At 37.5% G+C, this 137,365-nt stretch overlaps 9 protein-coding genes and 5 long non-coding RNA genes across 17 annotated transcripts in view; 8 read left to right on the top strand and 6 right to left on the bottom strand.

Annotated features, from left to right (window-relative positions):
• Positions 1–21,618: 21,618 nt before the first annotated feature.
• On the top strand, positions 21,619–24,580 carry LOC110861645. Its single transcript, XM_035844818.1, has 4 exons — positions 21,619–21,730; positions 21,794–21,971; positions 22,591–22,929; positions 23,935–24,580. Exons 2-4 carry the CDS (start codon positions 21,848–21,850, stop codon positions 24,534–24,536), a joined length of 1,065 nt encoding a protein of 354 aa, XP_035700711.1. The 5' UTR covers positions 21,619–21,730; positions 21,794–21,847; the 3' UTR covers positions 24,537–24,580.
• A 434-nt stretch (positions 24,581–25,014) lies between these two features.
• On the top strand, positions 25,015–26,581 carry LOC118433151. Its single transcript, XM_035844815.1, has 2 exons — positions 25,015–25,831; positions 26,093–26,581. Exons 1-2 carry the CDS (start codon positions 25,273–25,275, stop codon positions 26,233–26,235), a joined length of 702 nt encoding a protein of 233 aa, XP_035700708.1. The 5' UTR covers positions 25,015–25,272; the 3' UTR covers positions 26,236–26,581.
• A 787-nt stretch (positions 26,582–27,368) lies between these two features.
• On the top strand, positions 27,369–30,589 carry LOC118433165. Its single transcript, XR_004833216.1, has 3 exons — positions 27,369–27,632; positions 27,721–28,025; positions 28,103–30,589. It is a non-coding gene; the product is annotated as an uncharacterized LOC118433165 (long non-coding RNA).
• A 23,039-nt stretch (positions 30,590–53,628) lies between these two features.
• Positions 53,629–55,154, top strand: LOC110861666 (FK506-binding protein 2). Its single transcript, XM_022110793.2, has 3 exons — positions 53,629–53,921; positions 54,754–54,914; positions 54,996–55,154. Exons 1-3 carry the CDS (start codon positions 53,716–53,718, stop codon positions 55,064–55,066), a joined length of 438 nt encoding a protein of 145 aa, XP_021966485.1. The 5' UTR covers positions 53,629–53,715; the 3' UTR covers positions 55,067–55,154.
• A 10,398-nt stretch (positions 55,155–65,552) lies between these two features.
• LOC118433161 lies at positions 65,553–68,700 on the bottom strand. The gene is made up of 2 exons (XR_004833214.1): positions 68,309–68,700; positions 65,553–68,131 (listed from the first exon to the last, which is right to left on the bottom strand). It is a non-coding gene; the product is annotated as an uncharacterized LOC118433161 (long non-coding RNA).
• Positions 68,701–69,609: 909 nt separating this feature from the next.
• Positions 69,610–73,208, top strand: LOC118433172. Its single transcript, XR_004833226.1, has 2 exons — positions 69,610–70,181; positions 70,311–73,208. It is a non-coding gene; the product is annotated as an uncharacterized LOC118433172 (long non-coding RNA).
• Positions 73,209–74,137: 929 nt separating this feature from the next.
• Positions 74,138–102,904, top strand: LOC110861568. Of its 4 annotated transcripts, XR_004833222.1 has the most exons (11): positions 74,138–74,282; positions 74,351–74,387; positions 74,700–74,774; positions 74,844–74,938; positions 81,893–81,971; positions 82,097–82,256; positions 96,335–96,345; positions 96,550–96,721; positions 96,825–96,899; positions 98,365–98,528; positions 100,676–102,904. It is a non-coding gene; the product is annotated as an uncharacterized LOC110861568 (long non-coding RNA). The 4 variants fall into 4 exon arrangements; XR_004833220.1 differs by having other exon boundaries at positions 98,365–100,739; XR_004833221.1 differs by lacking the exon at positions 96,550–96,721 and having other exon boundaries at positions 98,365–100,739.
• LOC118433171 lies at positions 85,302–91,964 on the bottom strand. Its single transcript, XM_035844834.1, has 5 exons — positions 88,631–91,964; positions 88,325–88,501; positions 88,049–88,233; positions 87,807–87,972; positions 85,302–87,732 (listed from the first exon to the last, which is right to left on the bottom strand). Exons 1-5 carry the CDS (start codon positions 89,181–89,183, stop codon positions 87,596–87,598), a joined length of 1,218 nt encoding a protein of 405 aa, XP_035700727.1. The 5' UTR covers positions 89,184–91,964; the 3' UTR covers positions 85,302–87,595.
• On the bottom strand, positions 102,463–104,284 carry LOC110861567 (probable calcium-binding protein CML13). Its single transcript, XM_022110698.2, has 3 exons — positions 104,154–104,284; positions 103,872–103,958; positions 102,463–103,385 (listed from the first exon to the last, which is right to left on the bottom strand). Exon 3 carries the CDS (start codon positions 103,383–103,385, stop codon positions 102,930–102,932), a length of 456 nt encoding a protein of 151 aa, XP_021966390.1. The 5' UTR covers positions 103,872–103,958; positions 104,154–104,284; the 3' UTR covers positions 102,463–102,929.
• A 6,351-nt stretch (positions 104,285–110,635) lies between these two features.
• LOC110861595 (cholesterol 7-desaturase) lies at positions 110,636–113,450 on the bottom strand. The gene is made up of 8 exons (XM_022110725.2): positions 113,102–113,450; positions 112,484–112,679; positions 112,227–112,421; positions 111,966–112,051; positions 111,676–111,768; positions 111,366–111,602; positions 111,083–111,256; positions 110,636–110,936 (listed from the first exon to the last, which is right to left on the bottom strand). Exons 1-8 carry the CDS (start codon positions 113,342–113,344, stop codon positions 110,760–110,762), a joined length of 1,401 nt encoding a protein of 466 aa, XP_021966417.2. The 5' UTR covers positions 113,345–113,450; the 3' UTR covers positions 110,636–110,759.
• Positions 113,451–116,597: 3,147 nt separating this feature from the next.
• On the top strand, positions 116,598–118,709 carry LOC110861626 (zinc finger protein 628). The gene is made up of 3 exons (XM_022110760.2): positions 116,598–116,699; positions 117,119–117,249; positions 117,326–118,709. The coding sequence occupies exons 2-3, from the start codon at positions 117,168–117,170 to the stop codon at positions 118,489–118,491; spliced, it is 1,248 nt and encodes a 415-aa protein (XP_021966452.1). The 5' UTR covers positions 116,598–116,699; positions 117,119–117,167; the 3' UTR covers positions 118,492–118,709.
• A 9,519-nt stretch (positions 118,710–128,228) lies between these two features.
• LOC118433138 lies at positions 128,229–130,018 on the bottom strand. Its single transcript, XM_035844789.1, has 5 exons — positions 129,620–130,018; positions 128,909–129,083; positions 128,661–128,839; positions 128,431–128,587; positions 128,229–128,354 (listed from the first exon to the last, which is right to left on the bottom strand). Exons 2-5 carry the CDS (start codon positions 129,012–129,014, stop codon positions 128,323–128,325), a joined length of 474 nt encoding a protein of 157 aa, XP_035700682.1. The 5' UTR covers positions 129,015–129,083; positions 129,620–130,018; the 3' UTR covers positions 128,229–128,322.
• Positions 130,019–133,307: 3,289 nt separating this feature from the next.
• Positions 133,308–133,954, bottom strand: LOC118433167. Its single transcript, XR_004833217.1, has 2 exons — positions 133,670–133,954; positions 133,308–133,571 (listed from the first exon to the last, which is right to left on the bottom strand). It is a non-coding gene; the product is annotated as an uncharacterized LOC118433167 (long non-coding RNA).
• A 215-nt stretch (positions 133,955–134,169) lies between these two features.
• LOC110861605 (solute carrier family 22 member 13) overlaps positions 134,170–137,365 on the top strand; it is a 4,582-nt gene continuing 1,386 nt past the window's right edge. Inside the window, exons 1-6 of the mRNA XM_022110735.2 lie at positions 134,170–134,478; positions 135,350–135,442; positions 135,507–135,616; positions 136,069–136,300; positions 136,369–136,558; positions 136,913–137,290. Coding sequence (XP_021966427.1) covers positions 134,331–134,478; positions 135,350–135,442; positions 135,507–135,616; positions 136,069–136,300; positions 136,369–136,558; positions 136,913–137,290 — 1,151 coding nt within the window. The 5' untranslated portion in view covers positions 134,170–134,330. The remainder of the gene's footprint in view (positions 134,479–135,349; positions 135,443–135,506; positions 135,617–136,068; positions 136,301–136,368; positions 136,559–136,912; positions 137,291–137,365) is intronic.

Here is a 137,365-nt window from a genome sequence, read left to right as displayed (position 1 = left end):
TGAAAAAATCAGTATGGGTCATCCCATAGATTCCCTCAAGATGAAAATTTTTCAAACTTAAAGTCATTTTTATCTATTAGGAGCCATTAGCAACCTCTGTACCCAATTTCAGCCTTCTACGACAATTTTGAAATTTGGTGCATAATACCCCACCCACTCCGATGACCCCCACCGGTCAACCACTTTACCGATTTCGCCCATCTTCGAACTCGTTTCCTAACTTTGTCCAATATGCATATGGTAAAAATTTCAAGTCAATCGGTTCAGCCGTTTTGGCTCTATCGTGCCGGACAGACGGACGGACGGACGGACATGACGGTTCCATAAGCTCTGACTCGGGCTAAAAAGTAACCCGATCGAGATACATAAATCCTTGATACATAAATCCAGCTGCTTTTATCAATCATGCCACACATTACTTGTTTTTTGGAGGACTGTCAAAGACGGATTAAGTCAAACCAGAAACGCCATCGACTTGGAGCGTCTGCACTCTGACGTTTGTATTGTCGACTTTTTAATGATGCAGTAGAAACACACAAAACTGAGGTCGTTTGCGAAGCATGCCACGTCAAGGTACGAAAAATATTTAGTTTACTCTAGTACTATTTACATTTAAGATTGACTTAGGTGACTCATCGTCTAAAAAAATCTCACGGCAAAAAACACAGCGCGAAAGCATTTTATCTGGTATTTCTTGTTCACCAGAACATATGTTTTGTGTTTCGTTTTGTTTTGGAAGGGGCGTCCATTCACTATGTATTATATATCTAAATCTTCTAACAAGGGACACTCACGACCTGTCGTTTGAGTCCAGGGTACCCACTATGTTTTTTAGAATCTACTAGGACCCCAGATGAAGGATCCATTCATATTTCCGTGTAAAACTCATATTTGGCGCCATGGCGTGGCGCCAAACTTAAAAATTTGCATTTTCGACCAACTTCAAACCCTCATAACTTTTGCAGTTTATGTCGGATTTTCAAAATTTTATGCTTAAAATGATCACAAAAGTCGAAATTTTTGGCAAAAAAATAAAAATAAAAAATTTCTAATTTTTGCAATATTTTTAGGATTTTTTCGACGAACCCCCATTTCGAAGAAAATTACGAAATTTTGCGAAAAGTTAAAAGCGATAATTTTAGAAAAAATTTCATGGAATAAGAAAGTTGAACTCCTTGTCATGATTTTTGCCAAAAATTTTGAAAATCCGTCCACAATTTCAAAAGTTATGGCGGTTTCAAAAATAAAAACATTCAATTTTAGCGAATTTGGCGCCACTCCACGTCTCCAAATATGAGTTTTACACGGAAATATAAATGAATCCTTCATCTGGGGTCCTAGTAGATTCTAAAAAACATGGTGGGTACCCTGGACTCAAACGACAGGTCGTGAGTGTCCCTTGTAAGATCATTTTTATCATGTTTTTATTCAATTCATTAAAATCTAATATAATACGCAGTAGGTGGATGGTCCATTAGTGGTAGATTTACATTACCTACATACGCGTATACCTATCCACGTTATAGTTACTCTCCAGAACCATAATTTCAAAATTGTTTTCTGGGGTAATTAAGTCGAGTATAAACAATCAAAGCGACACAATTGTAGCAAGTAAGTTGATAAATAGGATGGCGTTGAGTTCTGTTAATTAGGATAAGCCAGTTTTTTTTAAATGGAATCCTCTTTAACAGGAGGTCTTATGTGTCTTCACTTTTTTTGCAAAAACTGCAAACACTCCTTCAAAAAGTGTCAAAGTCTGGAGTGTATATTTTTAATAAATTAGTAACGACTTGCCCTACAAAAGTGTCGCTTTATACGTTTGAATGAAATATCAGAACCGAGAAATGATTAAAAATGTGCTAATTTTTAGGCCTGTGACGTCACAGGCGATCAGATGAAGCGATCGAGTTGATTAACTAAACATGGTGTCTTGATGTCGGATGAAGAGCTAGCACGGTGGATTCTGGATCTCAGCAGCAACAGAAACAAGTTAAATGGTAGAAGACGTCACTACAACTTTGACGATCAAGCTGATGTGCCGAAAGACGACTATCCAAACCTTGTCGGATTCTCAAAAATCCAATCCAACGCGCTTATCAATTGTTTCTGCCCTCCTCTGTCCACCCACTCGCCAAGATACGATAAAATAGCCGATAGAGCACTGGAACAAGTCGATCAAAATGCACTACAAAATGCCAGGTTTCTGTTACCGCTTTGTCCGTGTGGGCAGGACATGTCCAGATAAACTTAACATAATCAAGTGCCATTTTCGAAAATTCGGGTAGGTGAACGTTGACCCCCTATATTTTTATCAAAGGAGTCTTTCATTCAACGGAAAGATATGTGCCATGCGATTCCTAGTTTTTGGCTTGATTTTTTTTGCTATAATTCGTTACGCTATTCCAGCTTAGCTTGAAAGAAGGTTACATATTATTATTACATTGTCAGTTTTCTCGAGTTTTTTATTTTTTTGTGGAGCTTATTTCGCAACGAATTGATTTTTAACATGTATGTATCATATAATGCTTTAAATTAAATATTACACACTTTGCAGATTTCATATGGACGGATGGCGTCATCAATATTTTACAATCTACTTTCAGATGGTATCAGGGTTCCGTACCAGTCGGTGTGTCTGGTGCAACTGTATCCAGTCTCGGAGTAGGCTTAGGGATCGTCCATATATTACGTCATCAAAATAGTGGGTGGGTGGTTGTACTCAATACAAATGAAATTATGAAAAATGCAGGCTCTGTCATTCACATTCATACAATTACTTCCGATTAAAATTTATAAGGATGAATATGATCAATGTGCTCACCAAGCTCTTGATGACCTGACCAATGTCCCAACTTTTCCAAATTCATTAATTTTTCCACCTAAGCGAACATTTCCTACGAACCTTTTAAACTCTAACAGAATCTGAAAATGTACTTAGTGTGTATGTATGACTCATAAATTCATATGATATTTTTACAAAGAAAAAGTTAATTTTAAATAAAAGTTAATATGGCGTATTGCTTATAAGTTTTAAATGTATGCTAAAAATTTGAATTTTAGATTGGATAAGTGGAATTTGATTGACTAAAACATGGTATCAATTCATAAAATTTTAAATTTATAACTTTATAGCTAACATTGTGGTCGGCTAAAATAAATTAGAAAAATTCGTCTCGTCTAAACCATTTGGATTTTGAGCAGTTCAGCAATTTTTTCTCCAACAATATAACGAATTGTAAGTTTTTTTATTACTTTGTATTTAAATTATTCTCGAATTAAACTTGGCTGCTCTTTAATATTGATAGCTTTCAAAATAATTAAAATTTATAATCATTTAGGTAAAACTTCAAATTACGGCTTTAATAATGAGCGGAAAAAATGCAGCAGACAATACTTATTTGGAGCTGAGGCAAATTTGGAAAAAAGCACACCCTGAAATATCCAGTAAATTTATTTGTTTTGCATCTATCATTTTCATCGTCTACTAATATTGCTGAAATAACAATTAAAATTATTATTTCCTAGATAAGGTCAACGAGGAAAATATGAGAACATGGTGGAGAGATAACAAAAATGACGCCATCGCAGTTACCAATAAAATCAACAGTTTGAAGCTTAAAGTCACGTCCAAAGGAATGAAGATTGTTCAGGCTTTTGTAAAAGTAAATTCCCAAATATTGGGAATTAATGATTATACCACCGTTGAGCCGACAACAACTTCATCTGGACAGGACGCTGAGCCAAAACCTTTGGAGAATCATGATGTTGAGCCACCAGAATAACCGAGTACTTCAAAATCTCTGAGAAACCGACCAGCTTAAGATAAAATAATTGCAGATTTGCGGGAGGAAGAAGACGAGCTTCTTATTTTATCGAAAGCAAAGGAAAGCGGACTGCTCTTATCCAAGGAACAAGTTGACCGGCTTCGTAATCTGCAGAAAAGTACAAAACTTAAGAAGGACAGGCTGAAACGATGGGGAGCTTTACAAAAAGCAAGTCAAAAGCTTCGCGACAAAAAAGGGTTAGTTTTCGAGAACCTCATGGCCAATCACCCTAATCTTGCTGATGGTATTGGAAGACTAATACCGAAACAAGTAGGACGACCTAGACTTGAGATTGAGCAACCTGACTTATTAAGCAGCATAATCTCAACTGTTGACTGTCACAGTAGTGCTGACGAGAAGCGGTGAAGCGAAACATTGAGAACAGTAAAAACCTTGGATAATCTACTTTTAGAAATGAGACTGCTAGGTAAATTTGCAATTGCTCAATTATTTGCTATACAATTTAAATATTTTATGACGTGCTTTGTCTCTCAGGGTTCAATATTAGTAGAAGTGGACTCTACCTGAGGCTCTTGCCGCGTAATTGTTCTACTATTGAAGGAAAGCTTCACGTGACAACTGTACCAGTGAAACTGCTCAAGGCCCAAAATACTGCACGTGCACCACATCGAGATGCCCATTTTGCTGCCGCCGGAATCAAGTACTTACAAAATAATTTTAAAAAAGCTTGCTTAGGTGAGGCGCTGCTAAAAGTGAAAAACAAGGCCTCTGGGGATCTCTTTTAAATATCTCGTCCCCTCATCATTGTAACAGGAATTGGTGGCTTTGCATCACCGCGAGGTTTTTTTAAACTGAAGACAAAATACAAAATCAGTTGAAAATACCCATAGGAGGTTGAAAAAATTTACCACGCGTTTCAGAAACTCTAATTTAATATTTCACATCACTGGTCGAAATTCGGTTAAATAATTTGGTGATTGCAGTGGTGACGTGGAGGGTCATGTCGTAAACGGACTGTAGCTACATTTATAGAAAATTTTTATACTGGTTGCTAAGAACAACTAGCTAAGAATATCGTAATTCTGATGAAGAATGCTTAGCAACATGAGTAGTGTCAGATGCCTCCATCAAAACTTTTTCAGTTTTAAACCGATCTCCATCGAATTTGCTTTAAATGATGCACAACCGATTTCTGCATGATAAAATCAGGTTATATGCATATAGTCGTTTGGTGCAAGTGTCTCAAATTTCGATTCTAAAGTTTCAAATCGAGATTAGAGAGCCCACGATACAACTTTTCAACCGAGAAAGCTGTAAAACATCATCTCTTCATTCTCCTCTGCACCATTGCCTTTTACGCTTTTTGGCTATCTTTAACCGTTTAGGCTCTACCCCTCTTGACATTTTCAAAGGGTGTATACGAAAGCATACTTAGGCTTCGCCGTAACCATGGTGACACTTTTTTTCGGGCACCCATGTTTACTTTTGCCTCACCTAAGAAAAAGACTTGGCTATTCAATTTGGACCGAAGGTTGTGAGTGTCATCAGTCAAGACGACAAAGCACGCGTGTCTTTGGGTCTACCGGCTGCCAAGAAACAGAGCCCCATATTAATGAAAATGGACTACCAAATTCGACCTCCAGATCATGATTGGGTGGTTGGATCACGACACAAATTAATTCCCTCGGTGTACGCAGGCCTAGAGGGTTTGGATGATCACGTTTCATACAGCGGGCCTACTTACATAGCCATTGGCTTTGGGAAACACGACTCTAGTACTGCAGTAAGTCACGCTGAAGATTTGGTTCATTTAGTCGAACTAGAAAAATTCAAGCGTCTATGCAAAACATCTGATGAAGCCGTTAAGCCAATTTTGATCGTGCTTTGCGACGGAGGTCCTGATGAGAATCCCAGGTTCCCAAAAACATTGAAATATGCAGCAGTTAGTTTCCTGCGATGGGATTTGGATGCTCTTTTTATTGCAACCTACGCCCCACATCAATCAGCAAGTAATCCGGTTGAACGGATGGCACCGCTCTCCAGAGACCTTTGTGGAATCATTCTACCCCACGATTCGTTCGGCACCCATCTGGACAAAAATGCAAGAACTGTCGATTTTGAATTAGAAATTCAGAACTTTCAGAGAGCAGAAGTTTTGGCTGAGGTCTGGAACCAACGTGTTATCGACAAATTTCCCGTAATTGCTGAATTTATACAGGCTGATGGAGCAAAGAAGCGGATACGTCCTAATTATACATGTGCCAATGAATGTAAGCCTTCAGAAATTTTTATTTCGAGTACTAATCAGTGGCGCAATTACCACATAGGCAGGGTAGGCAAAGCCTAGGGGCCCCGCGATAGCGGGGGCCCCCGGGCGGCCACAGTGTCTACACTAGATATTTTGACTATATATATTTTGATTCAAAATAACTATTTCAAAAATTTTGAAGTAGAAGTTATTTCAAACTATTTTATTAGTTAATTAATTTAATTAATATCTTGCACTTGTGGTTTTGTTTTTGAGTTATAGCCCAATTCAGCCTGAACATCTGGACAGCTGGTACGATACCTTCGAATTAAGTTGTTAGTTTTTGTATAACGCGAAGTTTGACGATTTTTCAAAACTCTCCCACAAGATCAATAGGAACGTATGAAATTGTTAAATCGTCATAACAAGCTGAAATTTGGTAGAGAGGTTGCGAATGGGTCTTAATAGGAGAATATGACATGAAATTGGTAAAATTCTTATCTGGAGCGACCCTGTAGGGTGACCCATACCGATTTTTAGAAATTACATTAAATTTAAAAAAATTAAATTAAATTAATTAAATTAAAAACATTAAATCCGGCACGGCCTAATGGCTTCTCATGAAAGGATATGAAGTTAAAAGTGAGCGAATTTTAACCAGAGTGACCCTGGAGGGTAACCCATACCATTTTTTAAGTTTAATTTTTTCCATCTGAAATTTGGTACGAAGGCTAAAAACCACTTCTTGATAGCAAATATAGCTGTGGAAGTTCAAAGTGGTAATATTATGTCGGTCAATTCGGAGAAAAATTTAGAAACAGCCAGGACTCACGGAGTCAGGGACTCTGTCCCTGACTCGGGCTATATGGAGTCTGCACTGTAGGTTTTTGTATTTTCAAATAATAATGCAGCAATATGAATCCATTTAGTTACCTCTAACAACGGTACACAGTGCAATAAATTAAAATGCATAGGAAAAGTGTGGAAAAAGTGGTGGTGGTTTACCCTAAAATAAGTGATGACTGCAAAATGTCCCATTTTTGTTTAAAGTTAAATTCAATCTTCAGAATGTGCAGAAAATTTTAAAACACATTGCAGAAATGGGACATTCTGCAGATATCATTTATTTTGGCTGTAAAGTTGCTCATGAAATTCGATCACTGTCTTTCATCACGATCGCCAGGAAAGTATTCTAAATCAAATCAAAAAATTGCTTTTGTAATTATGTAAGACAATTGTCTTATGAAGTAGAATATTCTGACGCCCGGTTTTACTTGATATAAATTTTTGTTTACGTATTTCTATTGAAAGTCTTTGATACTATGTATTTCTTCAAATCATATAAGAGTTTTACTCGAGTTTCACTTGGGTTAAACTAAATTATCCAGCTGAAATTATACAATACCTTGCTCCAAATCGCTACAATACATAATTATAATGCGTAAGGAATTTTCGTACGTGCATACTGATCAGGAAGTTGGTAGTAATAAAATTGGTTTATTAATGCATTGTTTCCGATTATATTATGTGACGACGTCAACCTGTTTGTTCCTTGGATTTCTGGTGTTATTTATTTGGAAACAGACCTCATGGGTGCCCCTCAATATCTGACAAAAATCTTTTTGCTCTAAAAAACCCTACACCATGGTTTCCTCCTGACTTAAATTTTCTCAAAATTCTCTGAAAATCAATTTCATGCTTTATGTACATACGGCACCTTATTTTCCCCGGCTCCTGTACTTATGCATGCACCTTATTTTCCTTGTCTTATTTCTCACACTGACCAGTACAAAAACTATGACCAGAATTAAAACGATGCATTTACCACGTAAAAAAAATAGTAAAACCAATATGGGGCTTTAACATACTTCTAATAAACAACTGCACGAACATTACTTACTATACACAAAATGTTTAACTACTTGCCTGGAAGCTGTTGGGGCACATGGGAACATTAACACCGCAGGACAGGGGAAGGGGGTTTTTATAACACGGGAAGGCGATGGGGCATCAAATAACCGTTAGGACATTGTCTTTCTATTCCCACGCTTCTGCGGCCACGGTTAATCATACCCACCAAAAATTTGGAGAAGTGCAATGAAAATGAACAAAAAATGCACTGATCATGTAAGAGACAATAATATGGTACAATTCACAAGGGTTTATGCACAGATATGTCATAAATTTTATGAATTTTAATAGATTGAAAAGTAAGTGTATTGATCTTCTCGTCGCGTCCATCTATTCTCAATTCTTCAGTTGACGCAAAATTCATCTCAACGTTTGATTTTTGACCTGGAGAAGTCATAAAATATGAATTTCTTACTGATTGAAAATTAGCAAATTTAATGTTTTATATTGCTCACCAATCGCATGCTTTGACGTTGTTCTCTGTACAGTCGTTCAATTGTATTGCTGGTGGGCAATCCTTAATGCCATAGCAGATAGTTGCCCCTGCTCTTAGTTTTTCACAATCCAGTGTCATAATCGCTTCCTTCTGACCGTCAATGCATCGATACACCCCCTCCTTGAGGCAAACCCGCCTTCTTTTGGGGTCAGTTCTGGTCCACAAAACATGTAGAAGGAGCCTGTCGTATTGAGCCTGGTCGGACACATGCAACCCGTGTACTTGTCCGGTGTCCTACTGCGCAGTTTTGAATATGGATCGAGATACTGTCGAGGAATGGGTTTCAGTTTTATCTTGTTGTAATCCATATTTCCATGCGCCTGGGTTACCACTACTACCAGTAGCAGAACAATGGTCGCTATGATCGCCATGGAAATGCTCTATATGAAATTTGAGGTTAGGTTGTGAAATTTGTAAAAGTTAAAATCTTCAGATATACAAAGAGCTAGAGAAAAAGGTATTCATTAGAATTAAGTTATGGGAAATTATTCTCACAATGGAGCTCTCCCAGCATATTCTCTTAGAATATGACTAAACAACATAGTAGTGTCTATCGATCACAAATATATTTAGTATGAAATCTGAAAAAGCTTGTCCGTCAATTTGCGGATTTCCCGGACAGATTTAAGGAGAAAATGCGCCAAATTTGCACATTCTACATTTACTGTGCGTTTTTTCCTTTTCGGATGTAAATATATATATCCTTGAACCCCATGAGAGCAGATTACCATAGCCAAATATAACATCATAACTGCTTGTATCATACAAATTGTATGGCAAATTGTAATCTCTGCATATGGGTATCTAAATCCTTGCAATAAATGCAAAAGAGAAAGTTACATAAGTCTGTAAATCTGCAGCATTTATGTAGCTTATGTGTCCATGTCCGCTCATACAAATGGCTCAATGGTCTAGGGGTATGATTGTTGCTTTACAAAATATTGTGCGATTTATTGCTCGAAATAAAATGGTCCATGGTCCACCACAACATGGTCCATTATGGTCCACCGATGCACCATCTGAAAAATGGTCCATGGTCCATCAATGGACCATATGAAAAATGGTCCATGGTCCATCAACGGACCATTTTGGTCCAGTGGACCATGGTCCATTGCGAGCTATGTTGAACCCTAAATACATATATGCAAATGTATGTATCCTTGTCCCACCTGATTCTTGTTTTGAAATAGCCGACGTTCTTATTTTTAGAGCGGTGAATCTGATTGTTTACCGATAACTCAAATAGGACGAAGAACACTTCAAAGCTAGGGAATAATTTATCGTGAAAGATTACTTACTGAGCTTGTAACTGTACCGAAAATGATTTCACAGACATTTGTTCCAGATTGGTTAACTTTGACGTTGAAGTATATAATCGTATCCTGGTTATGGCGATAATACAGGAAATTCATAGTAAATTGGTAATAAATTTCATTTATGATTTCATTGTTTTAGATTGTTCTACGTGGTGATGACGGTGGTCTGTTTGTTCCTTGGGTTCGTGCTTATTTATTTGGCAACTGAAGAAACCGTGAGCGAGCCGCTGGCCATGATTTACGACCCACAGGAAATCGACACAGGATTAATCCCGTTTCCAGGGGCAACTTTATTGCCGCCTGGGAGCTTAAAGCGATCTATGGTTAAAGGGATGTTTCAGTAAGCCAATTTCGTTTTCTGAAGACTTTTTACTATTTGTTATATTTTTGTTCGCCAATTCTTGAAGAAGTTAGAGATAAAACTGGTAAAAATAAATATTTTAAGACTCAAATATTTTGAGCTGGGTCAAGAAATATGATTCTTTTAAATTGTTTTTTGTGAATTTCTTTCAAGTTTTACCAAGCTGTCAATATGTAAAATGCACGAAACTATTTTATTTTGATTATTATTACAATTTTTGCCGCTTATATTATTTTATTATTCTGCATATCTAGCACGTTTTTGGGGATAACATATGAAGAAAATCCAACCGCACCTGACAACGAGCTCTGGGAGATGAAAACTTTTATGGAAGCTGTCTTGGATGCATCCCAAATTTGTGAGGGCACCCAGTCTTTTCTTCAGCATCACCACTTCGTCAATAACATTGACGTGTCCACGGACTTAAGGTCCGAACAATATGAAGCATTTGTAAAATCTTACACGGCCCAGAACGTGACGGGGCGTGATGATGCGTTGGATTATAACATCACGGCAAAGATAGCGCCATTTTTAGAAGCAGTAAGTCGATGATTGATCGCATAATTAGTAAAAACTACCTCTGGTTAAATATTAAAGGCTTTTCGGATTTATCTAGGGTATGACGGCGGTTAACGAGATGTTTACAGCTTGTGCCTTAGGGGGCGAAGTATACAACTGCAGTAGCCTATTTATCAATTCGTACACCGAACTTGGAAGATCTTTCACCTTCAACGGCATACCGGAAATAGCTGTCAAGTGAGCAATATTAAATACTTACTCTGTTAATAATTATAAGATATTTCGACAAATTCTAGTTTCCTATGACTAGCTATCATAGATATACCTTTTATCCACATTTTGTATTGTCATCCAGTTTCCATCTTTATATAAACCTGCGTACACTGGTCAGCGTAACTAAATACACATGTATTTGCCAAATATTCACATATACCGTAAAACCTCTATTTATAGCCGGGGCTAAAATCCAAAACTGTGCGTCACAGACCAGGCTACAATTAGAGACCGGCTATAATTAGAGACCCGGCTAAAATTTGTTCCGCGCTAAGTTTTAATATCATAAAATGACTTTTTGTATGATTAAATGCATTCTTGGTCAAATAAAATTAAAAGTTTTGTAATTTTTGACCTCATTCGTGCATTCACCGAATATACAGCATTTTCTTTAATGTGCTATGAGCGGGGACACAGCGGACAAGACAGGTAATTAAAGACCCGGCCATAATTAGGGACCCGGCTATAATTAGAGACCCGGCTAAAATTTTGAAAACTTGGTCTCTAGACCCGGCTATATTTGGAGACAGGCTATAATAAGAATAGGGCTATAAATAGAGGTTTTACGGTATGTATGGCGCGAACATTAAAAGAAGAGTACAATTTTTGAGTACTCGTCAACCATCATCTATTGCGAATCTTAGTTGAACCATCGCCCTCCGAGGTTACTGAGCAAGGGTGATGGTTTAACTAACAATGGAGGTCTCCCAACGTATGCTCACAGATTTGGACCAAACTAGTGTCAATCGATCACAAATATAATTAGTATGGAATTTGCAAATGGAACTATCTGCCAATATGCAGGTTTGGCGGAGATATTTGCATTCAAAGCAGAAAAAATGCGCAGGAAATTTGGAAAATGAAAAATCTACCGGCCTTTTGGTGCGTTTTCTCCTCTTTTTATGCAAATATCTCCGCCAAACCTGCATATTGGCAGATAGTTCCATTTGCAAATTTCATACTAATTATATTTGTGATCGATTGACACTAATTTCGTCCAAATCTGTGAGCATACGTTGGGAGACCTCCACTGTAAGTTTCGCGATTAATTGAGCATTACCTGTAAGGTGAAAAATTGATCCTAACTTTCCAATCACCTGAACACAAACAAAGTCACTGAGGAAGGATGAAGGTTGACAAGTACTCCAAAATTCTACTCTTGGTATTTATAATTTTCGCACGTACTGCAAAAATGACAAATTTATGCAAAAGAAAGCGATCTTTTTTGCCAGCGGAATCATTATTCAGGTTTGAGGACAACGAATTCGTTGATTTTAATTTGGCAAAGGGATTGCTGTTTTATTTGAAAATTAAAAAATACGTGAGTGTTGCATACTTGCCTGAGTTTTAAACTCAAGGTTAGCTGTATATAGAAAATGTATGCAATTATATATACATTCATGTTGTAAAAAAATTAGGAGGGAATTAGCCAGGCGTACCAATTGTAATAATAATAATTGATTTATTGCATCATTCCCCTGTACTGTATCCTTGGAGAATTTCTAGACAAGGTCATGTCTTCAAAATTTCTTAATTTTTTTACCGATTTTAAAGTTTGAGAATATGGGCGATTTATACTAGGAGAGTTTGGTTGTCAAGTAAAATAAAATTCTTCATGAAACCTCATAAAATGCCAACGATTTATTTTAGTTGCAAATTAGACTAATTATAAAATAATTGAACCAGGATCGGTATCAAAAACGGTACCTACAAATTATTTGCGTGCATTTTATAATGTTTTATGACTAGCTTTATTTCTTGACAACCAAACTCTCCCAGCATAAATCGCCCATATTCTCAAACTTTAAAATCTGTAAAAAACTTTGAGAAATTTTGAACTGACATTACCATGTCTGGAAATTCTCCAAGGATACAGTATAAGATGTACACTTACAATGGGGGTCTCCCAACGTATGCTCACAGATTTCGACCAAATTAGGGACATTTTGTTACCAAACCGGTAATAACCCCGGTCGCGAAATTTGAAAATATTACTAGTTGGTAACTAATCTACCACTCAATAATAAATTAATTACTATGCGGTAGAGTCACATAGATACTCCACCTGGTAACAACTTAGTAGCCTGGTTTCTTAGAGTGTACTCAACAATTTTAAAAGTGAGAATAACAACAAGACAACAAGTCTGAAGGATTTATTAGTTCATTTGAAATGGGACACTTTTTCATAACCTAAATCAATGTGTTTGCTGAATATTTGTACCGCAAATTACACAGGAACCGCAGTTTGTCAACTTTACTAAGCGGCCCACCTCCTAAGGATATGCTTGATTGTTGGTTGAATTTGAAGCTGGACAGCACTGCCATGCTCACGAGGTCATTTGATAATAAGAGATGTACTCCCAAACCACCGATACCATATAGACAGAATGACCCCGGGGAGCCAACTGGGTTACGATTTATGGTGTTATTTGATGAGGAAGAATTCGCTTGCCGACAAAATGAAGGAACTGGATTCCGGGTAATTAATTCTGCATAACCTTGCTTGCGATACTTTTTATTCTGTGGTATTATTACCTACTTAGCTAACCCTCCACAATCCCCTTGATTACGCCGACGTGCGACGATTCGGTTTCAAACTTGCGTTTGGAATGGAAATATCCATCGCAGTAACACCGGACGTAATTCAAGCAGACGAAGAGATCAGATTTTTGCCACCGGTCTAACTTAGCCTAATAATTTATATTAAAAATATTCCTACTTTTTGTATACCTATTTTTCTGAATTAATACATACTTGCAGAAAGCACGTGATTGCTACTTCTCCGACGAACATGCCCTAGCCAACTTGACTTTCTACAAAAACTACACACAAACAAGATGCCAGCAGGAATGTATTGCTAAAAAGGTTTACAAAGATTGCAAATGCAAGGTCATTGCTGCACCAGGTGAGCCTTTGGTCGAATTATTTCTGAAGGAACTGTTATGGGCGATTGGCATTATTTTTTCTTGTATAACAAAGGTAATCCCGGCGAACTCTTGTGCTCACCAGATAAGTTAAAATGCGTTGAAAAGATAGAAGGTACGCAAAATATAATGAAGCAACGGAAAATGTTTTAATCGTGCATTTTTACATTAAGTGGCAATTCACAAAACTGGATTGCATGAAGAATGCAAACACTGCCTAAAGGACTGTTTCAGCATTACTTACACTGCAGTACAGGAATCACAAATTCCAATTGATATTCCACGTCAGGATGATATCATCGAAAAACTGAAGTTGAGGTATGTACATACATTGGCAATTTTCTTCCAATACTAGTTATCTAAATTTAACCAATAATTTCATAATATAGCAATACCACGGAATTTTCAATCGTGCACATCTATTTCTCGACAAAGACAGTTCTGGGGAAACGTCGAAAACTAACCTACAGTCCAACCGAAGCTGTTGGTAATTTGCGTAAAACCATAAAAAATAATCAAAAATTAGTTTTGTTACTAAAAGCCATTATTCCCATCAAGGTATGGTGGGCGGGAACGTAGGAATGTTTAACGGATGGACGATGCCGGCAATGGCCAAAACCATTATCCGGTTTATTGGATTCGCCATTTGGCCATTTAGCCTTTGGCTTCTGCGATGCTGGCGAAAATTAGTCGCCCTGGTTGGTTGCATCATGGCCTGGATGGGAAGGCCAAGCCGTACCCAGGTGTTTCCAATGACAACCTTTGAGGAGTAAAACGTATGTAAAAAACAGTTTGTAAATCCACGCCGTTATCACAATTTTTGGTTTGTGTGGTGTCGTCGATGTACACATACAATGACATATTTATCTATTTATATTACGTCATTCGAAAATTGCCATCTACGGCTAAAATTCAACAGGACTTCTATGTATCCAAGCATATATACGTTTGTATGTAAATCCAGATTTAACTATTTCTAATTTATCTTGATATCTGATCATTATAGATTTAATTTAAAATGTTTAAATATTTCTAAAAACTGGACTGCTTCCAATTCGCTCGTAGTGATCCCAACAATTCGGAGTTTGTAACTTTTAACCTTCAACAAGTCCCTCTTTCTGAAATCTATCCTAGCACTGGTAGATAAATTGGAACGCAGACTCAATAATTTAATATACGTATGTATGTAAATCCATATCTAACTATTTCCAATTGATCTTGATAATTATTATACATCTAATTTAAAATGTTTAAATATTCACTTAAATGCATCACTGCCACTTTAAATACATATAACTTAATTCATGAAATTATGCACGAATGTATTAAAACATACAGATACGTGTCTACATACACACGTATAGATATATATAAGTTAATACATATAAATCAATATAAAATCAAACGTCACCTGTTAATTTGATGTTTGCACTCTCCATCCTTACAATTTCCATGAAAAACAAGGAGAGAATTTATCCATGATTTCGTATAGTACCTAAAACCACATACATAGCTTATGTAAAAATACAAATAGGATATGAATATAATTATGTATATGGAAACATACAAATATTTGGTTAACGTTGTCGAGAACTAGCGACATCAATAATATTGGTATTACCAAACATTACTTAATAGCATACCTACATATGTATATTTGAAGGCAGGGCCCGGGCTGGGTATATTTGCGCCCTAGGCAAATTTTTCATGCGCCCCTAACTTTCCCTCATAAGAAAAATTCCCTGTTAAAAATCCGCTATTATATACTATACATTTGAGCAACACTTTCCAAATGTATGTTTGCATATTCCAAAAGTTAATAAGCTCAATAATTATTAAGAGGTGAAAACCACTTTATGTAAATGCCTTGTCTGTCTGTCTGTCCGAATCCACGATAACTTTAGAACGGATACGACTTTCTGCGTCCGGTTTTCGCCAAAGTGGTGCAACATTTGAAAGAACCAAGAGATGAAATCAAAGATTAACAGAATTTCACTCAGATGGTTTAAAGTGTAACACTCCGATTGTGTAGAAATTTAAGTCAATACAACCAGCTAACGTAACTAATGTAACATCCAATTTTCGTCAGAGTTGGATATTAAGGTAGAGACATTCAGTGATATGAATAAACTTAGACAAAAGCCTATTCCCTGAAATTTTAGGCAAATCCCCGATTTTATATGAATAAAACTTGGGGTCTTTCCTTTTGCCGAGGTCAGGAAAAAAGACAAAAGCTTTTACCCAGTCGTCGGCCTTTTCCCTCCACCCGGAGAAAATTTGTATGAATAAGGTTAGGCAAAAGTCTTTTCTCGTATGGCAATTGCCCCTAAAATACCGATCAGGTCAAACCCATCCCCGATGCCGAGTGAAAAGTTCATTCCAGTAATAATCCGATAAAACAGCACTACCATGCAGTGACTACGTTTGTTACCGAGTGGTAGTAAATTTGTTACTACACTGGTAATACATAAGTGCAACCTGGGAGTAAAAAAAATATTACCACAGCAGTACAGATTTACTACACATCAGTGTTTCATGGCACCTGTCACTGATTTAAACTTATTTTTTTCAGATTGTGACATCTTTTTTAAAATGGACGTAGTCCGATCTATGTACTAAAACGTACACTACTGGTAAATAATGAATCATTACCGGACGGAGTACATATATGATTCTACCGGCATCGCTAATATCGATCGTTACGGCCAAGGCCAAGTAATGTGATGGTAATGAAACTGTTACCACTCACAATCAAACTATAACCAATCCGGCAAGGAATTATTACCAAATCAATACCATTACGGAGTACATATGTGACTCTACCGGATGCTTTACAGTGTATGATTTGAAGTAACATTTCACTGGACACATCTATGTATATCATTGTGAAAAATACAGCAGTGCCGGTTCTAAGATTTACGTATTTGTATGTATACATATGTATATGTATAAATACCTGTACATGCGTATATGATACATGTACATAAAGGCGTATCATCATTAATTTCCGTTTATTTGCAAGCAAATTTAGGATGTTCCGACCAATTTTAAATTTCACCTCTGTGATTTTCATGCAAGATTCGCCAAACAAAATATGACTACTACTATCCCAATTTAGCTTATCTGCGAACATAACCTCTATTTTCACATAATGCACTCAGCAAAAAAACGGTGTAAATCGTCCCCGCGCTACATATTTATCGCAATTCTAGGATTCCATAACCCCTGAGTCGCCCAAACCGTATTTTAATTAATGAAAATAAAAATACTTTTTCGGGTGGAATTTAAACCAAAACAGCTCAAATAAAGGGAAATGCTCTTTTTCCCAGAGAAAAGACCTAGGCAAATGCCTTTTCCCCACGAGAAAAGGCTACAGCAAAGGCAAAAGGTTATTCATACCACGTGGGGCATTTTCCTTTACCTTAAGCCTTTGCCACAGGCAATAGCCTTTCGCTTTTCCGCTTTCCCCGAAGCTTTTGCCTGATTTAATTCATAACAGTGATTTACTCGAGAAGAACATGACCAAATTTGAAAGAAGAAATGGGTATGGATAAATATGAATAGTCGATAAGGAGTTTGCGGAGAGAGCTTTTCTGAGGTTGAAGGTTTATTTCAAATTTAAATTGCAAAGCTTAATATTGACACAAATTTCCAAATTGTTTAAAAAACAATTTTCTCCAAAAAGTAAAAATTAAAAAATACGAAGAATCCAGTAGGTTCAGTGGGTTTGAACCCACTTGAGTTTCGAATTTTTGTTTTGAACGTTAGAGTTGGCGCATTTTTATTATTATTTGCAGGATTAAAAAACCTAAGGTTTTAATAAAAAATAACAACCCAGGGTTTTTAATTGGGTTTAATTGGTTTTGGATTTCATTGGTTTATAAAGAAATTTAGGTCACAAACTCAACAAATTAATCGTCACATGAAAGACTACTTTTGAGAAAATTAATTTGACTTTGACACTTGTGCTTTCGAAGAAAGAGATTCATTTTCGTATCACGGTTAAACTTAAACTTAAACATAAAGTCATTGTCCAAAAACCTGAGTTTTCTGGGAAAACTGACGTCTGGGACTTTCTCTGAGACTTTTATGTGCTTTTACAATATTTATTTTCGGGGGAGAGAGTCGACAAACTTTTTGAAAATATCATTTGCATGGTATTAAAAATATTAATACCAAATTCTAATACGATGTTCTCTAGAATCGCTCAATTTTAAAAAACGCTCGAAAAGAGTTGCAGGAACAAAAATTAGGAAACACTTGGGAAAACATTGACCCGCCTATAAGCTAAACATCGCAGACGGACGCTACTTTTCCAACTTTAAGCTCCTTACACTGCGTGAGGGGGCCGAATAGAAGCGCCGGACTTCCACCGTTGGATTCAAAAGTTTGTGAGGTGTGAAAGGATTCCGGTTTTGATTGTTATCGCTCATAATACCAATTTTATTTTCTTCACTGAAAAAAATACGCATGCCTGATTTATTCTTGCATCGAAATGCGCAAATATGTTCTAATGAGCGCAAGTCGCAATTTTTATCGGTATCCAGCTTAGAGCTCGGGTCCTTTTCAAATTTTAGTCGGAATTAAGAATTTTAGTATACATGTTCCTTCTGAAAATCTGGGAGTATGACTTCCTTGCCAGAATTTTTGCGAGGGGGATTTAGATGAATAAAATTGTCTGCACAAATTCTAATTTCTAATTCTAATTGGTACAGATTATTTTACTATCCGTGCTAAAATTATAAAGATTACACTAACAAGGAAGCGTTTCTGGATATATATATATATATAAAGTAGGACATCAACAATTGGAATATTTTGCTAATCGGATTTCGATTATTTCGATTTTTAAATATTGAAATTATCAGGTTTCCATTATGCGAAAAATGGGTTTTTTATATCGCGAATTACAAAACACTAACAATAAATTGAGTGTCTAATTTTTCGAAGACTGAAATAAATGTGCGTGTATATGTATATGTATGTATGTAAACCTTTGGGTGCTTCGCGGCGCCCTCAGATTATGACTCCTTGTTCAATTGTTATGGTTGCCCTCCCCAATTTCGGGGCCTGTCCATAGAATCAAGTTTTCATATTTTTGAACTCACGCTAAGGTTCGAAAAGTTCAGGTTTACCTTATGACAACTCAAGGTTTTGACTGACAACAGTATAAAATTCGCGCCTCACGCTCATACTTTATCAGCGACGCCTGAGCGCCCTGGGCAACTGTCTGGCCTTCTTAACCCCTTCACGGGCCCAGTAACAAGGCAATGAGTTAACTAATTTCATGTGTGCTCCGAACTGCTTTTGGGATAAGAGATGCATTCTTGCGAACTTTTAAAACTGCTTTCATAGTTTTTAAATTTGGACCAGTTTGGTAAACATCAATTAATTTATTTCTGAACACAAGAGTCCTTTGTGCGCATTTGTATAACCAATTACCTTAGGACGCCTAGTAGCGACATTAGAATTTGGCGTTCTGAGCAACCCTCTACAAAACTTCGCGGCCTGTTTGTAGATGACAATATTTGCTTGTTAAAAACTATGTGAAGCAAAAAATTAGGCTACGAACTTTTGGTCAAATAGTCCTCGGACCTTCGCACAACTTTCCTTATAAGTTTTTCTGCTGACCATTCTATCTTTACGAATTTAAGAAAATCATTTATCAATTCTGGCAAATGTTGTTTTTATCTAGTACACAGCCGGGCGCCTCACGGCGCCCTCTCCAATTTGGCGCCCTAGGCAGTTGCCTAGGCTGCCTTGCCCTTAAACGGGCCCTGTTTGAAGGTAATCATGTGACTTGTTGATTTTAGTGCAATTGAACAGAATTGAAATGTGCAGATAAAAATGCTGTCAATAATGTAGACTAAAATTGTTGTCAATTACGCAGACAAAAAATGCACTCAGTTATGTGAATTAAGATATGTAGTCAACAATGTAAATCAAAAACATTGTTAATAATGTGAATATGTTGTCAACAATATAAATAGATTCAAAATGTAGTCAGTCACGCAAATCAAAAATACAGTGAATTATGTTGGCAAAAAATATAGCAAATTATGACGATGAAAATATTTAGTCAATGATGTATCTAGATAAAAATATATAGTCAACAATGTAATCAAAAATATAGATAAAAAATATAGTCAACAATGTAGTCAAATATATAATGTATTTAGATCAAAAATGTAGTCAAAGATATAGATCAAAATGTATTCAAAAATGTAGAAAACAATGTAGTAAAAAATATAGATAAAAAATGTAGTCAAAAATATAGATCAAAACGTAGTCAAAAATGTAAAAACAATGTAGTCAAAAATATAAATCTAAATATAGTCAAAAATGTAGTGAACAATGTAGCCAAAAATATAGATCAAAAATGTAGTTCAAAATAATAATGTGGATCAAAAATGTAGTCAAAAATATAGATCAAAATGTAGTCAACAATGTAGTCACAAATATAGATCAAAACGTAGTCAAAAACGTAAAAAAAATGTAGTCAAAAATACAGATCAAAAATATAGTCAACAATGTAGTCAAAAATATAGATAAAAAATGTAGTCAACAATGTAGCCAAAAATATAGATCAAAAATGTAGTCAACAATGTAGTTAAAAATAATAACGTAGATCAAAAATATAAATAAAAAATGTAGTCAAAATATAGATAAAAAATGTAGTCAACATGTAGATTAAAAATTTAATCTGTGTGTATGTATATCAAAAACGTAGTAAACAATGTAGGTAATAAAATGTATCTGTAATCAGTAAATGCCACTTCGTGACTAACATTTGAATTGTCTCCGGTTACTTTGCATAATCCCTTTTCCATAACCGTTATATTGCAGAATTTTTATCCCATAAAAGTCACATGGTAAACAACCGCTTTCCATAATACATTTTCTCATAAATTGTAAAAAAGAAATGATTTCTGATTAATGAGAACTAAAATTGTATAGAAAATACGAAATTGGTCAAAAATATTGCAGCATATCAAATGTCTCTTTAAATTTACGTAAAAGTTACGCATCACGTTGTTGAAGTGGCAAATTGAGACAAATGAGAATCATGTTGCTTACAGAAAGGGGTTGAAGCCCAGTCTTATTTTTGTGCATGACAAACAAGAGTACCCTGGAATACAATTCTACAATTCTACACTGGAATTTACAAGGACACAAATCAAGTTTTACTTAAACAAATCCAGCCTTCGACAAGGCCAACCTGGTCAAAATATTCCACATATGCGTATTCTCGGCAGCTGTACAAATTTGACTCAAATGTGACATATACATACATAAATATGCATACACACAAACATAATCCATGTGTACAATATAACTAACAAGATAAATAAGTTGACACAAATGATCTTGCATACATACATATATAATTATATTTTTACATCCCCAAAAGATGTTAAACAGCCCGAACTCTTAATTACTGAGCCGACACATTTCTGGACTTTTCGACACACGTTGCACGTCCCATGTATTGAAATGTCTCAAAAATGTTCACGTGGTGGAACCCACATGTAAAAATTGTCTTAAGCTTACATATATACTAGTTAGACAAGATTCTATTTGTATCGCCTTAAAGTTTCTCTAAACTATGTAAATATCACCACCAATGATACAAATATGTACATAGATATTTGTGTCTTATTTATGTATGTGTGTATGCACAAAACTACATAAGTTACTTCATTTTGGGAACAATAATAACACCGAGAACCCAGTCTGGAACACTTTCACAAAAGTTCCATTTCCGAGATGCATGACATCTCCAAATCAGTTCATTCTGTCCCACTGACCGTTGCAAGTCTAACTTTTCCTCTCATGATGCATATTATTGTTTATTCGTGAAGTTTGGCATTTCTTTTGGTTCATATAATTACATATTGTAAGTTCATATGTGCATATGTATTTACATACTTCGAACTTCAATCAATTTGTTTTTTTGCAGCAAGTCTGCAAAACTCTGGCGGACCCAGTTCTCCCAAAAGTTCTAGAGTAGATAATGTACAAAATGCACTCTACAATTACGGGGCTAAGTATATTTACAGCAGTTTTATTCATCTGTACATGGATTCCATCAGCAATGCCAACAATTATTTCAATTCGTGACACAAAAAACTCCATTCGTAAGAACAAGATAAAAAACATAAACTGTAATAATGAAATACACATTTATAAAAAAAGCTTTTTATGTTACTAAAAATTCAGAACGTTTTCATACCTTCACAATCTAATACTTGCGGAGGAAATGTGAATTCAATATGCACTCTTAAAAATATGCACCCTTCCAAAAGGCAAATGCACTCTGAATTTTGCGTTAAGTAAGTAAACTCTACTAAATCCATAATAAACTTTATCCCTTATTAAGTTGACGTTACTCCGGATTTGGTATAGTGTAAATACTTCATACATAATTCAGAGTGTACACCCTTAGAAATGGGGTTACGATTGTAACCAAAAAGTAAACGTATGTGACTCTACCGCCGTGGTTACGAATTTATCATCGAGTGATTACAATTGGCACGGACTAATTATGCAGTTTCACCGGCTTGGTGTTAAATTGTCACCAGAGGTAATAAATGCATAACCAATTGGTGACAAATTCATAACCGCGGCGGTAGAGTCACATAAGCTTACTTTTTGGTAATAATCGTAACCCCATTTCTACTTTTCGAAAGGTAACATTATTCTTAACAGTGTATATAATAACCATGACTTTTTTTTATTTATAAATATCTATTTTAGCCCGAGTTTTCGACGCGGATCGCTGCATCCCCATGATATCACTGAATAGACCCCCGGACGACCCTCTTTACGAAATAGAAACGAATGGGAACTGTATCAACATTTATTCCAAGGAAAATTGCATCGGAGACTACATCCGGCTTCAAACAACCGTTTATTTTACAGTGATCCAAAACATGTCGGCTCACCGGTGGGAAGGGAACGTTTTGGTGGGTAATGAAAACATTACCGTGAGCTCGATCAGGGAGTGTTTTGACTATTGTTTTCCTTGGAATTGGCACCGAATGAGAGAGGAAATCCCGGTTAGCGTGACCCTTTACGACTTGGAAAATTATATGGGTAATCTCATTTTTAAGTGTGACATGTGCAATGAATAATTGATTTGAGGAAAACTCCAAAACTTTGGGGGATTGTGTACTAATTATTTTTTTTGCATTTATTTGCCGATGTTTTTGAGAGAAATTGCAAAAAAATGTGACGTGCCACCTAGCGGCTAACCTAACATGCTGCGTTTAATTGAACACATTGTCCGCTAGAGGGCGCTTACTTTCTGTATTTGTTTCAATTGTGCTGCACTTTTAAGAATAATGTTATCTATTGAAATACTCTCTCAATTCCATATTAAGTAAACTATACAAAATCAAGAGGAACGTTAACTTGGTAAAGTTTACCCTGGATGTAGTACAATTAGCTTAATGTAGAATTATTGGGAGTGTGTTAATTTTTCTAAAGGTAACATTGAGCGTACTCACGTCAACCTTCACATATCTCGCATATCTCGCAAATTGAGCATAGTAACATAACTTGCGAAGTTTTACAAGATATGCGAGATTTCGCAAAAAATTTGCTGGAAAACCATGGGATTTTTTTTCGCAAATTTACCCAGCAATTGAACATGTCCTTATTTCGCAAAATTATTTCGCAAAGTAATTCTGCGAGAGAAATTACAGAAATCCATGGAAACAATACCAAAATAGGTGTTTTTCTGTAGATTTGCGAGATAAGAGAGTTTTGCGAAGTCATATTTTACGAATCCCCTCACGACAGAAATATTTTGATCTTCGCAAGTTTGCTAAATGAGTTACGATGCGAAATAAGAAGTTGTCGTGAGTACGCCCATTATTTTTAAGAGTGCATAAGAGAAGCTATTTCTTGTACTAATTTCATATCTGTGTTTTTTTGGGGATGAAAATAACTTTTTTAAACAAATTCTACGAATAACTGAATTGGCAAAATACTTACATACATATTTTAAACATGCCATGGCTATTTTCATATTGCAATGAACTAGATATGTACGTTCATATTTTACAATAAAACTGACTGTAGTGCTTAATATTTTAGGAAATAGTACAAATAGTACAACCCTGACAATTTCTAGGAACGAGTGCATTCCAGTCACCCCCGTGAAGACGTGGCGTTCCATCAAAATTCCAGGAACCGCGTTATCCAGCTGTATCCAACTACATGCCGACGCCTCGTGTGGGGGGAACTCGGTCCAATTGCAGCCAGGATACCCGAACTTGCAAGATTTGTGGTGGTGGGGCTTCTACGATGGACTAAGGCCTGCAGAGATGGCTAGATCCGTCTCACTTTGCGGATACACCTGCCCAGACGGCGAAATTTTCCCTGTACCCACGGTACGGTCAAGAAGCTTGACGAAAAGTACGACGCCTAGGACCATCATTTCAACCACAACTAAAAATTACACTACGATGCCAACAATTGAGTCTAAAAACTTGCATGTTGGTGACACCATAATTAATTTGCATGGAGCCGAACAACCCTGGAATTTGCCGATGTGGGCGGTTTTCTTAATCATTTTGGCGATTTTATTACTCTCCTGTGTTTCCGGTTTGGGAGGTGGTTGTATCCTTCAATGGGTACGAAATATGCAAGGTCGCTCGTCCGGAGAACATAGTAAATCACGGGCCGATAATATTTAGGTAGTGGCGTTCATATTGTAAATGGGATCAGTTTGTTAATTGTTGTTTGACAATGTATGCATAATAAAATATGCTTGCTTCAATTATATGTGCATATGTATGTATGTTGTATACAAATACATATGCACAAGTTTTTATTTATTAACACTGAATTATAATGCACCAGAGTTTTCATACTTACCAAATATGAATGTGAGAAACACAAATTGATATTTATAAAAAAATACGTGGTTGGATTAATGCTTACTTCTTTCACACAGCCAACTTAACAGAATAATTTTGTACCCAAACATTACAATTTCCAGGAGGACATTGTCCTGTTTATGTCCCCACGCTTCCACGGCCACTGCGTACCTTGCACAACAACGTTCTCCAGAAGGATGCTGTACGCATTTTCCCTCTGTTTCACATGGGAGTTAAATCCCAGCATATGTATGTACATCTATTTTCCTCCACTTCATTCCGACTAGGCCTGAAATTTCCCGACCCACTTTCACTGCTTTCACCACTTTCACTCAGCTGGTTGTCACGGTGCCCGTATTATTATCTCGCACGTCAAGAACAGTATCTAAAACCACCCAAATTCATCTTCTCCACAAGTTTTGAACATCCATTGTCTTTCCAAATACATAGATACGAGTCACAAATTTCATAACATAATTTTTTATTACATTTCATACCTAAAATAATTTTTTACCCTTCAATAATGTAATTTTTTGACCCAATTTCCCCAAAAATGCAAGCATTTGACCGAAGAACGGTCGACTTCACGTGTAAACAGAGCCAGGCTTACTACCGCTTAGTAATACTTTTCATCCTCGTCACCGGCTTTGTAGTTCTGTTACCAATCTTGTTTCGTGTAATTTTGCTGTGCGAGAAGAGCAGCCACTTTGTGAATAATTTAGTCGACAAGTACGAATGGGGGAAGGATGACGGGTGGGAAAGGAATGTGACCTTTGACACGTTACGGGACGCCGGATTTACTGCAGAGGTCATCTTCCTCCAGGACAAGGTTGTGACACCATTCATAAATCGTGACGCCGCTGGTCTGGTGCTGCATGGCGATTTAAAAAATGCGAAACTTTTCGCAACCGCGATTTGGAATGAGATCCGCCTTCAGGGTGAAAGTATTTTTGACGAGGTGGCAGTTTTCCGAAAAACTGAGACCTGCATTAACCCAAGTGCAGAAGCTGTGAAAAACTACATCGAGTGGCTGTTCACCGTGGGTGTGGAAAATCAACCGGCGCTAATTTACTTGAACGAAGTCAACACCCTGTTTGACTTTGGGTACTCGTGTAAGTTGGCGTGATTTTTCCAAAAATTTTGAATTTTTGAATTTTGATATTAAATTTTATGTGCACTTTGTGATTTTTATTATATCCATCCCTATTGTTGATTTTAAGTTGAGTTTAACCAAATTTGAAAATTATGCACGTAAATCGACATTAGAATTATTTTATTGAATGGACCACCAATCCCTTTATTCTGTCGGTCTGAAAAAATAGTTTTTTTTAATTATGGACCCAAATAATTTATTTTCTGCGTTATAATTACAGACCAAATTGAAAACGCTTTCCTCCACGGACTCGACAAGCTGAGATATGAGGGAGTCCTCGTCCTCGTCAGTGTTCACATTTTGGAGGACAAATATACAGAACGGGCAGGATTTAAGAACACTCTACGTGTTCCGAAACTGTAATTTTCATTTCGGGACAGAATGATCATCCGAAAGCTTAATGGGAACATTTAGGCGAACTGGAATACTTACTCGAAAGAATGTTGACCTCGACATGATAAAACGGAACGATTGACAGCTTGTGTAGTAAAAATGGGAAGCAGCAGGTTAACAAAGAAAATAGAAACAGGTCAACCAGTTAGCCACCAAAGAATTTTGAATATGTGTACATGTGCTTCATCCAACATGATTTTTCTTACGACAAAAGACCAAGTCCTAAAAATTCGAGCTTTTGCAAATTTTCAATATTCCCGTAAACATTGTAATCCGTCATGTCTAGAGGAATTGATATGTTTAAATGGAAATTTAAAATAAAGTAACAAAATTGTATTTCTTAACTCTACAATTTCCATATGTATTTATAAATTTTCTGACAAGGACGGTGAAATGCGATTGCTTTGAAGCGAATACGAATCAAGGTTATCTATCCTTTCAGCATTAATTATAACATGCGTCACACCAAGTGGTGGGTGTCAAAATTCTCGGAAAAACGATCAATCCAGGTCTGCACGACTCGAAAACGGAGATTCGAAAATATGATATCAAACATTACCTTATGGCTAAAACCGACAATCTTATTTGCATATGTACATACATATGTATGCAGCATTTCACAATTCACATCCCTTGATAAAAACACTCATTATAATTGTTACATTGTTTTTCAAATGTGTTCGTTTCTTCGAGTGGGAAAAGCTTTCACAAAAATGCAAATACTGAATTAAAGCACATTCAACTCTGGCTTCGTAAAGAAATTAAAATAAAAACAGCAAATCAAATTACGTATTTAGATCGTAAAAGCTTAAGGGGCTAAATACACACGTATGCATAACGCATCCTCTTTTATTGTGAGAATGTGCAATAATAATTGGGACCGTACATAATGCATGTGCTCGAGTTTCAAAGAATGTTGACCCCGCTCCCTTCTGTGATCTATGTACCTCCCGTGTAATAATTAACACGGCAGGAATATGACAGCTTGACTCCTAACCCCCTCAAATCGATCACATACTTTTTGCACAGTCGCTAAAGTACATGTTGATTTGCATCTGTCAGTCATTTTTGCTTTTCTTCCACAAGATTGTGGGTCACAATTTGTGACCCATTCGTTGTCAGCCAACCGTGAAGTTCACATTCACACTCTCGTCAGCCTACACTAATAAAATCACTTCGTTTCCACAACTTAAAACTCTCAGTAGTACATACTACCAGTTTCGTTTCTTTCTAAAAAATAAGTTACATTTCCCGTGATAAAATATTTAAAAGTTCAAATACAATACGAAAAAATAAAATTTTCATTGGTAATCTGCAGTGCAAATATTTTCCTTGCCTGAAAATGTTAATTTCAAACGGATGAAAAGGTAACTGTTCAAATTTTAAATTTTCAAATCAAAATAGTTCACTGAACAATTTGTGTACATATTAAATTTAACCAATTTTTTTAAATAGGTGGTAGCGATTCATAAAAAATGTATCTTCCTCAGAGATATGCACATTAAATGCACGTTTGTAAGCGTACAAAAATAATACATAAATATGTATGTCTGAATACATTTTTTGCTTAAACTGCACGTAAGTAATTTAAGCATTAGCATTTTTGTAAATCTTGTTTATCTAATTTACAACTATTGACATATTTCGTGACAAATATTTATTTCAAACTGCACGAAAAGTCTTATTCCACGTCATGCTCGGGACAACGATACCCACCCTAGGCTCTAAAACCTCAGACAATTCTGTTCAAGTTAATTATGGTAATTTTTAACTGCATGAAGAACATTTTAAAATATATAAGTTAATAGTAGATCTTTAATTTAATTTTGTATTGTAGTACACTGACTAATTTTTTTACCGCAAGACGAGCTCAATGTTCACCAACATTGTGAGAAGAACATGCACACCATAAGGACGACATCATGGAGACGCAATTCCAAACTTTACCGAAATCTTGACGAGCATGAAGAAAATAAAATGAATGACGGAACCACGTCCATTAAAGTTACACACTTTGTGAGGAATATATTTTATATTTTTCATAAGAATGCATATTTATAGTCTCGGTTAAACACACGTATGTATTAGCTTTACTATTTTTCATCCTCATTTTCGTACTTGGATAGATACATACATATGCTTCATCTAAATTTGCATAAGAAATTAGCATATTTACTAAATATGCAAATTAACTAAAATGCTGGCCGATTTAAGAGTACTTAGCTAGGTTTTTCCATTCCGGTAGTATGGAAAAATTTACTAAAAAGAAGTGAAACGAGAATCACATGGATGTTTCGATTCACATTGCGAATTTCTATCGTCCAGAAACAAAGTACCTCTATTGGTCAAATCTATAAAATTCCAAAAATAAATTATGCACATTGGCCTCAAGTCTCGCAGTATGAATTTCATTGTAGAATATACAAAGTAAAAACTATAGTAGAAATTAATTTAATCTTCCCTACTTTACAAATTATTTGAACTCACATATAAAATATTCAAAAATAAGGAATCACACCTATGTCTGCTGATAAATTTTTTTAAATGCTTTGCAAATGCATAGTAATGGAGAATTGGTGACGGTAAAATCACCTTCTTTTCATTAGTAGTTAATTCTTTATTTTCGAGGTACTTTGTAAAAATTGGACATTTGTACCAACGAATTGGATCTCTCTGCTCGGTTTCGTCGTATTCCATTTCTTTATCTTCTTCATCACGAATCACAACTTCTTGTGTACATTGGTCGCATGCTGCGATATTCTCAGAGACCCCATAATTCAGCTGCAAGGTGTTTAGCGTACATCCTATTCGTAGAGAAATATTCGAATTTCCTCTCCATGCTTTGGTGTCCCTCCAATGGAGGGACACCAAAGCAAGTTCAGAGGATGGAGGGCCTCCATCCTCTGAACTTGGCGAAACACTACCTGTAAGAGTCCGCGATCAGTGATCCAAGGGTGGACAGGAGTAATGTCTTCAAAAAACCAGTGTGAATATAGTTTATCTTTACGAGGAATGACCCACACAAAGCAATTATTGAATACATTCAAATAATATATATTTATTATTTCCACCATGGATACATTGTATTTCTCCATGTGCCCAGAAGTCTGGAGTCAGGGGGCCCTTGCAAGCCCTTGTTCTGGTCGAGGCGCTTCGATAACCTCGTCTTTCTGCTCAAATTGGTTGCTTGAGCTCCTCAAGTATGTTGTCCTCGTCTCGAATTTTTCGAACTCTATGCCAGTTATGCTGTGCATGAAATTGTTTTACGTATCGGACAAGAGATTGTTTTTCACAGGTAGACGACGAGCAATCTCTTTTTCTTCACTGCGTATAGACGACTTCGCAAGATTCGAAATTATTAGCCTTTTCCATGTTCGTCGTTGGTCAACTTATTTCTTGAATTATATTCGCTTAACAAACTATCCGATGTACATGTACTTGACATCGAAATATACTTGCAGATATCCTTATCCTTGACGTGAGTATACTAATTTTTCGTGCAAAAATATCCTTGTACATTTAACATATTTATTCTGAATGATATTAATAATTGACATTAATAGTGACAATAATTGACATTAATAGTGACAAATTAACCAGTGAGTTTATTAGCACTACACTTTTTTAGTCCTACATATTCAATCGTTTACTTGTGTCTCATTGCAATACCAATTTTGGCAATTAGACATGAATTAGTTTATCTAAAATTATTTCGAATGCACGTTTCATGCAAATCGAGGTAGAGATGAAGATGTTCCTCAGAAATTTATTAGCATTTACAAATATACAGACAGTTAAGCATCTCGATAATAAATTTTTATTAGTTTTAAAATTGTGTCCAGAACTGGAGTTTAAATCTGTAATAATATAATATTATATTTTATATTATTAAGGGTTATGTACGTACATAACATACATAAACTGCACAGAGTTTGGATTTCAAAAATATACTAAACGCCAATAAGTTTTTATGCATTAGATATTGAAATAAAAACCTACTTAACTAACTTCATATCAACGACTTACTAATAGAAACAATAACTAGTTAACTACGAATTAATAAATTGTGCATCATATGTTATAACAGTAATAAACAATTATTCACCGCTTAAACAAAGTTTATGCAAATTAAATGTTAAAAAGCAGAGGTAAAAATAAGCAAATTGTAAAACATATACATATATGTACGTAGGTATGTACATATTTAGAGTGTATTTGTCCATAAATATAAAAGCAATTAAATATGTATTTTCTTAATTTGTACTTATTTAGCTCACTGTAAGCATTAAAACCGATGAATAAAAAATTTCACGTTCAAAGATAATTTGGAAACTGATTTAGTAAAATACTGAAACCGTTCCACAGAGGTTTCTATAGTTATTTCATGAAGTGAATCCCAGAGTTTCTCCTACATACATACATAACTCTGCTTACACATTCAAAGTTACCAGTTACCAATATTTGCATAATCGTTACGTTACGCAATAATTCTAAGCGAGTACAGAATTTACATGAAAACCACTTGTGCAATAACTGAAAATTATGTATGTATGAACAAAAATATGTACATATATTAAACAAGTTTTGATTAATCAGTATGTACTTACATATGAAAATAATTTTATTTGAAACCTCTGACGGAAAATACGGAAATACAATTTAATTTTAACAATAGTATGTACGCTAAGCATTAAGAAGATGATTTTTAGACCCGACAACGAAAAGGTCAAACTTTAACTTTTCAAGTTCGGGTTGGTGTAAATACAGTGTCGGACAGATGTCTACGTCCACATAGTCGCGTCAATTTCATTTTCAAATTGTCACTGAACTACTGAACCAATTTTCATCATTGATATATCAAATTCTCACAAATTTAACGTAATTTCATAAAACATATGAGTTATTTCTGAAAATTCTGGGAAAACTGAGAATCATAGTGCAGAGCGAGAGAGGATGAAATTTGAGCGGACAAAAGTCTACGTCCACTTCACTTTAATTGTCAACAACAAAAATCTCTCCAATTTATAAAATCAGGTAACTTAATAAATCTATCAATAACATATGCCGCATTAATTTTTAAATAATTTTCTTCCAGAAAAATATGATGGCGTCGACACGCAAGGAAATTCCTATCGCTATTCGAGATCTTGTCATTCAGGACTGGAAGGGTGGACAAAAAGGGGGCTGTCGCAGAGACAAATATAGACCAAGTATAAATTAGCAAGGACAACCATCCAGACAATCATTAAGAACTTTAAAGCTAATGGTTCAGTCCAAAACAAGGTCAGAAGTGGTCGAAAACCCATTTTGGCTCACCGAGAAGTACGCCACGTGCTCAACAAAGTCAACGTTACACCCTCACTTAGTGCTCCAAAGCTATCTACCGAGATCAAGGAGATGTTCGACAAACAAGTTAGTCCTAGGACCATCCAAAGAACACTGAACAAGGGAAATTTGAAATCCCACAGAGCAGTCCGGAAGCCTCTTATTGTACCGAGGAATGCAACCAAACGAGTGAAGTTTGCCAGAGACCACATTTCCAAGCCACAAACATTCTGGGACATATTTTATGGACTGACGAGTCAAAGTTCAATGTCTGTGGGTCAGATGGGCGTCGTAGAGTGTGGAGGTATCCAAAAAATCTCAACCCCACAGTTAAGCACGGCGGCGGGTCGGTAATGGTGTGGGGATGCATGGCTTCAAGTGGGGCAGGAAAAATGGAATTTGTTGACGGAATTATGGACCAATACAGGTACCAGGGAATACTTGACCGTAATATCCAGGAATCTGTTCGAAAACTTGGACTTGGACGACGATTTGTCTTCCAACAAGACAACGATCCGAAACACTCTGCCACGTACACCATGGAATACTTCAAGAAAAAAAAATTTCGAAGCTAGAATGGCCTCCCCAATCTCCAGACTTGAATCCCATTGAGCATCTGTGGGACCACATTGAAAGAGAAATAAGAAAACAATCTTTTTCAGGAATTCCGGCCCTTAAATCCAGAATTCGTGAAGTTTGGGAAACCATTTCTGAAGATGTGACCAAGAATTTGGTAAACTCTATGACTCGACGCCTTGAAGCCGTCCTTAAAGCGAACGGAGGCCCAACCAAATATTAAAAATTAATTGTTATAACATTCCTTATAAATTACAGTTTTTTTTGTATGTTTTCTCTTACTGGACGTTGACTTTTGTCCATCCAATTGTTTTCATTTTGAATTAAAATACATCTCTGGCCTAAAATAAATTTTTTAGCGGAAAACTAATAATGTGCTATGAAATTACGTTAAATTTGTGAGAATTTGATATATCAATGATGAAAATTGGTTCAGTAGTTCAGTGACAATTTGAAAATAAAATTGACGCGACTATGTGGACGTAGACATCTGTCCGACACTGTATGTACTTGACTTTTTATTATCGGAAAATTTAATTTACTTAATGGAAATTTATACAGTGCTACACAGCAAATTTCAATATTTAAGATGCAATTATCCCAGTCACCGGTGGGTACATTTATAAGTGCACATTTACAGATACATATTATTAATGTCAAATTCTCACTACATATTTCGGAATTTATAAATCTATCGTCGTGTCCCGAAACTTTCTCTTCACTAAAGCATGAAGCTATTATTGTTTGAAATAATTTTATTATCGACTATTATCACCTCCCAAAAAATTAAACCGAACTTTTCAACCGATCTATCCACCGAGTTTTCAAATTTCATAGCCCCCTTCTCCTCCTGCCTCATTGTCTTTTACGACTACGCGGAAACTACCTGGATCTCAGAATCCGTACCAATTGTGCGAGTCAAATTAAACGTTAGTCTTTACACGTGGCCAGATATCATTGGCAGTGAAGAACAAGGTCAATTCTTCGCCCTAATTCCGAATCACACGTCCTTCTCCGAGTATCACCCGACATATCTCCCCTGCACGTTTGAATTCCACTTATTCCCGCCGATCCGAAACGCGAAAGCGATCAACACCTTGACCTTCACCGAGGAGATGATGGCCCCCCTCGTGGATATTGGTACCTCTTACATCGGAAGCCTGGCGTATTTTACGGTCCCGTTTAAAGTTTCTGAGAACACGTTTCATAAAATATTAGTGACCGATGTGGCCAATCCGGTGCGATGGGGGGCATGGGCAGCTCCAATGTTCCACTGGAAACGCAGGTTTTACGAGGTGACTAATTTGCAAGGTGTCCTGTATTTTCTGCAAGATGGCGTGGCGAAATTTTATTTTTTGTGCGAAATTTGTACCCCGTGTCACGCAAAATTTATTAGGTTACACTTTAGTAATTTGGAAGAACTAAAGGCTCGCATAGCTGCACACACTAGTATCGTGGTGGACAGAACGTGGCTAATTAATCATCTCGCTTTACACGGGGATGATACCGAGGTGCAAGAAAAATCGATTCAGAGCGCTGTTGGAAAAGGCCAGAAGTATCTAAATTTCCAAAATTACAACGCCACAAGTATGAATTTGGACTTAGTCTTGTTCAAATTGGCGTTTCCTAATGCAACTTTAACTGGACAAGAGCCTGAGTGTGTCACTATGCCCTTAATCCGTGATAATTCTGATGATGTAAAGTATTCCAAATTGTTCGCTTACAATTTTCAAACTTCCTTCACTAGTTGCATGTCAAATTTACCGTGCGTCATTATGGATTTGTTTATGGGTCAGGTGCTCACTTATAAAAGTGAGGGGTTAGAGTTTACAACATGTCATCAAAAGAAGGCTGAAAATCTCATGGGAGTCTCAGATTTAGTAACACCGTTCGATAGCGCCACGTGGGTACTTACTTTAGCCACGTGTTGCACACTATGCGTCACATTTTGGATCGGCCACTTATCACTTGGCGCAAGAAGCTCAATTATAACTGCATTTTTACTCCTCGGGTGGGCCTCTCTCCTAGAACAAAGTAATGATTGGGCGAAAAATGAAGTAAAAACTGTATCTTCCCGCCGCTCTCCCGCCCATTTCGCCTACGTCCTTTGTACCACGTGGATTCTGGCGGGTCTCGTCTTGTCCACCGGGTACAAAGGTGGATACGTGAAAAGACTTACTGTTCCCCCAAACCCGCCGACTTTTACGAATTTCAAGGAACTTATTGAAAACAGATTTTCCGTTTATACCATTCCATACGACTCCTCGGTGTACACTGATGCCCTCAACAGCAACACAACTGAGGAACGAAAAGCCATATATGACAACTGGTTGTCGCTTATCTTGGTATTTCAATTTCTAACGACGGCAGTGCATAGTGACGCCAAACCCAACCGAGAAAATCCAATTTCAAACCAAATGTTGCAACGGTTGAAAAATATTTCAATCATCTCGCCCAGCTATGTCAGCACTTCTACCGAGAATTTCTCCTTTTCCGATTTAATTTCTGATTGTAACGAACCACAAGCTCTGGCATCTTGGACGGATCATGTAAATCAGGTGTATGCACAATTGCAAGCTAAGTATCCACAGGCCACAATTAGTAAGAGTTTGGATCCTATCGGAAAATTGATGAAGGGATGGGCCCTTTTTAATTGGGGGGAATGATATCGTCTTATCGCGAATTGCGGGACTGATGTCATCCGGTCTGGCGGATAAGTGGTACCAAGTATCCAAAGAAAAGAGCGTGGAAACCAACTGGATCCCTAAATTCGTGCCAATTGTGCGCGTCAAGTTAAAAGTAACCCATGTAGCCTGGCACAATATTAATGGAACTGAACAAGGTGAATACTTCACCCGAATTGAGAATCAGTCCTCATCTTCTTCCTATTATCACCCGACATATCTCCCTTGCACCTTCGAATTCCACTTATTCCCGCCGATTCGTAACGCAAAAACGTCCACGACTTTATCCTTCACCGAGAAGATGAGGGTACCCTTCGTGGATATTAGTACCTCTTACATCGGAAACCTGGCGTGTTTTACGGTCCCGTTTAAAGTTTCTGAGAACACGTTTCATAAAATTTTGGTGACCGATGTGCCCAATCCGATGCGATGGGGGGCCTGGGCAGGTCCCATGTTTCGATGGAAACGCAGCTTTTACGCGGCGACATATTTGTTTGGGGTACTTTATCTTATTCAAGATAAAAGCGTGGCAGAGTTTTATTTCCTGTGCGAAATTTGTACCACGTGTCACGCAAAATTTATTCGGTTGCCCTTTAGTAATTTGAACGATCTAAAGGCACGCATAGCTGTGCACACTAGTGTCATGGTTGATAGTACAGTGCTGGCCACGAAATTACGACACCTAAAGTTTTTATGATCATCTTGCGAACCTGTAGACCAAAAAATCTAAAATTTTCAGAAAATGTAGGTTTTGTCTTTGGGGTATGTAAAACAATTCAATTATTCCTGGCAATAATGCATCTCCAGAATGAGAAATGAAATTCCAATTTTCAGGTTGGACACGAAATTACGACACCTAAAACCCGTTAGGCTTCAAAACTTGATTTGAAAATTTCTAGAAAACTTAACCATGTGCAGATTTATTTATGCGAAACTGCTGTCCATATAACCATGTAAGGATTTTTTTATACAAAACTGCAACCCATATTACGTATTATAATGCATAATGAGGTTGTGGGCTCTCGGTTTTAAGTATTTATGAAACGATTAAATAGAAATCTAATCTTTAATGATTAATGGGAGTGTCAAAATCGATGTCTTATGCGAAAATCGCCAAAATTTAAATCGAGTTCCTTTCGCCATTGGAAGGCCTCGTTGTGTAGTCAAAGTTACCAGGAATTGGGTTCAGATTATGGCGTCCACTTGAACAAAAACAGAAAGTTTTTATAAATGAAGCATGAATTGAAGGGCTACCCTGTTTAATTATCCAAATTCCTCCAGCCTTTTAGCAAGCATTTCGAAGGAAATTGGTTTTTATGTTATCCACGTATACCTCTGAGTTCATTGTATTTCAAATAAATCCAAGTAAATTTTTGAAGTTGGCCCAAATTGAGACCAGTTCATGACCCATTCTCATCCATTTTAACGCATTAAGACGACCCTTCGTTTTTTTCTATCAGGTCATCCAGAAGTTCCAGAACTAGTTGAGACAGTCCAAATTCTATTAATCCTCGTCGATGAATGCGATGTCACTGAAGATAGTCTCCATTTGGATCAATGCCGTGGCAATCTTTAGCCCACCCCAGTCTTGCTACTTCGGGCTTCTCAGTAAGGGGTGGTTGTGTTTTCATATGTCAATTATTTAACAGTTTTGGCGATGTCAAAACCATTAAAACACTCCTACGAGATTATGAAAGTCTTGATTTATCAACGCTTTGTTGTTTGGTTAGTTTCAAAGCAGTGATTCCTTCGGCAAAAACTATTCATTTGGCGATGTCACGTACCGATCCTTCCCCTTTTTGTACAACTTGAAGCCATAATCTTAACCCAATTCCTGGTAACTTTGACTACACAAAGAGGCCTTCCAATGGCGAAAGAAGTTTTTGCCATTCTCCCTTAAGACATCGATTTTGACACTCCCATTAATCATTAAAGTAGATTTCTATTAAATCGTTCCATAAATACTTAAAACCGAAAACCCACAAACTCATTATGCATTATAATACGTAATATGGGTTGCAGTTTTGTATAAAAAAATCCTTACATGGTTAAGTTTTCTAAAAATTTTCAAATCAAGTTTTGAAGCCTAACGGGTTTTAGGTGTTGTAATTTCGTGTCCAACCTGAAAATTGGAATTTCACTCCTAACTCTGGAGATACATAATTGTCAGAAACAATTGAATTGCTTTACATACCCCAAAGACAAAACCTTCATTTTCTGAAAGTTTTAGATTTTTAGGTCTGCAGGTTCGCAAAACAATCATAAAAACTTTAGGTGTGGTAATTTCAGGCCAGCACTGTACGTGGAGAATCAATCACCTCGTATTAAACGGGGATGACCCAGAGGTACAAGAAAAAACGATCCAGAGTGCGGTTCGAAGTGATCAAAAGTATTTAAATTTCCAAGATTATAACGTTGCTGATATGAATTTGGATTTAATCTTGTTCAAATTGGCGTTCCCGAATGTAACTGTGACCGGCCGTGAGCTCACAGAGTGTGCCGTGATGCCCTTAATCAGTGATAATACGGAGCACGTGAAGTACTCGAAATTGTCGGTTTTCATAATTCCAGTTGTACGTCTAACTTACCCTGCGTCATTATGGATTTGTTTATGGGTCACGTATGTGTATGTATGTATTGGTGGGGTGACGATCCTGCCATTGTTGGACAGGACCGTCAGCTGCGCAAGCACTAAAGGCTTATTGCAGTCTCCCCGTATACACCGCTTTACTGTGCTAAGTCATGACTCTCACGATTTACAGATCTAACTTGACCTACAAACCGCCCTGATCTGATTATGAATTGAATTAGATCGGGCAGAGACATAGTCACTATTTGCTCTGGTGGCAACTCATGCCTCCCAAAGAGTTCTGACCTTAGGGCACAATACTTGTCACAGGACCCAAGAAAATGAAATACAGTCTCAGGGCCACGGCCACATAGGCACATAGCCTCATCAACTAATCCCATTGTTCTGAGGTGCCCGTTTAAAGTACAGTGCCCGGTTAAGGTTTGTGTTACTGATCGGAGATTCTTCCGATTTAAGGTTAAAAGCTTACTGCTAAGCCCCGATGAAGGGGCAGAGAGAAAAGCTTTAGATGTTAAACAACCCTTGCTGCTTTCCCAAGATTTGGTATGCTGCAATCTTGCCCAGTTTACAATGCTGGAGATTACAGTGCTTCTGGATAGAGGAATAGAGGGCTGCGGGCCAAGGTACCCAGTAAGAGTACCATCCTTGGCCAACAGGTCAGCCACTTCATTTCCTTCAAATCCATGGTGAGAAGGGATCCAATGAAGTGTTACCTTCTTAGTCTCCCCAATATGATTAAGCATCTCAATAGCCTCAGCAGTCAGTGATGAAACTGGCCATGGGCTAGTGAGCGCTTTGATGGCACCCTGACTGTCAATGAAGAAGTCAACGGTGCTATAGTTATGAGTATTGTCGGTCAACGTTTCAGAAGCCCTGATAATACCCATAATTTCTGCTTGGAAAACTGTGGGTGCCCATCCCAGAGGAATTGAGCACCTCACAGCTTCCTGAGCAAGATTGTTGTATGTGAAGTAGTAAGCCGCACCCGAACACTCACCCATCCGTGAACCGTCAGTAAAACAGTTCACGTCGGAGGCATTCATGGGCACGCTACCATCCTCCCAATCTTTCACCGAGCAGATAGAGGTTTCGAAGTTCCTCTCTGCTGGCGGATTAACAAGTTTCTCACACGGCATCTGGAATTCATCAATACCAGACGCCATGATTTCGACAAACTTGTTATGCTTTAACGCCCTCGTACGATCACCCCCGGCCCATTTTTTCCATTGGCCGTAGTGAGCGAGGCGATGGTACGTTCGTAGTGCAACTTGCTGAACCCGGATGTCCACTGGGACAAGTCGCAGTAGACACTCCAGGGCTGCAGTAGGAGTGCTAGACATTACACCGGTTGTACCAAGCATGGCACACCTCTGTTCTCTTTGCAACTGGGCCATGTGGGACTTCACCTTTGTGGCCGGAGCCCACAAGAGTGACCCATATTCCATGGCCGGGCGAATTATGGATTTGTAGATCCAATTTGTAATTTTGGGGGAAAGACCCCAAGTTTTACCAATGGCCCTCCTGCACTGGGCCAGGGCACGCATACCTTTTAGTGCCCTAGCCCTGCACAGTGGGCCCCAGTTCAACTTGTGATCCAATAAGACCCCAAGATATCTTACCTGTTTTTGATAAGGGATAGGAATACCATCCAACTTGATCACAGGAGCAATGAATTTGTATTTCTTAGTGAATAGTACCAGGGCAAGCTTATCATTGACTGACAAGCTCACCTCTTTGCACCAATCACTAACAAGATTTACTGCTCTCTGCACATGACTCCCCACTGTACCGAGGTCAATGCCCCGTCCCACTGTTGTGAGATCGTCGGCAAAGCCCTGTGAGTACAGTTGAGGGAACCGATGATGCAGTTTTTCCAGAATTTCACTTATGACCAGATCCCAGAGAAGCGGTGAGAGGACACCCCCTTGAGGGCACCCTCTCTCCACCACCCTCCCAATCTCGTAAGTAGAATCAGTTACCCAAGTGGTTCGTGTCCGAAGCATGTGCTCAATATATCGAACACATACTTCGTTGACGCCAAACCTCCTAAGGCTACGGATAATGGTATCAGATCTAACCTCATTAAAAGCGCCCTTAACATCCAACATCACTGCAATACAGTACTCGCCAGAGTCAAGGGCCCCCTCAACAAGGCTAACGATCTGATGAAGGGCAGCCTCCGTGGAAACGCCCTTCATATAGGCATACTGACTGTGTCTCTGCAGCCTATCAACAAGATCAGGCGTGCGGACCCAGCCATCTACCAGTTTCTCAAGTGTTTTGAGCAGGAAGGATGTTAAGCAGATGGGCCTCCAAGCGGACGCCCGTTCGTAACTCTCCTTTCCTGGCTTTGGTAAGAATACCACTCTGGACTCTCTCCACTTCAGAGGTGTATAACCAAAGGTCAGGCACCCCCTCATGAGAGGAACCAAATACGGAATTAACTCGGCTAACCCATGCTGTAAAAGGGCTGGAAAGATACCATCCTTTCCAGCCGCTTTTAGTGGGCCAAACGAGTTAATTATGTTACTGATTTTTGAAGATGTAATCATCAGATTTATAGATTCATCATCTACTTTACTATGATCAGGTTCCCATGGAACCCGTTGAGGGTCCCTCGGGAACGACTGGTCCAATAATAATTCATAGGTCTCAGAAAGGGTCCTGGTGTAAACACCATCACCTTGTCCAGTGATCCCAGTTTGATTGTGCCATCGTTGCGAAGGATGCGCGAGAGTCGGGCAGCAACAGGTGCCTCCTCGACACTCTCACAAAACCTTCTCCACGAGGCAGTTTTCCTCCTCCTCATTTCGTAGGAGTAGTAGTTACGAGCAGCTTTGTATTCCGCCCATGCCTCCTCTCCTCCGAAGCGGGCAACCCGATAAAGCCTGCGAGCCTCCTTCCGAAGAGAAGTCAGCTCACGGCTCCACCAAGGTACCCTCTTCCTCCTGGATTTGAGTACTTTTTCAGGGCAGGCCAGATCGTATGATTTATGGATAAAGTTACTGACCCTACTAGCGCTTGCCTCAATCTCCTCCGTAGATGACATTGGGCACGCCCTAGCAGGGTCAAGTTCCGTTAGTCCTTTTAATACTGATTTGTATAGGTCCCACCTTGTTCTCTTCCTGTCCCTATAGATGATAGGGTCAGGTGGACCAAGGCTTAGGCTGGTCCGAATATACCTGTGGTCAGAGCAACTTTCGTTGTCGTCGACCCACCAGGCCTTTATCCGGTCCAGCAAATGGGAGGATACAAATGTAACATCTAACACTTCTTTCTTATTCGATACAACAAAGGTGGCTCTGTGTCCCCTATTAATGGGGTGCAGATCCACCTGTGCAATGTAATCCAATAGTTGTGCACCTCTGCTGTTGATATTGGTGCTACCCCACATGGTGTGGTGTGCGTTGGTATCACTCCCTATCACCAGAGGTAGACCATTGGTCTCACAGTATGAGACCAACTGACGCATTTCCTCTGGGGGGCATGCATAGTTTCTATCCATGTATACTGAGGATATCACTACCTCTCCAATACCCCCCCACTGGGTACGGATGGCTGTGACATCTCTACAGCATAAGTCAAGCAAGGGCCACACTTTGATGTCCCTACTTGTAATAATACATGATCTGCTGGAGTGGGCATCCCGACAAAAATAATGTAGGTTGCCACAACCCCCCAGACCACGTATTTTGCCTTTATACCAGTACGTTATGGGTCAGGTGCTAACGTATAAAAGTGAAGGGTTAGAGTTTACAACGTGTCATCAAAAGAAGGCTGAAAATCTCATGGGGGTCTCGGATTTAGTAACGCCGTTCGATTGTGCCACGTGGGTGCTTACTTTGACCACGTGTTGCACGCTCTGTCTCACGTTTTGGCTGGGCCACTTCTCACCTGGGAATAAAAATTCGAGTTCAATCATAAAAGCATTTTTGTACCTAGGACGGGCTTCTGTTCTTGAACAGAGTAATGCGTGGGCTAAGAATGAAGAAACGACTAAATTTTGCCGCCGTTTCTCAGCAAATTTTCGCTATATGCACCACGTTGATTCTGGCAGGACTCGTGTTATCCACCGGGTACAAAGGTGGATACGTTAAAAGACTCACTGTGCCGCCAATACCGCCGACTTTTACGAATTTCGAGGAAATTATTGAAAACAAATTCTCCGTCTATACCATTCCATACGATGCCTCAGCCTACATAGATGCCCTCAATCGTAACCATACTGAAGAACAAAGGGCCATGTATGACAGCTGGTTGTCGCTTATCTTGATATTTCAGTTTCTTATGGGAGAAGTAGGGTTTTACATTGTCAGTGTCAACGGAATAAATGTCATGTCATGTCATAAATGTCATGACATGTCAATTTGTCAATTTTTTGTCATAAATGTCACAGCTAGGGTTGCCGGTGAGATGAGATGAAGTGAGACAGAGCTCATCTCACCCCATCTCATTACCTGGTGAGATGAGTTGAGAACTAAATGAGTTCGTCAAAACCCTGGCTCGTCTCATCTCATCTCATCTCATGCTCAGATGAGATGAGATGAGATGGCTCATTTAGCGCATACGCAATATTTTGCCTAAAATTCCTATAGAAAAATAATGATGTAGTGACAAGGGCATATAATCTCGATATTTCAATATCGAATTTTCGAAATTCTAATATCGAAATTTCGATATTATAATATGAATTTTGATTTGATCACAAAATACACCCCAAGTTTCTATGGTTGACTATTAGCGTAATTACATACACCCCACAATTTCCCAAAAATAATTCTGACTTACATAAACCTCGATAGTTTCCAAAAATGAATTTTTAGTTGGTTACACCCCCAATGTTCCCAAAAATGAATTTTTACTTGGTTACACCCCCAATGTTCCCAAAAATGAATTTTTACTTGGTTACATCCCCAATGTTCCCAAAAATGAATTTTTACTTGGTTACACCCCCAATGTTTCCAAAACTGAATTTTGACTTGGGTACACCCCCAATGTTTCCAAAATTGAATTTTGACTTGGGTACACCCCCAAAGTTGTCAACAATGAGTTTTGTCTAGGTTACACCCTAAAAGTTCGCAAATTGAATGCTGATTAATATTTATTAATGAGCTGATCTCGTCTCACTTAACTCATCTCATATCTCATGGGCTCGTCTCATCTCATCTCATCTCACTTTACCCGTCTCATGTGAGTTCTCATCTCATTTAGCGGCCATCTCATCTCATCTCAAACTCATCTTCACATGAGATGGGATGAGATGAACTCATCTCACCGGCAACTCTAGTCACAGCTTCAAAATGTATGACATTTATGACATATATGACGGACATTTATGACATTTGCCATAATTGTCAATCTCAATATGCCCCGTGACCAGGTAATCTTGGTAGCAGCTATTAAAACTCTTCTTTCCCTCATTGCAATTCAACGAGTCTACAAATGTTCTTGTTAAATTGCCATCCACTCGTATTTATATACATCTAAGGATAAGTATAACGTCAAATTTAATTACGACCGTTCACAATTTCATTGAAGAACTTTTAGGAATTTCCTTGTTTCAGCCTGCTTCAATTTTATTTATAGTTCTCTTAGTTTGATTGACAAGTAAGATTCAGTCTCATGGTCTACAATTGTAAATATTTAAACGTTGTAGCATTGGTAGCAGACTGCTACTAGCAGTCATCTCAATTAGTTGTAGTTAACTCTACCTAGTTGGTCGTAAGTAGAAACTTTTAGAGAATATTCACCGAGCTGGCTGCAACTTCCTGTATATCCTGCTGGATGAATTATGTATCGAGTGAATTAATATATGACCTTACTCAACTCTGTAGACAACCAGTAGTCCAAGCTTCATATTGCTCTCATGTTTAACGAAAAACATATTATGTTATAAGAAAAGACACTTCAGGTGAATATCATTGGAAGCAACATGCAAGGAATCGGCCAATCTTTCCAAATAAATGCTCCAAATAAAACTGATGATCAGAGACAAACGGAATAAGTTATAATTTTACGAACGGAAGTCGTCAATATAATATTTCAAGTGTCGTTCGTAGTGAACAAGTATATGAGAGGAAAGATGTGTAGCTGAGAAACAAAATATACCGCCTACGATGACTTTTTGTTTGGGAAAAATGCGATAAACAGTGAAAATGTCATAATTGTCAATGACAAGTTGACAGAAAAGTTGACAATTTCGAATTTGACAAATTTTCATAAATGTCATAATTGTCAATAATAATAAATGTCTGACATTTATGACATTTATGACATGTCAAAATGTCATGACAAGTTGACAATGTAAAACCCTAGGGAGAAGTGGAATATAATGACTTTAAACCTCAAGATACTTCGTCTTCATATCAACGATTGAAAAATATTTCAAGTATCCCGCCCAACTATGGCAACATTTCGAGCTGGAATTTCTCTTTTTCGGATTTAATTTCTGATTGTAGCGAACCACAGGCGCTGGCATCTTGGACGGATCATGTGGGTCAGGTGCATGCACAGTTGCAAGCCAAATATCCACAGGCCGCAATTAGTAAGAGTTTGGATCCTATCGGAAAGTTGATGAAGGGATGGGCCCTCTTTAATTGGGGAAATGATATCGTTTTATCGAGAATTGCGGGACTGATGTCGTCGGGACTGGCGGATAAGTGGTATCAAGTATCGAAAGAGAAAAGTGTCACGGAATATGTTAAAGTATCGAAGAGATTGCGATGGAGGTGGAAAGGGTTGAAATTGGGGGAGAATTTGGGCGGGATTTCGATCCTATTTTTGGTAGGAAGTGGTATCTCGATGGTAATGTTTGGGATGGAAATTTTGATATTTTGGAAACGGAGGACTAGAATTTCTGTCATTACAGAAACTAATTGTAAGTATCAATTTTAATCAAATACATATCATAATGTTTTTTCTTGCCTTGCGTGATGTATTATTTATCGAAATTAATTATTTGGAAGGTAAATGTACACAGAATTCAAATAAATTTTACAAAAAAATAAATGATAGGCACATATTTACGAGCTAAATTGAGTATGAAAGTAAATTCAAAATGGAAAATAAAATTTAGTTTGCAAACCCACATTTCCGGCATATGTACGTACATTACTCTTTTCAATATGCATACATATGTATATATACTGTACTCTTCCTGAGGCTGGTCACCTCATTTGCATATGTAAAGTAAATCTTACTACGCCCATTCTCCGCGATACGGGCTCTCCAGGTTGGAAAAACTCGGTATCTCTAGCAAATGCGCAAAAATATGCAAATGATGAGACACGCACAAATAATTCCACTATACCTGGTATATTAATATCTACATAAACATGTACATGTATCTCCTTACAAGTATTTTCCAAAAAAGAATTTCCAGAATTTCCACTTCTGTATTAACCAATAAAGAATATATCTCAATAAATACGTATTGATCATGCTCCTTGAGCTTAACTAAATAAGTTGAAAATCCTAATTTTGCCCTGTTTTCCTAATCGCTTTCGTCGTCCTATGCCCAGCAAAACAATTAATTCAACTTGATTAAATATACCGTTTGACTATCATTCTTCTCTTTAAAAATGCATTATCTTTGCCTAGTAGAAATAAACAACTCTTTTATCTAGGTTAAAGTCAACAAAAAAATTAGGATTTTTTGCCTGCAAATCAGTGGCGACGGAGATATGGGGACATCAGCAGTGTGGATTTGGAGGAATTAAGATGGGCAGGATGCTATTTTACTAAATTTGTAGGAGAACAATGTCCCTTCGCTTCTGACTCCAATGCGTGCAATAGGAATACATTGAGGGTATTCATTTTGAGTTCGCATCGTTAGCAACGTTCGCAAAAGAATAAAGTTCGTAAGTTCGCAAACAAAATTGGCTTGAAAATCATTTTGCTAACTTGCGCATCTCCAGGGCTAGTATTTAGTTCGCAAAATATTTTTCACAAATTTTTCAATGGGAAATGTCCATAAAAGGAGCTCCAAATGTCCATAAGAAGTTTGGCATTTTGAAATTTTGAAATTTTTTATTTGGTAAATTTCAGACGCAAAACTTCGGTAACTAAGGGAGATTTACGAATTTTTCCCATTGCAAAATTCGAGATATTTGAAAAAAATTTTCCGAAATTTTTTATTTGCGAAGTGTGTTCATTTCGTTGCTTCGCAAAATTCGCAATTTCGAAAAAGTTATGTTGCGATGCGAACATGCGAACTCGTAATGAATACCCTCATTATTCCAAGTATGTACATGCATAGATACATATTTACATACATGCCCTACAGTATCTGGCATCGCAGTTATCAACTAGTCATCCTCAGCAGAGCCATACAATGAAAAATTGTTTTCATTCAAAAGTCCGTCATCCCGATGTCTGACTGAAGATTTATCTTCACATTTGGTCATTTTCTTCTTTAAAATTCATTTCATTTCAATACACATGGTTTGAATTGATTTCTAACTTGGCAAAAAGATTTACATACATTAGTATAGTGAATAATATTTTCATTCCTATAGTTCTCAGCATGCAACCTCAGGCAAAATTTGATTCCCGCGTCCGTATCCCTACCATACCAACAGTGTGGGAAGGATACGAGCACGTGATGGTCGAGGTTGCATGCTGACCATATTAGTCATTCACTTAAAATGACATTGAGTAATTTTCATTCAAATTAGAGGAGACTCAGACAGGAGACTCAGATAGTCGAACTCTCGAATTAATTTCTGTGTACCTAATTTTATGACTACTTCATTTGCCTTAATCTCACTGCCAATCATCGGTGATACGGGATTTCCATGTTGAATAAACTCTGTCTCTCGCGAATGCATTAAAATATGCAAATGAGGTGACAAACTAGCCCAAACAATTCCGCTGTAGTTACATACCTTGGTTCAGAATGGTTTTGCCGAGTCCTCAAAACCGGTACGACACGGCTATCCTCCTTCACTCGTTGTACATCAAGTTCTACCCTTTCCTGTATAAACCCCCCCTTAAACTAGTCCCTCACTCGAAGGAGCGCACAGTAAGGGTGGTCTCTGTTAAGCGTCCCATACAAGCCGTCCTACCCATAGTTTTCCTGGGGACGAATGGTCTCATCTGCTCGCTTGGAATACTTTGTATCGCACGTGGAAAAACCTTCGCCCATGTTGCGACGGATATTAGGATTTGGGCATGGGCAACAATGTCATGCGTGACGGGATTTGGAAGTATTGGATATTTTTTATGCTTCGTGGCTGGCCTGGACAAGATGGTAACGTTTCCAAATGAAATAATACGACTGGAGGGGCATCTTGAGAAAGGTAAGGTGCTAAGATGGTAATGTTCGTAGTCGATTGGTTGACGACATATCTGTTCAAGTTTTTTTCCTTCATTCAAAATTCCTTCACTTCGAATTTAATTTGAATTATTCATTCATTTTTCATGTTGTGTGGAATAGTATACTCAAGATTGAGCGATCAAGGTTTAGTAGATTTTAGTAAAATCATTGACTTTATCTAAATTGTACATAATCAGTGGTGTAATTGCAAATTTTACTCAACTTTATTCAGATGTGTCATATTTATTTTCAGAACTGCGAAGCCAACGGATCAGTAAAACTACCACGGATACTTTGACAGGTCTAATTTTGGAATTCTGCATCTGGTCTTGCTACCTTTTCACCCCGTTTGTCGCCCTATTTTGCGAAGTCATTGGCCTCGACGCGATGCCAGTTATCCTCGAATTTTTGCAATCGGCCGGATTCTTATCAATGCCTAAAGGATTCCTCCCTTTAATAGCGATCCATTCTGGACAAGTATTTCTTTTGTGTATCACTCTGTACGAAACGGAAAGAATTCTCTTCCTCGCGGTTGTCATAGCCATCACGTGGGGCAAACTGATAATGTCGATTATCAACAAGCTAGATGAAATTGTGGGACGTAATTTGGCTTCAATTAGGGGCGGAATGAGGGATCATTTCAACTACTATAACCGACTGATTATATTGTTTGATTTGGTCGAAATGGAGTTAAAGACGACTATAACCTTGGCAATTACAGGCTTTTGTGTGGCCATCGTTTCCATGACGTTCATATCGGTGAAATTTCACAAGATTTATCCCTGGTTCATGACAGTTTTTTATGCCTTTACGACCCTGATTATGCTCTGGGTGGGATCTGTATGCCTTGGAATAGCGGGGATGTTTGACGAGAATTGTGCCGGATTATTGGGCCAATTTAAAAGGGAGGGATTGCTCCTGGGGATGAGGGGGCAGGAGAGGAAGTTGTACTTGGCTGAGGTCAAGAGTTTGAAAAGGATCGGGTTCCTGGTAGGCCATGGAGGGGTAAAGTTCGGTGAGTTGAGCAAGTCTAGCGCAGCCGGAGTGATGGGGTACGTAGTGGATGAAACCATTGCTATGTTACTGGCTTTTTAGTGTGTGGGGGTCTTAGGCAGATTATGGGGACGATCGAATTGCATATAATGGTAACGTAGCATAATTGTTGTCCTATAAAAGTCACATTGTATAAACAACCAATTCGCATAATACATTGTCCCCTAAATTATAAAATAGGGCTAATTTCTGATTAATGGGAACCAAAATCATGTAGATAATATGAAATTGCTCGTAAATATGATTTTATTATTCGTTGTAAGTATGAATTGTATCGCAGAGTAGAGTACTTATTTACATCGTATATTTTTAAAAAAGCTAAACGACCAGCGCCTCACACAATTTCCCTATCTGAAATTTAATGTAAAAAAACCTATTTCGTCGTCTTATAGTAAAAATATCTCCTCCAGCTCTCGACCGGCTGGAAGAGATCCTAAAATTGCAGCAACATTTCCACGCTGTACTGCAATGCTCATCCTTTGGAGGAGAAAAGACGTTGCCCTCTTCTCTTCCGTGACGATTGTGATCCTTGATCCGATTTCCTTGATAAGGGACAGGCCCTCCTTGCCCCACACTCCTATCGTTTCAATGGCTACAGGAACAAAGAGGAACCTGTCCTGGAGGGACTCATACTTCTTCCTCTTAGAGTCCTCCGCCTTCTCGGCTGCCGCACCAGGATAAACGCAGGTTTGCGGGAGGTAAGACGGTGCGAAGGTGTCCGAACATGTAAAATCCCATACCAGGGGTCTCCCTCTCGCCCAAGGGATTAACGTTAGCCCGTCAGGGCGCTTTCCGTCTTGTCGAGAACAACCAGGTGGCTCTTTGATAGCTGGGGCTCCAGCAGATCGGAGCGCTCTCCAAATCACGTCATTTGCCGCGGTGTGTCGCGAATGACGACCTGCGCTACTCTTACACTTTAAGCCATGATAGCCTTTTGTTGTGACCTCCGCTCCACAAGGGCATTTATGAGGCTGGCAGACGTCACAACCAAGACGAAGGGCACAAGCGACACGGAAAGTCTCATTTGGGAGTAACGTCCCAAGTTGTGGCGAAGGGACGGCATTTAGCCACGCCCCCACATGCGGCTGTCCCATAGCAAGGAGGCAGGCTTTATCCTCCGGTGTTGGTGCACCATTCTTGAGGTGATTGATGGCGGCTTCCTGTTGAGGCTTCTCCCATGTGGCCTGAATGCCCCTGACTTCGAGCGGGGGGAGTTCGCCCGGTCCCATGGGGTTCCACCTCTCTTCTCCTTCCTGCTGTGCGGTGTCGATGCCATGTAGGTATGGCGGAAGTAGGCGCTCAACGAGGGGCAGGGCGCTGTAGGCGGACGCTAGGAAACACGGAATCGCCACGTCTACAGCACGCCTGACCCCCAGGCCACCTTCACTGACCGGAAGGGAGGACTGAAGCCAAGATTGCGGGGAAAGGAAACAGTTGAGAATCCCTTCCATGGACTCCTTAAGTTTGGCGTCATAGAGGGTGAGGGAGTCAAATCTCCGCCAAGTGGGGGCACACCGCAAAAAGTAAATAAGACGCGGTGTTGAGATTGATGCTCGAAGGAGGAAAAAGGCGGAGTGGGATGAGAGATCGAGAAGTCGGGCCCCAAGTGTAGCTAATTGTTCGGTTTTCGCCCCCAATACAGCCTCGATCGACTCGTCGGTGAGAGGAGCACCCAGGAGTACGGCGGCTTCGGGGGAAATCTCCTGTATCCCCGGTGCTGCCCGACGAAAACGCTCCAAAATTTCAAGGCGGGAATGTTCGTCCGCCCCTAGCACGCCCACTTCACACTTGGCGGTGTTCAGGCGAAGACCAACTTCGTCACCCATGCGGATAATGGTATCCAGCGCGACCAGTATTTTTTCCGGGGTGTCCGCTATAGTGGCATCGTCCAGATACCAAAGGTTAAGTTCTGCCTCGATTGCAAGGACAATGGGCTGGACGACAAGGGCGAAGAGTGCGGGACCTATCGGATCTCCTTGTTGGGCCCCGCGGCGGGAGGAGATGGGTGTGTCCCCAAAAAATAGCTGAGAAGGCGAGGAATAAGCCTGTGACACAAAACGAAACATTGAGGGGAACCTTTCATGGATAATGTTCAGGATTGTATCCCGCCGTATCTCGTTGAACGCGTTGCAGAAATCCACTTTCAAGAAAACCTTTGGTGTCGTATGGGCATATCCCCAGTAGATGCGGGCCGCATGTGCCGCTGCTTCTGCACCACCCCTTACCCCCACCCCCAGTTGATGAGGTGCAAGGTACTCCACCAGGTCGAACGACATCCTCTTCAGTGCGATTTTGGCGGAAAGGCGGACACACATACCCAACCGCCACTTGTCTAATACCTCCAGTCTTCTTCTTTAGGGCGGTGAGGGAGGCTCCGTAGAAAACAGGGCAGAATGTGGCTGGCACGCCTCCGCTGAGAACAAAATTTATCAAATTAAGGATAGCCTCAATTAGTTTTTCCCCCACCTCCCCCTGCTCAGGTCCGACCAAATCTTTCAGAATTTGGGGGCGAAGGGAGTCAAGGCCTCCAGCTGACCCGGGCGGAAAGCTTGAAATGGCGGTGGTGATTTCTATCGGGTCCACCGCTGGTGTTTCCGTTGAGTTATTAGGTGGTTCTGGGAATTCTGTCGGTTCCGGGTGTGGCGGGTGCTTACTGATGAGTGCATCAATTGTCTCTTGAGTCCTGGGCGCTATCGTGTCATCGGAACAGGCAAGCCTTATTGCCCCCCGGATATCACCATCCGCCAGTTTCGCCTCCACTTTCTTTGCCACACTTTCTAACTCTCGAGGGGGCTTGGCGGGAGGTCGTGGGAGTCGTGGCGGTGGGGCTGCCTGGTCCAACAACCACCGGGCAACTCCTGACTTGACCCACGTCGTCAAATTCTTGACCTTATCTGTCTTCTGGGGAACGGGAAGGCTTACGTAGGGGAAAAGAAATAGTTTGCCCCATGATTCTTCGGTTTTGGTTGTGGTTACCTTCTCCAAAACCTTCGTTAGGGCACGAGCAACTTCCATTCTCGCCCCTTTCGGAACTCGTCGCAGTGTGGGTGTGGTCATCTTGAGTCGAGCTAAGACTTCCCCCCAATCCTGTGGCACTGTCTCCCCAGATGGTGGTGAGTCGACCCACCTAATGCCTTCGAAGAAGGTGTGCGCGTCTTGCCCAGTTGTTCGACGACTGACAACTTCGGGCAGCAACTCCTTGATATATTTTCCGAGGGTGGTCTCGGCGACTCCACCCTCTCCCGACTGATCCACAAAAATTGCATAGCGGGTGAAAACTTCCGCCTTCCTTATTCGCGAGTTCCGGTCCGGAACTAGGGAGTGCTGAATCCATCGGCGAGCGGAGACCAATGTTTCCTTCTTCGTCACGCCAGAAGATGATGGCGAGACCGAGGTTCGGCGGCGGGCAGAGACGGAGAGGGATGAGGTGTCCAACGGAGCAGGACTATTGCTAGTAGAAATTGAAGGCACGGGAGGAACCGTATCAGATATAGTGGTATCCTCTTCTACGTCCCCAATCGCAGTGACACGGTCCATAAGCGATTTTCGGGGTCGGCCCCTCGGTCGTGGTGGCGCTGACGACGTCTCGCTCGGTTGTGATTCGTGGTCGGGAGGATCTCCCGAAATCCCGTCCCGTGATGACATGTCGACCTATTGTGGGCTCTGAACGCGAAGAGAGGCCAATTGGACTCGCACAGGGACAAGAAGAAATATTAATGTTTTTGTCTTATTTTTGTCAATTTTTCCTCCAAAGAAAAATGAATGGAAAAAATTTCTTGCCTAATTCAGGCACATAAAGTGCATGAGAATGGCCGACCCCGCAGGTAACGGTCACTCAGTACTCCGCGCCGTGCCCTGGGGGTGCAGGGACCACCCTCCTTCACTAATAGAGTAGTGGGTATCCTTCGTTTGGATATTAGTTGTGACGTGGAGGGAGAAACGAGTCCATTAGTACAAACAGGGGTGGAAGTCCAGTAGAAAAACACGGAATTCGGTAAGGCCTAAAAGGTCACTAAAGCCGATCAAACTCTCCGAATTTTCACTACCACTCCTTCTGAGGGAACAATGGGGAAGTGGTGAACAAATTTTTAAAAGTGGGGGCTCGTAAATGTTATATACATATGTACATGGGTAATTAATCCGAGCACATCTGATCCGATCAATCACTCAATCCACTCGCTCTTGTGTTGATGGGGTGTTAATTTCAACCCAATCGTGTTAGATTTTTTATTCCGTAGCGTATTGAACTTGATACCGCAAAATGTGGTTCAGTTTAATGTCTGTATGTGGTGTTATGTGCAAGGTTTTGTTTTTAGTGGCAATATTATTTCCATGCCGGTAATGTGTTCCTTATCACAGAAGGACGGTTCTGATTTTTTTGTGGATTTTAACCCTGCTTTCCTAAGAGTGTACGTATTTATGTACGTACATACATACTTAAATCTACACAGTATGCCAAGTTAAGTGTAAGTAGTCATTTTCTTCGAAACCGCTAAAGATAATAAAAATCTGATGAGTGAATTGGATTCCTCGTGCGATTTTGCATAAGCACCAGAAATCCTTTTTTGCTAACCGCAAAGCAGATTAGAATGGAAAATATTGAATGGAAGCGGACGGCGAAAATTTTCCACTAAAAAAATGGGGTGAGAAGTAGTCAATTTGAAAAGTGTGGCAGGAATCGAACGTGTACTTTAATTTAATCCAACGGAGTATAAACACGTTCATAAAGACCGGATCGACTAAGAACAGTCGAAGAAATTTTTTTTAAAGCCTACAAGGACCACGCCCATCGTGAAGGCGCTGAAGGCTAGAATCTAAAGAAATTACCGAAATTTCAACGGAAAATAGCCTCACAGCTGGCATTGTCGATGCACATTATCCAACGAGTGCTCAACCTGAACCTTAGGCTTTGGGCTTTGAAACGCATTACTTGCCACCCCCTGATCAAACCCTTAAAGAAAGCCATGCTAAAGAAACGAAACTCCTCAAGCTGTACGCTCCAAAAAAATTAAGAGGATTCTTTTTACAGATGAGGAGATTTTCACATCGGGAAAATCTTTTAACAAACGAGTTGACATAATCTACGCCAAATCGGTCAAAGACATCCCCCAATATAGACAAAAGGTCAAAAAATCACATTATCCAGGGGGGTCAGATTTCTTAAAATATGTTTTCGAGTCCGTGGTACATCCCCTAAGTGAGATCCGTTTCTATGGAATCGATTGGACCTCCCTGCAGGACTCAGCACCAGCACATAGTGCAAAAAATGATCCAAGCGTGGCTAAAAAACTAAATTCCGGACTTTATCTCCACTTTGGAATGACAATCGTCCTGGCTGGATTTAGATCCCTGGATTAAGAAAAATAGTCAAAGTTAGGCTAAAAGTATGTTCTAAGCCTCATAGACGTTTGGAAGCTTTAGAAAAATCTTTTACCACAGAATGACACAATTTGCCCACGGATTTAGTGCGTGTTCGAAGCGAGGACTGTAGGCAGGGTCTTCAGCGCTGCATTGTTGCAGGGGGAGGAAATTTCAAAAACAAAAAAATGTTTCCTACGCAGAAATTAACTGGCTTTCCAGTAAAATTTACTAGAAATTTGTAGCACAAAAACTTTTGAAGCTACAGTGTTTCATTTCACTCCCAGTTACCCTGGGCATGCTAAGTACAATATTGGATAAATCTACAAAAAGTGAGAGCACATAGGGCACCCTCTTCAAAAACACTTTGCTTTAATAGAGATGGAAATTTATCAACAATAAACAATTGTCCATTGTCTCATCAACTCCATTTAAACTGCAGTGCTGCACTCAAACCCGGAAGTCTGCGATTTATTTTAGGGGGCGTAAAATATATTGTTGTCGTAGTCACTTAACTTGACACCATCTGGACACCCAAAATTTCTGGGATGGCACACATCTGGGTGTGGCTGCAAATTGGGGTGATTCTTTACTTGGGTGTGGTTCAGGCCGCCAACAAGAAGTATGTCGACCAGCGTGTGGAAATCGAGGTGCTGTATGAACCCCCAGATTGTAAGTACCGATCTAAAGAGAAGGACTTCTTGACCACGGAATACATTGGAAAGTTTCTGAATGGGGAGAAATTCGATTCGACGTAAGTTACACAAATGTGAAAATTTATTTACAGGGCGAAAAAAATTTGTAAATTTGCGTTTAGCATAGGTACAATTTTGACCATGCTAAAGTTAAATATCTTAATGTGATTAACAAAGGTATCAGTCATTGGCAGTATTTAATTCTTTCAAGGTTATTAAGTTTACAATGGATCCAGAAAATATAAATAAACAGGTTGTAAGAAAAAAAGGTGCAAATTATGTATAAATTTTAGAATCATAGTAAAAAATTAAATAAATTTACTTTGTTTTTCCGAACCCTGAAAAAGTTGAAATTTCGTAAAATTATTGTTCAAATTCACTTATGTTACACTTTTTATAGAGTTTGCCTTCGTAATCTTGGTAATCTTATGTACTTATGTACATATTTATATCTCGTACATCTCTGGATTACCACTAATCCAGGAAATGCAATATGTATGTATGTACATATGTATGTATGTATGTATGTTAGTGTGCATGTATGTAAACATTAATAATTATTTGTAGCTTTTCCATTGTCAAGATTGCGAGGTTACAAACATCCGAGTTATATATTCAATTTCCTCCTGCACTGCAAAAAATGCCCGTCGGTATTTCAGTACGGACGTATCAAAAATCGCATTGCGAGCCATCCGTACTTAACCGAAGTACAATCGCACTCCGTGCACGTAGGAATGTATTTAAATTTAAGTACGGATGGCTCGCAATGCGATTTTTGATACGCCCGTACTGAAATACCGACGGGCGTTTTTGCCGTGTGGCAAAAATTAAAATTAAAATGTATCTTATTATTTATGAGCTTGCTGTTCAAAAATAAATCTGTTTTCTCAGGTATGATCGGAAGACACCCATGACGTATATTATGGGGAATGGCGATGTGATCAAAGGATGCGAGATTGGGACGATGAAAATGTGCAAGGGCGAGAAGCGTTATATCGTCATCCCACCCGATTTGGCGTATGGAAGTGAACCCTACGGACAAATTCCGGCCAGTATGACCTCATTTACATACCTATCCAAATTAGACGTGACTTTTTTAAAAAGTATTCAAATAATCCCAATTTTTAATTCAGATTCCACCCTGACGTTTGAAATAACACTGACCGACGTGCAAGATGACCCCTTCAGCCACATGTTTGGCTAATTGTGAACTACATACGTACATGATTTTATTCATGTGAACAATTTTTGCTACTATAAAATATTGGTTTCCGAACGATGCTTAAATTTTAGAAATAAAAGGTGATAAATTTTGTTATAAATACAAGCGTATGTAAATGTCTACTTGTAGATTTTTGCATTATTAGACAAGCATTTCATTCCTATTTATCTTTATCCTTTGTCCAAATCCTAATCATGCTTCTTACAAATTTAAAATGTACTTTACATTACATAAATATGATGAATTCTTATTCTTTCATACTGCTTGGGGAAGTGTCATGTGTCAAGAATCATAAAACTCTGGTAAACTATGTATGTTTTTATCGACGGGACGGAAGTTGACACCGTCTGGTGGAACTAATTCGTCGTACTTATGTCCATACATACGTATGGACATGCGTGCATATTTGCATCATTCTGGGTGTGTATATAATTAGAGTGCTGAAAATATGTGAATTTTTATACGAAAAATATAAATTTGCAGTATGTATGAAACATAATCTCCGCTCACCAGGTAAAAACTTCGATTTGTTTTTTTTTTCAATTGCTTACACAATTATTTCATGCTACATATGTACTTATGAATCATTGCTTTTCTATGGTACATATTATCAAAATCACGGCTCAGCGAAACCGCTGAGCAGTTTAAACTGCCTCGTGACTTAAGGGAGCCAATCACTGGGCTGCATACTGCAACCTTAATTACCTCGCCTTCAAGTGAACCTTTCCACCGTTCACTAATTGTTCATATTGGTTGAGTGGAAGGGTTCATGTTAAGTGAGTAATGGAGAGCAAGGTAAGACCACGTGCGGTTTAAGCTGCACTGGCGGTTTCGCTGAGCCGTAATTTTGATAATACCACCCCTAACCAATCCAGGAACTTCTTATTCGGGTAAATGATAAGAGATCAAGTACAAAAACTTTGAAGTGTGATACATATTTTTGTCGATATTTTTCCGTCATTGTAATCTCTTCAGGGACTGGACGTGCGTAAAGGATGTTAATTATTTCACCAGGCCCATACCCAACCCTCATTTGTATGAACATATGTAGGTATCTACTTTGTCAACAACATCACTCATGGAAATATTTATGCATACAGATCGGAGTTACATATGTAATGACCAATAAAAAAAATGCCACATTCCTCATGCTCGTCTCTTGAATCAGATTTCGCTACTATTGCATATGTACCAAGATCTATGGCATGACCAGCGCGTGATATTTATTTACACATGTCCCTTTCTCATGGGTCGTAAGGATTGTCACGATGACTTCTCCGAGTTCTCCGTACTCTGGGCATTATTTTCTTATCTACTTGGTCATAAAGTCCTGTGACAAATCTTTTTTGCTGCACGTACTTAAATCACGTGAAGTGTTTAAATTTAAATGTGAAACTTTCCACATGAATGTGCACCCTGGTTTGACTGGGATTTCACCAAATTCACTTTTTGCCCACCTATGCAGATTCTTATTTGTCTGACTCTCTGAAGTAGGGTTGCCGGTGAGATGAGATGAAGTGAGACAGAGCTCATCTCACCCCATCTCATTACCTGGTGAGATGAGATGAGAATTAAATGAGTTCGTCAAAACTCTGGCTCGTCTCATCTCATCTCATCTCATGCTCAGATGAGATGCGATGAGATGGCTCATTTAGCGCTTCATACGCAATATTTTGCCTAAAATTCCTATAGAAAAGTAATGATGTAGTGACAAGGGCATGTAATCTCGATATTTCAATATCGAATTTTCGAAATTCTAATATGTATCAAAATTTCGATATTATAATATGAATTTTGATTTGGTCACAAAATACACCCCAAAGTTTCTATGGTTGACTTTTAACCTAGTTACATACACCCCACAAGTTCCCAAAAAATAATTCTGACTTATATAAACTTCGATAGTTTCCAAAAATGAATTTTTATATGGTTACACCCCGAAAATTTCCAAAAAAAGAATTTTTACTTGGTTACACCCCCAAAGTTCTCAAAAATGAATTTTTACTTGGTTACACCCCCAAAGTTCTCAAAAATGAATTTTGATTTCGTTACACCCCTAAAGTTCGCAAATTGAGTGGTGATTAATGTTTAGTAATGAATTGATCTCGTCTCACTAAACTCATCTCATCTCATGACAGCTCGTCTCATCTCATCTCATCTCACTTTATCTGTCTCATGTGAGTTCTCATCTCATTTAGCGGCCATCTCATCTCATCTCAAACTCATCTTCACATGAGAGGAGATGAGATGAACTCAGCTCACCGGCAACTCTACTCTGAAGTATTTTAATTTTCGTTTTGGACAGAATAACAACTTTGATTTTTTACGCATGACTGCACTAACAATTATTCTAGTCATTTCTAATTTTAATGAGTATCCCGACCAAAGGAATTTATGCAACAAATTTGTCAAGGGACTTTGAGACCGATTAGGTACACGATAGTCCTTGCTTACTAGGAAGACATGACTCACTCTTATCCTGTCGCCATGGTTACAAAGGCTAATCCTAAGTTTGACTACGTAACAAGTGAAATACTGGGCGTTGTCTTAGTGTGGAGACGGGAGGAAGCTGGCAGTTGCTCCTCAGAATTTACTAATTTTTAAAAATACGTTAAATTGTTAGAATACCCATGTCTGACAAATTTATAAGGAAAGAGGGTTCACGCGTGATCGCGTGTCAAATTTTGCATCAATTCCAGAGCTATGTATGCTCTCAGTTTTGAGAAAATATTCACACCATGGACAAAATTAGGGTGTAAGGTAAGCTCTAAAATAAATAATTATTTACTTGAAATCTTTCTAGGCTTCTAATTTCAAATAGCCTGGATTTTACACAGATGCAAGTATTTTTTAAATTTATGAAAATTGTCTAAAACCTCTGATTAATTAAGGAGCCGTAGTGGCTAACGGCTTAAATGCTTAACATACATACATATTTACTGATAATGTGCATATGCATAAACTAAATACATACTTGGGGGTTAGTGGGTCACCCACGGAAGTACTATATTTAATGCACTATTTTTGGGTAATGGTTAAGGAGACATTTTGTCACCAATTGGAAATTAGTCAAAAACTCATATATGTGCCAAACAGGCATGACATTAAAAATTTAAACACTTACATATTTACATATAAAAAAATCTAATACACATTAAAATATTTCATATTTTTTTAAATAACAACGTCACGTATCTTTGGTAGAAGAGTTTTCTTTTTACTTATTTCCCACTGGTGACAAAACGACTTCCTAATCATTACCCAAAAAGACTACATTAAATATAGTACCTCCGCGGGTGACGATTTACCTTCAAATTATTTAAGACAATTACAGATAATGCAATACTTGGCCGTCATGTACATGCGTACAAACACTAATAATAAATGTACACAATTATGTATGTATGTTTGTATGAATAAATTCGTAATTTTATTTATCATTGTAAGAATTTAAATATTTAAGCTAACTGAGATTTCTTAACAAATTGAAATTTTCCAGATTCCAAGACATTACATCCATATTTCAACGTCAATGTAGTCAATAGAAGGTCGCAGATACGAATAATGCAAATCTGTAAGGCAATTTTAAATTAAATATTACATACATAGTACGCGTTAAAACAAAATTTTAAAGAGAAATTTACTTCGCATTTTATTCCACAATTTAGAATCGGAACTTGCCTCGTTCCTGGAATTACTGACCGGAAATATAGGTACGTGTCTCATCTCCCATCCAACCCCCCAGACAAGAATTAAGACCATTAAATCAAGAGATATATTTCAGCCACAAGTCAGCCGAGGCCCGTCTGAATTTTACTTTACACCGTGAGAACTAAATAAATATATTTCGACTTTTTTTTACGTTACTTTAGTTTATGTACGTATGTATAGTTTCCATTGTCACGCTATTAATTGATTTTGTGTACACGGTCTCAACATTATTAGTCATGTAACTTTAAAGTGACAGGTGATTAAGGAGATGATACAATTGTACGTATGTAGTTTCTGAGTTTTAAATAATTATGTAGATTTGTGTACCTATGAATTGTACTAGAAAGCATCCTAAAATCGGTAGGAGGATATATTTCTAAATTATTCAAAGATATGCATGTATTACGTAAGTACTTTGCAGATGCACATCTAAATAATTCATATTCATCGCTGAATATGCAGGGCGTAATTACAAATTAGTGTAAGTCTAATATCAAATCCTCAATGCAAAGTGGCAGGTTATTTGAAATTGATCCAGTACTATCGATAAAAGGCTAGGTTAAAGACAATATTTGGGTTGTAACGAAGAAGCCTTTTGAGAATAAGATTTTGCCGTTCTGTAAACATGGATACGCAAAATGGGAAAAGACTTATATTTTTGAATGCAGCCTTTGTTTTTATTCTCACAGAGATTAGGATAACTTTCCATTTGTTTTTTTTTGTAAAATTAGGTCGTCAAAAATTTCTTGGTTGAGATCCTTCCATATACTATAAATTCGTAATTATACGAAAATATAGGCAATTACCTAGTTATAAGTAGGCAATCTTCTCGTATTGAGTGTAGCAATGCAAGAACATACGGAATTAATGAGTCGAGATCGATCCTGAAAATAACAAAATTTTCACCACTGGGCATTGCCCAGTGGTGAAAAGCATTGGCATGAATGCAAGAAGCATTGGGTAGCTTTACTCGCTTTCTTATTCTTTTAGTTCTTATTCCTGATTTTTTCAAACTCGGATCATAGCCGAATCTGGATATAAACTTATGTATTATCTTGGTTTCTTACAATACATACAACGTAAAATCTAATATTAAACCCCTTTCGGGCCATGTCCGATGGAGTTCTAGTTTAAAATGTTGGTCTATTTATACAGACTCAATTCATGAATGTTATTCATGCTCTCCGTGCACAGGATCTGCTATTAATCTAAACATGCATGATCCGGCGCCTTTAATTATGTTAATGACAAACCCGAGGACTATCGTGTACAGAGGAAGAGTGTTTTCTAGAAATATGTATGTGTCGCCCTACGACAGAGTTCTTGTGCAAATTTGAGTATGTGTATTTAATGATACATACTAATCCTCATAGGAAATCCTAAGAGCCATTGTCCCATATCGAAATAAATTCATTCAACAAGTTTTTAAAATTGCTATAATTTTCGGCATCAAGTACATACTTATATATGACAAGAATTAGGGTTTTTGCTAGTTTTTGTTCTTTGCTTCATCCATTCTTGGACTGAAATTTGGACTAAAATTTGCCTAACACCCCAGGAATTTACTTCAGGGTATGAATTTTCTGTGTCCTCTTCTCATCTGATGTATGTACATATATGTCTTATGTAGGGCTTCCCACAAGACGGGACAAGACAAGATTGTACGTCTTGTCTCGTCATGTTACAATCTGCGGGACGAAATATCAAGACAAGACGGGACGACGAGCTGTCCCGTCTTGTCTTGCGTCCCGTCTTGCCCGTCCCGCGCAAGACGGGACAACACGGGACGCACATGTTTTAAATGGGTTTAATTTTAAATCCATTCACAAAATTTAAGTTCGCTTCAGGATGCATGATACAAATTGTTTTTACTAATTGCAGAATAATTTAACCAAGGTTTCGACTTGTAAAAATCACATTACACAGGGGAGTGGGTAGAAGACCTTTGCCATCCCTAAAAGGAAAACCTCTGTCTTGGTTTGATTTGAAACTGCTTGTTTGGAAATTTATGTTCCCAAGACTTGACTTCATGTTCGTATTGTACACAAAATTCTAACTTCTATTTCATGATAACGGATTAAATTAAGCTATCCGAAAAATATTCGATGATTCGTTTCGATCGAATTTCCATTTTAAGGGAATTACAATTTCACTAAAGTTATATTTTACTGAACAAATATCACCTTTGTGCTAAGTTTTAAACTCAATTTTGATGAATTCCGAGACGAAAGTATCATATTTAAAGTGTCGCAAGACGTCCCGTAAATTACTAATTAAGATTTTCGGCTTCAACTGTACATTCCATTACTATTGTAAATTTAAATTGTAAATTTTAAGAATACAGATTTAAATACAGGGTGTTAATAAAGTCCGATCCCATTTTTCCTGTAAAAAAGTGAAGGCTAGTATAAAAAAAAACTACCCGTGATACTTACAAAAAATGTTCGACATATTTACCTTAGTATTTGGTCTTGTTACCATTTACTTTAACCATGCCCTCAACTCTTTGTTTAAGGCTCTGTGCTAATTTTTCCATTGTGCCTCTGGAAATCGAATTCCATACATCTTGAACTTTTTTTTACTAGCTCTTCCCTCGTCCGGGGTTGTGGCTCTTTGTATACATTTTCCTTAAGTATGGACCACTGGTTCTTCAGGGGATTCAAATCTGGGCCGTTAGCGGCCCACACCCCCTTGCTCCAGACCGTTGAAACTTGCGTCTTGATGAGACTCAAACTCGCTTTTGCTGTATGGGCTATAGCACCATCCTGCATGAAAACTATTTTTCTTTCATTCGGAAATATTTCCTTGTTCCCCATGCTATCGAAATAGATAGGTAATATTTTTTCCATATAATGCTTTGCATTGACTGATTGGCCTTTTGGTATGATATGTAGAGGGGTCACGCAACGTGCACAAAATCCACCCGCTACCATAACTTTAAGCCCGAATTTTGGGATCGCTCTTGATGGTACATCCGATTTGTTTTCTGTCCTGTAACGAACATTTTGTTGGTTCAATTTTGGATATAGTTCAATAATAGATTCGTCAGTCCAAAGGATGTGACTGCGCAATTCTTCACCAAGTCTTTTTTCACTCAAATGGGCACTTTTCTGAAGGAGTTCTTCAAATTTCAGACGGTCATCGATATATTTTTGTGACATGAGAGGTTTTTTTGGTTAGTTTGTAAGCTGTGTGACCCCACTTCGTAGTTTTCACAAATTTTTGCACGGTCACACAGTTAATTTGCTTCTTCTTCTCTTTATAGCGTTTTGAGTCATTTAACTCCCTTGCTCAATTACGTAATGAACTACCGGTTTTCTTGCAAAGTCTGTTTTTAATCATTCTTTTTGTGGTAGGTGACACCTTTCTGGGTCGCCCTGGTCGCTTTTTGTCGTGGACAAAATTTTTATTCTTCCATTTCCAAACAGTTCTGCGGCTGCAGCCCAATTTTTGCACAATTTCTGTAGGTTTAAGCCCCTGCTGATGCAATGTTTGTATCTCAACTCTAAGATGCTCATGACTTACACGTTTAGTTGTTCCTCCCATGGTAAAAATTTGAAATAAATAACTTCACTGGTTCAAAAGTTCCAGCTGAATTTGTAACAACCACGCTCCAAAAAATGCATGGGATCGGACTTTATTAACACCCTTTATGAGCAGGATTACAAATCGAGAATTTTACCATTCTATTGTTCGACGGGACTTTTCTTAATTGATTAAATAGGGGAACAAGTTTTTTGCACGACTTCATTATATTTATTATTCGAACCAAACATGCACAAAGTCTTCGTCTCATACTTCGTGAATGATACTTAATTTCACGACGTCTCAAATCATGGTTGTTAAAAATTGCAGGCACATTAAGAATTAATCCTGGAAAGACAGATTTGAGGGCTGGCGACTTTGGTGAAAAATTTAGTTGCGTTTTATTTGAAGACAGTCTTATCTATGCGAAATTGACTATTGACAGGCAGATAGATAGGCAGATGCATTGGTGAATACATAAACTTACATAAACTTACCTGGAAATTTTATTTTTATGTAGACCCTTCTGAAGGTTCTGATTTGATCGTATTTCGATATCCTACGCTTTACAACATTTCTAGTACTCGTATCCATGTATGAAGCGGATTTATTCCATACTTTCAGCCATCAGGGTTTACTCGAGCTTGAAAATTGATTTTCAGATTGATTTTCGTCGCATCACATACTCCGAAATTTTGATAAGATAAGGATCTCATAAAAATTGAAAAAGCTTTCCCATCAATGACTTTTAACTGGCAATTTTGATGTATCTTTATTTCGTTCCCATCCTATGTAGTGAACCTGACATCAATAATTTTCTTAATTCTTTCCTCCACCTGGCTGCAGAGTGTATCGTCTTTCCCTGGCGTCGTGGACGTTAGTAATAAATTCCAAAGCTGGAACGATTGGAGCATTTTCTTTAACCAATTCTACTACCAATGCATAGTAGATATGTCACTTGTTTTCAATAGGGTCAGGCAAACTGCATGGCATCCCACCGGTTGCACAAAGGTATAGCACCGTAATAGTCTTTTTAATAGATGGAACAGAATTTCAGAGTACAGAGTCCCTTTGAATTGACAAATGCTTATTTCCTGCATTGTTTGAAAGATTCAGGTGGTCGGAAATTGGTGTCTGGAAATTTCTATTAAACAGATATATCTTGAAATGATTGGGTGCTTGTGGTGTAGGGGCACGCCTGATAATTTCAAATGAAATGCAATATCTCAGTTCGTGAGTAATAATGAACTCAGTAACTTAGCTCTTATCGAACAAAGAAAGTTGACGATGGATCGTTCGTGGGTTTTTAAATTACTTCTAGGGTTTTTAAAATTCTTCATATTTTCTGGGTTATTAGGCTAATTACTTGTTGCTAAACCAATCATGCACATTTGGAAAGATGTACGATAGCTGGATTTTAAATACTTAATTAGTGTTGGTGTATAAAGTTCGAAACTTTTCTTTGCAAATATTATTTATATCTGAACAAAACTAAACGTATCCAGCATTTGTCAAAATTTAGGCATGACGTAGGTGATTTCCATTAATTAGTCCACTGTACTATAATTAATTCGACAGTTACGTAAAGTAAATCAGGGGATTAAATATGGTACCTGTCAGTTATTTAAGATCATGCATATTTATATTACAATTTATGTGGTTGGACCCTTTTATTGGGGAACGAATATTTTACATATTTGCATAATTACAGGCGAGCAAAAGTTTTTAATTAGTATTACTGATAATGTGTGGTAGTATGATATTATTAATTCAGAATCTTGAGATTTAGAATAAATATGAAAAATAAATGGGTATAAATATGCATGAATGAATGTGGATTATTTGTGAACGAGTAGTTTAGCTCGCATAAGCGAACCACTTTTATAAGCCCGTCGGCCAATCTGAACCTGCCCCCAGTGGTGCGGGTGTCAAAAAAGCACATACACACAGCCTAACTGTGTACTCTTGGTATGATAAATAAAGATAAAAATAAATATGAATAAATTTGTTTCTACATACCTTGTATTTTTTATGTATGTAGCTATTGTGTAATATCATCGTATATGCATTTACTGTATATTCCTTATATTAATAAATATTCAGTACGTATATACATACATAGGGTGGTTAAAATGTCAAGTTACAATGGAAAAGTTTTCGATGGGAAAAATTCGTAAATTTCCATTAGTTACCGAAATGTCTCTAGAATTCAACATTTTAAGAATTTTGTCATCAGTTTAGATAATACAGATAATTATAAAAGTCTCAATCCCAAATCATATGTATGCATCAGCATATACATATAGTTATGGATTTTTTCGCTTAAGATACAAATCGCTGATAATTAATATTTGCACATCGGAATGTATGTATCAGTATGTGCACCCTCACGAACTATGGTACAAATTGCATATTTCAGGTGGAGATAGATAAATTATCTTATCTATATAACACTTTATATTCAGCATATACTATACATATGTATTTATGTAGTATATACATATGTATAAGCGTACAAATAAAATTTCTTGGCGTGAAAAACACATTTGCACGGGTATTTCTGCATGCTTTGTGTGCGGCATCGGTTCATAAATAAGTACATACTGTCGAATTTGTATAGCCGGTCGGCGGGCACCTTTTGCATATTTTAACACATTCACGAGAGTTTATTCAACATGGAAAGCCCGTATTGCCGACAATGGGTATAGTTAGATTTATGCAAATGAGGTGCCAAGCCTAAATACGAGGATAGTACATATTTATACATACGCATTTGGACACCCTTGATACGTATGTATGTATGTCTGTATGTGCATATGTATGTGCGTAAAACATGCAGCATACATATATATATATGTATAGCTATTAATACCGGTTTAACTATTTAACCGTAAGGTTAAGCATTTAACATGCCACTGGAAACCTTAATTCAGAAATGTGGACATTAGGTGCATTTGTATGTATGTAAATGAATACCTACATATGTATGTACATACACATATATGTATTTCACTTTAGATCTATGTATGTGAAGCCATGGCTAACTCTCAACCCTTTTGACTAATCACATTCCCATCAATCTGGTTCGATATTTATCGATGTATGGATGGTTGAACCCTTAAGTACCGTAAGTTTCATTTCCGTCCTTACAAAATATTTAGCATGGGAAAGGCACCACTTTATTCTTAATAGTGATCGCTAAAGTAAATTCACTCCACTCCTTTACTGAAAACGAGGTTACAAATTTAAATTTATTTATTTCCGTTCTTTAACAACTAATTTTGAGCATCCTTCCAAACTTTTCACTGCCTCGAAATGGAAAGCAATAGCCAAGCGGGCAACTTAATTTCACACCTGCCCGAAGTAAGTGTTAATTTTATTTGACAAATTTATTTTATTTATCGCATAGGAACGTCGACATATTACGCTATAAAAACTCTAAAAATTTTAAACCACCCACCCCTTTCATATCTTACTCGTGTTCAGCTTCACAGGAGTAACATATCCGACTTAAAACCACCCACCCATCTTTTTGGATGACGTGATATATGTACGCTCCAAATATAATTCAGTCGATAATTCACACCCAAAAACTTTATTTATTAACTAGATAATTTCAAAAATCATGGGCTTCCTCCCCACCACCAACTTAGAAACTGCATCTCTCGTCAACACCACGTGGCAAATGGAGGCTCTTAAGCATCTCATCGCTCGAAACCCTATCGATATCCACGCCACGTCCAACGTCACGGACTCCCCCGACCTCGTCACCCTGACCAACCTATCCCCCACAAACCTCAAAATCATCACCCTTTGTTTCGAAAATTGGGACATGTTACTCCCAAAAATAGACCTACTCATCTCCCTCAATTTGAACACCGTTACCCAATTAAGCATCGAACTCCCCCTCGACGCTCCGGTACGCCACGTGGCGTCTCGTTTAGTAAAAATGTGCGAATCCTTCAAAAACTTGGAATCCTTAGAATTCCAACCGATCGAATACCGTTGGCAAGGGGATTATTTGTCTGAGGAAGGTTGGGTAGACTTATTCCCCGATAATTTATCCCTCTCGCCAAAACTGGTCACATTTTCGGTCAACATGACCAGCTTTTATCCCGACAGAGACGTCGGGAAATGGGAGCACGTGATCCCCCTGGTCATGCGAATTCTGGCCGTTTTCGCCCCCCGCGTAAGAAAATTCGCCATGACCGACTTCCCCATCGGAATGCTGGTAGAAAGAAACACGTTGCCTAATCTCGAATCGCTCTCTTTCTCAAGAACGTTTCACTTGTCGCGGAATAACGCTATTTTAGAACACTTCAAATTCAGCTCACTTTGCAAAAAAAAATTCGAAAATGTGACCCGTTTCGAATTTAATACGCTAGTTAATGACCCAATTCCCAATGGGGTTGACCTATTTCATATCCTCGCACCTCAGCTGGAACACGTGTGCATATCCAACGTGGAAAATATTAGTCCACGGAAAAATATACACGTATCGCCCTACATCGTGATCCCGATTCTGCCCAGGTTGAAAATTTTCGAAATTTTGAGAGAGCCAACGGTATTTCCGGACACTAGCACGGTATGGTTTAGACCATTTTTGTACTTAAAATTTGAAACTGGTGGGGACGAGGTTAAGCTTGAGTATGGGAAACAGTTTCCCGTTTTAGAGAAGCTAATTGTGCGCGTGGTGTCGCAAAATATTCCAAAGTGGAGGTTGAATTTTTGTAAAAAGCCGAAAGCAAATTTGCAATTCGAGGCGACCATGCTTTTTCTGTATGAAACATTTTTGGCTGAGGGTCTCGAACCATGTGAGACGCTGAGAAGTTTGGATATTTCCTTCCCCACGAGGGGAAAGTGGGATGTGGGAAGGTTGAGGATGAAGAAGAGGTGCGAGTGTGAGGAGGAAAGTGAGATTTGTAAATGCTGGGGGTGGAGGGAAGATTTTCCGGATTTTTATGAGAGAATTTCCAGAACGTTTCCTAATTTGAATTATGACGTGGTCGAGGAGGGGAAGAGGAATGTGAGGGAGGAGAAAATCAAAAAGTTTGAAGAGTTGAGGGAGAGTTTGGGGTTTGTTAAGGATAAAGAGGGGAAGAATTTTAAAAAAAAATTGATGAAATTTTGGGGTCGGAATAGGAATGATTAATATACAGAGATAACAATGTTACTACAATTAAGTATTTTTTAAAAAGTTAAGTTTAGATGATTGTTTGATTTGAAATTTGTTTTATAAATGTATGTAAACGTATGCAATTATTATTAAGAAATGATTTAGTGGTTGAGCCGAATGTGAATAAGTACATGCATTAAAATTATTTACCTTTAGTAGATTAGAGATATGTATGTACTGAAATATACCAATTTGTTTAAAGTATGTAACATTACTAAGCCGCTTAGTAATATTACATCATTTTAAGTTTCATTACTCGTTAAAAGTATGAATTGTATCGCAGAGTAGAGTACTTATTAACATCTTATATTTTAAAAAAGCTAAACGACCAGCGCCTCACACAATTTCCCTATCTGAAATTTAATGTAAAAAAACCTATTTCGTCGTCTTATAGTAAAAATATCTCCTCCAGCTCTCGACCGGTTGGAAGAGATCCTAAAATTGCAGCAACATTTCCACGCTGTACTGCAATGCTCATCCTTTGGAGGAGAAAAGACGTTGCCCTCTTCTCTTCCGTGAAGATTGTGATCCTTGACCCGATTTCCTTGATAAGGGACAGGCCCTCCTTGTTGGGCCCCGCGGCGGGAGGAGATGGGTGTGTCCCCATAAAATAATTGTGAAGGCGAGGAGTACGCCTGTGACAAAAAACGGAACATTGAGGGGAACCTTTCATGGATAATTTTAAGCATTTTGTCCCGCCGTATCTCATTGAAGGCGTTGTTGAAGTCGACTTTCAAAAAGGCTTTGGATCATTTTATGTATGTACATATGTAGATAGTCTATATACATACCTATGTTCATAAAATTCTTACCGGTACGATGCCTCATTCAACGAAATCTGTCCCATTATGTGGCGAAGAAGACGAAAAGGGTCGTGCGAATATTGCTGACCAGTTTTATTGGAAATGTGTATGAGTAAATTTTTCGAAAATATTAGTCGCTCCAATTAATTATCTTATCTTTCATAATTATCTGTCGGGAAAATGTCTTTAATGTTTAACACTGAACTGAACTATTGAAATAAAATGTGACATATTTAATTATTGAACTTCAAATGAATCATATATTTACAGACATAAATCGCACAATTATTTGGCAAATCAAGCTTGATGCGCTCAAGAAATTCCAGCCAGATTCGACATAAAAGATTTGAACAAATTTCAACCATCGCAAAAACTGCCTCATGAAACGTTGGTTGTATTGACTTTGGACCACATAATTTTCAAGTTTCAACCATATCGGATGGTTGCACTTCACAGCATCGCACTGTAAGCTGCAATCTTGAAGCACATACACAAAAATAAATCATTGGCTCAAGCACACTAAATCAATGTCATTTCATTAAACAGGTTTGTGCATATGTATGTATGTAGACCACCTGTGTATATATTACTGATCACTAATTCCATAAGAAAATTGTAATCTTGCTCTTGCCAATTGTGACCTTGATATATTTGCATTTTATCGGCTTCGACTTTATTAGCACACAATATGGTATTAGGTATTACCACTTAACATTGTCCATATTTTATACATAGATACACATAGATACTTATGTACATAAGTATACATATATCTATGTGTCTTCAACTCATCACAATAATTAAGTTATACAGTGGGCGTACTCACGAGAACGTCTCATTTCGCATCGCAACTCATTTAACAAACTTGCCAAGATCAAAATATTTCTGTCGTGAGGGGATTCGCAAATTATGACTTCGCAAATCTCGCCAATCTACCAAAAACACCTATTTTGATGCTGTTTCCATGGATTTCTGTAATTTCTCTTGCTGGCGATGGTGAGGACGCGTTTGCGAAATAAGAACATGCCCATTTGCTGGGTAACTTTGCGAAAAAAAATCCCATGGTTTTTCAGCAAAATTTCTGCGAAATCTCGCATATCTCACAAAAATCACGCGGGATCTACTGTATTGAATTGATCTTTTGATCCAATTTCAATAAAAATCTCATTTTGCCCAAACCACACCCCCACTGTGGTGGTCCCATTGACCCCGAAAGCTGATAGGATCCTCCCCCTTTATGATGACGCAAACCGATTTCAATTACTTCGATCCGCTCTCCTGTTACTTGCTGATAGGCAGCCGGACAACCAGACAAACATATATGTTTGTCTGGTTGTATAAAGTAGCTGAGGCTACTCACTTAGCAGTACATATAGCAGCATCCATCCATCCATCCATTAATCTGCATAGTTGATATTTCTCGTACCTTGATTTTTGCGTACATGCTCAATAAAACAAAAAGACAGACGTTGAGACACTCAACGTCTGCATTTTTTTCATGTAAAGTACGAGTTATTGAACTCATCCTCAGACAGATCACTCTATTGCCTTCATTCTTGGGCAGACTCTCATGTATGTATGTGCAACGTATCTACATACATTCTGTATTATAAAGTGCAATTATTTTCTCCGGTTCGAAATTATTTTAATGAATAAATAATTGAAAATGTTTAATTGGAAGTGTTTAAGACTCATCGTTCATCACTACACTTACGAAGATATTAAAAATGCGCGTTTCTGCTTCGTAATGTGATCTTCGTAAAGTTGCGAAGGCTACCTTGAAATGATTAATTTACTAATTGTGATTTTCGTTCGTCTTAAGTAATTAGTCAGTTTTGGGTTACGACAATCTTCTCCTAATTTTGCAAGTAATTATAATCAGGTATTTAATTAATTAATTCAAGAAAAGATATACATATGTATGTAAATAATAGTAAATATATATGTACATTACCAATTTTCCGAATTTATTTGTTTTGTATTAATTAATTAAAATTTGACCCCCTTGAAGAAACAATAAGATGGAAATTGATAGGAAATCAGAGCCTATACGATTCGCCGAAAAAAGTGACGAAAGTTCCGGTCCAGTTACATAGGAACAAGAAGAAAAAAACCATCGTCGCTGCTAAACACCAACTTGAGAATTCAGTCTGACCAGGCCGATGTGGGATCTCCGCCTTCTTGAAGTTTAGCAAATTGTTCGTCACAACTTTCTTGAAATTTTAAATTTTTCAATATATAAGAATTTGTCAGAAAATTTTCTAAAATATTTAAAATTTCGAAAAAGCTGAGATTGCAATTAAACATGACGAAATAATAATATAACGATAAGAATATGCCTAAATTATCTGTTAAGATCAGTGGAACATAAGTCTAGGAATAGGTACAATGTGTGTCAAATATTAATTGAGCATCAAGCTCACCAATTGAAAAATTCATACATACAGGGTGGTTTAAACGTCGCGTTAAAATGGAAAATTTGGCGAAAGGCAGTAGCGGAACTATAAATTTGGGGCCGGTAGGCAAAGGTATGTCGGGGGCCCCTGTCCCTGACAGATTTGAAAATATTCCAGAAATTAGGGGCATTTTGTGGTTTTAGGTAGGTAATTTTGCGCCGTATGGTCAAACGACAAAGATTATACTTAAAATTATATGTATATTACTAAAACCACAATTTCTAAAACCGAGGGTAGAGCTGGCTGGTAGCAAGGAATTCAGTTTTTGCAGTAGTTTAATTAATGCCTTTTGAGCTAACTAACCAAAAAAATTGATAATTTTAGAGCATGAAAAATTATTAATCAAGATTGGATCGCAAAGCCTGTAGCAAAATTAATAACAAATTTGATTGTGCCATTTAAGAATTTTTGGAATGGAAATTATAATATAGATATTTGACAAAATTTCTTCACAGAAATTCAATTTGTCTGGAGTTTGTTATGCCCCTTTTGCAACGCTTGTCCCTAGTTTCCTCAATGTTCGGGAGGTAACGAATTTATAAAAATTCCGTGGAATTTCGGGGCCCCTACGCAAGGCCTACCCTGCCTACCCCTAGTTCCGCTAGTGGCGAAAGGAAAAGCCCCTAAATCTCCACTGCTTCCAGATTTTGGATTTAGATTTTAAGTAGATATTATCAAACCTGATGGAACACTGATGACAAAATTCTTGAAATGTTGAATTTCAGAGACAACATAGGTATGTAACTAATGGAGATTTGCGAATTTTTCTCATCCAAAAATTTTCCGTTATAGCGTTACATTAAAACCACCCTGTATGTACATAGATACATGTACATATTATGTATTCCTCCTTTTCTTAGAGCCGGCCAATTCATGGGGAACACACGTGATGCTACATATTCAAATAAGAGGACTAATGCATTACTAAAATATTTAGGTAGTACATTATCTTGCTCTGTGCATTCAGGTTATTTTGGAAAACACATCGAAACCAGCTTTTTCTGCTAATTATATAGCCTTATGTAAATACCTTATACATACATAGATATTTAGTTGCTCAAGTTATGTATACTACTTATACTTCAATGCAACATGCAATTTTTTACGTAGGTTTAGAGCTCGTGTATGCAGTTGATGTTCAGGCCGGTTCATGTGCCAATTACGTGTGCACTTTTTCTAAAAAATAATGCTACTGTCCCCACCTGTTTAGAATAAGGATTATATATACAGATTCCTACGTAGGGAAATCGCAGCAAGGATAATTACTCTGATGGCTGACTTATGTATGTACGTAGCCAAGCCATAAAGATGTTATGCATCTAGCTACGACAATTAGCTGAATAGGTTAAATATGTACATACATGCTTCATAATATTGACATAAATCTGCATTTCCTTTATTGAAACGAGCAGAAACAGTTTGCATTTTGTCAAGGTTTATAGACCAGAAATTTTATGGGGAAGCTTTACAAGTGTATGGTAATAGTTGATAACCCAATTCGGGGTCGCATAGGTAACGCTATCCTGGGTATCAAGTTTCAGTAGTTTGCTCAGTACATACATATTTTTGTGCTTTTTTTAGTGTCTGAATTTGATGGAATTTCCTAAATTTTTACTAATTAATGTGTAGATAAAACTAAAAATCTGAGGCATGTATGTATGGTTCGGGTTGCATTGTTGTATTATGCAATCCGAAAGGTCTGAATTGAAAAAAGTCTGCACGTGTCAGATTGCTTTCCATGTTCATTTATGTGAAACAGATTCTATCCGTTAGCATATTACAAGATTGATAAGTCTAATCTAAGAAATATATAAATATGTATGTACGTACCACCCTTCTATCTTAAAAAGCAACTCTCACAAGAAAAGAGAACGGTCTAGAAAACATGATTGCTTGCATTACTACGCTCATGCGACTTGCTATAAATTTATTCATATATTTAAAAATGTAATTAATCATAGTACGAAACAAAGCCAACTTTTTGTAAATTTCATTTTCACTAACGTACATATTAATTTCAGTAACCAGTTTTCTCACTATGAATTTTGCACAATTGCGTACAAAGGAGTTTTGTGCACAATAGTCAACCCCAGGCTTAATAGTAGGATCTAAACAGATTGTAAAATTTGCAGCAATAAAACAATGCCGTTTTTATTTACAATTGGAAATTTTGTCTTCGACGAAGATGATTTCCACAGCTCCCGGAAGTAAGAAATTCTCTCACAAATGTATGGTGGTTGAATTGCCTCAATCTTGAAATGAATTTAACTTTAAAAATATTAGATGTATGTGCCACCCCTTAAACTTAGTTGTAATATGTTCAGTTGACATTTGTTTACTATTATCTGTAATACATTTAGTTATATATTTACTTTACACAGTTAATACATTTATTTATAATCTATTTCGTAATGTTAAAACTCTGTCAATTGCGAATAAATTGTTAAAAAATAGCGAGACTATTTTTTTTCTTAATTTTTACCATAACCGGACATATTTATTACAAATTGGATTGTTTATTTATTTTTTCGCAGTTTTGCTAAACTAGCTTCGAAATGCAAGCTTTTCCATCCGCATTTTTACCGGCTTCCATGAGAAGTTGGTCAAAGTTTATGTACTGTTGTGGAGGATGGACGATGAAAAGGCGGACCCAATTGAGTCAAGGGGGAATATGGTTGTCGAGTCTTCTTGGAAGGGCGTGCGGATAAATTTCTGAAAAACATTATTCACCATATCTATGTATGTATTTATCATATTACGAAGAAAATATTCCGCGGAATTATTGATGCGATTCACGTCACCTTTCGTAAGTCCGTAATCACGTAAACTTACAAAGATGGGCTGGGTATGGGTTATCTAACAAAACCCTGGGGTTTTCCGTACCCTGGCGTCCAGGGCAGAGAAGAAATTGTGATGGAGGTGTCCTGCACCTCCCCTGCGCGGTTTGACCTGCAGAAATGCATGCACGTCGACGAGGCCAATCTTTGCATTAACCATAACTTTACAACCCCTTATCCATGCAGTAGTATAAAGGATATCTATGTTATCACAGGATTTGGCTTAGCAGAACACATTACATTTTAATTACATAAAACCCGACATCTAACTTATACATGCATATGTAGCTACTAGCTGCACACTTCGTGCACATAACTTTTTGAATTCAAGTTAAATACCTGAATATGTATTTAAATTACAGTTCACCTCAACAGGTGCATCCTGCACGTAGATGTACATCCTGTACATTACACACTGATGTCATTTCCGTGAGGGAATTCTGTATGTAAATGTGTATCTGTGTGCCACTAGCCCCGTTTATGCATGCATATGTACATATGCACGTTGCTGGATAAAAAATTATTCTGCAATAAAATTGTTGCCATGCAACTTTCATCTTCCTGCCGTTCATTTTCATCTGCCTCGCCTTCATTAACAAAGCATATGGTTTTGTGGGAGCTTGACAGTTTAATCCTTTACATCATCAACTCATCACAAAAACTAAATCCGTTAAATAATATTTTAACGTGGTAAGTACATACGTGTCAATCCAGATAACATTAAAGTTGGAAAGCTGAAAATTGGATTGTGGTTTCAGTTTTTCAAGTTTGAAAATTCAAATTTCCTAGATTAAGGTATGTAAAACTTTTGGTATTTTCTGGCAGGTATTACATTTTCTACCCTTTTGTATAAAGATTACATATATATGTACATACACCGGTCCAATATCGGTACAATACCAGTTTGGTAGAGTCCAATATTAGCACCACTTGGTATTATCTTAATTCTGGATTTTTAAGTGTACATGAAAAATATGTACAAATGGAATATGTACATATTATATTTTAGTATTTAAAATAGAATCATATTTATTTTTTTCTATTAATAGACGTAAAAAATTATTTGCTTTTAGAGTGTAAGAATATTAATCTAAATTTATTCACTAGGTGAAAAGCTGCCAAACGTACCTCATACATATACTTTGGGCAGAAGATGCACATACGCACGTATATAAATATAAGGTACATACATATTGATAAATTTTTTCAACATATTTCATCTTCAGGCAAAACATTCTTAATGCATTTCAGGTGGAAGCGCAAGTCACCTGATTAAACGAACAACATTCGCCCAGACCTACAAATCGCAGATGCAACGTTGCCATGACAAATTAAAACTTCGGCCGGTAAATTACCCTACATAAATTTTATTACATTTTTCTCAACGCTGACAAAGGAACCTCAAGTATGAATCAAATCTCGATTTCCTTCCAAAAACCTGTCATACTTATGTATTAATACGCTTTTGGATTTTCATATATATCACTAAATCCTATGAAATTAGAAATTATTTCTTTTAATTTGAGGAGTCTAAGAATTTATCATAAAAAGCATGGGATGAAAGATGGAGGTTTTGTGTTACAAATGTATATGCATATGTATATAATTTATTAAAGCTAGTGAATGGTAGTCAAAAATGCCTACATTGTGGCAAATAAATATGAGGATTATTTAAGTATTAAAGTAGCTTACTAATATTTTATCCTGTATTTCAGTAACTTTCCATTAAGGTAAAATGGAACACTGTCGACTGTCGACTGTGAGTCGATAGCCTAATGGCTAGAGAGCACGGTTGCGAACCAAATGGGCCAGGGTTCGAATCCTGGTGGCAGCGGTTTTTCCCGAAAGGGGTTTTCCGGTCTGTGTCGCAATCGTGTGGGGTCGGGGCCCCCTCACAGTGCGTGGTGGGGGAGTGCGGACTAGTGGCTGCACCTTGGGGTCCCCCCATCACATAGTTAGGTACTCTCTACGTAACAACCCATGAAAAATGGGAAGTAGAGTACGAGGTCAAAAAAAAAACACTGTAAAATTGGTACAAAGATGTATGGGTGCATATATACTTTGTTGATCATATTATATATATGTAAATACATATTTAGAAACTTCAATTAGGAATGAAATTAAACACATTTTTTGAGGACAACAGATGAGGGTAATTTCTGTCTACATATGTCCTACATCCATACATATTTGTAATATTCCATGAATATTGGAAGATCAGAAGGGTTCTCAGGGTCATCGTTCATATGGGGGCTATTTATTTTGTTTGCGTAATATATGTAGTTTAACTATGCGTAACCGAAATTTCTAACTTTTTGTGTATTGCTTAAATTGATTGTTCAGTATTTCCCGTTTCACAAGATCAGCGACATATATCAGCCAAGTAATATTATTTCCACTTTGATTGTCCTATAGGGAGTTACCCTTGAATTAGTCGCGTGTGTAACCAAGCGGAAGGTTCTCATTTAGTTACACATTTGTACAAACAATTCTGCATGCCAAATTGATGCACCGTTGAATAGTTGTTGGACTAAATTATTGTAATCTACGTCTGTAGTGCACTTTCTCTTTCCTCATATTTTTAATTGTTTCGGAAGGTTAGGGATTTTTATCGGTCGCATTGTTGCATCAATATTCAAAAGGTTTGTCCTATTTGCTATTTTCCAAGCTAAATAAGGAATAACCAGATATCTATACTTATTTAATTCATAGGAGTCTTGTTGCTTAATAATTTCCATGATACATCAGTATTATTTATAATTGTTTCCCACTGTCGGTATTATGTGGGTTATGAAATTCTCATTATACTATTTCAAAATGCATAAATTAAGTTTCATATCGTGGTGACATTTTTGAACCGAAGATACCAAAACCCACTTGAATTTGGTCCTGCCGATTGGCACGAGGCTCAATGTTTACTTCCCTGGCTCTTGATCAATTTACTCGATCCAAAGCTCTAAATGTATTGATCAGAAACAATGGAGGGGATTACTGTTGTTAAGTATATCTGTGGTGCCACGTCGACCGCTTTGGATCATCCATAAAAAGGTCTAACACATAGCGCGTCACAAAAATAAATTCAAACTTTGCCAGAATTTAGAAAATATTAATAGAAAATTATTTTTCCTATAAAATTTATCGATATCTGACCTCGGTGACCTGTTTTTTAGGGGGTGAAACTCATTAATTTGAAATACGTTTGTTTGTCTGTGTGCACAATAAGTTGATAGTGATTTTAGTCGAATTTAACGAGAGATCGGGTTTAGTGGGCAGGGAATTGAAAGTTGACAATGTGTACAATATTTCCGACAATTTTAAAAAATTTTAACAGCACAAACAACGAAGAAAACAAGGGATTTCGGTGGAACTAGATTTCGGGCTGGCGGAGGAAACAAGGCGATTCGGTTGGGAGGACTACACTAAATATTATTTGAGACCACTTTATTTTTCTTTTGACGTACAACTTATTCAATTTCCTAAATTTCAGACACAAATTTGTATAATAATTATATTCCAGTAAGTTAAGGAATGACAACTTTTAAGAAAATGGTGACATAAAGAGCAGAATTTTAGGGTAGAATAGGATGACTAATCCTAAGACATAGATACGTTTTGTAACTAAATATGTTCACATGTTCCCTGTGAGTGTCAAATAAATATATATATTTACATAGGGCCCGTACATAAAGCATGTGATCGATTTTCGCAGAATCTTGACCACTATCCCTATGGTGTGACCTGTATGTCACATGTTATAGAACGACAGGACCCCTTGACCCCTTGCCCCACTCAAATCGATCCTGACCGCATTCTATTTGCACGGTCCCATTCCCATATCGACAAATGTACAAAATGCAGCCTAAAAGTTATTATATACAGTATAGGCAGAAAGTCATTATACCCTCATACTTTTTGTACATAAAGCCTCATATTGTTCGAGAAGCTTGAGATGATGAACTGCAATTTTGCACAATTACTTACTATGATGTAAGGTTTCCGGAACCATACTTTGGATAACGGCGTGGCACAAGCAACGACACGGTGAAATTATATCCAAAATTCCGACAGGAAAAAAGTCTTTATACCCCAATTAAAGTTCAATATAAAATGTGTTCATAATTTGTTTGTGTTAAATAACAGTCAAATTAGCACCTGGGATGTCCTCCCACATCCCTTAGGAAGGCAAAAACACATCCTGGCATCGAGCCAAAAAATAAGCTAGTGACAGAAGTGTCATAATTCTCCTATTCAAGCTATATAGCGAGGATCAGTCCTTTGAGGTTGGATAGCATGTGCTGTGTAATTTTGGGCTTCACCATTGACCATAAGTGTGCATTAACATGCTGTCCGATGATTATGGATGGCAATTCAACAATCAATCTTTTTTGTTGAAAACCAAATCTTCAATAATTTTGATGCATGCTTTGGATCGCCTTACTATTTCAAAATATAATTATTCCCCAACGGTTATTTCCTCACGTTACCATCAAATTCCAATTCAGAACGTCGCAGTAGTAGTTGGAGTACATTATTACTTCTATTGTACTAAAGTTTCGGACGCTCTTCCACAACGTCACGCCCAAACAATTCGATTTCCACCCAATTCTTAATGGTTAGCGTACTGTAGTTGATTTTGTCAGCGTCAGGGTTCGCTACCCCGGGTTTTTGTGGGTTGGGGTTTTTGGGGTTTTTGTGGGTTTTTGGGGTATCAAATCACCGGAAAAACCCTAATGCTTAGTGGGGTTTTTGCGGGTTTTTGTGGGTTTTTGTGGGTTTTTCCGGGGTTTTTGTAGGATTTTGAGGCAGATTGAAACAAAATCTCTTAAACTACAACGTAGATCAATGCTAATTAACTTTTCTGCTTCATCTTGAAATTTTGAGAATTTTCAATTGCGACTTAAATTTCCAAATATCATTGCATATTTCCAGGTTTACATGTCAAACATGAATTTTCGATGTAAAAGCCCAAATCAATGATAACGGTTAAAATTGCATGTTAAAATTGTATACTAAATTAGTTTATCTCTAATATATAATTTTAGGAATTCTGGTTCAACCTGCCCCAAAATCTACAAAAACCCACAAAAACCCACAAAAACCCAAAAACCCACAAAAACCCCAAAAACCCCGGAAAAACCCCCTGGGTTGGGTTTTTCTACAAAAACCCCGGGGTTTTCCGAACCCTGGTCAGCGTCTCTTTACTGAATCCATATTCCACTGGTCCCAATTTGAACCAAACAGGTTGATGTTGACGCCGGCGCACAATATCAGGAGTTTCTAACATTTAGCCGTCCAATTATCATGATTTTTAGCCCATTTAGAGCTGTCTGCAATATAGGCCTCGCGGAGAAATAGAATTTTCCATGTTGCTCGCTATGTAAATCCATCTTAGGCGTCCATCTTCTTCCCTCGTTTCCAAGCTGATTTTTGGTGAAGATAACCGTGAAATCTTTGGCTTTTGGAGAACTTGAGGTGATCCGTCAATGGGGGCGTGATCCGTGTACATGATAAAGCTGTTAAATTCCATTCGATCCCAAACTTTTTGCAGTTCTGGACTATGCTAGCAACTCATCCATTCTTAATGGGTAGTTAGTCGGTAATTCTTTGGTGTCGAAGCCTTTCATCATCAAAATTTACGACAATTTGTCTCAGGCCGGGGTTAAGATGTGTTTGAGTGATTATGAGCTAATTTTAGTAACGGACAACTAGTTCAGCATTAGACAAATGTTATTTTTCAATTAATAATGAACCATTTGGTGCGTGAAGGGCGATTTAAGATTTTATTTTCAAAAATTACATTAAAAGTACCAAAAAGTCAAAGAGTATGAAGACTTTTTTCCTGTCGGAATTTTGGATATAATTTCGCCGTGTCGTTGCTTGTGCAACACCGTTATCCAAAGTATGGTTCCGGAAACCTTACATCATAGTAAGTAATTGTGCAAAATTGCAGTTCATCCTCTCAAGCTTCTCGAACAATATGAGGCTTTATGTACAAAAAGTATGAGGGTATAATGACTTTCTGCCTATACTGTATGTACATATGTACGCATGAATGTGCGAGTACATACGCATGTATTTATGTTTGAACACATTCCCCATTGTTGTACACATTGGATCATGATGCTCTTTGTAGCGTTAGCATGACTCATTCCCCAGGTTAAAGTTCGACACTGCCAAGTTGAGCTAAACTCGATACTTATTTATCTACATACATACATATGCCGCTGCGTAAAGGAATATTTCTGTCAAATGTCGTGATAATAAAAAGTTTACCACTCATACAAAACACATACTACTAAATACCAATCCAGTGGAAGTTACAAAGTTTGTATTACCAAATCAATATGCACCAGGGCGTGCGGATTATATAAATATGTGGCTATCAGATTTTTAACAGCAATTAAAGTCAAGTCGATAGTTTAAAAAATATTTATCCAACTGATGTGTACATCTGTGTATATTATTCGATAAGGGGCGGTACATAGAGCATGTGATAGAAAATTTTCCGGCCAATTTTAATCTACCCCAAGGTGTGAGCTAAATGTCCCATGTGATAATTCACATGGAAACGATAGGATGCCTTGACCCTTAGCCCGCTCAAATCGATCACATGCTTTTTGCACAGTCCTCCCTAAATGTATGTATGTATGTATTCCACTTATAATTAGTCTCATCCTCAGTCACTCATCCTCAGTGTGACGCATTCTATGAACAACATGAAATTCGACATTCGATTCTATGTACCCTCAGAAAACCCCAGTGTTAATCGTCGCAAAATGGTGTGCATACATACATATGTATGCGGCTTAAATAAATGATGATAATTTTTTCGCCGCATGGTGATAAATTGTTCCCGACTGGTGTTTATTTTACCACAATTACATAAATGAGGAACATTATCACCGTACGGTGTACGTATGTAGTCACATATGTACACCGTTGGGTGACGATCAACACCAGGTTATTAAGAGTGTTCCCAATACCCGCATACATATTTGCATAAAAAGATGAGATGACGAGGAAAAGAAGAAGCAGAGACGCGCCGAAAGGCTGGCAAATTTTACACTTTCCCAATTTACTGCTGATTTTCTCCTCTTCGGATGTAAATATCTCCGCCCAACTTGAGCATTAGCAGATAGTAGTCATTGGCAAATTTCATACTAATTAAATTTGTGATCAATTGACCCCAGTTTTGTTTAATTCTGTGAGCATACATATTTACATACCTATGTTGGAAGACGTCGATTGCATACATGGGCCAATTATATTGTCCAATTACAGTAATCTGGTCTCCGTTCTTCCAGGGTTTTGGATTTTCAGGGCCCTTAAAGATGCAAAAAGTCGCGAAACCACATGGAGAATCCAACGGTCATACGAGATTACAGGTTTTGTGCACTAACAATCGACTCGATTGTTAGTGTACGTGCCCTCTTGGATTCAAGTTACTTGTGTAAATTGCATCTTACCCCGCAACAGGTTGGTTCACACTTACTTTTCATAGACGCACTGATATGCCTACAGTGAAAGAAACATGCACAAAATCTGTTATTGTTGGCCACTAGCCCGTCTTATGCATAAATATGGACACACGTTGCTGGCCACACAATTATCATCCAAATGAACAGATCATTGTTGCTAGGCAACGATGATCAGTTTTTTTACCTTTCATTTTCACCTGCCTCGCCTTCATTGGCCCAACATATGTACGATTTTGCTACAGATTAACATTCATTGTAAATTCTTTACAGACTCATAACAAAAATTAAATCCGTCACAAAATAACATAATTTTCTGTGATATTTATGTGCATACATACATAAACAAATTTGACACTATGTAAACGAATCCAGATAATATCAATAGAGATAGAGATCTCAAAATGGCATTATTAATCAAGTTTTCCAAGACTGGAAATGTTTATTTCCAGCGGACGAAAGGGTAAGTAAAAGTTTTACTAGATAAAAAAATACTGAGAAATTGTATTGACTTGTCCTAGTAAAAAAATTGAGGAATTTGAGGAATTTCATTTCATTTAATCAAGGATTCCGATTAATGGAAATATGTTGTTTATTATTATTCTTTCCATGAAATCATTTTACATATATTTATTTCGAAAAAGCTAAACGACCAGCGCCGTAATTCCGATTAATACATCTGTACATATGTATTTAAAATAGAATCTTACTTACTGATACATACATATTTTAGCGATCTGCTCAAACTTACTATTAAAAGTAAAAGAAGCTTATTTATTTCCTAATGATACACATATTAATTACTATTATTTACTACGTACATAGGTAAGAAGCTATCAAATATATGCACCTTTTGGACATATGAATGTACATATACAGAGCTGAATATGAGCGTGAAGATAAGGTACATACATACATTTCTACATTTTTATTACTGATTTTTGAAGTCATTTGCAGGACAAATAAAATATTGACCCATTATGTCCAACATATTTCATCTTCTAGCAAAATATTCTTAATCTATTTCAGGTTGAAGCACAAGTCACAGAATTAAGGAGCATCTGCAGACAAATAATGAAACTAACCTACAAACGGCTACCAAAACGGGGTCAATCAGCATGGACAACTTGAGGACAACTATAAAAGAATCAACTGAATCGCCATTTCTACACAAGTATTCACATAAATCGTGAGCAATGGAACCTTGTCAAAAATATTTTAAATTATTAGTTAGGCACTTGATACATACATACATATGCACGTATTTATGTATTTACATAGGTATGTATCATCCGTTCTTCTGCACATAAATACATACGTTTGGACGTATTCATCGTTATAGGTCATAAATTTCTAAGTAATATCTATGTACAAATATGTATGTCTGCCTCACGTATTTACATATTTACCAAAGAACTTATTTCTTCCCTAACATTCTGCTTGTCTTTTCGGAATGTAAATTAAACTGACTGGTGTATGTGTGTACATAGATTTTGCTTAAATGCTATAACTAGCATGGAAAAGATAATTATTCATTAGATATCTTGACTTTGATTTGGTCAGATGTATGAATATGTGGATAAATATATTTATGTATGTATGTATGTGCTTAATGAATGCTGCGTGAAGGTTAATACAATGTGAAAATCTTGGATTTTTATAGAGGGGACAAATATATTATTTACGAATTAAAATAGTTCAGTAGTATCTTATCCTGTTTTGCAGCAGTTTTCAATTAAGGCAAGCTTAAAGAACACGGAACAAATTCTTAGCGAAATTTGTAGCCCAAAATATAGATGGGTACATATTTGCATCTATGTAGTTGATCGTATTATTTATACGTCTACTTCAATTGGAAATGAAATATTTAATACATTTATTCAGGGCAACAAATGAGGGTAATTTCTGTCTATGTCCTACAAATAGCTCTCAAAATGCCATTGGAAACCGTTTTAGTGAATGAATTAACTGCGCCGAAGGCGCTGCATTCTGTTTACTTTAGGATTTACGCTATGGCTTGCTTCATTGGAAATTGCTTTTGCTTTGTTTTATGATCGAAATGGAGCTTAATGGGTACACCACCGAGTACGGTTTTGCCCGTTCAGCAGTCAGGATTAAAAAGCCCGGATAAGTTATTTTTTTAATAAATCGGTTGTATAATGGACCCCAGGCAGGCGTCCGTTGGTTAATCCTAAAACTAAATTGAAGTTTTGTCCGCAAAAGTAAAATATAAACGCATAAAATGAAAAATACTCACCTGCCTTGACCGAAATGTTTGACGTGATTAGGACTTCTGTCCCGTCGGATATGGGGAGAAAATCCACGCCGAGTGCGTAATTCAAGCAGAATGAGTTAAAATTGGTTTCATCACCCATTTCTTCGTAGCTCGGTGAGCATGTGAAATGGTGTGCATGTAGCGGGGCTGGACCCAGAACGCATACAAAAAGACAGGAAATAACTGTAAAAAACCAGTTTGCGGTTTTTAAAATACCAGCTATTTATTTTATAAGATTTCAACTTGCGTTTTAATCTAAGGTTAATCGGTTCGTGTAACTTCTAAATGAGCAATTAATATTTGCTACTTAAGATACAATTTTTTATAGGTGCAAAATGCAAAAATGCAAAATGCAAAATGCAAAATGCAAAATGAGAATCATACGCATTGGTGCTAATGTAAAGCGCCGTACCATAATAAATAAATAAATAAGAAGTAAATATCATACCTCTACTGAAGACGTCTTTTACTTACCTTTGCGAGTCACAAATTGTGACACTTCGTCACACTGAAGTCGTGAAGATAGGGAGAGGTCAACGAGGTTGTGCGGTGTCCTTTTCACCTTTTGACAAGGCGATGTAGCCGTGGATACCAATGAAATGAACCTCAGGTGTGGTTCTTTCGATGACCCTACACTTGTGGCTTATGCATAGCACTTGATGAAAATCGGGATGAAAATAAGGTACGCTTTATTGACAGACGAGTTGAGATTACAATTTTGCACAAGAGTCTTTATGCACAATTAAAATCTAACTGGGGCAGGCAGGAAATATCTTTGCCCTAGAACATTTTCGAATCTATTGCTTTCATGCAAAAATACGTGTCATTACTGATCATCATTCTCTTGTCATTTACAACGCTTCAAGCGCTCCAGGGGACGTTTGTCTAATAATAAATATATATATCGTAAACTTGTATAGTAATGCAAATTACTATACATTTGGAATGGAATTTCCAATAGTGCCTATATCGAAGGGGTGCAAAGTGTTAGAGAAATTGTTAAGCTCAAAATTTTAGAAGGACAAGAAACATACAAAGACGTCCTTTGGGATAAATTCCGCCGTCGAATCAAATACGAGGTTCGTGTCCGTATTTCCCACCTCTGATAAAATATCAATAAACAAACATTCATTTTTGAATAAAATTGAGCGATTATAATCCATACATAATCCATCTATAAGTCGTTGCAAATTTCGAAAGAACGCAGCCATTTCATAAAGAATTTGCTCCCCTCTGATGTTAGGCCAGAGTTATTTAAAAATCTGTGCGCATACATATGGGCATATTAGAAAAGGTATTTCTATATGCATATGCAATATGTATCTACATACATAGTAGCTAATATTTGGTAACATATTATATTTCATAATTTCTTTACTAACCAACTCAAACCTACTTTCTCTCCATGTTTGCCTTCATCTCTATCTATCTGATAAGGGTCAATTTGCAGATGTAGTTGCGTTTATTGTAAGCCTGCAAGCATAAAGTATTTATATCTAGGCGTTGGAATTATGGTCAGCTTATGTTTCTCTCATGCGTGTATTTTTGAGTGCAAGGCGTCCAGCATTTCCTGAAAAAATTTACAGACACATCCAAACATATTTAAATGTTTTGCATGCTTAAAAATACTATAAATTACTATGTACTATTATAAATACCAATGAAATAATCACGATTTACAACACTGTGTTTAAATACTTAAGTAAGGTATGTAATATGATTTGTGACACATTTACTTACTATCATTTTACCACTATTAGATACGTATTATTACGTCTTGAAAGGGTTATTCTATTTACATATTAGGTAATTTTAATGTATTCTTTTATTAATATTTCAATATGTCTAAAATTATAACCCAGTCGGGACAATACATAATATTAAATTTTAATATTAAATATTATCTACCACCATTATTATCGGCTTTTGTGCATTTGCTAATTGTAAATGCATTTTTCAACTTACTAATATCAGAATCTGATACCTGAAAGTAGATTTATCTATGTAGTTGACATTTTTATTATCTTTAATACACTTTTCATATTTACTTTACGCATTTAATACATTTACATACATATATAGTCCCGATTTGCCAAACTAGCAGGGCCGCAGTAGGCGCAGCTGCGGCCAAAATGGGTCGGCAAACTGCAGGAAATGTCGAATGGCCATAGGTGGCTTGGCGGTGGCGATCGCGTACGGGCCAACTTCGTATTCCAGTTGGCACGCCAACTTGATACCGGCTTGCCACCGGTGGCAAGACCATGGCTCAGACCTGCGGAAATGCTTATACCCATCCAAATGCCACCAGTAATTGCACATATTATTTACTTTTTCATTTGTTATTTATTTTAAAGTATGAAGAAGTGGTAAACACAAGTACATATTTTTATAAGGTAAAAGTAAACATTTATACATAACTTCACTGTAATTAACAATCCTCACATTAGTCGTAATTTTAGCTAGAAATATATTTACGGTTAAGCTATTGAATGGATATTCCGGAAATTTATCAAGTTTTATAACCTCGTAAAACTCTGCATATTTTATGGATAGGTTAATATATTTTAATATTACATAAGTACCATCTCCTAAGTAGAAACAATTATCATATTTACTATTAGAAAACTGTTGCGTACTAGATTTCATAATTTTTGTCGCAAAATCAATTGCCTCAATTTCTTGTAAGCGTTTCGCTACTTGATTCAGGTGATAATTTTTAGCATGCAGCATGCTTTTTAGTTTCTGCATATAGCTTTCGAAAGGAAATGCGCTGACCCTGGACAAATTACCAAAATTCAATGCATCATCACAAATGTGTATAATTGAATGCACATTATATATCATAAATTCTGGACCGTAAATTAATTCAACTTCTTTTACGAATTGTATGAGCAACGACCTGGCTACATCATTCCACGATTTTATACTTGCATTAGGAGATAATAATATTGACATCGCTGCTTGTAATTTTAGAAAATTTTTAAACTTATTTAGTGGAAGTGTCTCGCCTAATACTGCTATTCCAGAGTACAGCAAAAAAAGTCTAAATTCAGTGGCCTTGAAATGATTTAGTTCGTCGAGCCCACGAGGTTTGCGTTGAAAATCACGGGATACAAAAGGTCTAAGTCGAATTAAATTTCTAGATAAAATTAAAACTTGTTGTGAACTAAGTCGGTGCGGCAATTTACCTTTCACCCAAATGTTCAATAATTTTTTAGTTACTCCTAGAAAAACTAAATGCATATGGTCAAGTACTATTTGTGACACCAGGCCTAAATTTAATCTCAGCAATTCACTGTCGTATGTGTGATGATCTGCATCCGTTTTTTTAATAAATTTATCATCCGTTCTCTGTGGACATACTGTCTCTCTTAAAATTACTCTTCCAAGCCATTCACCTTCCTGTTCGCATCTTTCACACGAGTTGTAGCTATTATGCTGTTTGCACCCTTTTATAAAACTTCTAGCTGGTGCATCAGCTATTATACAAGATATTTTAAATGCAAATTGTAAGTCTTTAAATAAAATACCAGTCCTTTCTAATTCTAATGCTTCGTCAACAAATTGTTTAAGAAATAAAGTATCTTTTGGCTTTGACATGCCGCAAAATAATCCAATAATAAATGGCCTTGAATCTACAGCTTGGTCCAGCATACCAAGAATTGGCCAAAACGACTTAGTATTACTTTGAGAAATCGGTACCCCGTCAATACCAACTGATATTGAAATAATTTTCGAAATAGACTCATGCTGCCATTTTTTAATAATTGGAAAATTGCAATCCGATAATTTTAGTTTTAGCCGTCTTTCCACACCTTTTTTTATACCGAAATAAACTAGTTCACCTCCACCTAGCTTTTCTATAACTATCTGTCGTGGCGTTTTCATTAATGTTCTAGGATCGAGAGGAAGAATATTGTTAATATGTGGATTTATAATGGTTATCAGTTCTCGGAGACACATATGTGTAACATTATGTGCTGTAGCCCACAGACGAAGACTATCTGGCAAAAGTAAAGGAAAATTGATATCTGACTCAACATTTACTTGACTGTTGTCTAATACAAAATCTGAGGGTTCAGCGCTACTTATTTCAGTTTCAACTATTTGAACATTCACTGGTGGCTCTACAATTTCTTCACTAAATAATAATGTCGGCACAGTATTTCCTATCGTCTTACTTCTAATAAATTGCAATATACGTGATGTTGCTTTTCTTCTGCGGCGTAATTCCGTTCTCGGGGTGACTGTATTCATCCTGTCAAATGACGTTGACGACGAGCTGCTCGACCCCCACCTCTGTCACCAGCGTTCTTCAACCAGTTTATTATTGCCTGCTTCACCTCGAAATCTGTTGCTTGGCTAAAGCCTTTATTTGACCGCACCGACTCTAGAAAATCGTTGCAGAACACTTAATCATTTTTAATTATAAGATGGTTTCGAGAATAAATTTTATTAACGTACTTGTGATTAATTTAGGTAATATTGAGTCCTTTATGCCACAAACCGCTTTTTGTCCTTGTCCAGTAAAGCTAACTACTGTTGCGAACTGGTTCGTAAATATTTCAGAAAGAATGCTTCCGGTTACTGCAGAAACATTTTCTCCTCCGTGTAGACTTAGATAATCGATCTGTCGTTAATAAATAGATTAGGTCATACCCAGCGTACGCATAATAAATAAAGTACGCATTAAAATTCTCTGGTACCATTAGGTCACTATTTTTATCAATACCAAGCCAGGTTATGAGGGAAGCTAAACCATCCTTGCTGGTTAAAGGCAGTAGCGGGGCTCCAGTCAATTTAATATTTTTTGCACACGTCGTCCCAAGATTAATGTGCTTCAACTTACTAGAAATTATTTCTAGCTTGGAAATCACCGCATCTTGAAATTCTAATAAAAAAGTTAGTTAATTCCATAGTATAAATATAATAGAAAGGAGAATACACACAATCGTATTTTATTCATACGAATATTATCATACTTCTATTTTCCTCTAGAAACTGTACGAACTGATTTTTAAACTCGACATCCTCTGCCTGGTGGGTTGCGGAAGTGTTTTGATCTCCTCCTCCTGGGTATATTTCTATTTGTCCATGAGGTGGTGCAAATAATGTGTTGTCATTAGCTGCACCTTCATAACCGCCCCTTTCCAAATCGGCTATTATATAAACAGAAAAAAATATCATAACTTAAATTATTAATTATTTATAATACTAATTAAATGATTTAAATTAACATAAACTATGAACTGGCGACGTAAACTAGTGGTTACACCCTTCCGGTTTACCTGTTTCTCTAACTAATCCAAGGCAAAAAGTTGTCGGGTTGTCGTCCTCCAACGTGTTGGATTCGTCGCTAGAATCTTCGGCTACAGCAATTATTTTTTGAAGCTTGTTGCTATTGGAATTACACGGTGGCGGCTTTACTTTGTTTTGTATGCGTTTTCGGATTCGCCTAGAATCTGCCTCCTCAACGGAAGATGGCTCCAAGTTGGAAGTTTCTTCCGCCCTAATTGATGCTTCACGGGCGGTCAAATAATTGTCTAGAAAATAACATAGATAACAGCAAGTAATTAGTTTTGCCATATACTTTTTTGCAACAAACTGCTTACCATACTCTTTCAAAACTCGACAAGAACAGACCAACCAATCCGAAGATGGGGGTTGATGATTGCAAACAAGTTTGGCTAGTTTTGCACCTCGAACTTTTGATGGTGGATATCTGCAGTTCTTCACTTGGGTCCCCCCATTTGCAATAAGTGGCGGAAGAATCCAAGATGACGATATAACGTCAATGGCGTTATCTTCGTCGGGAAATATAACTACTGCAAATTTAATCATGACAAAGTACGTTTAATGGAATAAAGACAAAATACTGATTTGATGGACAGAATGTTGACGGTGTGGAGGTTTTTAAGTTTCCTCTACTTTAAGTAAGAGTTGGGGCATTTTGGTATCTCATTCGAGTCGGGCCGTAGTTGGCAAGAATGTGGCCAGAAGCAAAATCTTAAATACCATTTAAAGCTTGCTATGGCCTGGGATGGGCCGTCGACGGCAAGTAGACAGATTAAGTCCGGCAAATACACTGGTTTGCCGAGTGAAAATGGCGGCGGGAAAGCGGTGGCAAGTACTCGGCTGGATGTCGGCAAAATCTGCGACTCTTTGCCGCCGGTGGCGACTACTTGCCAACTGTTTCAAGAGCCTTTGTGGCACACCGGGGTATTGATCCTGTTCGGAATTTCAAAACTCTGTCAATTACTAATATATTTTGAAGTGCTTAGAAATTTCAGCACAAAATTCTCCAAAATGGTAACAATAAACGAATATGCATGTATCATTTACAAATTAATGTTTATTCATTTTTTGGCATTTTTGTTAAACGACTCGACAGCCTGTGCAATGCTAACTTTCCCTTCCTTATTTGTGTCAGCTTCCACCACTTGTCAAACTTGTCAAAGTTTACTTGTGGGAAACATGGATCATGTCTGAGCAATAATGGAATGACAGATTCGAATTCGTATGCATTTATGTATCGATAAATCCGCTCTTATCCTTGTCAAGTACCGTGACCCGGATTCGCATAAGTAATTCTAGTCATCAATGGCAAGGACGAAAAAGTGTGATGCAAGTGTCATTCTTTTCCGCAGCTTGAGTGTAGCCTAGGACCTGGACAAATGCGTCCATGTCGACGAGATGAAGAGTATCATTGATTGACCGAGTAAATCATTTACCGAGTAAATCATAATAAAATAATGCAAATAAATATTTTGATGGACTTTTTATTACCACGAGTGAATATGTAATTAACCGAATTTGCGACTAATTTAACTTAATTATACATAACTCCAATTAATTTACCCAGCTAAAAATATGAAATAAAATATAATTATATGTACACTCTAAGAAATTTTACCACCGGACTGTCACCAAGCGGTGACTATATGTGACTCTACCGCAATGGTGGTCACCAACCACAGCGCGGTGATAGAAAGTGCGATCACCATCATGGTGATACACGTCTACCGGGTAGTGGTAGAAGGATTAAAATTTTTTATCACCGCACGGTGACATATCACCACCATAATTAGCTCGCCTTTTCACTGTCTGGTGATAGATAAAAATAATTTCGGTACTTCGTACAAAATGTCGCATTTTTCACAATTTATTGCTTTATTCAAATAATTTCACAGATAATGAATATTTTATATGTATTTATACATGTAAAACGTTTGTCCCTCGCCATTGTGGAATTTCACCAGCAATTGAAGTTGTGAATAGTTTCCAGTCACGACATAGGACACTGACTGAAATCAATTAAAGTTTAAAATACATAATTAACTTTCATTTAGATTGGTCAAAATATCTGACTTTATTGATTTATCCTTACCGTTAAAACAACTTTGCCACATATTTACTTATTTGCAGAGATTCCGTTGTACTATCGAGATTTTTTGAAGTGCAACCAGTGACCACATTCGTGAGTTATAGACTCCAGATTGATTACAGTTGGCCGACCAATGAGAAAAAAATATGTTACGTAATTAATTATGTACAGATTCAACAAATAGGCAACTAAATTTTATGCAAATATTACCTCGTCAAAATCCTTCAATTTCTGCACATTCCTCCAGATCCACATCCAAGTTAAATTTCTCTCCAACTAGGCCAAAATTAGCTAAGTTTAAACTTTTAATTTTTTACCTGTGTCAATAAATTCACGATAACTGTTTCGGTACGGTGTTATTTTTTTCCTCTTAAACTTTGAAATACGAAGTAATTTTACCATTGCAACTCCGCTGCTGTTTCTGGTACGTGGAGTAGGACAAACTTGCCCCTCTGCAAGTCACGTGTATAGCGAAGCTACCACCAGGATGTGGTGGTAGTGACGATCACCAGCAATGGTGACAAATTTCGGTGATAGGTTTATCACCATTACGGTGATGCTCGCTATCTCCACTCGCGCGGTGATAACGCCGATCACCCAATTTCTTAGAGTGTACTTATGTATGGTTAGAATTGTGTGAAAATTTTAACCGTGACTCAAGCTTTATTTGAATTTTTAAAATTTCCGAAATTTTATCAAATTGCATTTGTGTCTTTTCTTCAGGATTAATTCTTACACATATTTTTTTTGTTAAGCATGGAAACAGAAAAATGAGCAAAATTATTTAAACCTTTTGACCACAATATGCTTTCTCTTGCCCTACCCGTTTGGCTGCTTCCTCCCCCTGCAACTCATTTATAAACGCGTACATCACAAGCATGCAACCAGCGTTGATGATAAGCTCAACAGCTCGGGCAAGGTCGTTAGGAGCGGAGGATGTCAACCTCGCAAAAAAGAAGAAGGTCAGCGGCACGAGAAAGATGACTTGCACGCTAAGCCAGACTCGACACTTGGCAGCTGTTCGATATCAGCATTATTTCTCATGCATTTTTGTATGTCCTTGTTGCATGAACTCAAATGTCTCATGTTTTATCATATATTTTAATTCCTAGACGAAGTTTATCTTATCTCTAGACTAATTCAATTATCTAATTTACTCAATTTTGTACTTGTTCCAATAAGTTCTAAAATCTATGTACATGACTCAAAGTTTGAACCACCTTGACCCTACCTTGACTGTCTACCTATAAAACCCCAATTATCTTTTTCCTCACCGTCCACTTTTCTTGTACTGCTACACAGTTACGGTCACTTTGTGACATCTACTCTGACAACGGTACCAACTTCGTTGGTGCTAACCGTGAAATGAAGGAGATGCTACAGCTTATCCAATCAAATAATCACAACGTGCAAATCTCCAACCAACTATCATCCGAAGGCGTTCAGTGGCACTTCAACCCTGCCTCCTCACCACACTTCGGAGGACTTTGGGAAGCCGGCGTGAAGTCCATAAAATATCATTTACGACGAATCATGGGATCGCAGCGATGGACCTTCGAGATGCTATCAACAGCATTGGCGCAAATTGAGGCGATTCTCAACTCGCGTCCATTGACACCTGTGTCCTCATCTCCAGAAGATTTGGACGCTCTCACCCCTGGTCACTTCCTAATCGGCGCACCGCTCACATCCATTCCGGAACCAAATTTCTCTGAGATCAACATCAATCGATTGTCTCTCTGGCAGCATATTCAGAAATTGACCCAACACTTCTGGAAAAGGTGGACTTCTGAATACCTTGCTCGTCTCCAGCAACGACCAAAGTGGATGTCCGGTGACCGAAAGATAAAGGAAGGTGACATGGTCATTATAAAGGAGGACAACTTGCCCCCACTCCAATGGAAATTAGCACGCGTTCTTCATCTTCATCCTGGTGCCGATTCTATTGTACGTGTCGTCACTCTCAAGACTGCAACTGGCACCTTCAAAAGACCGGTTGTGAATTTAAGTTTGCTCCCAATTGACAATACCACATAAGTATCAATTTTTGACTCATTGTAATGTACTTTAATTCTTTTGAAATAGTATTTCAAGGTCGGCGGAATGTTCGATATCAGCATTATTTCTCATGCATTTTTGTATGTCCTTGTTGCATGAACTCAAATGTCTCATGTTTTATCATATATTTTAATTCCTAGACGAAGTTTATCTTATCTCTAGACTAATTCAATTATCTAATTTACTCAATTTTGTACTTGTTCCAATAAGTTCTAAAATGTTACGAAATCTTTGTACATGACTCAAAGTTTGAACCACCTTGACCCTACCTTGACTGTCTACCCATAAAACCCCAATTATCTTTTTCCTCACCGTCCACTTTTCTTGTACTGCTACACAGTTACGGTCACTTTGTTCTTTGAGTCTCAATATTGCCCCAATTTTAACTAATGTAAAGAAATCGATTTTATGACTAAATAAACACAAGCTAAGGGCACATAGTACCGATCTCGTGGACCACCCCCTTCTTTCTGGACACCATTGTCCTTAAGTGCACCCTGCAATTCGCACGCCAACCAATTCTGCAAATCCTCAAATTCACCAATCCTCTCATCTCATCACCAAGCCACAACGAAATCAGATCCACACAAACTCATCTTCATACACAAACAGCAGCGATTCGCTATAAAAAATTGCAAAAAGTTATCTGGCATTAATTATATCTCTGGTATCATCTGTTATTTAGGTATTGATTTCTGGGTACTAAAGTGGCCACCGCTTGGTATTCAAATTATACCAGTCCATAAAAATTGTCTACGGATAAGGTAAAACTTTAATACCGAGCTATTACTAAACAGTATTACTTTTCAATACCACTTTGGTAGAGTCATATAAGTATGTACATAAATACTGTTTAGTATTATTTTAATATTGGATTTCTAAGAGTGTAGTAATCTTACGTTTGAAGCGCCGTTAAACAAAATAATGGACAAGGTCAAGGTGATGACTCACTCTGTAATGAAGATAATGCTGGCCTCGATTAATACAGCACCTACAAATTAAACATTTACATTTTAACGAATTATGTATTTCAAAATCCGACATATTTTTCGCACTTACCAACAAAGTTGAAAAATTTAGTCTTGTTCTGTTCAAAGCTTTGCACGACTGAGTTCGTGGTGGATTGGTTGACAGAATCGGAATGGTCCACATGAGGCAGGGGGTCGTGTCAAAATGAAACTCGGACATGTTGGTTATCATACCCACGGGGGCATGACCAGTCGCGGTTCCGTTGAGGGGGGTGACAGTCACGTGGGAAAGTGCCAGAACACCACCAGAGAGGAGAAGCATGACGCCCACGCAAAGTGAAAGTGACGCCTTAATCTGAACAAATTGTTAAATAAACCCGATTAGAAAATGTTTGGTTTGAAATATGTTGGTTTTTTAATCTGACGAATTGTAAAATAAACCAGATTAATAAATTATTGGATTGTAATATCAAATTCTGCATATTTTTAATGCATACCATTTGTAAAAGTGCGACAACCTGTGTCCACATTTGCAGCGAACCACGGCAGATGGGATGACACCACATTTTTTTGAAAATTTTTGGAGAAAATTTGGAAATGATGTGTCTACTCGATTCACAAGTAAGTTAAGGAATGATTACTTTTAAGAAAATTGTGACATAAAGGGCAGGATTTTACGGTAGAATATTGTAGGATGACTAATCTTAAGACATAAATACATTTTGTAACGAAATGTGTGCATACATATGTACCCTGACAGTTTCAAATATACGTATGTATTTACATAGTGGTCGTACATAAAGCATGTGATCGATTTGAATCTTGACCACTATCCACATGGTGTGATCTACATATGTATATGACCCACGTTACCTTGCCCCCACTCAAATCGATCGCATTCTATTTGCACATTCCCATGTCGACATATGTATATATGTAGGTACGAAGTGTAGCCTAAATATTATTTGTAGGTATATATGTAGATATTCACGCACGCATGAATGTACGCATGTTTGAACTCATTGGATCATGATGCTCTTAATCGTTCGCATGACTCATGGGACCAAGGTTCACAATACCAAAAATTGGGCTAAGCTCGGTACTTATTTACATAGCTGTGTAAAGGAATATTTCTGTCAATTGTCAAATCCTGTGATAATGAAAAAATTATGACTCAGAACCAATTTTCCAAATACCAACCCGGTAAGAAGTTATTACCAAATGAATGCATAAGACCAGTGCGGAGTATATGTATGTGTAAATATGTATGTGACTCTACAAGATTTTTAACAGCGCATGCATTTATTTACTTAAGTATTTCAAACAAAGTCAAATCGATAGTGTAAAAATATATTTATCTAACTGATGTAGGCATTATATTATTCGATAAAGGGCCATACGTAGAGGATGTGATCGATTTCTGGAGAATTTTGACCACTACGGTGTGAGCTACATATATGTATGTACGTGTACCCTGATGATTAACATGGCAAGAATAGGACGCCTTGGCCTATACCTCTTTTCTCAAATCGACCACATACTTTTTGCACAATCCCTAAATATTCCACTTTGTTTCATCCTCAGTCACTCAGAGTGGCTCACTCCATGAATAACATGAAATTCGACATTTAATTCTACACTCAGAAAAACCTGGGATTAATATCGTCACCGAATAGTGTGCAAATGTGACTTCACCAAATTATGATAATCTTTTGTAATTGTACCACCATAAAGTAAGAAACATTATCACCGTAGGGTGTATTGTGTACTTAATCTGCGCACAGCGTTCGGTGACGATTAACACCGGATTATTAAGAGTGTACCCTTTAGCCGCATTCTTAGCGGAGACACATATTTGCATAAAAAGATGATTAGATGATGAGAAAAGAAGCAGAGGACATGCGCCCCAAGGCTGACAAATTTTACGTTTTCCAAATTTACTGTGCACATTCTCCTCTTTGGATGCAAATAGGTATCTTCGCCAAACCTGCGCAGTCGGAGATACTGTCATTTGCAAATTTCATACTAGTTAAATTTGCGATCGATTTACACCAGTTTGGTCCAAATCTGTAAGCATACATGCGTTGGGTGACCTCCATTGTGAGTGCACGTGTGTACCCTTTTGGATTCAAGTTACCTTTGTAAATTACATCTCACCCCTCAACAGGTTGGCTCACACTTATATTGCATAGACACACTGATGTACAGTGAAAGTAACGTAAAAAAAATGGGTATGTGTGGGTCACTAGCCTCTTTCACGCATAACCTGTATGCGTTCTGGGTCCAAAGATGAAATCGTTGCTAGGCAACAATTGTCAGTTTTTTTTACCGTTCAGCCTCATCTGCCTCGCCTTCATTAATCCAACATACGGCATTGTTGCAGTGTAACACTTTACAGACTTTCAAACTCATCAAAAATATTAAGTCCGTCATAAATAATAAATAAGTTCGCGTGATACATATTTAAATACATACATAAATCAATTTGACACTAAACGAATCCAAATCATATTTATATAAATGAACAGCTAAAAATGTCATTATTAATCAAGTTTTCTAAGATTGGAAATGTTTATTTCCAGCGGACGAAAGGGTAAGAAAAAGTTTGTTTAAGTACAAAATATTGAGAAATTGCTTTGGTTTGCCCGAAATATGTACATATGTACATGCATAGGTATGTACGTCAAAATAATCATGCAGAATCATCATACCTGTGCATACATACTTAATCTTGCCATCTCCTCCAATTTACTATTAAAATTACATAAAATAAGCTTATTTATTTCCCAATGATAAGCATACACTCTAAGGAATCCGGCGATAAGCGTGACTCTACTGGTTCTGGTGATCGGGAATTTTGGCGTTTTGTTGGTGGTGTGGTGATTAAATACAACCGTGCTGGTGGTGGGTAATTTTCATGATGCAGTGACCAAGCTGTCACCGACCGGTGGCGTATGATCACCATTCCGGTAATAAAATTCCTTAGAGTGTATTAATCACTTTGTGTCAGAGTTATCGGAGGACATGATTGTTTTATTAATTTTTAAATATTACTTACTATTTACTATGCAGGTAAAAAGCTACAAAATGCACGTCTTGCATTTATGTACATACATATGCAGAACTGAAGATGAACGTGAAGACAAGGTACGTACATGCATATCTACATTTTTATTATTTGATTTGATTTGATTTGATTTGATTTGATATCCTTTATTCATGTGTCAATAAATATCAGTTAAATACAAACTGGTTTACAATCCGTGACACTATAAGCTAATTCTCTATATATAAGCATGTATCTAATTATTAACTAAAATTAATAGTAAATATATTCTTCCTTGCGTCTAGAAATTATCCATTCGCGACTCAATTTAGGATAAGTTATGTTATCTTCCCAGTCACGCGGCAGCGAGTTCCATAGCTTAATAGCTCGATAATTTATGCTTTTCTGGGAGAAAGTCGTTTTAGTACTGGGAACAGCTAACAGAGGAAATGTACGTCTAATTGAGGACACAGATTTAAGATGTGCCAGGTTCTTAAACGCATACTTAAGTAGAAAAAGGTCTCTTCTCTCCGGTACTGTTAACATATTACACTTAGATCGTAAATCTACTATATTTAACTTATGTCTGAGGTCTTTGTAGTGTCGAGATTTGCGGATACGAGTTTTTTTCGCAATAATAGGTAAATAAAAATTTATTGGGTAATTGTCAACTTTTTGTTGTACAGTGTCAAGTTGTGGAGTAGTTAATGTTGCCCATATGTCAATACAGTAATCTGCAATAGAATGTATGTGACTATTCAACATAACCGTCATTACATTTTCACTTAAATATCGATTTAACCCATATAAATAACCTAGATTACCGGAAATACGCTTACTTACGGACTCAAAGTGTTGTTTAAAACTCAGTGTCGAGTCAAGTTCCACCCCAAGATATTTAAAACAAGAAACTTGCTCGATAATATGACCACTATCTAGCACCAATGGCGAGTTTACATACTTGTCCGGGATGGGGTCTCCACTTTTATGAAAAATTTGGTATTTAGTTTTGTCATAATTTAATGTCATGTTATTGTCAGTGTACCATTGTTGAATACGGATTACTTGGTCTTTCAGTGTTTGTAATAATAGGTCCAAATCTGTTCCTGCAGTATACACAACGAGATCATCGGCATATAATAAGAACGGCAATGTAATTATTTCAGCGATATCGTCCTGATAAGCTCCGTAAATAACTGGGCCGATCGTACCGCCTTGAATTATACCAGTAGGATTAATATAATATTTCTCATTATTTTTAAATCTAAATAATGTATCACTAACATAATTATGTATTGTCTTGATATATGTAGGGTGTAATTTATACTTAAACATTAGCTTTTTTATAAGTAAGGATCTATCTATACTATTGAATGCTGATTTAGCGTCGAAATAAATAGCTACACATTTCGTATTAGGATTATCTAATGATGTATAAATAAAATTTGTAAATTCAGTTATTCAGTTATTATTTCCTCTTTAAGTCATTTAAAGGATAAAATATTGACCAATTATTTTAAAAATACTTATTTCATCTTTAAGCCAAATATTCTTTATTTATTCCAGGTTCAAGCACAAGTCACAGAATTAAACAGGATCTACAGGAGAACAATGGAGCTAACCTACAAACGGCTAAAAAATGATGTCCATCTTCATGGAAAACGTTAGGACAGCTGCACAAATACATAATCAACTGAATCGCCATTTCTATTCAAGTATTCGCATAAATCGTGAGCAGTGGATGTTTACTTCTTTTTAGTAATTTAAATTTTATTTCGGCACTTTATAGAATAAGAACATACTTATGTACATACATAAATATTTACATACAGACATACGTACATTCATATCATTATATTAGTTCTTCTGCATATTGGCATGTATAATACGTATCTGTATCAATTTATGTTTTACATGTTGCAAGTCATCAATCTCTAAATATGGTATTGATACATACATGCCACACGTATGTACAGATATATATTTACACAAAAACTTATTTCTTGCCCAACTTCCTGCTTGTGTAATTCTGCTTCTTTTCGGAATGTAAGTTAAACTAACTAATGTACATACGTTTGTAGATGCCCTACAAATGATATAACAACTAACAAAGGGGAAGACAATTAGCATGTCTTAACTTCGATTGGGTCAGGTGCATGAATATATGCGCAAGAATATTTCTGTGCATAATAACCGGTCTACATAAATGAAAATTAATACAATGTGGGTACCTTTTCTGTTTACTTATATATACATAAGAGTCTGGATTTTCATAGATCATAAAAATGATCATAAAAATGTGGGATAAAAAATAGTTTTGTGTGGTATATGTATATAGGTATGTACACAACACAAACATAATTGACTAGACCGAGTACATCGGAATAATACATACACGGAGGCATATACATATATAGGGATTATTTTCATATTAAAATAGTTCAGTATCTTATCCTGTTTCTCAGAAATTCTCCATTAAGACAAAATTAGAGAATATAATGCAACAATCAACAAATTCGTAGAGAAATTGGTAAACCATTATACATACATAGGCACTTCATTTATAAATCAAATTTAGTACATTTATTGCGGTCATCAAATGAGGGTCATTTCTGTCCTACAAGTAGTTATCAAAGTGCCATTGGAAACAGTACTGGTGAATTAATTAACTGCACTATGCAGAATAAATTAAAACGCGGTTTTCTGGAAAAGGGTTGCTAGCTTGTTGCCTATTGCAACATGTAACAACGTAAAATAAGAACAGAATAAAATGACCTAATATTTTCACAAAGGTTTCTCTCCATTTTCCATAGCTGCTGGAAAATCATGGAACTTTTATTACGTTGTTGTACGTTTCTTGCCGTTCCGGTAGATAGTGGACGTTGAGCATGCTCTTAAGTAGGATTTCTGATCTACACAAGTTCCTCGCCAACTTTTGGGGGAGCGTTTTTTGTAAAATAAAAAGAGTATGACACATATTGAAGCGGATTAGATTAGAAATTCATACTTTATGCATGACAATCTTTATGCATTACGTTGAAGGTTACATGTGCGGGACTCTGTAACCATAACAGGTCCATAAAAGTGGTTGTTACTGGTCAGCAGTCATCAAAGTACCATTGGAAACCGTTTCGGTGAATAACTTAACTGTACCGAATATGCTAGGTTCTATTTACTCAGGATTAAAGAGTCCGGATACGTTATTTTTTTGATAAACCGGTTATATAAAGGACCCGAGGCGTCCGTTTGTTAATCCTAAAAATAAAGGCATAAGATGAAAAATACTGGCCTGCTTTAACCGAAATGTTTGACCTAATTTGGACGTTGGCCCCGTCGTAGAAAATCTACGCCGAATGCGTTATTCATGCAGAATGAGTTAAAAATCGGTTTTCATCACCCATTTCTTCGTAGCTCGGGTGTGCATGTAGTAGTGAAGGCGGGGCGGGGCCCAGAAAATGTAAAAGACACCGGAAATAACTGTACAACACCGTTTGGTGGTTTTTAGACGACAGCTATCTATCTTATAAGAAGTTTTATAAATAGCTGAATAGATGGCCTCGAATTCAACTTCAAGAGTTTTAATCTAAGCTTAATCGGTTCTTGCGACCTCTAAATGAACAATCAATATTTGCTACTGAAGATAAATGTTTAAAGGTCTAACCGCATTCACTCGTGTCAATGGGCATTAAAGTGTACATGTTAAGCTAATTAAACGGTTACAATTTCTAGTTTGTTCTCATATTTATTTCCCTGCTGGCGTTTAATCAATGTTCTAATTCGGAAAAAATCTCCTCTTAAATTGTAGGGTCTTAACATGCATATTAAACCACAATTCGTAATCGATATCTTTAACAATTGGCATGTTTTTCAATTGCAGAATGGTATGTATTGATGCTAGTGTAAAGCGCCATACCATAATAAATAAATAAGTATATCACAAACTTGTATAGTAATGCAAATTACTATCCATTTGGAATGTAATTTCCAATAAATATGCACCGCTGTCGATTACTTCACGCGACTGTAATGACTGCCTCGATGCGTTTAGCTGATTCAGCGTCTTAATAAATACCAAGGAAAATAACAAAGATCCCTTACTCTCTTGGCTTCCTGTCCTCCCGTCGGTTTTGGCGGCCGATACCCTGACCCATCCAGCGGCAGCGGCTCCAGACAAGTACTCCGAAGAGGCAAAATGACATCCTACCGAGGGTATCCTGTCAATTGCACCATTCGGTTCGGAGCGCACTCCACCCCGGGTAGACGCATCGACAAAAACTCCAATTTGGTCCACGACGGGTCCGGCACCGCTGGAGCGCAAGACTCCCACACTGCCACCAGGGCCTCTGGCTCATTTATCCCAATCGCCCAATCCGGGGTCCCCAGGTCTCCATAACCCTCCCAGACCAGGCGTAGAAGAAAATTGTCCGCCGACACCAACCTAGGACACAACACAAACTTCGTCAATTCAGGAACAAGCCCGACCGAAAATCAAGGGTGGTCCAATTTCACAATATTACGCGATCTTACCGCCAGCCAGCTATCTCCTCCCGTCCTGGTACCCGTCCCAGCCTTTCTCCCGTGAAATACGGGGACGTGGGAATGCGGACCCTTGTCCCACGATAACTGCCCACCGCGGAATGCATAGCACTCACGCACAGGCGCCTACCGTCCTCTACAGGGTTAGGGTCCCCCGCAAACATGCCCAATTCGAAAGTAAGTCGCGGAACCCATCGGGCATAATAGATTCCTCCCCCATCATGGAACGGCGTCACCTGGAATCTCATGCGAGGTCCCAAGACAACCCTGCCCAATAACAAATGTCCATTTATACATATAATAATCCCTCACCCAACAACTCCAACGGGCCAATAATGATATGGCATATAGGTATATATATTGGGTACATGTTTAGTAGGGAAGCAGGCTGCAGCGGCAGTACAGGGGTCGTCATTGTAAGACAAAATTCCTGTCTGCTGCTGCCGGCCTGCCCCAATACCTTGGTAATAAAATCGCAGAGTGATTCCACCGACGGAAGATTTATCCGTGTTACTGGAGTGGAGTGGCGGACAGCAATTTCGCCGCCACACTCCATAAGTCGCTACAAATTTCGAAAGAATGGGGCCATTTCATGAATAATTTGCTCCCCTCTGATGTTCGGCTATAGTTATTTGAAAATCTGTACGTATACATATTGTGCATATTAGAAAAAGGTACATATTTTTATATGCGTATGTAATATGTATGTACAAGCATATTAGCTAACATTTGGTAACATATTACATTTCATATTTTCTTTATTAACCAACTCAAAACTATTTTCTCACCATGCTTGCCGTCATGTCTATCTATCTGATAAGGGTAAATTTACAGATTTAGATGCGGTTATTGTAAACGTGAAAGCATGAAGTATATCTATCTAGGCGTTGAAATTATGATCGACTTATGTATCTGTCATGCTTGTAGGTTTGAGGGCTTTGTGCAGGGCATCCAGCATTTCCTGAAAAAGTTTCCAGACACATAAAAACATGTATAAATGCTTGACAATACTATTAATGACCACTATTATCAATACCAATGAAATAATTACGATTTACAACTTTGTGCTTAAATAGGAGTGTCCTTAAGTAAGGTATGTAATATGATTTGTGACGGATTTATTCGTACTTATTTATTATCATTTTACCACCATTAGATATTATTACATCTTGAAGTGGTAATTCTATTTACGTATGTACAGTATTTTAATTTATTCATTTATTAATATTCCAATATGCCTATGTATGTAAAATTATAACCCAGTCCGGGTAATACATAATATTAAATTTTAGTACATTAAATATTATTGACCACCATTATTATCGGCTTTTGTGCTTCTGGCATGCTCATTGTAAATGCATTTTTCAACTTACAAATTTGTATCAGATAACTTAAAGTGAATTGTAGTTGACATTTTTATTATCTTTAATACACTTTTCGTATTTACTTTACGCATTTAATACATTTACATATTTAGTTATGATCCAGGTTGGAATTTAAAAACTGTCAATTGCTAATAAATTTTGAAGTTCTTAATTGTCTAAAATGTTTAGAATAAACGAATTCGTATGTATCATTTATAAATTAATGTTTATTCATTTTTTCGCATTTTTGCTAAACCATTCGACAGCCTCGCCAATGCTAACTTTCCCATCCTTATTTGTATCCGCTTCCTCCACAAATTTGTCAAACTTTACTTTTGGAAAGGATGGATCGTGGCTGAGCAAAAATGGGATGATGGATTTGAACTCGGATTCATCGATGAATCCGTCCTTGTCCTTGTCCAGGGCTGTCACGTGGATTCGCATGAGTTCTTTTGAGTCGTCAATAGCACCCAAGGCAGCGACGAGAACTTCCACGAGTATTTTGCTGTCGTGAGAATCGCGAAAAAATGTTATGTAGGCATCCCTCTGCTCGGTCGTGTAGCTGTAGCCGATTTCTTGGACGAAGGCGTCCATGTCGACGAGGTCAATGTGGTCATGGGAAAAAGTTGGCATTTTCTTCATAGCTGCTTCCACCTCGGACCTTTCGTAACGACGGTTGTGAGACATCTGGAAAAAATGGTAAGTTTCAGGTTCAAGTTGGGAAAGATGCAGTGTAAAAAGGTTGTGTAGAATTTACGAAGGGTTGAATAAAATAATGGATGACAGAATAATTTAGTAAAATTTATAACTAAATATGTACAACATCGTACAAAATTTTACAAAGGCTTGGATAGATTTTGTCCAATTGTTGTGTCGAAATTTCTAAAATTTCTCAACATTTTCTGGAAAATATGGAATTTTGTTTTGGAAATTTACCCAATGCATGGAAATGTTTTTATTTCTAATAATTACTTCGCAACTAATTTAACATTCATTTCGATTCAGAATAATTCAGATGTGAAATAATACTTTGTGGTGAGTACGCCTAATGTTAATGTTGCTCCATTTTGCATTATTTCCAAGCTCGGTATTTTTGTCGGGAGGCAAGTATTTCCATGTGTAATTTATAAACCAAGAGTAAAAATATATTACGAGATTTATGTGTGTAATTACCTCTTAATTGTTAATTTGTATATTAAATACTTGGCTGCTGCACTGCTGGTTTGTGGGGTCAGTCAAAAAAGTAAAATCCCCAGGAGCCTACAGATAAAAGTACCCACAGTTCAAGTCAATGAAGCAATTCACCCAGTCCTTGATAACATAGTAAAATCCGTAAATTCTGTAAACTTACACATTTTTACAAAATTTTAAAGCAGCATAACTTACAAATTTTTTTAAACTTACTCGGTCTTTTGTATTTGGCAAAAGTTCGTAAAATTATTTTAGAAAACTTACCGATTATACAAGTGACCAAAACCTACTGCCTCAATGTATTCTTTGATAGATGATGGTCCAAGATCAAGTGCGGTGCAACTTCAATGGATGCAAATGTCAGGTTGCGAAAATGCCAAGAAATCTAGACAAAGGAGGATCACTTGGCTTACATAATTTTAAGACAGACATGGAGACTAATTACTGTCAGATGAAGCTTTGATCTCACTTTTAGGTTTACATAAATACACATGGGATTAACATTCTCTGTGATTTATTAGTGACAGGAATGTTTGTTTAACGACATTTTTATCGCTGCATTTTATTTCCACTTGATTTGTTTGACTTTTGCCTAATTTCCCTTCATTCTTGTGATTAGGGTCATTAGTTATTCGGTCCTAGAGTTAGAAATAAATTACCTTCGACAAACATATAAAAGACTGAGCAAGAGAGCAAATTTTACTTCAATTGCTCTTACATATTTATGTATATACAAGAAAGAGATGTATTTTAAGAAATCTGATTTTTACAGGGAGGTTTTGATACCAGATTTACATAGCTTAGACAAATATATGCAAATCTAGTTTTTCATCTTCCACAGGTTACAGAAAAATTTGGAAAGATTACTTAATTTTTGGCTGCTTGAGTATGCATTTATGTATGTATAAGAAATAAAATAGGTATATGCGTAAACTTTCAGGAATGATGTCTGATTACATAAAAATGCTTTCTTCGGGTTTGGCAAACAACCAATTTATTTAATTCCGACATCAACTTTGTTAATTGGGAACAAGACAAACAAGTATGAGGATTAAGTTTATTTAAGGGACTACATAAATGTTGTGCATATTGTATGTATTCATTCGAGTACGTATATACATATGTATTCCCAAAGTGACTTGTGCGATCATTTTATGGCATTATTTAAAACAAGCTGAACGACATACTTACATATGTACATATGTATGTGCACCTATCGATATACAAACACATACTTACCTATATACGTACAATTATGTATTTCTATATAATCGGCAGAGGCAAAAAAAATCTTGTTATATGTACATATACATAAATACATACATTTTACTCAAAATTATCAGAACGTTAGAAGTGGGTTTGTCATTCGACAGAATTACTTATGTTTCGTTATACGGAAATAAACGATTCAAAAACCTAAAATATTGTATTGCAGAGTTTATGTATTTAAAAGTTACAAAAACAAGTCCCTTACATACCTCCTCAACAATAAAATCTATCATAAGAAAAAAAATCCAGAAATTAAATTAGGCAAAAAATAGTAAACTTCCTTTACCCCTTTTACTTCGGGGATGGTGCATAACTTTTATACTTGCAGAATTTTGTTTTCTATACATACATACAGTTGCAGCTTTACAGTTATAGCTTTACCGTCAAAAATTAAACGGAAACTGTCAATTATTTGCAAACCGGTCATTATTACTTCATTTTCCTAAAATTTTCAAATGGTATATTTATAAGTAGTAGATACATACGTATGTATTTATTAGCATGCCGGGTTTTTCACTCGGAAAATATTAAAGGAATTAAGCACCTTTCATATTCATTTGCATATATACGCACATATCTACTTACATAATGAGGCCGTACAGAGAAAACTTGCACGTAATTAATTTAACATGTCAACTCGGAAAACACATATTTATTACATAAGTGGGAATCATTATACCTAATTTTGCACAATTTTCATAATTTCTTAAAGTGGGATGTTTCACTTAGGCAACTTCATATGAACGACGAAATAATTAATTCACATCGGTACATACATATACACTTTACCAGGTTGTTATTAACTGCCTATGTCGATTTATCAATTGTAAGAAGGAATTGTATATATCCCACAATTTTGTTACCAACATGCTTATTAAGCACGTCGTTAGCATTAATACATATTTCATTAACATCGAAATTAAATATCATCAAGCTGGAAAGTGACATGTCAACCAGGCCTCCAAGACAGTACAAGTTGATAACCAAATTGAAGTATAGTTACCTTTCCCCTTGAAATTATTTATTTAACAAATATGTAAATGAATGTATGTATGTAATTATGGACCCTAAAATTCGTTGGCAAAAAATTCGCATAAAAAATCACAAGGGCAGAATGACAACGCATAATTACCATACCGATGTCATTCTGCATAAGTTATTGATAGATTTCCATGTATGTACTTTCAGATCAACTCTTGTTTTTCCCTGCAAAAAAATATTATACAGAGGATTTACTTAATTGTCTAGAAAGAAAAAACCTATTTCTAATATTGGGGGAAATCTTTTCCTAAAAAAACCATGTATATAATTATGTACTTGTCTAACATGTATTTAGTGTACAGTATGGTTGGCCTCATGAAAATATGTAAATATATAAAGGTAACGAATTAATTTCTGTCATAGAAACATTTCTGTTTTTGTGTCATACCTTTCCGCCAGTAAAATTTTAACTAGGCCGCAAACTCCTCGCAAAATTAGTTTGAGTGTGTAGAAGTAAATCTAACGGTTAAACTTTATCCAAAGTCACAAAAGAAACAATTGAAATTTCGAGAATTTATTTAAATACTTAATCGAGACCGTTATGCCATAAATGTGTAGGCCGAGAGTCAATCGAAACCTGGAAAGGATCCAACTTTTAGTTGCAATAAAGCAAGTTTACATTTAACATAATTGGGATAACATGTTATTTGGAAATACGATAACAACTGTAATTACATATTTAATTCTGTCATTTTCAGAGTGCAAATATTTAATGCAAAATTTATTTTGCATTTAGTTGCTCCATAAAAATTCCACGACCTGGAGCAGACATCGATTTCAAACAACATGAAAAATATAAATACCTGCCCTGGTAGAATTTATATATATACTGAATTTTATAATAAGTATTTTATTTATTTATGTTACTTACTTAAATACGTATATGTTGGTAAGCTTGGAATCAAAAACTATCACCGCTTTCTAAATATGTATGAATTGAAAACCTTTTGAATGAAAATCTCCCTACATTTTTAGGCGATTTAATAATTACTCCATACATTACATAAAATTTATTTTAGGGAACTGCATAGTTGTAACATGTTCGCAATGCTGCCAGAAATTCAATTCATATTTAATACTGACTCCGTCGGATACAAAATTCACGTAATTCTTACCGAAATTATGTACTATTACATACTTTGGCAAATTCCTCAATATTTCTTATCAGATGCATACATAATTATACATATAATAAATGTTTCTTGCTAATTACACGTTTCAAGAAAACAGTGTGTCCCCCCTACTTGATGAGGGACCAGACGTGAAGGATGTCATCGAGTTTGATAGAAGTTTGAACCCTGCCAGTGCCTCCCACTCGGCTTACATATGCAAATATATGTTCCTTAAAAAACTTATCACTTTCTGTGTGTACGTTCCCTTTCGTAAATTGTTCCTGGAAAGCAGATAAGAATTTCAGGTATTCGAACAATTAGGCTAATACAGAATGGATGTTAACCTTGAGTGCACAACTTTTAATGCATCCTGGATTCTTAAGACTACTGTAATTAATAAAATGACGAAAAATTGTGTGCAATTTCATGACTCTTAATTATCACGTATGTGAATAACAATACAATTACATACGCATATCGTCCACATATGTATTTATGTTTTAATTATGATGAACTTACATATGCCAATTTTTGCAGGGGTCCGAGACGTAAATTCCTCTTTATAAATGAATATGTAAGAAGGATTGAATTAAATAAATAAATACGAAGACAAATAAGTCATGAAAATGGACCAATTGCTAAAATTACTAAATTGGAAAGTCGCAATTGCCTCCTTATTATAATTAATAATATCTACTAATTGCATTCTGCTGACGTGCTTAATTATGTAAATGGTAGCTACAACTTGATATAAAACGCCTGGAACCTTCGTCACTGCGTCCCTAAAAATAAAACCTTGTAAAAAGTCAAAGTACCACCAAAAAAGAAAGGATAAAATTCAAATTTTCAAAACATAATTAAATCTTGGAAATAAAATCTTGTCAAAAATCAAATTTATTTCAAAATCGTAAATGCTTTTATCTTTCATAAAGATAAAATTCCTTAAAAATTTCAGCCTTACTTCTCTCGTAGAAACTAAATCATTTCAAACTAGAAAAAATCTCGATTCACCCCAAGTAATAAAAACCCGCGAAAATTTAACCATGAAAAAAATCCGGTCTGAAACCATTCTCGATTACCTTCCCCTCTTTAAACTTGTCTACAAAACGGCTTCACTCACCCATGGAAACCATATTTATTTTGACAAGGGGCGAAATGAGTTTGTTCCCACCACGAAGCGAGGGAAAGGGGTGACCGGGCTGAGGAGGATCGTTTTATGGATGGTCACACTCTGGCTGACCCTTCAAACTTGCCGCCTCCTCGATGTCACGCGGTCGAAGGGATTCTTATCCAGTATTCCGTCCATTTTAATGTCGGTGGGATTCATTGGATCCTTTTTCCTCGCAGTGATGGGATATCGACACGCGAGAAATATTGCAAATTTGTTAAATACGTTGATCCGGTATCAGAAATATCTGGATGCGGGCGAAACGGCGAGAGAGGAAGTTGTGGCGAAGGATAAGAAATATTTGGCGGGAAATGGTACGTAATAAATTTAAATTTGGCGGGTAAAAAGCGGTGTTTAGTTTTTTGCGAGTTTGCTATTTTTTTAAACTGCAATGCAAGAAATGCAAGAAAGTACAAGAAATGTGCGCCATCTAGCGACGCGCCGAAACTAGCGGCGGGAACTAGTTTTCTGCGCTTTGCATTTCTTGCAGGTCAAATTTATTGCAAAAAACCACTTTCCCACGGTTATTTCTTGCATTTGTTTGCTTTCATTCTAAACACTGCGAACAATTCAGATCATTTTGGGCGTTTGTTCACGGATACTAATTTTCCCGCTAATTTTTAATAGGAAAACAAAACGGCAACAAGGCCATAACAAATGGAAAACCGCTCTCCTTCATTAAACGTGCTCGTTACGAACTGAGTCAGATGAAGAAGGACATCGGCCAAGGCGACATGACCCGTCTTGTCCTCATTTTAGCGAACCAAGCTCAAACCGGCCTTCCCCTTCTGACCGGTCTCCTCTTGACCGTGGCGCCCTGCGTGTTGGAACTATTTGTCCGATCAACGTTGCAAGATTGCCCGCAAAATCCACAAGGAATTTTCCCGCAAGGGAGCGCCTACCTGGGCATGCTCGCCGTGGCGGGAGATACGTTCGTCTACGCGTTTACCTTCGGACAAGGACCTGCAGTAATTGGGGTGGTCTTCTTCTCGGCAGCGGCCTGTTTGCGAGACCATTTGAAAAGGTGGGTGAAAAATTTGAAAATTGGCACAACCTAGACTTTTTCGTTGAAGTCTCACTTTACCCCCCGTGTTGCACATCATCTTCAATACCTTGAACTCTATCTCATTATACCCTGTTTGCATATTAATCATCCCAAGTTTAAAAATTAAGCTCTATCTATTTGAAATCCCCTTGAAGTCTCACTTTACATCAATTGTTGCCCACACCCCTAATCTAATCTCACCCTACCCCGTGCTTTTTCAGAATCATCATCCCTGCGGATCCCACCCTATCAAAAATCTCCTCGTCGGCCGCCATCTTACCGCAAAAGAGCGCCATCCACGCCAGCATGCGCCGCTACCGCGAGCTACAGCTGATCACACAGATGTACAACAACACGAATGCCACGGCGATCATTCCAATCATCTTTTTTACCATGATTTTCCTCGGAACGATGTCCATCTTCGTGTGCGTCGCGCTCCACAGCGTGCTTTCGACCGCCGTGTTGCTGATGACGGCCATGATCGCGTTTGACTGCGCGATCCTCGCGCAGATCTTCATGTATCAGGCGGCCGGGGATGTGAACCATGTCGCGCATGCGGTCACGTCCAACTGGCAGAGCAACCCGGTCGTGCAGCGGGACAAGCTGTTGGTCAGGATGATGAGGTCGTTGAACGTGATTCGGTTGAAGATCGGGAGTTCGGGGAATTACTTGGAGAGGATGACGCCCCTGATTATCACGCAGATTACGATGGAACAAGCGACAAGTTTGATATTGATGAAGGGGTAGAATGGGACCAGAGTAAAAAAAAATTGCAAAAGTAAAGAAAAAAATGGAAGATTAAAATTATGTATATGCACTCTTAGAAATCTAGCATTAAAATAGTACCAAGCGGTATGCATTTATGTATAACTCTACCAAAGTGGTATTGATAAGTATGTAATATCGTGTAGTAATAGCTCAGTATTAGAGTTTTCCCTTTACCATATCGGTAGCAAATTTTTACGAACCGGTATTTCTTAATACCAACCGGTAACAACTTTAATACTGAGAAATTAATGTCTGTCTGACTTAACCAGATTTCTGAAAGTGAATTTACGTACACTCTGTGCGAAAAATGTTCAAATTTCACAGAAAAAGACAGGCCACGTAATTGTTTTTGAATTAGAGTTTGTTTAATGTGAATAATTTTAAGAATTGGAAATACATAATTTAATCATTTTGAAATTATTGATTTTCACTGATTTGCGTTTACGTATAAGTGTCATCATTTTTGTCTACATTATTTCGTCATCAATTTTCTTTTCCTCTTCAACATCCCACGTGATTTCGGATGGTTTCGAGTAGAATTGGGCATACCAGCGGCGTTGCATTCTAACCAATTTGTCTTCTTTGATTAACATGGGACTTCCCCAGCGAGTCTTCCGATTCCAAATTTCACAATCTCGATCAATCTAAAAAATCCAATTGGATTAATTAAATTTGAGTTTCATGGAAATAATTTAGTGGCGAATCGTCACCAACGCATATAATTATTACATACATACATACATCGTGAAAACTTTTTTCTTGCCAATTTATTTATAGTGAACATAAATACCTGCATGGACTCCACGTATAGCACCGCAAGGGCGAAGGGATGTGCTAAAAGGGTTGGTTTACTGTACATGTGCTTGATCATCCGCGTCTCGAAGGGGCCGATGGGGGTGACCATCAAAAAGAAGGCTGACGGGCCAAAAAGCTCGCTCAAAAAGGCAGTGATTCCGGGACCCTCCTACACAAAGAAATTAATCTGAGTAGTATGCGGATATTTAGTATTGTGCAATTATTTTGCTAATTATTACTAATCCTGAGAGGAAAATATAAAAAAGTTAGGTGTTTACCGATCTTCCCAGGAACGACGTATCGAGGACAGTTTGTTTAAAAATTTTATGAATGATTGAAGCCTCCATGAAAGACTCGTGCCCCTTATTTTCTTCTTTACTCACGTACCACCCAGTTTTCCACTCTTGGTCGAATATAAAGTCCATCATTCGGTTGTTGAAGTTCAGTTTGGCGAAATACGAGGTTTCATGGAGTTTTGCGAAATGTCCGGTGTCTGCAATGTTTTCTGCGACTTCCTGCAAAATATGGGATATATTTGCATTGGCATTTCGGGGCAAATTAAGATACTCTAATCCAAAGTTGACAAACCTGAGCGTGAACAGAAACTCGAAATTCTGACCGTCCCCTATACGTCCAAGCACCATCTTCAATCTCCTTGATTCTTCGTGGGGTCCAAGTCGGCTAAAGAATGTGATTGTCAAATTTTGAATTTTTGTAATTAATGAAGTCGTGTAAAATTTAATCAAGATTGCGTCAAATAGAAGATGACACAACGATTATATAAAATGTATCCAACTTTGTATCAAATTTTAAAGAACCTTGGATAAATTTAAAATGTGGTAAATCTTACACATTTTTATTTAGAGTGTACTCATTACCTCGTGGCCTTGATCATGTTGCCAGATAAAGATGAATCCATTCATTTCAATTGACCTGTGCAGTTTCAGTTTAGCATTGTCCGGGACTAAATTTGGTAAGGTTATTATCAATCACTTGGAGGTTATAATTTTTTAGAATTTTAGAAATTTGTAGAATTATCTACATATTTTTAGAGTTTCGCGATTCTCTGATAAACCCGAATTCGAAAATCCGTACACGTTTTTCAAAAAAACGTCTTATTCTTAAGAATAAATTATTACTTGAGCTGGGATCCGCATACGGGATTTTGACACATTTTCCCCCTTTGCCTTCAAATGTCCAGCCATGAAATGGGCACTCGATGCATTCGTCCTTCACGAGACCCATGACGCCCAAGTGGGCACCGATGTGGGGACAGTAGCCATCCGCGATGTAAGCCTGTCCGCTAGCACCCCGCCAAACTACGAACGTCTTGCCTGAAATTATTGGAAACATTATTAAAATATGGTTAATTTTTAGAAGAAATTTTAGTCCATGCCGAAATAATTTGCTTCCTTGGCCTCGTTTTTCTTAAGAAATCTGCTCTCCATGATGACAAACCATCCATTCGGGTAGAGGGCCGTGGCAACCCCGACTTTTCGGGCTTTCTTCATATCATTTATGAAATTCATTCGGGCCAGGTTATTCCCATCTTGGCGAGTGTTTGCTTCGTCATACCCCAGCTCGGTCATGTCCTAGCAAAAATTTGTAACAGTGAAGGTGCATTGTGGAATAATGGGGGTATGCATTACGACTTCATAAAGTGACAGACGATACCAAAAAGACAAGGTTTGCAAGTTCGCAAAAAAATGGCATGACAATATATTTGCAAACTTGCGTACCTCCAAGGCTACTATTTAGTTCCCATATTTTTTATGTAATTATTTTGAGCTAGGGACATGCGAACTATTTAGTAGTTAATACCCCCAATATAGATTTATGAATAGAAATGTTGCACAAAATTTGAGAAATTTCGGAATTGTGATCTTAGACATATCGTAAAACGCAGATTTGATTTAAATGTTTTAATAGGAATTTTGATGGAAATTTCTAACCACATCCTTCTGTATTCTTAATAAGAAATACACAAATTCGGATTTTTTAAATTTGCATTTACCCGATATCTGTCGAACGGCCGGCAAAAAAAGTAGTACCACAAATATCCCACAATTCCAAGAAATATAAAACTTTTCCAGTAAATGAGAAAAGTCACAATCTCATAAAAAACTAAGAATAAATCGTATCCAAGTCGTAACGAGGTTTGAAGTTGATCTGCCGGATTTTGCAAATCCGGAAAACACAAACCTTCCTCCATTCTAACAAATTGTAAAGTTAGATTTGCTAATTTAGTCAGACTCATGTTTATAAAGAAAATTGCGAAAATAGCGAAACGGCGAAAATTTTCCAAAACCGTGAAATTGTTGGAAACTAAGCTAATATGCGAGTTGGGACCACTCCAAGAATTCTTATTCCGCTTTATATAACATTTCTACTAATTCAGTTGTACAATTAAATTAAGGAAAATTAACTAAGCTTGCTGACGTTGCGGGGATTAATTTCGATCGCAAGGTACAATTTGGTGCTGAAAAGCAGGAAAGATTAGCGAATATTACTCATATCCGTCACGTTGCTACAAAGTTATACAATGTTGCTTGCTTGTAGATTTATTGCAAAGCAGCAAAGTTTTATTAGAACAATGATTTCAAAGGGTTATTTTATTAGGGTAATTCATACAAGGTATGAGTAATTTTTTGCATGGATATTTATTATAGCGTGGCGTGTTTTCGGAAAGAATTCGGGCTTATGTAACGGTCGAGTAGGTCTATCTACATACCTATTTATACTATGATACACGAGTAAAAAACTTGTATAGTCAGGCAGGTAATAATTTATCGGTATTAAGATTGGTATTAAAATTATACCAGACCGCAAAAATTTGCTAGCGACAGGGTAAAACTGTAATACCGAGCTCTTGCTACACGGTACTAATTTGGTAGTCATATATTAATACCGCTTGGTATTATTTTAATACTGGATTTCTAAGAGTGTAGTTATGCATAAACGTATTTATGTATGTATGGAAGGCACAAAATTGGTATGGTGCCAGAGTTGGTAGATATATGTAATAGTTTGAAGAAAAATTCAAGCCGTTTTTGCGATAAGGCCATCCATTATTTTTTAACTTTTCGCAATTTCAATTTATTATTGTGGTTTGTTTAAATTAAAAAGACAAAATGCCTGTCTCGGGAAATTACAGGTTACACTTCAGGTTTTTCAATAAAAATTGTGATAACGTCATAAGTTCATTTGATTCAAGGTAATTGTGCAAATACATGTTACTTTGTAACTTTGTTGATGTTTCACGTAGGCAGAAAGTGAAATGGATAACATTCACATTCATCCATACATATGATAAATATACTTAAAGCAAATGGTTTCGGTTTACCTCTTTATCCCTGAGATTATGTTACAATAGGTTTGTTTACTTGTGTATGTATGTAGGTATTAAATACTCGTGCAGATAAGTACATAAATATGCAGGTACCTCACGTTACGTTCTTGGCGTCACATTATGTAAGAGTAAGAATTAAATGATTCGACAAGCAGATCCGCCGACTATTTCAAAAGTACAAATACTTAATTGGATTATGTTCCCCACATGAAACGAATTAAAACTTAGCATTTTTTCGGGCGCCAAAATTTCCTTTGGGGGGGGGTTATGAGAATAATGGGAGATAAATGTGGTGCACATAAGGCACAGCATATCTATGAAATGGGTTGATGAAATTTCAAAAACAAAATTTTGTTACACTCTCTGGATCAGTACCCCGATAGGTTTTTCGAACTGAGGTGGAATTCCGACTTTGAGGGGTTTTTCACAGCGACGCAAAATTGACTCAGAAATTAATTTTTCGCTATAACGAAAAAGTATGACGAAATGTTCATACATTAGCTTTTCACCAATTTTTACTACATTGCAAATTATTAGTAGTAGAATAAAGGTTAAATTACCCAGAAAGTCGAAATCGACCTGCATGACCTTTTTCGGGGATCGAAAGGTCACAATGTCAAAGGTCACATAGCCACTTAAATGGGGTACCGTTGGAAAGGTATTGGCGAGAGGATTCAGAATATGTATACTTTGTGGGGTCTGAAACCACTCCCTGCAAACATAGAGCCAAAAGAATATTTTTGAGTTTTTCCCATGCATGCTTCCGTGTTAGCTCCCAATCCACTGCTGTGTTAAATTCTGGACAACTGCCGATTTTCGTTCTTTGGCCTCTAGACTTGCAGGGAGTGGTTTCAGACCCCACAAAGTATACATATTCTGAATCCCCTCGCCAATACCTTTCCAACGATACCCCATTTATGGGGTAATGTGACCTTTGACATTGTGACCTTTCGATCCCCGAAAAAGGTCACGCATGTCGATTTCGACTTTCTTTGTAATTTAACCTTTATTCTACTACTAATAACTTGCAATGTAGTAAAAATTGGTGAAAAGCTAATGTATGAACATTTCGTCATACTTTTTCGTTATAGCGAAAAATTAATTTCTGAGTCAATTTTGCGTCGCTGTGAAAAGCCCCTCAAAGTCGGAATTCCACCTCAGTTCGAAAAACCTATGGGGGTAATGATCCATAGAGTGTAAAAAAATTTTGTTTTTGAAATTTCATCAACCCATTTCATAGATATGCTGTGCCCTATGTGCACCACATTTATCTCCCATTATTCTCATAACCCCCCAAAGGAAATTTTGGCGCCCGAAAAAATTGCTAAATTTTAATTCGTTTCATGTGGGGAACATAATCCAATAGAGTATTTGTACTTTTGAAATAGTCGGCGGATCTGCTTGTCGAATCATTTAATTCTTACTCGTAACTATGTACATACTTACATTTGTATATTCTTATGTATACACAAACTTACATACATAAATACATAGTGCTCGTATGTATAAAGACATGCATCTGTAGATAAGCCCACTTTTGGCAAATTTTACCACGTGGAAACCTTTATTTTTTAGTTTGACAATTTAATCGAAACCTTTGTACACAAACTTAAGTACGCAGGTAATCAAAAATTGTGAGATTTTATAACTTGCTAATAAAGTAGTATGTGGTGTGGTGCACTTGTTATTAACAATGTTTTGCGTCATTAGGTATAAGTGCATACATAATTTCCTAACAAATAGGTACCCAAGTAACCTCTATGTTCTTCTTTAATTGCTCATCAACCATATCCCTGTAAATTGACGTGGCATAAGGTTCGAGAAATTTTTCTACGCTTCCTACATACATACAAAAGCATGTCCAAATTAAGTGTCAATTCCCAAAAATAGGATTGACCATACCCACTGGTAGCGGTAGTAGTGGGTGTTTTGACCTCATTTATGAACTTAACCTACATGCTAGAAAGTTAGATGAATTTTTGTGAAAGCATAATTCGACATTTTGATCATGGTACGCAATACACAATAATGGATACGATAGTGACGATTTTTATCATTTCCAAGGGTGCATGCAACAAATTTCTGAACTCATACATAGTATGTACAGCACATTGCATGAATGTGAAGAGTGAGCCATTCATTTTCCATTCATCTTTTCATTCTCCACACAGCTGACTTTATACATCACATCACAAATCAGTCCCTGAACTTCCATCCGGACAAATATTCTTTTAAAATAGTTGGCTATGTTTCGTTGATAATCGTAAGTATTTTTTATACTATCTAATAAATAAGAAAACGATTATTTTGCAACAAGCTGGGTTCTTTGCGTAAGCATCTTCATGTATTTATTGTTAAGCAAAAGTAATGCATTTGTATGTACATACATACATATCAAAATGGTGACAATTTCTTTACCTGATTTCATTCCAGAAACAATCTACCGTTAACAACATTCGATAAATCAATTTTTTAAATGACTTGTACAATGTACATATATTTTGTGTCATTTAATAAATTTTCAAAGGTCATATATATGTACATACATGCATATGTGCATATGCACATATGTATTTTTGAAAATAATCTCATTTTTACATATAGTATTGCATCGTAAATTTACAGCATGTGCTATAATTTCAAAATACTTATAAGGTTAAAGATTTTGATAACTTTTACTAGGAAACCCTGAGGACATCCAAAAGTAATAAATAGGCCAGCAATTTCGGAAATGTTTTTTACCTGCGAAATTCACAATAAACGCTTCTCCTCCCTGGAACAAGTCAAATTACACGACTCTTTATTCCATAAAGGTGACAATCTAATGTTAAAAATTATTCTAAGCAATAGCTATTAGTTACTAATTAATAATTAGATAATTAATTACAGAGTATGACGACCCTGCTCTCACAAAACCCGAACCAGTCCCTCGCATCAAAACCCCTCCTCCTCCACCCGATAATAATCTTGACGGATTTACTTGTCACATTTGCGCCCAAACTTACCCAACTCAGGACCTTGTCCTCACCCATTTGACCTCACACCTTCCCCCCGACCAAGAAAATGCCAAAGATGTCTCTCCAATCGTAAAGACAGAACACGATTCCGATTCTTCAAGAGGCGACAGCGACAATTCCGAGTGGTCAAATTCCGTCGCCACGACATCTCGACATGATTCAAGCGACGACCCAAATTACAGCTATGGTTCAAACTACGTCCCAAGAAAACGGAAGAAACCACCCCCATCAAATTCCGTCGCCATGACGACCACAAAACGCTCCAAAAAACGGAAGCCGCCCCGAAAACGACCATCCAAACCACGATCCTACTACCGCGCCGTAAATTCCCCCCATCTCCCCTCGTACAACCCTCTCTATCCAGAGGGCCGTGTCACCTGCTACTTCTGCGGCTACGTCCCCTATTCCGGCCAGCTCGACCGCTTCTACGTCCACATGAACAAGCACATCCTTGAAGTTCCGTACCGCTGTGGGACATGTGGTCGCAGCATGGCGAGCCCTGAGGCGCTCGACGCCCACAAAAAGGTGCACGGCGACATCGACGCGCCCCGCCGATTTGGTTGCAAACTGTGCAAAAGCTCGTTTCGCAAGAAATCAACCCTTCTCGGTCATTTGAAGACGCATTCGACCCTCGCCGAATTACCGTGTCCCCATTGCGACAAGAAATTCAAGTATGAACGAGGATTGAGACGACATGTCAGAGTGTTTCATACAGATGACAAGGCTCCAATTAAGTGTGGGGTGGCAGGATGTAAGGAAACGTTTAAAAGGCGAGATCACCTCAAGAGACATTTGAAAAATGTGCATGGCGTTGAAGAAGAGGGGAACCGTTTTCCGTGTCCATTTTGTCAGGTGGTTTTCAATTTTAGGTGGAAATATGAGAGTCACGCGGTGGAAAGGCATCCCCGAGAGGTGAAGAAGCTATTCAGGTGTGACCAGTGTAACGTTAAATTAGCTAGTTTTCGTCAGGTGAGGGAGCATTGTTTAACAAAGAGGCATTTGGATAGGGTAAAAATGAAAGGAAAGAGAAATCTATAAGTGGAAAATAAGGGGATTTTATACGTTTTGGGGGGAAATGTGTTCGATTTTGCTATGTATGCATACAGTGCGAAACAAAGAAATAAATATGAATAAAAAGTATGGAAATATGTACTAATTCTATGAGAAAATTTCGAACTTTATTTCATTTTAGGAGGCTTGTGACATGTTTTGAAATATGAATAAATAATTGGTAAGAACTTTTTAGAATTACAAAAGTAATTTGCCAATTTATTCTTATTCCATCATTGATTTTTGGGGAGTTTTCGCTTTCTTAACAACTATGAAATAATAATTTGGCTCATTAAATTAAAATTGATACTGATAATTCCGATCTTTTCATTTAGTTTTATCAAATTGCTGATTTTATTTTCTCATACATAAATTGAATATTTGGAATTATGCATTATTTCTGCACATTCAAAGGAGATAAATCAATCCAGAAGATCTCATCTCTTAGAAGGGAATCAATTGAACCAAGAAGTTCGCCTCCAAAGGTATAAATTCGGTTCAGCTTCCTCATCCTCACGTAAACGGAGCTGGTGGAAAATATGTTACTCGCATCTCCTGGGGATCCTACGACCGAAATCGAAGTCAAGGAATGAGTGAGTGTGTTAAGTTGGTAAATTGTTTGATTCTCGGTATTTTTAAATCTCCCGATAAGATAACAACTCAATCCGTCCGAGGTGAGGGAGACTAATCTCTCAATTTGGGGTAAGTTGAGATACAAAACTTCAGACCGGTTGGTGGACGGATTGTACTTTTCTACGGGTTGGATCATAGACGGTTTTCTGTCCTGAATATACATAGATACGCAGAGAAAATGTAATGCTTAGATACACTTTTAGAAATCTGACATAATTGATTTCTACATAGGTGGTAAAGTTGCTACCGCTTTGCGTTAAAATTATACCGGTTCGTAACAATTTGTAACCAAATGTATGTATGTACCATATTACGGAGATATCAATACTTTGGTAAAGTCCCATATATCTAAATGAATAAGTTTAATCCAAGATTTCTAAGTGTGCGTATGCACATAATCTTAATCAAAGAAATCCGAATATTCCTCTTTTAAATACAGTTCTTAATGACCAAAAATTAACTAACTTATTTAACCTTTAGCCCAAAAAATGTGCTTATTTATCCAATTCATAACTGGTTTAATTTAAGAAAACATTTGTAAACACGCACATTAAGGGAATTAAATAATTTTACTTCGCATCGTTGATCGTTAATATTTATTCTTCGTATCAACGATCCACGGCTTATTTAAGATCTTCGTAGTTCATATGGTAAAATACGTTGCAACCATGAATCTATATTTCTACTCTTAACTCTTATGGGTACGAAATCTTGCACGCGTATTGAAAAAAAATAACGTTAGTAAAGTTACAATTCATGCAAAGATTGACCCCTGGTTCTTGCTGAACTAGGATTCTATTTTACGAAACTAAGGACCCCCCATGGAAATTGGGACACGAGTGTAACGTTGTCCGTGGAAATTGAGTACTTTAAAATTTTATTGGAATACGAACTTCTTTCATACCCCCCAAAAATAAAGATCGTGTCGTCCCCATCGTACACGGAGGCGGTGCCGGCGGCTGGGTAGGGCAGGGTAACCAGAGACTTTTCAACGGTGAGGGTTTGACCCGCGGAATAATTTAAGAGAAGGAGGGTGATAAGGAGCATGGGGTAAAATGATGCCATTGCAGTCAAGGGAATTTTTGTCGAATATTTGAATTAGTCGAGGGGATAGGGTTAAATGATGCTTAAGTTGTGAGAGCAGGATAATTTATAGATTTTGTCCAGGATGACAGCCCTTGGCCTTGTCTGGGCATGAGGTTAAAAATTAATTAATTTGTTAGGTACATTCATAGCGTAATACTGACCGAGTCCATTTGCGTAAAGCGGTCAGGAAATGTCAATTTGTTTTTTATATCTTACCCAGGTATACAAATTCTTATTATTTATTTATAATTATTATTATTATCTTTACCCGTTCAACATGCATGTTGAATGGGCAATGATGAGCACGGTTATCTTAACGTGTGTCATTCCTAATGACTCATTAGTTGTGTCAGGTACGTATTGTGAAATTGATACTGTTTTTCTGCGACATGCTTAATTTATTTAGCCAGGTTGTCAACGGATGCTGACTAATTACATTAATTACACAATATATATGTACAAGAAGTACGTCAGATTGTAGCAAAGTGGTGGAAAATACGCAAAACATCCTGTGCTCAATGTCTAACTGGTTATAAGTAGCTCAAATTGCATTTCCAACATTTTGACATTATAAATGGGTGATATAAAAGCTTTAGCACGCTAAATCTGTGAAACAGTCAATGAACTTGTTGCATTCTCGGCCTGTGCATATCCCCCGATAAGATAACAACTTAATCCGTCCGAGGTGAGGGAAACGAGTCTCTCAACTTGGGGGAAGTCGAGATACCAAACTTCAGACAGGTTGGTGGATGGATTGTACTTTTCGACGGGTTGGATAATAAATGGTTTTCTGTCCTGTTAATTTGTACAAATTTCATGAAAAGGAGAAGATTTACAGCTTATGTACATAAATTGTCTTTGTAATGAGCTTGGTAATCGATAAGACGATTTATGTACGGTACGCAGTCCTTATTAACACTGTACAAAGTAAAATGCGTAAGTTTTGTAAACTTGTCAAAATAATTTCGAAGGAAATTTAGCTCCAAATTTTCGAAAACTTACACAGAGCCAGGGGGCGCCTTTAAGTATTTTGTAACACTTCTTCATTGACAATAGACTTAAATAGTTCATACGAGATAGGCGCTTGTCGCAAAACGTTTAAAATTGTCATATTTTTACCTTGTGGAAATTTAAATCGTCTTTCACACCAGGACACAACGTTCATAACTTGTCCAATTAAACCGAGATTATAACGCGTTTTTCGTCTATTAATATTGTTCATTTTGTCGAGTCCTATTATGCACCCACAACACAACGTGCCCATTAAATAAAATAGGCTTGGATCAAATGCGACGCTTAGAACCGATGGTTGCAATATGAATCGCACACAAACCACGCGGGGACATAACCTACAAGTCGTACAAGCATGATTAAGATTCACCATTTTAATAGTCAACACCAATGTCACCACTTTCACTTGTGTAACTGTTTAAGATTAATCACTTTCACTTGTGTAACTTTCACTATCACTGTTATCACTTTCATAGTCAATATCAGTGTCATATTCAAAATCAGTGTCGGAATTCTCACTAGAGTAATACGTATCCTCTTCATTATCACGGTCGCCGCCGTGTAGAACAATTTCCTGTTCATACCGCTTAATTCTTCTCCAAATGCCGTAAGTGTATTTCTTAATAAATGCCGAACCTGGTCCAAATGAAAATCCTCCCCTCTCGAGTACGTCTGCCAACTTTTCAGGAAATATATATTTCCTTGTTAAATTGCAATCTTTTACCAACTGCATGAAAGAACTAATGCTTAAATCTCGCATTCTTACTACAGAATATAAAGATTTCCATTCTTGACACATGTGGCTAGTCTGTCCATGATAAGTTTTCTCACTATGTATAACAATCTCCATTATCTTGGAGCACATTCTCGTAAATTCAAATTCATTCTCCGTAATCATACATTCTAGTCTGCCAATTGCGTAAATATTAAATATGCACCGTGGACAGTATGTAGGAAGTAAATACTCACACACAAGAGGGAACGCACTTTGCATCGTGTAACTTAATTTGTCCTTACGAGTAACACATGGAGTCAAACATAATGCACACTTTGGTGCAGGGTTCGAATCTACAATTAGAGGCATTGTATAATGTCCATTTCACGTACCAGTTTGAGGTGTTGTTCTTTGAAGCGTAAATGAGTAGTCAATCTCTCCAGATTAATATCGTCTCCGATCAGAAAATCCTCAGATTTTCGGAACCTGGAAATCATGACATAAAACTGATTAAAGAATAGATCATGATTCCCTGGGCAAATTACGCCAAGGTCAAGTGTCCGTCCTTGGGATTTGTGACTAGTCATAGAAGCCCGTAATGCAATGGGGAATTGTCTTATGCTAAATTTGGCATTTGCACACTTTACAAATTCTATATTTTGCAATGATGGAATCGGCACTAATCGTAACCCTGATTTGCTGTACACACACGGGCGCAGAAATGAATCAAAATTAATTAACAGTGCAACAGGCATTGAATTATCTTTCCTATTTGTGCGAAATAATGCTCCATAGAAAGTCCCCTCGGAATTATTAAAAAGTCTATGCTTCGTCGATAGGTTCTGAGTTAACACAACCTTCTCACCACGTGCCAAATAAATTGTATATTCTTCAGACACTTGTTGATGCCGTGGTGTAACGATGGGGACAATTTTCAAAACTGGTTTCTGTTGTTCAATGAGATGGTATAAATTGTATGCTTTGACGAGACACCTAGTTGCATAAATGCGAGGGACATCAATAAACCTATTTCTCTCTGATTGAGAGACGTTTTGTTCTAATCTTGTTTTTAAAAATGCGACGTGCGTCGCATTTACTGTTCGGTTTCGCAATGCTCCTAGCACCTCGTTAAATAAAGGATCGTAAACATGCCGACAATTTTCTAAAAGCTGTACAAATTTAAATGACCTAAATACAAGAGATGCGTCGATCTGAAAGTCATCATCAAGGTCATTAGGATTCGTATATAGTGGTTTGCTTGCCACACAAAGTAACTGTAAAAAATCTCCCGCCACCAGGACGCAAGGGATGCCTCCGAATGATTTCTTGTTCTTTCTCAATACTTGTAATCTTTTGTCAATGAATCCAAATAATTCCAATGAGATCATGCTAATCTCATCAATGACTAGAACCTGCACTGCCTTCGCCCTCTCTTTTAATTCGTGACTAGCACGCCGATGGACTAAATTAGGCCAATCATTTCCATCATATTTTTTAAGTTGGAAAAATGAGTACACAGTTTGGCCATGAATGATAAATGAAGCGGCCCCAGTGAAACTTAAAATTACAAATGCTTGGTTGATGGATCGTATATTCAGTGACTGACTTGTGTAATCCCTACAATATTTGAGAAACTCTGATTTCCCAACTCCTGCACCTGAGATTATTGCGAGTCTCAACCGTTCGCCAGGTTCTAAACTGCGTTTAAAAATATTAAATGCAGATTTCTGAGAAGGGGTTAGCTTAAAATTATTGTCACAATATGGACTTGTCGAAAAGAATGGACTGCTTAAAGGACTTGGTCTTACCTTGTTCTCAATGAATGATGAGTAGTATGACAATGGAAGCTTAAACTCAACTAAATGTTCACTTTTATTGTATTGTTTCTCAAGTTCCTCCAGCGACGATGACATTGTCGATATGCTTGCCCATGTGTGTTGGTATTATGCAGCACATACAGCTTTTTATACTTTCTATTTAGGTCACAAATTTTCACAAAACGATTCACAATTTAATTTAACTTTGGCGACGGCTCACCAAAACGCACTGAGGAGAAAGTGGTGAAAATACCCTATATTTAAAATTAAGTACAAAGTAGGTCAAGTCCGCAAGAGAAGGAGAGGATACATATAATTCCGAGAATGAAAACAACTTCAGTTCAGTTGCCCAAAAATAAGCATATGTATCACGAATCAAGATATGTCAAATGGTAATCGCTGACTTGACCTCAATAAAGCTCCATAAAGCTTTCATTCACGTGTATCGCCGTCGGCCATATTTTGATTAAACTTTCTCCCCTTCAAATATGCGGAAAATGTATGGAATGTCTGCATCTGCAACTCCAATAATTCTAAATCAATGAAGCTGGAAAGATAACATTTTTTATTATCTTTCTCGACCACTTTTTTAATGAAACTTTCTCTCCTCCAAAATGAGAAAGTGGGACGGAAGTAAAACAACTGGAGGCTATGCACAATCATCGCAATCACGCACATTCTGATGACAGTTCAATCACATTTTGAACTTCTCATAACCCTAAATTACGGAAGTTGGCACAATAATATTTTCACTTTCTTCAGAAACGTTCTCCCCTTCAAAATGAGAAAATAATAATGAAAATCTACCTGTTTGAACAATTGTTCAAACAACGCATTCAAGATGACGCACATTTTATTAAATCACTTGGACTTCGCATTGAACTTCACCGTTCATTTTATTGTCGTCCCTTTTTGCAAGAAACGTTTTCGCCCTTAAATGCTTGTATATAAAGGAACTCAGAGTCTGCACCATGAAACAATCGAAAGCCAGAATGGAGCCCATCAACAACCAAGAGTCTCAACAATGCATAGACCTTACGGGAGAAAGTGATGATGAGGGAGCTGCTACGAAAGTATGCGTGCCCTCAACCCAGTCTACAAATGTAGCATCATCACAGGCAGACTTTCTCCGATTCCTGTCATCAACGCTCCATAATTCCCAGCCTCAGCAACAGCCGCAAAGCAACGACGACGCCATTTACAAACAATATCTATTTTGGCACGATGTACCATTCATTGGACGAATTCAGCTGAAGCAATACTGGGACCCTGTCGACTTTGCTTATTACGCGGTTCTGCGTAAAATCAACAAGGTAGACAAGGTTGGTCCAATTAAGGACTCAATTATTAGGATTCCCATCAAGGACATTGCTGACGTTACATCAAGAATGGACGAATTGTTCAAGGAAATAGACACCACAAATGTGCGAGATGAGATTCCAAGTCTCAAGGACAACCCTTTTGCAGCAATTGATGACCTCGCAGACGAAAACTTTTGGCATTCTAGCTTAACAAAAACATGTGAAGGGGGTCTTAAATTCAGACCTATTAGAATGAATGGTTTACTCCTTATCAAGTTTCTCAGCCCTCGCACTAGTGCATTTCACCACTGGCAAGGCGTGGTAATCACAGTCCCCGTAGGACCGTTCCAGCACATTATTACGCAACTGAGAGAATTTGATAGAGATGTCGAACACGCAGAGAAAAGTCGGCTGCTCTCCCTTGGCGCATAAGAAAACTCTTGTAAAATTTTGATAGGTACCCAGTAAGCGACATGCCATCGTCACCAGAACATCCAGCTTCTAGTTTTCAGATAGAGACCGAACCCATACCTACATCTCGTAGTCGTTTTTTAGAGCGTCTAAGGACACTGAAGACTCGAGTTTTCGAAGCAGTAGTAACTTGCACCGTCTTCTTGTTTATGTGCTGCTTCTCACCGTAATATATAAAAATAATTAGCTCCGGATATAATATAATATAGCTAGGCATAATGGATCAAGCGAGTGTATCAACTTCCCCTACCCCTGAAGGAGGAATCCCATCAGCTCCTCCACCATCACCGGACCCACAGTTCGCGTATAATTTATCCATCCCCCCGTCCTTCCAGTTCATCGAGGACCACAACCCAGATTTTGGTGAGCATACACCACATGAGGAACACGAAGAATCAACAGAAAGTAAAGTTGCTGCACTCGGCCAAATTTTGCGTTGCTCCCGGATAACTCAAGCCGGTTACCATCGGACCCTTCAGCAATGCAGGAAGGAACTCGAGTCTATAAAAAAAGCACATCCTGGCTTATTTTACTGCACGCGAAGAGCACGTCAAAGTGCTCGAGTTACAGAAATCGCGAATTCTAATTGCCACAACCATGGACATTTTATCAAAGAATCTAACTGCGAGCAATTCCAACTTAGCAACGCAACTTCGCGTCCAGGAGAAGAATACAGCAATCATGGAGCGACTTATGGATATTTTATATCCAGACTTGTCATCTACCCCAGATGAATAGTAAGTAATGTAGTAAAAAATTGTGCATATGAAATTAATATTAATCTTATGTTGCAGGTGGCGAGGATGTCTGTCTACCCATCTCACGTCTGAAGTGTAGTCCAGCTTACTTAGCAAACCGAGTAGTAAATTCTAGCGTGTCAATGAAGCGTGTTCGTATTTGTAAGAAGTGAATGTATTCATCTGTCGTATTGTCATAAATAATTGTATGCAGTCTGTGAATTTTTACATTAGTGAATTTGAATCATTTTAGAATATTTATTAATTACAACTGTAAATATTTAAAGCAAAGTGTGTTTTGATTAAACCTATAATTTTTTTTAGTTTAAAAAAAACTTGCATTTCTTATGCATAACTCAATCTCACCCAGTGCGAACTGGGTTGCATCTCTTATACACAAGCATCCTCTCCTCGCATTTCATCTCCTCAATTTTACCGATTGTCATGCGAATGCCGTCACCTCCTTGCAAATAATTAAACCTACAAATACTCCTCACCACTCTATCCCGCTTTGACTCTTTGCATTCGGGTGCTTGTCGTGGTGGCTCAGGAGGAGATGCCTGTGGTCGTGGCGTTGCTGGGGATGGGAGTAGCACAATTGGTGATGGGGGCACGGATGGCTGTGGGACGTCCAAAACGGGAATTGGGACTATTGCAGGGGACGACGGTGTGGGCGAGGGTCGGGGTGGTGCAGCCGCTGCTGGTGATGCTGATGGTGGTGGTTTGGGGACTTGGGAGGACAGAGGAACTGAAGTGGACGATGGCGGTGGGGGATGAAAGACGCTATTTTTTTCCACGAGATTGGGGGAATTTTTCTTGTGGTAGTGGTGGTCGTCGTGGTCGTGGTGGTGGCGGCGGATCGGTTGATTTCTGCAGAAATTATACTAATCTATATTTGCATTCAGTTGGCGACATTCAGGTAGCGGCAATTACCTTTTACATTCCTCTTTGGCGAGCTGGCTGTCGTCGTTGTGGTGGTAGCGGTGGCGGTGATCGTCGTAGCTGGTCGTGGCTGGAGTGATGATGGCACGCTTTGTTGGTAAATTGTCTGGAATTTAACTCGTTTAATTGATGAATGAGTTTATTAATTAAATAACGCAGCACTCACCACTGCATGTTGTCACTCTTCTCATTATTTCCAGTTTGTACTCCATCCCCAGCGCGTAACACTGAAACTCTCCATCAAAATTAAGTCCTGGGTGGCATCCCTTTATTTTGGTGCATGCAGGGCAGTTTTCGACCAGCTCACAAGGCACGGGGGCACCCAGCGTCACGCCCACAACTGCAAATATAATTAAATACATGCCGAAATACCCAGTGTGTCCTCTTCGAAACCTGTATTAAAATTGAAAGGCGAATCATGAACATGGTTTGAATACAGAGAGGAAAGAGAAAAATATTTAGAAGTGTCAAGTGTCACCTCTCTTGTTTATCATTTTTGACCACCCAGCTCAGTGAGAAAAGAGAGAGAGAGAGAAAGAGATAGAGACAGAGAGAAGACGGAGACATTATTTATTCGCTGCTATGGACTGCTTTGACTGCCTTTCGATCCCATTAAATTCATTTGGAATCATGGTGAATGAAAGCACAGTGTGCTTTCCTGAATTCGATCCCCCTCCAGGTATTTACTTTCGGAGAGTTATTGCCTTTGTTGAAGAGTGTCCCACGCCAGCAATATCCGGTGAGGGAGGATATTGGAAATTCGGTGAGAATCTACCTAAAATAAATACATAGACACATGCTTTATATGACTCATATGTTTACTCTGTCTGCAGCTGTCGCGATCGTCATCCTCATCTTGGCTGGAGCTGCTGCTGCAGCTGCTGGCTATGTTTACAGAAGACGATGGAGAGGAAGACGAGAAGCCGACTCGAGCCACAAACTAATTATGCAACTATGGAGTTGTTGGAATTGAATGATGGAGAGGAGGAAGATATCATGTAACCGCACAATATACAAATGTCACTGATTTATTAATACAGAACTTTTTAATCAATGTTATAAACGTGCAAAATATTTTTATTATTTCATAACTATTCTAGAAAATATTATTCACTGTAGTAGTGGTAGATTGATGGCTCTGAAAATCAAATAATCACACTTAGTTTCATAGGGGGAGCATATTTTACTGTGCATACTTTATACAAATGACTCACTTGTTTCCGGGATCATGTTACCGGCGGCCTGTAACATAAGTTCTTGGTGTGGAGTGATCATGACCAAGGTTGGTTTAGCAATCTTCTGCTTCATGAGGGATAATCTTCTCCTCAGAGTCTTCTCCAAGGCATCCTTGCACCCCTGCTCAACCAAGTCCTACAATGTGCAAGCAATTAGTTATGCGCCTGATGGTGAATAATTTTATAAATGATGTGCATGTGAATATTACCTTTTTTGCGACTGGGTAATTGGCCATAATTCGCTCCTTCTTGATCCCTGTAAAGTTTTTGCAGCGTCTCGCCTGCCTCTTGTTGTATTCCCTCCGTCCTACGTATAGGGGTGTAGCATAAGTTTTGAGTCGCTCTGCTCTGTTGAGGCCGGTGACAGCGACTAATAAGTGATTCGGACCTAATAATATTAATATATAGAAAGTGCATTTACATTCGCATGTATTAAATGATTCGAATAAATGCCTACGTAATTTCGATCCATTCTCCTCCCAGGCCTTGAGACGACTTTGGAATTTCGTCAGCTTTTTACGAGGCTTCTTCTTGGTCGGCGCCCAGTCCGTCGTCCTCCTCATCACGGTTGTCTTCAGGCCCGTCCTGATGGCTGCTGCCTTCTCCTCCCACTCTGCAACTGTGCCAATTTCCTGAAACAATTTATACAATAATTAAATATTGCACAACTAATAATGTGCTGAAATACATAAAAAGGAATGATTACTTATTCACAATGAATGGACTCAAGCTCGATACACTCTAAGAAATTTGGTTCCGACTATACAGAGAGTAAACGGTGTAATAAAGTCAAAAGAATCGATTGCGTTTACTTTCTGGTATATTCGGAACTATATTTCTTAGAGTGTATGCAGAACATCTTAAATCTAACAGCCTTACGTAAACCGCAAATTAGCAAGTCGCTGAGACATCTGGTTACAATTACATACAGTACGTAAGCGTATATAACTCGTGCGGCGTGAATATTATCATTTATTCACGGAGCTATATACGATTACATACTGTATGTAACTATATTTTGAGTGTGCAGAAATGTACCAACTCGGATAAGCAATAACAGGGCAGGGCCGCACGTCATTGCTTTCCCGAGGCACACAAGTACATTTCGCAAGGAAACCAGATATTTGCAAAAGTGAGAAAAAGTAGGATAAGAATGAGCAACACTTACTTTACTTATGATCTTTAACAAAATTTATGCACAAAAACTATCACTAAAACTCTTTTACACTTTTGTAGTCAATTGTGTCACTCACACAAACTTGTATTGGCTAAAAAGTTGCCAAATGAATTTTAAAATAAAAACCAAACACACAAAACCCCGTGCACTTTATATAAAGTTACTTTTTCACCGCACAAAAGCTTCAGTTCGCCAAACAAAGTCTTCAAATTGCACTTAAAGTCACTTCCCCGCACAATAGCACACAAAAGCACTAATTTCCATTCAAAAATTCTGTTTTTATGGCTTGAAAACAATTCGTTTCTTGAATTTTATTCCGTTTTTCCTCTCCTCCTCGCCGTCTTAGTGCTGTTGCTGCTGCCCCGATTGATAGTGACGCTACTTTCTCTTTTCTTTGGCCGCCTTTTGGTGAGGCTGGCCCCAGGCGAGCATAATCGAGAGCAGAGACAATGTCTCAGCTTTACACAAGCCACAAAACTCGCATGCGATGAATGAGCGTCCTCATTGAACGCTTTTTACGTCTGACGACGAGGACACGATGTCCAATTGGACGCCTCTTGCGCCTGTCAACGACGACACGGCGTCCAATTGGACGCTCTCACCATGTCGAGAGGACCCCGTCCTCTCATTGGACGCCTCTCGCGCATGGCGACGACGCCGCGTCCTCCCACTCGTCCTCACATTGCTCCTCCTCCTCGGGGCCACGCCCACATGGGCAAGTTGAGTGGGGGTGGACAAAAGTGGGTGGTGTGTGTACGTGACACCTTTTCCCACATCAAAGAAAATAAGAAGGAAGTCATCCTGGCGAAATTAAACAGTTTTCATCCGAAAATCCAATTCACAATCGAGGAGGAAACAAATAATCAACTACCATTCCTAGATGTCCAAATCTACCGAAAAGATGACAACACCTTTGGACACAGAGTCTATAGAAAAAAGACAGATAAGTACAGATAAGTACCTCAATTTCTCTTCATATCATCACATGTCACATAAAATTTCAGTCATAGATGCCCTTTCCTACCGAGCAATCAAAATATCTGACAAAGACTCTTTACCATCTGAATTGTCTCATATCACAAATGTTTTAAAGAAAAATAGGTATCCATCAAATCTAATTTCTAAAAGGATATCAACTATGAAACACAAACTAAGCCTACCCAGACAACCGCCCTCTAGTGATGAACCGACCCCAAGACTTGTGTTACCATTTCTCGGACCCACAACTGGAAGATTAACAAGTTTCCTCAGAAGGAGAACAAATTTCGATTTTGGCTACAAAACCGGAACGAAACTTCACAAATTCTTCACCTCTCACAAGGATAAAAACCCCCCGATAACCTGTGGCATATACAAAATCCCTTGTCACGATTGTGAAGCTACATATGTTGGTCAAACCGGAAGAAATCTAAAAACAAGAGTCAATGAACATAAACGAGACCTCAGAAAAATGTCAGAATCTTCGGCTGTAGCACAACATATTTCTCAATATTCATCCCATCAAATTGATTTTGATTCGGCAGTACTCATTGAAACAGAACAAAAATACTTCTCAAGAATATTCGAAGAGGGTCTCTACATCAATGCCGAGAAAACAGCAATGAATCAAAAAGATGGAATGAAAATCAACCCGATTTGGACATCCGCATTATTACATTTACTGTAACATAACAACCAGTCTCCATTGTTAGTCATAATTGTGATCTTCATGATTTGTGCATTCTCACAATATCGGTGTATCTTAAATTACATTTTTACCATCTCCCCTGATGAAGACAAAAGTTTATTGTCGAAATATTGGGAAAATAAAGTGTTCTTAAAATAACGTCAACACACAATGTCCGTCTCAACGTCATCTAAATAATTAATTGAGCTTGCCTTGCCCATATCTGGCACGAGGTGAATAATTAATAAATCAATTAGGTGGTTAGATAACGTAACAATGCGTCCATTCTCGAAAAGTGTTGAGGAAACATGAATTTTCTTATTTATCTTATCCAGGTGATCGGATTCAACGTGTTATGGCATGTTGAACGGGTAATGATGAGCACGGTTATCTTAACGCGTTTCATTAATTATGTATGTCACGTATGTACATATTTATGTATTGTCAAATTAATGCTGAAAACATTGAAATTGAAACAAATAAATCCAAATAAAATGGGGAAATCCTGGCCTAAATTGACCAATTTCAAAATTTGACTTGTAAAATTAGAATTCATAATTTCGAATTTTTATCTGTTTTATTAAATTGTTGACTTCATTTTCGAACAAATTGCACATTTAGAATTATTTCTTTTGTACATTCAATGGCGATAAATCCATCCAGAAAATCTCATCTTTAGGATAAAACCCTAAAGTGGAATCAAGAATTTCATCGTCATCCCCATCGTATACGGAGGCGGTGCCGGCAGATACGTTGGGCAGGGTAACGAGAGACTTTTCTACGGTTAAGGTTTGACCCGCGGAATAATTTGAAAGAAGAATAACAATAATTAGGGATAATATGGGGTAAAATGATGCCATTGCTGGGGTAAGAATTTTTGTCAAATGTGTGATATGGTCGAGGGGACAGAGTTAAGTGATGTTTAAATTGTACGAGCAGAACAATTTAAGGATTTTGTCCAGTGCATAAGTCGCTGCTCTTATCTGGCACGAGGTTAACAATTAATTAATTTGTTAAATACATCAATAGCGTTACACGGAGGATGAGTCGATTTAAGTACATATGTAATTAAGCTGTCAGGGAAACGTCAATTTGTTTTTTTTATCTTACCCAAGTGTACAAATTTAATGTTTTATTGAATGTTGTTGAATGATTCATGATGAGCACCGTTATCTGAACAGGTGTAGTTAATTATGTCAGGTTGAGGTACATATTGTGAAATTGATTCTCTTTTTGTGGGGCATGTTTAATTTAATGGGCGAGGTTATCCATAGATACATAAGCGCAGTGACTAACTAATTAAGTAAGTATGTACATTAATTGTCCAAAGTCTGTAGGTACGTCAGACTGGATTAAAGTGGTGGAAAATACCCAGAAAATGCTGTATTTTTTAAGCATTTAGCTTGTTAAGCATGAACTTGTACATATGTAGGTGCATATGTATTAAATGTGTTACGATTGAATTATTGTCCTTTTATGCTCGGTACAAATGCACATTTTTATGTTAATACGTAAAGATCAATATGTGAATATTTATAAATATCGTACGTTCTTGAAGTCACGTCAAAGTCAAAGTCACGCTGAAGTCACGTTCCTGAAGTCACATACATACTTTTTTATGCGTCAACGTTTCCGATCAATCCTTGTGAATTAAAAAAACATGTTTAATGCATTTTGTAATATAAAACGATTAAGCCACTTTTCATAAACTTTTAAAACTCTTAATTTCAAAAACAGGGCATTAATAGGCGCTGCATGTGCATATGTACATATGTAACTGATTTTTGAAGGATCGAGAAATTAAAAAAGGTTCAGAAGAAATAGCACCTAATCTGACTTGATGTTGGATATCAGCTTGCGTACGTACATACAATCTTGGCGAAAATATTTTCGCAAAAGTTGCTTCGCATATTTAACGTTGACATGCAAATATGCCCTAAACATGAGCTAAACAACCACAGCAACACGTGCGTAGCTGGTTTTACAATAATTCTTAAAAGGTCAATTATTTAATTATGGGAGCATATTTTCTATGAATGAGTGAAAAAAATACGATTTAATAATCTCTTAACGTAGTATAAAAATTAACATAGTTGATCAATAATCGTTACAATCTCTGAAATTATACAACTTTGCGAATATTTTTTTTGCAATACTTATGTATACATTTGAAAATTACAATAATAATTAATTGATGACATTAATCCAGATTAATTGTACTCGGTCACCAAGAATAAAAAATTACGCAATTGTCCCCAACACAATTTATCTAGGTATCTGGAAAAAAGTAGAAAAATGGTGTAATATCGCGAATTTTTTGCACAAGAATGGTTACCATTAGTCACAAAATTATCCATTTATAGCTTAACATTTACCTCACATCCTCTCATTTGTGCAAAATCATTACTTTCAAAAGTGACACATCTATTTCTACGTGGAATTTCCCACGGATGCAAATCGCACTTCCATAGAGCAAAATTTCTAACTTTTTGCACAGATTTATGATTAAAAATACCTCATTTCTTCCACCACCTGGACGGAATTGCTTAACTTTTCGCATTAATCGGACACCCACAATGGAAACGCAGACCCCACCGGGTCGAACTCTGTCAACAAGATATCTGCATAAAAATAAAATATGCAAATTTCGCTTAGTTGAGTAATTTACTTTTGTGCAAAAATACAGTGGAATATTTAACGTTGGCATTTCCACCGCACTTTTGTCACTCGGACAATAAGTGACGTCAGTCCAGATTGATTTTATTTTCGCGATAAAGTTATTCTATTTTGATTCAGATCTATTTGATCATCAGTTTGGCCAGATGTGCGAAATAATTTATTGATGATTTCTGTTAAAATGTCCACAATGAAGGGAAACAGGTGCATTTTTACCGAGAACGGCACCGAGGTAGGAATAGCATCAAATTGAATTGAGCTAAAATTAAAACTTTTCTGGATTTGGGTGGAATTGATTTCGCAATTTTCCAATTTTGCAATTTTTGGGGTTAAAAAGTGTTAAATAATTTAATTATTTAAATGGACATGGATTCGCCAGAAAGGAAGGATAATAATAAATATTATATTAATAATATTACGGGCGCAAATGGGGCGGAAATCAGGAAAAAGTTGGACTCTGATAGAGCCGCGGCGCCGAAAAGTTTCGAGGAAATTATTAAAGTTTTAGGTATGTAAATATTTTGACCAGTGCAATTTTTTTGTGGAAACATTTGCATGAATTTTTCTTAAGGGAGCGTCCATAAATCACGTGATCGATTAGAGGGGGGGAGGGGGTCTGAAATTTGTCACCAATTATCACCGAGGGGGGGGGGGGGTAGATGGTCAGATGTCACGTGATATGAGTAAAGTTTTTTTTAACTTTTGTATATGCCAATAAATGTCATGAGAGTTATGTATAAACTCTCATGGCATACCACACGCACGTTATATAAATTTGATTTTCATTTTGCATAGTTAGAAACTTCCTTCGACTTAAAATTCTTATGTTTGACTGGCGTATTAAATAGTTATTTACACATGTGTGTAGCTCTAGTTTGATTAATGATTTTAAAAAACACTGGAATAATATTGATATTCCGGACGACATGATTTAATTTGACGATCATCTCCTGTCACGTGACCGGTGGGGGGAGGGGGTAATGAAATTATCACCACCGGTCACCAAGGGGGGGGGGAGGGGGTCAAAATTGCCCAAAAATCGATCACGTGATTTATGGACGCTCCCTAAGAATATTTGCTTAAATGGATTGAGATTCATGAAATTATTGAAACACATTGTTCTTTTAAATGTATTAATACGTTTTTCATGGAAATCTTTAGCAAATTTTTGCATGCATTTTTTGCGATGTTTGATGTTAGCGTGTATTATTATTTTTCATTTAAATATTTGCATGAATTTTTGTTTAAAATATTTGCATAGATTGTACATTAAATGATTGGAATAGATTGTTCATGCACATTTTTAGCAGATATTTGGATATGAATTTATGCATACCAATTTTTTTTGGAAGTTTAATGAGTATGGATTTAAATTTCAGGTGGATTTGGATGGTTTCAAGTTCTCGTTATAATTTTGTACCTGACGCTAGAAGCTGTCACAGCTTTTGCGATATTTATACCAATTTTTGTTGGTAAGTTGGACTTTAAATTTTGAAAGTTTTTATTGAGAAATGTGAAATACGTATTATTTTTTAGCCCGAACTCCGGTCGATTGGCTATGCGACAATCGAACGATGAATTCGAAGGAAATTTGTGGATGCAATGGGACCATTAAGGCGACCACGGATGACTCAATCGTGGCAGAGGTAAGTATGTGCTACACATTGCGTTATGCAAGTTTGCACATTTGTGCAAGAGTTGTTATGTAGAGTAGAACATTTATGCAAAATTTGCAATTATGCAATATTCAATTTATTCAAATTTTTAATTAATGCCAGTGGTTTTAATTTATCCGAGATCAAAACATATGCAGGCCGACTAAATTTTAAAAAATTGGAAATGTAAATATTTTAAACATGTCCGCATTCCATTAACTTTTTTAATTGAGTATTGATTAACTCAACTCAAACTTGAGCACATTTTTTTACTTTAAAAATTTCAAGTTTCTTAAAACTTTTGTAAAAAAAAATCACATTTTTTACATAACTTGTTAAAGTTGATGTTCGAAACCTTGAATAATTTTGTTTGCATTATTATATTTGTGTACCGTACTGATTAATATCGTGAATTTACATATATATGTATCTCTTTTCCTCAGTGGAACCTGATCTGCGACCAGCGATGGATAACCGATTTTATCACGAGTATCCAAATGTTGGGGCTTATCTTTGGGAGTATAATCGGCTCTCAGATCGCGGATTGGTACGGGCGCAAGATTGGTTTCCTCCTTTCCGTCCTACTCCTTGCCCTCGGTACCGCTTCGAGCGCCGTGGCGCCAAACGCTTATGTCTACGCGCTGTGCAGATTCGTCTGTGGGGCGGGAATTCAGAGTAATTTATTTCAAACTTATACATAAGGCGGGAAATTTAAAACTTTGACTAATTAAGCTTCTTTTCAGGCTTTATCAATGTCACGGGCGCGGGTGTGATGGAATTTATGCCGCCGAAATTCAGATCTCTAGCCAACTGCATTGGTCCCTTGGGCGAAGGACTAATGATTTTGGCCGTTATCGCGAAATATGTGACGCCGTGGAGGACCCTGTACTGGGTGACGACAGCGCCGTACGCGCTCATCTTCATAATCTATCCGTAAGGCGGGAATACAAATTATTGTTAAAAATTCATAAACATTTTTTAAATCCGTCTATCAATCTGTATAATGTTGGGTAGTGCCGCGTGTGTGTTACCATTTAAACTTTGCGCGCTTAATTTCACATAGCCCCACGAGCTTAACTATACTATTCCTTAATCAGCCCATGGATTTCGTTTGCGTTATAGCGTTGAATGTCGCGCTTAATTTCACATTGCCCCTGACAGCCTTAGCTTACCCTAAACTCTTCTAGACGGATTAGGAAACTTGTCCCTCATAATTAAATCAATTCACCCCGAAATTCAAATTACCCGCCAAAACTATGAACCCCTAATTATTTTTTAAATTTCCAGCTTCCTCCCTGAAAGCCCGCGCTGGTTACTTCAACAGAACAAAATAGAAGAGACTCACAAAGTATTGACATTCGTGGCGCGCTGCAATGGGAAAAAGCCCCTCGACATTTCAGTTCTCCACGCGATCGCTAAGAAGACGAATCACGTCCCCGCCCCAGACTCGAAGGAGAAGCAGCCCGGGTATTTGACCTTCATTACGGACCCGAAACACAGGACGACGTCGCTCTTCGTCATGGCGATTTGGTTTTCATGGTCGCTCACGTACTATGGAATTTCATTCAATATTCGAAACATTGAGGGGGACATTTACTTCAACGTGTTCCTCAGCGGGTTGGCGAATGCGTTGGGGCAACGTGTCACATTATTGACGAATGATAGGTAAGGGGGAAATTTGAAATGTTTTAGCTCGTGTATAAACAAATTATTGTTTCCGACACTTTCATTTAGAAATTC

This window comes from Folsomia candida, unplaced genomic scaffold (genome assembly GCF_002217175.1).
Source record: "Folsomia candida strain VU population unplaced genomic scaffold, ASM221717v1 Fcan01_Sc043, whole genome shotgun sequence".
Taxonomy (NCBI): Eukaryota; Metazoa; Arthropoda; class Collembola; order Entomobryomorpha; family Isotomidae; genus Folsomia; species Folsomia candida.
The sequence above is the reverse complement of the archived record's forward strand: the minus strand, read 5'-3'. Positions and strand labels throughout refer to the sequence as shown.

Coding starts and splice junctions, on each gene's coding strand:
- LOC118433151 (XM_035844815.1), top strand. CDS start 25,273: ATGCAAGCATTTGACCGAAGAACGGTCGACTTCACGTGTAAACAGAGC. Junction 25,832..26,092: donor GTTTGACTTTGGGTACTCGT/GTAAGTTGGCGT, acceptor TTATAATTACAG/ACCAAATTGAAAACGCTTTC.
- LOC118433138 (XM_035844789.1), bottom strand. CDS start 129,014: ATGAGGAGGACGACGGACTGGGCGCCGACCAAGAAGAAGCCTCGTAAA. Junction 128,840..128,908: donor GGAGAATGGATCGAAATTAC/GTAGGCATTTAT, acceptor TAATATTATTAG/GTCCGAATCACTTATTAGTC. Junction 128,588..128,660: donor ATTACCCAGTCGCAAAAAAG/GTAATATTCACA, acceptor TGCACATTGTAG/GACTTGGTTGAGCAGGGGTG.
- LOC110861567 (XM_022110698.2), bottom strand. CDS start 103,385: ATGTCTCACAACCGTCGTTACGAAAGGTCCGAGGTGGAAGCAGCTATG.
- LOC110861626 (XM_022110760.2), top strand. CDS start 117,168: ATGTTTTTTACCTGCGAAATTCACAATAAACGCTTCTCCTCCCTGGAA. Junction 117,250..117,325: donor CGACTCTTTATTCCATAAAG/GTGACAATCTAA, acceptor AATTAATTACAG/AGTATGACGACCCTGCTCTC.
- LOC110861666 (XM_022110793.2), top strand. CDS start 53,716: ATGGCACACATCTGGGTGTGGCTGCAAATTGGGGTGATTCTTTACTTG. Junction 53,922..54,753: donor GGGGAGAAATTCGATTCGAC/GTAAGTTACACA, acceptor CTGTTTTCTCAG/GTATGATCGGAAGACACCCA. Junction 54,915..54,995: donor CTACGGACAAATTCCGGCCA/GTATGACCTCAT, acceptor TTTTTAATTCAG/ATTCCACCCTGACGTTTGAA.
- LOC110861595 (XM_022110725.2), bottom strand. CDS start 113,344: ATGAGTCTGACTAAATTAGCAAATCTAACTTTACAATTTGTTAGAATG. Junction 112,680..113,101: donor GGCCGTTCGACAGATATCGG/GTAAATGCAAAT, acceptor AATTTTTGCTAG/GACATGACCGAGCTGGGGTA. Junction 111,769..111,965: donor AACATGATCAAGGCCACGAG/GTAATGAGTACA, acceptor CACATTCTTTAG/CCGACTTGGACCCCACGAAG.
- LOC110861645 (XM_035844818.1), top strand. CDS start 21,848: ATGTACAAAATGCACTCTACAATTACGGGGCTAAGTATATTTACAGCA. Junction 21,972..22,590: donor TGACACAAAAAACTCCATTC/GTAAGAACAAGA, acceptor TATCTATTTTAG/CCCGAGTTTTCGACGCGGAT. Junction 22,930..23,934: donor CGACTTGGAAAATTATATGG/GTAATCTCATTT, acceptor TTAATATTTTAG/GAAATAGTACAAATAGTACA.
- LOC118433171 (XM_035844834.1), bottom strand. CDS start 89,183: ATGATTAAATTTGCAGTAGTTATATTTCCCGACGAAGATAACGCCATT. Junction 88,502..88,630: donor TGGATTAGTTAGAGAAACAG/GTAAACCGGAAG, acceptor TTTATATAATAG/CCGATTTGGAAAGGGGCGGT. Junction 87,973..88,048: donor ATAAAAATAGTGACCTAATG/GTACCAGAGAAT, acceptor TATTAACGACAG/ATCGATTATCTAAGTCTACA.